Source organism: Indicator indicator, chromosome 1 (assembly GCF_027791375.1).
Source record: "Indicator indicator isolate 239-I01 chromosome 1, UM_Iind_1.1, whole genome shotgun sequence".
In the NCBI taxonomy this organism is placed as follows: domain Eukaryota; kingdom Metazoa; phylum Chordata; class Aves; order Piciformes; family Indicatoridae; genus Indicator; species Indicator indicator.
Window position 1 is genome coordinate 67,748,036 of NC_072010.1, and position 136,102 is coordinate 67,884,137.

General features: G+C 41.4%; 2 protein-coding genes across 7 annotated transcripts; one reads left to right on the forward strand and one right to left on the reverse strand.

Moving 5' to 3' along the window:
- The first annotated feature begins 12,878 nt into the window (after positions 1-12,878).
- UXS1 (UDP-glucuronate decarboxylase 1) lies at positions 12,879-76,098 on the forward strand. Of its 6 annotated transcripts, none has more exons than XM_054381293.1 (15): positions 12,879-12,975; positions 26,911-26,938; positions 30,054-30,117; positions 32,186-32,229; positions 36,031-36,091; positions 40,110-40,290; positions 52,900-53,004; positions 54,342-54,401; positions 57,592-57,713; positions 65,817-65,936; positions 68,158-68,201; positions 69,853-69,913; positions 71,356-71,413; positions 73,813-73,916; positions 75,967-76,098. In XM_054381293.1, the coding sequence occupies exons 1-15, from the start codon at positions 12,879-12,881 to the stop codon at positions 76,096-76,098; spliced, it is 1,281 nt and encodes a 426-aa protein (XP_054237268.1). The 6 variants fall into 6 exon arrangements, with proteins under 6 accessions (XP_054237268.1, XP_054237276.1, XP_054237303.1 ...); XM_054381301.1 differs by having other exon boundaries at positions 30,069-30,117; XM_054381328.1 differs by lacking the exon at positions 73,813-73,916 and having other exon boundaries at positions 75,967-76,023.
- Positions 76,099-83,945: 7,847 nt separating this feature from the next.
- On the reverse strand, positions 83,946-89,043 carry ECRG4 (ECRG4 augurin precursor). The gene is made up of 4 exons (XM_054389480.1): positions 88,962-89,043; positions 88,232-88,279; positions 85,866-86,053; positions 83,946-84,114 (listed from the first exon to the last, which is right to left on the reverse strand). The coding sequence occupies exons 1-4, from the start codon at positions 89,041-89,043 to the stop codon at positions 83,953-83,955; spliced, it is 480 nt and encodes a 159-aa protein (XP_054245455.1). The 3' UTR covers positions 83,946-83,952.
- Between the last annotated feature and the right edge of the window lie 47,059 nt (positions 89,044-136,102).

The window sequence follows — 136,102 nt, forward strand, 5'->3', positions numbered from 1 at the left end:
TCTGCAAGTGCATTTTTCAGTGGAAAGTACAGAAGACTAGAGCTTTCTGGAATTCATGTTTGGTAGTTGGATTACTGTCTGGTGTTGTGTTGGAAACATAAAATAATAGAAAAAATACCAAGCCCAATGTTGTTGATAAACACATGGTAACCAGAGCAGGCACAGGGGCTGGCTGGGTGGTGATCTGGTGGTCATTGTTGCCATGGTAACAAGGGGAATAGAAGGGTCAAGGAAAAAGCCCACTGCTCCATTCTTCTACTTATCATCTGCAGCACTGCTGACCAGAGGAGTCACACCAAGAAAACAAGAAACGTCTTGTGCAGCTGATAAAGAAACAACTGGTTGACCACCAGGAATGATGACTTGACTGCAGTCCCATCCCCACACTCTGCACATTGGTAGATAATGAGGTATAAATATTGTCCCAATTTCATAGCTCATTTAGAGGGGATTGAGAATTCCTTGCCAAATAGCCAGGACAGATTGCCAGGTTTGCCCCATCACCCAGAAGGGACACTTTTTGGGTAAGATTTGTGACCTCAGTTAAGTGCTTCCCTAGGAGATTAAGTATGTGATTGCAGTTGTAGTTTAGAGCTATAGAGCGCTTCCATAGTTCAGTGTGTCTATCACTGGCAAGCTAAGGAATCTCTGTGTTGCGTATGAATAAACTGTACTATTCATGCACCTGATTCCTTCTTTTGAATGCAGCCAGACCTACAGCAGACGGGCTGTTTGGCTATCTGGTGTTGGGCAGATAGGGCTGTAATCGGCATACCTATTAAGAGATAAGTCCAGCTGCCCCTAGTCCCTTTAATCTCTGGGGACCAGCTAGAACACAAGGGGATTCGTCTCTTACCAAATTTATCCTTCTCTAAATGCACCACCTGGATGTTTCATTTAAACAACATGAAAAGATCTGCACAGAAGTGAGGTAGTTTCCATTAGAACCATCAGACAAGATTGTGCTTCAGCATTCATGAATCTTTCGTTATCACCCAGAGTTTATTTTGGGACCTATACCAAAACTAAAGAAGTGCAACAAAGCTGCTGAAGGGTTTCTAAGAAGTGGCTGAGGGAACAGGGTTGTTTAGGTTGGAGCAAAGGAGGCTAGGGTTTATCACTCTCTACAATTACCTGAAAGGAGGTTGTAGCAAGTAGGTGTCAGTCTTTTCTCCGTAGTAACAAGCGATACGACAAGAGGAAATGGCCTCAAGTTGTGCCAGAGGAGGTTTAGATTGGATATCAGGAAAAATGTCTTCACTGCAAGGATTATCAAGCACAGGCTTCCCAGGGAAGTCATTGGAGGTGTTTAAAAGACACATAGATGTGGGGCTTAGGGACATAGTTTGGACTTGGTAGTGTTAGGTCAGCCATGGGACTAGATGATATTAAGGGTCTTTTCCAACTGGAATGAGTCTATGATTTGGTCATTAAATATGTGGCTTAACACTGTGTTTGCAACAAACCACTCTCAGTGATTCGCTCTCTTGAAATTTACTTTCCTTGCTTTCCTTGTTTTTAACTTGTGCTTCAAGGAATTCACCTGATTTCTTGTATGAGGCTCTTTAGTAACTTGGTGGTGACCCACATTCAGAAAAGGCATGTTTTGTATGTACAGGTCCCATTAAATTCACAGGCTGTGAAAAAGTGTATTCTGTGAGAGGGGTAAGATACTATGTATTCAGCTCTCTGACTGAGTGGCAGCCCCTTGGCTCTTGTATTCCCTTCCCTTGAGTTAGGCTGCTGCTGTAGGATTGGAAGGAGACAGTATTAACAGAACTAAATAATGATTCCTATGTCCAAACCAAGCAGTGAGTAGGTAGATTATAAATAGACCTTTCTTAATTTTATCAGATTGAAGTAGAATTGTACAAATTATATGATCACTTCTGCTGATGGGAGAGATTTTAAATAACATTTCCCCAGGTCTTTGGAAAACTGGATGGCCAGATGATAATTACTCTATTTCCATTTCTAAGTTATTGCCAGAGGAGGCTCAGCTATTGCAATCTAGCCGAGATCAACACCTCATCAGGCTCAAGAGGCAATTAAACTACTGAAGTCTGAAAAATATGCAGCCACGAACACTTTTTCTGTGACTTGCATTAATTGGTCTAAAGGCTTTACTTACTTTCTTTAAATTGTCTATGCTGTCAACTGGGAAGATTTTCTGCATGATGCTAATAGAAAGGATCAAAAGAATGAAAAAATTCCCCTAACAGCCTCACTTCTAGGGATTGATTTCAAAGAATAAAATTGATCAGGTTCAAGACAAAGTATTTCAATGGGTAAATCGAAGATCTGAGCTGTAGAGTGAGCACTTGCTCTGTTTTTATTGCAGGGATGCATAAATTCTGTACTTCTGTACTGGTTGCTTCACTGTATTTAGAGCTCTACCTTTCCATGCTGTCTGGGGTTTAGAAAGGAAAGACATCTGAGGAAGGGTCTGTATGTTTTTGGCAAAATTAATTCTTGAAAAGCTGTAAGTAAAAAACTAAGAATCTCAAGAAGAAGCAATCCCCAGGGACAGTCTTAGTGCTGAAAGCAGTATTTTGAGACAAAGTAATTGAAAATACAAGTTAGAAAGTATAAAAAGCCATTACACCAAAAGACCTCCTAACTCTCTCTCTCCTTTCAGCCCTCATGTTTCCTATTTGATTAATGAATATTGATAGCCTTTTGAGTTTCCATGCCAAGTAGACCAACAGGTGGAAAGGAACTATTTGCAAAAACAGTGAGACATTTCATATGAGTGTACAGAAAGCCTGACCAGACCCCTACCTCTAACTGGACATTGTAGCCACCTCTGCAGTGCATGTCTATCAGCATATGAACCCATAGGAGTCATCAAAATTGGCAGTGGGACATACCACATGGCACACAAAAGCTGGGAATACAAAGATTTTTGTGCTGTTTTATCAGCTGTTGCACTCTAATGAAGATTTTATAAGTGTTCTGAGACCAAACAGTGAGGAACATCAGGAATTTGGTATTAGGATGTCCTTCAGCTCCCAGTGAAGGACAGTGGTCCTATCTATTGCATCTTAACTAATTGCAGAGTACAATATAGGTAACAATTACTGCTGAAAAGACATGTTTCTTTACCCTGGTAATAAACTGTAACTATTCCCCAAACAACATGACCTCAATGAAGGGCATCAGAGGTCCTTAATAACTGGGGGTTTTATACAGTTTTTGTTCAGGCATAGCTATTTCTATTCAGTGACCATGCAGAATACCTTTGCTTATAAACATGTGAGCATAGCCTTTACTAAAGCTGGACAAATATGAAGGGTGCCACATGTAGGAGTATCACAGATTTTATAATCTTACAGGATTAATTTAGGTGCTATAAACTACAAGAATGTATGGCTGATCAGTCGTTCAGTATGGTCATTTTCTTTAAAAAATTAAAATGGAGTACAATGCCATTCAAAGGCATGTTCTTTTGTTCACTGACATGTGACAAAAACATGCAAGAGAAAAATGAATGACCTGACAGATGGAGTACAGAATTGGTTTTACTTGCATTTGCTCTCCAGTTGGCTGGATTTAGCAAATAAAGGCTGTGTGATATGTATGAGTCTCTACAGCCAAGTTCATTTTGGGTGAGATTGGGTGGGCTGAGCCAAGGCACACTATTCAAGTGCCATTCATGTGGAGGACACCCTTCCTTCTTCTTTTCTCATACAAGCAATTCTTCTTTTTTGTAAACACCATAAAGTACTGGGTGTGGGAAGAAAAAAGGGACCCAAAATCTACTTTAGAGTGTTATCACCTTGCATTCTCAAACTTCTTGACAGACACATGGACTGTGCTTCTGCTTCAAGATATTTGGGCACAGCTTCTTAGTTTCAACAGATTACTTGCTTTGCCTTTCCCTTTTCCTTACTACTTTCCATCTGCTCCTGCAATATCTCTGCTCCTGGGGACTGTTTTCTTTCTTCTAGGCAGCTGGCACAGTGTTTTTTTTACTTTTAGGTTTTGCTTCAACAATTAGTTAATGCCAGAAAAAGAACAGTTAATTAAGCCTCATTTCCAAAGAGTTTGTGTCGTGTGATCAGATTGTTTCATATATATAATTGTGAGCTGATTGAAATTCTCACAGTCACAATGTTTAAATGTCTTTCTCCTGCATGGACTCTTTGCCATTTAGTAGCACTTAAGTATAACATGCATGCTTTCCATCCACTTACCATGAATACCTGTATAGGGAAATTAACATCTCTGAGACCTATGGTCTTTCAGGTGAAACAAGACAGTGATTAAAAAAAAATACAGAGGGACTGGAGGGGACAAAGGGACTGGAGAGCAAGGAGAGAAACATAAAGAGACACAGGAATGGGTGGATACATTTCTACAGGTATGCATGCAGTCTGAAAATATCGCAGCCATCACCAGCACAGACATTAGAGCACAATTTCTAGTAACAGCTGATCTTACTGATACTGCTTTATTCTTTTCAGGGTATTAATTATTCCAACATAATCTATGTGCGCACATGTGCCGTATCTGGAAATGAATCCACTACAACTAGGTTGGGAAATTCTTCTGTATTAACAGATACTAGAGTTTGAGATCCTTTTCCTACCTAGTCAGCCTACCATAAGTGCACAGAAGAAAGGTTTCAAACCTTTTTATCTACATCCTCCTCCACAAGTCAGATGTAAGTCTCCTGATGATAGAATTACTTTTTTTCAGAACCTATTTCAGAGTGCTTCAAAGTGGTTCATTTGTTGAAACTTCAGGATCTAGTAATACTTCCCAATGTAGTTCCCAGTTTTGTCTTCACTGTATTCCTTCCTCAGTTCACCACTTCACAGTATTGCTTCTATAGCTAACAATGGAAGGGTGCATGAGCCAGTAAAGTCATTTTGTATTGTTTGGGCCTGGCCTAATCAGATTTACTACCTAGCGTGAAGCCCACTTGTGACGGTTTTAAGGCTATACCTTTAATTTCCTCTCACAGAGTTCGAGCAGAAAAGTGAAAGAATGTAAATAAATCACAGTTGGGTGTAAGAAAGCAAAATAAAGGTTATTCTAAACACTTCCATTGGAGAGATAGAAATGTTTAAGAGTCAGTACTCAAAACAAGGTACGGGGAGTCTCAGTCTGTCTGCTCTGCATTTCTCTTCTGGCTGGAGATAATACACACACCCACATATTGATCTGGACAAGCTAAGTTTAACAAACCTCTCTGCTTCTTGGCTTTCTTCCCCTTTGCATGCTTGCTCTGGAAAGGTGGGAGGAAGAAGCACAGCCCCTCTGGGGCCAGCGGGCTTTGTTGTGTTTTTCTGTTGATTGTACATATTTGTAGATGTTGTGAATAGTGTACATTTGTACATTTTCATTGCATTTCATCATAGATTGTAGTTTTGCCTGTACATACAGCTTCATTTGCTTCCAAATTGAGTTAGTCTGGTTATTGTTAATGTGGGAGGGGGATTCCAGCCCACCACACTGTAACACCACTACAAATGTTAACTTGCTGATCTACAAAACCTTCTCACAGAAGCACTGGCATAAAAAGATAAATTCCTGATAACTATTTTTGATCTAATAAGCAAGCACTGTAAGCATTAGACTTTTACTGTCTTTTGTTGTTTGCTTTTATTAAGCACTGTCACTATAACTCTTCAATGTCAATGAGAGGCACAGGGTAAAATTATACAATGTCATATTTGTTAATATGAGTTTCCTACTCAAAAGTTCACATTGCTTTTACATGATTTGGGAATCACTGCTTTTACTAGCAGTGAATTTATACTCTGTATAACAAGAAAATTCAGGTGTTCTTTTGTTAATTTTGGTTGGTTGGTTGGTGGACTGCAAAACAGTTTCCAAATTAATTTAACTGGTGTTCACTAGGGGATTTACTGTTTATGTAAGACCATAATTTAACTTTAGAAGGCAGCAATGAAAGTGTATTTGGTTAAATCTCATTAGCTACTGGAAAACTTATCTGGAAATTCCTAATCATCCTTGTTTCAAAACAGAAATTTGATACTGTAAATTACCTTGACTATAGGCTATAATTCTGAAGCCTGTAATTGCAAAAGAGAGTGAGGTTACACAGAAGGCTGTTTATTAGTGTTTTTACTCACATGAACATTTCTACTGAGATAACTAAAAGCAATTTATACAAAGGCAGGCACTCACCTGGTTTTGTACCTATTCAGCTGTATCCAGGAAAAGAACACAAGTCCACAGCTGAGTAAAACGTGTGGTTCTATGATTTTGTTTGCTTTGTTAACAACAAATCACAGAATGGTTGAGGTTGGCAGGCACCTCTAGAGGTCATCTGGCCCAACGCCTTGCTCAAGGAGTGCCACCAAGAGCCAGTGTCCAGGACCATGTCCAGACAGCTGTGGAATATCTCCAAGGACAGAAAGTCCACAGTCTCTCCAGCTAACCTGTGGTAGTGTCACCAGTGTTCTGTAGAGGAGAAGAATCACCTCTCTCAACCTGCTGGCAGCACTCCTCCTAATGAAGCCCAAGATACCATTAGCCACCTTTGCCATATTGGCACGTGGCTGGCTTTTGTTTGGCTTGGTGTCCAGAACCTCAAGTCCCTTCCAGCTGTTCTGCCCCCAGCATGTACTGGTGCCTGGGGTTATTCACCTTCAGGTGCAGGGCTTTTCACTTCTTGTTGAACTTGTGAAGTTCCTGTCAGCCCATTTCTCTAGCCTGTTGAGGTTTCTCTGGTAGCACAGCCCTGTGATGTATCAGTGACTGCTCCCAATCTGGTATCATCTGCAAACTTGCTGAGGGTACACTTTGCCCCATCATTCAGATAAGCCTGCTACATGTGGCTGTTCTGTTTACAGCTATCCTAGATTCTTCTTCATAAGTAAATGGGCCATTATAGATAAGGACCACATAAACTTAGTAATACTTCTGTGTTGCATTCCAGAAATATGTGAGTGCACATGTTCTCTCTGTAATTCATCTAACTGCTCTGGCACTACAGTTAGAGAAATTTGTGGAAGAAGAACAATATGAAACATCAATAAGAATTTGTGTGCTCGAAATGTTTCAACCAGGCTGTGATACAGACACTTCTCAGTAGTGTCTTTCTATAAATTCAACCATACAAGTTCTCTAACACCTTTAATGACCTTGTTTACTTTCTGTTTTATTGATAGCATTAGAGTAGTTGAACAGCACTAAGTCTTCGCTGCCTCAGAGGACAAAACAGCAATAGATATATCCAGACTGCAGAGCAGATGTGCTCTCTAGCACCTTGCTGCTCCAGTTACTCAGCATCAGCCCCTTATTTGCAATTAAGCTAATAACCCTCACAGTGGTATAACACAGAAACACTGTGACAGAGGTGGCTTGTAAACCATCTGCTTGCATGAAGAAAGGAAAAGCAAAACTTTTACATGGAATACCATTAAAACAGCTGAAGTCATACCCAGCAGGTGTTACTGCAAATAAAGATACAGAAGAAAAATGGCTTCCTTGTTCCCAGTGCTGCAGTGGCCAGCACAGACTTCCAGGTTAAGCCCCAAGTGGATTTTCTTAACAAAGAGCAGTCCTCAGCCACCACATCACATGCGTATTACATACAAGTACATTCCTGGCCCACTTCAAGATAGGTTTACTCTTGTTCACTTTCTGGGCTAGTGATACACTAGGAAACAGAGGCATATAGCTATGACTGCTCTATACCATCACACAAAGAAGCCATGGGCTTCTTTAGTACTAATTCCAGCAGGATCTGGACTGAATGCAACCCAAAACAGATCTATTCAAAGTCACTACTTCCCAAGTGCTTTAAGGTAAACAATGCCAACTACAAAGTTCCAAAGGGCTTGAAGAAATTATGAAATGTAAAACAGCAGTGAATTAATAACTTACTTGCTGACCTAGATTACTAAACAAGCTTCTTTGATGGATGATGAAAGAACTTTGAGACACAGCCATTTTAACCAACCACAAGTTTTCCTTCTCAGTCATTTAGCCACTATCTGCTATTCATTGTCACCCGAGAATCTTGCATGTGGCCTTCTGTATTTGCAGAATAGTTATAGCACCTTAGCATCTTTTTTTCCAGCTTTGAAAACATGCAGGGCTGTCTTCAGTTACCTCAGGATTAAAAATGCATCACCAAGAACAAGTACTTTATGTAGGTAATGCTACCAGTCAATTTAGGAATGCTGTTTGACTGGGTTTTTCTAACCTGGTCAGTATATTGATTTCAAGACTGGAGCCTGAAGTAACTTTTCTGAGTAGTGTTTTCTGTTGGGTTTATACATGCTAGATGTAAAAGGTGCCTCAACTTTTACAGAATGAAATCTTTGGACTGCTTCCACATGATATCAAACAAAATTGGTTAGAAAAATAGAGGGACTGTCCCATAGCACTGTAGTTTGAACACAATTATTTCCTTATAACACACACAACAATTTTGTGTCATAATTTATTATTTGAAAACTTCTGTCTAAATCATTAAATTATTCACTTAATTTTTGCAAATCTGTACTTAAGTACTTATTTTCACATCATACTTTGACACTTGCTTGTTTACATTCACTGAATGATCTGTCTCTTTGTGTGTTCTCAAGGCCTGGGATTGTCTCAGTTCTGCATTCATGTAATACTTAGGATAGTTGTGATAGAGTTGTATTTGAAATTGTTTACTGCCATAGCCATTCAAATAATAAATAATAACTGTCTGAAGCTCTTGGCAGCTTTCTTTTTCTTTTGAGATGTTAAAAGAATTGACTCTGTTCCCAGAACTGCATGTTCTCTTTTCAGTAGTCTTAGAAAAAAAAACCCACAAGCCATTAAACTTCTAACTTTCTCTGAAAAGAAATGTGGCTAGCTTTAATCTTTTGTCTGAGTTCACCTCAATGCCATGACTTGCTGTCAAAAGTAGTGTTCACCAAAACCAAAAACAACAAAATTCACATTCCAATGTTTTTTGAAAAAAAAATCTATTTTCACACATTTTTATGTATGCACATCTGTGCATACAGAATAGCATTAGTTTTTCAAGATTATCCAGGGGTTGTATGAGCAGATTGTTGTTCTGATGCTGCACAAGAGTGATAGTCCACAGAAAAATCTGCAAATTTATTAGAGAAGGACCAAGAGCCGAATTATTTCCCCCAGGTAAGTATTACTAGCCATAGGATACAGCTGAATGGTGAAGAAGTGCACGCATAGCTGCACAACAATCTCTGTGTTACTTTCTTGGCTACATTCAGCCTTAACTAACCTTGAGACCAAAGTCAGAAGAGATGATAGGAGTGTGGTAGTAGTGGCATATTTTTATTTTAGGATTTTTTCAGTCATTTGCAATTCCTTTCCTTATCTCTCACATAGGAATTCTCTCTGCTCAGGTCTCAGTGTCCAGGGTTCACTTCTGTTTCCCAGATCATACAGTGGAATATCATCTCTTGCAGAAACATGACTTGAACAGAAAGACAAAATCTTCCCTGAATTTACACATGGCAGAAGAGTCTCCCTAACATGGCATTGTGTGGAAATCATGCAAACTGTGGCAGTTGTTTGTTGGTGGGTTGGTTTTTTTTTTTGGTTGGTTGGGTTTTGTGTGTATGTGTGTGTGTGTTTGTTGTGGTTGGTTCGTTGGCTTTTTTTTTTTTTCTTGATTCTAGAACAATAGTTGGGTAATTGCACAGTTCTGATATCAAGGAAAAGAACATTGCAGGGGTGCTGTGAATTTTAAGCTCATTCTGGTCATTCAGATAGATACACCTGCACATCTTGAATCGTTAAAAAAATTATTTAAAAACAACCATTGTTTAAACCCATTGTTTTACAGGCTGTGGTTTAGTGAAATAAAAAATCAAAATGGCCTCATAAAGCATTTTGAGAGCTAAAGTCAAAAACTGCAGTACAAGATACAAGGTATATTGCCTGCAAACCAGACCAAAGAGGATTTTCATTAGCTGAAGCCATGCTATCAGCCTTATTAAGATAATGACCTGAAGATGGTAGATGGATGCCTACGCCATGATCTATAGTGCACTCCTGAGTCAGCACTCAAAACTGTATCATCCCTCTTTCTCTGGACAATGACAATGATGACAGGACAGACAGAGTGTCTGCTCAGCAAGTTTGCTGATGATTTGAAACTGGGAGGCTTGGCTGACATACCTGAAGTCCGTGCAGCCATTCAGTGACACTTGGATAGACTGAAGAGCTGGACAAAGAGGAACTAATGAGGTTCAACAAGGATAAGTGCAGAGTCCTTCATCTGGGAAAGAATAACAAACTGCACCAATACAGGTTAGGAGGTGATCTGCTAGAGAGCAGCCCTGTGGAGAAGGACCTGGAAGTCCTGGTGAATAACAAGTTATCCATGAGTCAGCAATGTGCCCTTGTGGCCAAGAAGGCCAATAGGATCCTGGGGTGAGTTAAGAAGAGTGTGTCCAGCAGATCAAGAGATGTTCTCCTCCCCCTCTACTCTGCTCTAGTGAGACTCCACCTAGAATATTGCATCCAGTTTTGGGCTCCTCAGTTCAGCAGGGACAGGAATCTACTTGAAAAAGTCCAATGGAGGGCTACGAGGATGATTAAAGGACTAGAGCCGGTGCCTTACGAGGAAAGGTTGAGAGACTTGGGGTTTTTTAGTCCCAGGCGAGAGGAGAAGACTGAGAGGGGATCTAATAAATGTATATAAATATATGAGGGCTGGGTGTCAAGAAGGAAGGGACAGCCTCCTCTCACTTGTGCCCTGGGATAGGACATGGGGCAATGGATGTAAACTACAGCACAGGAAGTTCCACCTCAACATGAGGAAGAATTTCTTTACTGTAAGGGTCACAGAGCACTGGAACAGGATTCCCAGAGAGGTTGTGGAGTCTCCTTTTCTGGAGACTTTCAAGACCCATCTGGATGTGTTCCTGTGTGACCTGCAGTAGATTCTATGCTCTTGCTCTGGCAGAGGGGGTTTGGACTCAAAGATCTCCAGAGGTCCCTTCCAACCTCTAACATCCTGTAATCCTGTGATCCTCTACACTTGGAGAATGACACAGCTGGCTCTGGTGTCATGCAAGACAAACAGCTGGCCCTGTAGAGAGCACAGTCAGGCTGCTGCCCATGCGCTTCAAGTCTCCTCCACTAAGAAGATCCATAAAGTATTCTGCTCCTTTGCTCTCCTTTTTCCCATCTTCATGGCTAGAAGCCTGACTCAACATGTTTCTGCATAAAAATAGGGTTGAACACTGAGTGTGGTGCCAAGTAAGGTGTCTTATGCAGGCAGCGTGGTGGAGTCACAGATTGCATAGTCCATCTTAGGGCAGGGCAACTATTAAGTGTCTTGCCTACCCCTGAAGGCTTGAGGAATTGGTATTGTGTATGTAGATGCCATTATGGAAAATCCCGACTGCAAACAAGGCGAATTTGAGGTGCATGAAGGGAATAATACTCCTCTAATACTCTCCAGCTTTCATGCAGTACTGATCAGCTTTTTAATGGCAAAATTACTCTGGTATAAAACTGTTACTATCCAAGTGATTATTACACAGATAAATTTGCTGCTAGATTGTGTTTTAAATGGTGATATTTTTATTCCCTTTTCTCTACATGGCTACAAGCAGTGGAATCAACAGGCATATCAGAGGAAATTAAAGTCCAGAGGCAAGGTGTGGCCTTATAATCAAAGCACAGGGTTAGGAGTTAGGAAATTTCAATTCTCGAGGCTTCCTGAATAAAGTCACTTTGCCTCTCTGGACCACAGGAGGATGTTCTTAATCACACTGAATAGCATCTTACTGCATCTTTCAAGACTCTCAGCACATCTGACTGACTTTAGTCCTCATAATGAGGATGGATTAGGTCCCATGAACTCTGTGGGTTTCTGACTGAGGTCATGGTTTCTTTGGTGTAAACAAGCTGCATTTCTCTACTATAATTAAATGATCGAATCTAGTAATTTAACTCAAGAACACTTGTTTTCTCAGACTTCTCACATGGGAGATGAGCGTGAGAAAGAGAATCACTCAGAACTGCGTGACAGCAGTAGTACCCAGTGGGGAGGTTGGGTTGTGGAGAAAAATTTCTCCTCAGGTTGAGTGTATTTTATTGGCAAAAGAACGTTTTCACACGTGAGGAAGGTGCCTATTATTCTGGGCAAATATGAAATTGCTGTTTGCAACAGGCCACAAGGACTTTCGATGGAAGCTGTAGTGGAAATGTAAACCATTTAATAGTAACTTTAATAGCAATCTTGCTATCCCAAACAGAGAGAAATTCATAGCCTATTAATTTTAGGGGGAAAAAAATCCTACAATTTCTCGTTTACAGTAGCAAAGAGATGTATGCATACATGGAAAGGACATTTTGGATGCAGCCAACGGTGCTTTCAAAATACCAGGTGCTGAAGAAGACAGCGTGACACACCCAGGCAGGTGGCCACTCAAGTGCCACCACGGCAGGAGGAAACAGGTGACCAAGACCGTCAACACTGAGGCACCGTGAAAGGCCAGGCCAGAAACATGGAGAAGGTGCGGGTACCCTCCCTTCCTCTCAAACACGCTCTGTGGGAAGTGGATACCCTCCAGGCAGCCGCTTGCCAAGAGCCCATCGCCTGAAGCAAGAATATAGAACCCCCCTGCCGCACCTCGCCACCCAGGCCCGCCGCCGCCCCCGTTGCCCCTCGGCGGCAGCGCCCCACGCATGCGCCACGCGGCGGCACCACCACCGCTCCGGCCGCCGTTGGCCGCCAATTGCATCCACCGCGGGGGAAAGGAAGGGGAGGGGGAGCTGTTGCGCCTGCGCGAGTGGTTCCCGGGCTCCCCGGGTACGGGGAGCTGAGCCGAGCCGAGCGCTGGGTGGCGGCGCGCGGCAGCGAGCCCGGTGGCGTGGCCGGTCGTGCAGGCGCCTGGCGCTGCGTGCCTCTGGGCATGGTGAGCAAGGGGCCGCTGCTGCGCCTGTTGACTGCCATCAACCGGAGGAGGATGAAGCTGCTTATGGGACTCGCCTTCGTCGCCTATGTCGCCTGTGAGTGAGCAGGCGGTGGGTCTGGCCCAGTCATTCATTTGCCCACTGGCCGGGCGCTCCTGGGTTTCCATGCTCTCTGTCGCCGGCCGTGGGGATCGGGGGAGGAGGAGGTGGCGGCTTCTCCTTGCGCGCCCCGTTGCACTGTCCTGTTACGAGGCGCCGCAGCGCGGCTGTTCCGGCGGCGAAGGGGGTGTCCCCACGGCCGCTCTGTCGCTGGGCAGCGGGGCTAAGGGCTTCCTCCCTTTCCCGCCTCCCCGCGCTGCCGAAACTTTCCCACGTCCGGCGGGTAGCCGGCTAGGCCGTGGCGGGGCATGCTCGCAGAGCCGCCGGGCGGGTTGTCCCAGGGGTCCCCGTTAGGCAGCCTTCCCCTAATCTGTCCCGAGGGTTTGAGCGGGCAGAACCCCACTGTGTCCCCTCGGCTGCCCTGTGGGGAGACGCTGGCGCTGCGGGAGGTTTCTTCTGGGGGCTGTCGGCCGCGCTTCCCCTTGGTAACCCGCGGGAAGGGGCACTCGGTGGCTTGCCGGCGACATGCGGCAAGCAGCCGGCCTTCAAGCCGAAGCCCGGGCGTGAGGTGGGGTGGGCATGCTGCCGAGGTGCCTGGGCAGAGGGGGAGCGGTGTGAGCGAGACGTGGCTCCAGGATATTTCCGCAGCCGTTTCTCAGACCGCTCTTTGTCCGCCTTAATCGTAACCTGGTAGCTGTGTGAGGTGAGCCTGCTAGGAAGTTTTACAGGGCAGGCCTCATGTTTGCTTTTTGTAAAATCCTCCGATGTCTTCTGGGGACTAAAGAAGTGTTTGTTAGCTTATCACGTAGCTGGAGTCTTAAGAGCCTGAAGAGAAGCATAAAGGTACTTGGGAGAATCTTAGTATAGCTGCTGACAGTGATGATTATGACTTCAATTATCAGACATGAGTCAGATAGTCCTGGATTTTATAATGTGGTCCTCTCGGCTCTCTTTCCTTTCTTTTCCAGATTTTTTCTGTTTAATTTTTCATATTCAGTTTACTTTATATTAGGTTATCTTGCTTTTAGACTTTGGTAGATTTAATGTGCACGGAACACCATAAGGAAGGGTCTTTGAAGTCTTGTCAGCTTACCTAGGGACAAGCGTTTTGATGCTTCAAAATACACATGGGTGAATTAGCTCGTGGGATGGGTGTGTGCATTAGATTTAGGATCCTCCCTTTCTGTTTGGAGAGGCACAACTGAAGTAACCTGGCTGAAGAGGTGGTGTTTCCTACCACAGAGACAAAACATAGCAATTCTCTTTAATACCTTATGTTGCTGTGTTTGCAGGATCCCATTGCTTAGATACTGCTGTTATTGTTGAGGTTGTGTGACTCTTGTGACAGTTCATCCAAGTGGCTTTAGGCCCCATGCCCACTGAAGCTAGGGCAGTGTAATGTCTGTTCTTATTTTGAAAGGGTTTGATGTTTTGTCAAAAATTGTACTTTATTTGGAGAATGAAATTAATAGGCTACTGTGAAAGTGATGGGATTGAGTGACAAATTGATACGGTCTTTGGGACCTGGCTACTGATTGGATTCTATAAACAGTTGGTGTTTGCTTTCTAGCTTTACTCACAAAATTAGCCTTAAGGAAGCTTAAAAAGGGGATATGTTGGTATCTGATTGGAGATGGTTGGGTTTTGCAAATCTTAACATGTCAGGTTGCTGTATTTTCAATTGACTAGTGCTCAAAAGTAGTAGAGTCATTAGTTAAAACTCATGTGTCTTCAATATAGCATGCTAACAGATGCCACTGTTCTCATAGATTCTAGAGAGACTATGTTTTTGTTTTCTATGGAAGTAATTATGATCCCATTCCCCTATCCTAAAAGTGTGCTCCTTAAAATATTACTGAATCATCACTGTGCTCTGGTTGCAGTCAGATAATGCCAGACTAAAATAGCACAGAATCTGAGAAAACTGAGCTGCTGGTGTAGGTGTTGGCACTTCTTACATTCCTTGTTTCTCAAGTACTCTCCAAATGACTAAGTGTTTTCAGGCTCTGCACCTCCTTTCCATGAATTTCCATTCAGAGTTAGTACATGGGTAATCAGATTTGGAGCATATTATGTTACAGAGAATGAAATCCTTGGCAAGGACATTATTTTTTAATGACCTAGGAGATAGGACTTTTTGATAGTGCCATTTTGTCGGTTTGTGTGTGAAACTGAGAAGCTCTCAACTATCTTGTTCTTGAGCCATTGAATGGCTTTCTTGGTAGTTTCATAGCACATGGTGTTGGATGGCAAGGCTGGCTTATGTAGCCCTAATCCACATTTTCCATTTCCCCAGTATCCACCATGTACAAGGACTTAAATTTCTCTGCTGTGCACCTGGTAAAGTATCTAGTCTGGACTAAGATTATTTTTTCAGATTGCAACCATTTGACAATGTGGATATTCAGCCAGCTCTTTTGGCCCAACTGAGGAGGTGGTGCAGTGATGAAATGGGCAGCTGGGAGTACTGTTGGCAGTGTTGCCATCCCATGTTTTTTACAGGTCTAAAGTTAGTGTCTTGCTTAAGGAGTCTTGTTGACATTGGTTGAAGTACCACCATGACATGAGGTGTGCAGTCAGGTTTATGCTAAAGATACCTAGAACTCTTTTCATGGACTTAGAGTAAGGAGGATACTTATTTACGTCTGGGTTTGAAATCAAGTAGTACTTGATGTCTTATTTTTGTAAACCTAATTTTTGGTTTTTTTAACATTGTTCACTTGAAACTTGCATAGTTTGTGTATATAAAAGTAGAATCCAAAAGTAGCATTTCTGTGCAACAGGCAATTGAAAGCTGTTGTAGCTTAAGCAATTGCTCCTTGGCGAAACTGAAGTGATCAGAGTTTGAGTAACAGTTGTTTGCCTTATCTGCAAAGTCTAGGTGAAAAGGGTAATTTTCTTGGTCAAGTGATGATAGTGGAGGTAGTGGAGCTAGTGAGCTGTCTGAATCGCTGTCGTCTGGTAGAATGCTAGTCAGTCGTTGGGGGTTTTTTCCCCAATATTTTTCAGAATTATCTTAACTCATTTGCTGTGCCATCTCCTTATGTGAGCATTGCATGGCTGTGCTCTGCTGTATATAATGGGAAGGCTTGCCCAAATGTTGAATTTTCATTGCCCTTTTAAAGGGATAAAGTCTTCTGCTATAGCTTTTCTCTGATTTAACCCCTAGCAAGATAACTGCAGTGGTAGCACTAACCAGAGGGGGGAGTAGGGGGTGTGTGTGGAGGTGGACTGTAACAAATTCTTTGAGTCTCAGGCTGCGCTTGCATCATCTTGAAGCTGTTGAGAAACCACAGCTTAAAAATATGAGGTGATTATAAACACAAGTGGATTTAATTGATTTTTATTGTTCATAATGAAAAAATGTAGACAGATGATAAAACAGTAATATATTAAGTAGATATTGTAAGAAACAAAATTGAAAACATCCAGTGTCATCATTATATGAGTAACTTCTGCGGGAGCTGAGAGTTAGTTGTTGCTTTTTTAAAAAGGCCACCTGTTAGTGGGTTGGTATGTCAAAACATGAGACACCTTAAACTTGTTCCCTTCAAAGTTTTACATGTTTATTCAGCTTTACATGGGCATGCTGAGATGCTTTAGTAAGGCCATTGTAGAATTTGGACCTTAATTAAATTTTTGGAAATAATACTGTAAAACCTTGTAGCCAGCATTTAAAGGTCAGAGCTCATCAATTTGCATGGTTTGCTTTAATCTTGGTGCCACTGGAAATAATCTGCGGATGTCTTGGTATAACAAGGGAGTTGCACATTATTAATGAAAATAAAGTAAGAGCTCTGCTTATGGTAAAGAAGTTCTCTTTCTCATTTGTAGATCAAATAGTTCTCAGGAAGTATGTCAGTACCATTATTCCTTTTCCAAGGGGAAAAAAAAGAATGCATATTAGAGTTCTGTCATAAGATCAAATATTAAGAATTTGTTACCTTCATAAGGTACAGCAGTTACTAAAACTAACTTAAAAGCACAAGGTAAAAACATCCTGCAGTGTAGTGGCTTGACTTCTCCCAGCATTGTTAGTTTCCATGGTTGTTATCCTTTTTTTTTTTTTTTTTACAAGGTTAGCCATTTGTTTTTGTCAGATTTCCATGAACCATGAAGAATGTATAATGTGCTCTTCTCAGAATATCAAGGTGTGAGTAAGATTTCAATTTGAATCTTACTAGCCCCTTGCATGTTGCCTGTCTTGCATGTGTTCAAAATGGAGGTTAAATGCTACTGCATGTTTTGTTCTGATAAGCTTTTACTTTCACTTTTGGTAATAGTAACGTAGCTGCGATTTGGTCCTGTCCTAATTCTCAAGGCTAGTTGAAAGTTATTCAGTATCGCTGTGCAGAATACCAGGAATCTTCCTTCCACAGCTGTTCTAACTAGACAGAACTGACTGGCCTTGAAAGGGTTAGAAATGGTCTGATGTGACATCAAGCTCTTGTTTTTTATGTCAGCATGCCATGGATTATCTACCCCAAAACACAAACCAAAACCATTTGCTTCCTGGCTTCATGTCTTGCAGAGCTGCCTTTCATCTGTGGGTTTATGCAAATAAGTTTGCTGTCTTCAGCAGCTTCCAGTTCCCTGCTCATCAGGCTTCCACTAGCTATAATCATACAGTTTATGAAAATTTGTTCTTCCTTACATTGAGTGTGTCAGGAACTCTGCTTTGCTAGCCATGATATTTTAAACCAGGTTTTTGCATTCTGGAAAAAATTAATCCTTATGGTTCCCAGCTTATCTCCATTTAATGTTAGTCTTCAGTATTTATCTTTAGTATTTTATCTCCATTTAGTGTTTGTCTTTTCTGTGGCATGTGCAGGAGGTGGTGTTGCCATCATTCAACTCAAGAACAAACACTCTTGGAGCTTTCACCTTTTTTCCCATTGTGTTTTGGCAAAGAGGAAAGATTTCATTATTGTTTGTTGCTTGTTTCTTTTCTGTAAGGTTGTTTGGCCAAAAGAGAGGTTACTTGAAACTGCTGGTTTTCAGTTTCTAGTTCTTGGACCCTAGAAAGGGAGAGATGGGCGTTACTTTACCAACTTACTCGGAGGGAGTTGTAAAAAAAGTAACTGGGAAAAGTGAGTCTGTTTTGTTTACAGTACTGACTATTGGAGCATGCTGTGAGTCTGCCGAAAACAATCTTAGCAGTCAACAAACTTAAAATGCTGACAGTAATTGATTTGAATCATGAGCCGTCATTTTACTGCTATCCTAATTTAAGTTATGTTACCTTAGGTGGTGTGGCAGTTTAGGCTGGGTGCCCCCTGCCACTGCTGCATGAGATACACCTCTGGTGTCCCAGGTACCCACCCACAGGGGTGGACACAGGAAACGGCGTATTTCTACCCATAAATCCTGCGCCCTATAAGGCCATCTGCAGAGTCATCCTCTTCCTCTTTCTTCCCTCTCTGCTCCCCTGGGAGATGTCCTCTCTTATCGGGTAACGGTGGGGGAGTATCTCTCTAGGCCTCTTAGGCCTGTCTAGGCCTAATGCCAGGAGGAGAATGGAGGGGGGGGCAGTCTCAGACCTGGCCAGCCTGAGACTTGCCTAGCAGTGGGAGGGGAAAGAAAGAGCCCTGGGGAGTTTGGGTTTACCCTCAGGTGGGAAGAAGGGAAGGATTGGGAAGCCTTTGGGAATTCTGTGAGGGGTTCTGTACGCTTTGGGATACTCTTTGTCACTATGCTTTGTAGTTTGTAGTTCTCTGTAGCTTCACCAATTGCTTTTCCATTTAAACTTTCCATCACTCTCCAATCCGTTTGTGTGAGTATCATTCTTTTGTCCCTTTCGGGGCAAGAGACAATCTGTCTGGCCCCAAACCAGCACAGGTGGCTGCTCATGGTCCTGGGAGTTGAGGTGCATGCCAGTGTAACATTGTTATCTTGAGAGTGGAACATTCTCTGCTTCTTTGATTTTTTTGAAAAATGTCCCACAGTTCTGCTAGCTACATCTGAGAAACAGAAGGTCAAGGACTAAAAGAGAGCTCCTCTTTTTTTTTATTTTTATTTTACGTTAATATTTTTAAAAGGCATTTGAGAACTCAGGGCTACCATCTAAATGGGGTAAAGCATGATTTGTGTAAAACTGCATATAATATATTATGAATATGACACATTTCTCTTTCCTCCCCTTTAAAAAGGGAGATGTGTGACCCTGACAGGAGCACTCACAGGTCTGTTGGCTTAGAATGTTTCTATTGGTTTCTTTAACCTGCCATGTGGCTTTAAAACAAGGGAAGAAAATGCTTTTTGTAACAGGTTTTGTTGTGTAGGTCAAATCTATCTGGAGGTAGATGCTGTTTCATAGTATTTCACCGTCTGCTGCTGCTGAAGAACAGTTGTTTGTCTATTATTAGGTGAAAAGGGAACATAGGGATGTTAGCAATTTAGATTGCTTAGCTTTCACATTGCCAAAATAATTTTGATCCAATTAAAAACGTGCTGCTCTGCTTGGGTATAGGTGAAAATCCTGTATCACTTGGAAGTTCAAAACTTTTGTAGGCCGTCAATGTATTGGCAAGCCACTTCATTGTTTCAAGCAGATAATTTAAAGCTAGAAAAGTACTATGATGTCCAGACATGCTTAAGTATATGTGGTGATGAAAACTGAAGATCCTGTTTGGTATTTCTTAACTGTGGTGAGTTATGCATTCTGGTTTTTGTGGTAAATACTGGATTTTTTTTTTTCTGTTTGTCCTAACGCACAATTGGAGAACGTTACCTTAGTTGTGGCAAAATACAAACAATGGATGAGTAGTGGTAAAGAATTGTATACTGAAGATATGAGATAGGGAGGAGTAGAAACACTGAATAGAACTGGAAAAAAGTGACTTAACAGAAGAGTCAGAAAGAATTTACCATCTGGGAAACAAAGAGCAGAATTGAGTCATGAAGTGACATTGCTAACTGAAATGTTAGAGTAAGAATTCATGGTTAGCTCCCCATCCACTATGAAACATCATTAACTCTTGTAAGGAAAGAAAATTTGCATAATGTTATATCTCGCAGCTGTAGGAGTGTATCATTTTGCCAAAGTTTTATTCATTCTTGAGAGAAGGCACAAAATATTGTCTTGGTGGCTGTGTTGCCTTTGTTTTACAAGGTGATCGCTATCTGAGAGACTTAGCATAGAATGGTGATGCTATCCAGGTTGAAGAGAACATCCTTTCCTTCACAAAACCCTGTATCCATGTGACTAGGGAACTTTCCATGTAGTAAAATTCTGCTGTCTTGGAGTTGGGGCGAGAACTTTATTGCAGAGCAGGGCATCAATTCAGGGAATAAAACAGGAAAAACTACTTGCTGTACAGAAATCTGTATAGACATACCAGAGGAATATTGCTGTGTGTTCCCCAAAGTCATAATCATAAACATTACCAAGGAAGGTGATATTCTGTAATAGGAAGTTATGAATAGTAGTTTTGTCATCTTCGCTAATATTGCAACATGACCTGGAATGCTTAGAGGGATGGGACATCCACAACTTACCTTGGCAACCTGTTCCAGCATCTCACCACCCTAATCACAAAAGTTGTTCCTTGTATGTAATTTAAACATACCCTCTTTCAGGTTCACAGCGTCTCTCCTCCTATTACTGAAGGCCCTAGTAAAAAGTCTGTCCCCATCTCTCTCATGGGCCTCATTTAAGTACTGAAAAGCTGCAATAAAGCCTTCCCAGAGCCTTCTCTTCTCCAAGCTGGTCAATCCCAACTCTCTCAGCCTTTCTTCACAAGAGAGGTGTTCCAGCTCTGTAATCATTTTTATGGCCTTCCTCTGAACCCGCTCTAAACAGGTCTATGTCTTTCTTGTACTGGGGATGCTGGAGCTGGGCACAGTACTCCAGGTCAAGTCTCACCACAGTAGAGGAACAGAATCACCACCCTTCACCTGTTGGCCATGCTTCTTTTGATGGAGCCCAGTATATGGTTGGCTTTCTGGGCTGCAAGTACATACTCTTTGTTCATGTCCATCTTTTTATCCATCAGTACAGGTTACTTTCTGCACAGGGTTACTTTCAGTGCATTCATCCCCCAGTCTGTACTGGTAACTGGTGATTGCCCTGACTGAGGTGCAGGAGCTTGAGCTTGACTGTGTTGAACTTTATGGCTGTTCGTATTTGCCTACTCCTTCAGCTTGTAAGGGTCCTTCTGAATGTCATCCCTTCCTTCAGTGGCACTGCTCAGCTTGATGCCATCTGCAGATTTGCCAAGAATGCACTCAGTCTTACTGTGTCATTAATAAAGGTACCGAACAGTACTGGTTACAATCCAGACCCCTGAGGGACACCGCTTGTTAGTAATCTTGCTTTGGACATTGAGCAGTTGACCACAACTCTTTGGTTGCAGCCACCCAACCAATTCCTTATCCATTGAGTAGTTGATCAAATCCATCTCTCTCCGATTTGGCAACAAGAATGCTGTGTGGGAAATGATAGTTTCCTAAAATGAAGAACAGTTTTCCTAACAGTGTTATGTGTGTAACAGATCTTAAAGACAATTAAGTTAACACTCTGATGCATCTATAAGAATAAGCATTTTATGACTCTCCTTTGCCTACTTTAACATTTTGTTAAATTTTTCCTCTGGAGACAAAAAACTTACTTCTACTAGGAAACTGAGGTTGCTGAGTGACTCTGGAGAGTCATATTTAAGGGGAAAAAAAATAACCTCTTTTGAATAACATTGCATCTGTCTGAAACAGAAGGTTTTGCAGAAGCAATTAAATTTGGACATTCAAAGCTTAGAATTTTGCCTAGAAATCCAGTTTACGACTGTCTATCAGTTCATATTGTTCCCACATGCTGTTTCTGTTGATAGAGAGATCCATTTGAAACAGACATAATCCTGTACTCTTTATTCTGAGGTCCAGAGTCTTAAGGAGAGCCATGCAGTGAAAAATTCCTGTGTATTGAGCTAAATCTATTTAGACAAAAGTTTGTTTAAAAGTTTCTTTAACTGAGCATCTTGAAAATGTGACCAACAAAGGCATTTGGGAAGAAAATGATTTTAGAAGAAATTGCATCAGTTTTTGGTACAGTTGAATCTCTGGGCATCATGGTCTGACTTTTAAAACATCTCTTTTAAAATGTATGTGATGCTGAAACTGATATTGTCACTGATAATTCCAATTTAAGGGTATATATTACCACAAGTGCCTTGTGATAGTTTATGACTTGATTTGAATGCTGGTTAAAGAGCCCCAAGGAAGGGTCATCTTGGGGTAAAGGCACAGGCTTTCTTTGAGACTCTCTTTTTTTCCACCATCAGATTGTGACAGTATTATTTTTATGATTTCCCAGCCTGTTGTGGTTTGGTTAAGGCACATACCATTCTCAGAGAACTAATCTGTGTTTTATAGATTTACTATACAGCAAGTAGTATTGCAGCTAACAGGCTCCAAGGGATGTTCAGGTGAAAACATCCTTTTCCTGCTATGAAATGCAGCTGGTCAGAGCTAAGTCTGACTGTGGATACTCAACAGTAAATTGCTTGGGACTTCTGTTGTGCTTTTTCCACTGTGACTTGACAGATTTTGTGGTTTGGTTTTAGTTGTTTGATTTTTGGTTTTACTTCATGCAGGCAGGGTTGGTGTGCATCCAAAAGATGGGTCTTGGAATTTGCCTTTGCTGAAAGCAGCCCAGTTGTTGTACTGTTCTGCATCCATCATAATTTCTGAAAGGGTTTTGTCTAGAAAAACTAAACAAACCTTCAGTAGAAAGACCACCATTCTTTACTTGTCTGTGATTGATTGGCTTTTGTTTAAAATAGTTTTAAGAAGTCTTGGAAATCTACAACAATTTTTCTGTAAGGCTGTGCTTGCCAAATAGTTACAGCTTGATCTCTCAGAGGCTGGAGGGGGAAAACCCAAACAACAAACCAAACAAAAAAGAGCATTGGGATTTTCTGAAAACCATGAGTGATTAATGCTTAGTTGGTAAAATGTAAATACCTCTTTAATAGCAATACTGTGATTAAGTCTTTAAGAAACAAATATCTTTTAGAAAAGTACAGCTTGTTATTGCTTCATTTAAGGCATGTCATTCTTGTCTGGAAGTTGTCACTTAAAAGTGAAAAGTCTGTGGGAGTGATTAATGCCTCTGAGGTACTTTTAATTGCAAGTACCATGAAGATTAATCTTTGCAAAAATGCTACAATAAAAATTATTTTTCTTATTATTTTATGGAAGGGATGCAGTGGGGAAAAACTTGCCAGAAGAGATAGTCAAAACAGGGCTAGACCTTTCTCATACAGGCCATTAACCCAGGTTTTTGTGGGTTTCAGAACAATCCAGATGTTCTGATCTCTTACTACTTTATTCAGTCATTGGGGGAGGTTTACAAATAGTCTTTGAGTGAAAAAGCAGAACCTCTGTTTCTTCTCTCTTGTAGGTGAGCATCTTAATTGTTTGGTTACAAGTCGTGCTTCTGTCTACATAGTCCAATTCATGAATTCTTCCCTTGCGCAGAGTTTCAGTAGATGACAGGAAGATTCTCTGTCCATGAATGCTTTCTAGTTTGGCAAATAGGAAGTTCTTCATAGAGTGTGTACTGTATGTGGCTGTTGATGGGTGAGGGTGTTGAATCTCTAAGGTTTGAGAGTTAGTATGGGACTGTTATCCTGGATGAATACCTCTTGTCTTAAAAGATTTGGCTTTAAAGTCAGTTGTTTTCATTGTTTCTTTAAAGGCTGGCTTTTGCAGTGAGATGTTCTGTTATATCAGTGTTTGCTGAAATCAGAACCATTAAGAATTCGATGCTTTGAAAACTGTTTTTATACATGGTGCTTGATTCGTGACCTTGCTGGTAAGGAAGCGTTTTGTTTTTTGTTTTTTGTTTTTTTTTTTTTTAACTGTCTGCAGCTTTTGGTGCCTGGACATGCTAGGTCCGTCAAAGTTTTGTATGGTGCCTGTGAGGGTTGTTGTCTTGGATTTAGGCTTGTAATTCTGCACCATTCAGCTTGTTTTGGCCCTACTTGTCTGATGTATTTCCATCATTCTTGCCTGAATGCCAGGCTGGCCTTGGCATAGCTTTTAGGGCAAGGAAGCAATAAGTCAGGGAAATACTCTGTAAGCCATACTTGTACTGTTGATTCTGCAACTGTTTAAGCCCATTATATAAAAAATTGTGGGGTACTTTGATGAACTATGTGAATGTGCAGTAGCCAAAGAGATCCTCCTTAGAATTGTGCATTCATAATGCTTTCTGAGGGTGTGGTCGTTTTAGGCTCTGCCTTGAATGTTTTCCAAAGCCCTTGAACAGACAGTAGTAGAATGTAAATAAATTACTACTGGATGTAAAAAGAAAAATAATGATAAGCTCTAAATAATCCCATTGGACAGATCTCTGCAATAAAACTTAGATCTGTAAACTAACTTGCTCTCTTTTTGCTTCCTCTGCTCTGGTTGGTGCTTCTGGTTTTTGCTGACCTTGACTGCATTGCTTTGTTGTGGCTAAGTACTAACAAGCAACTCTCTGCTCCTCTCTGTCCTTTACCATGTGTACAGGGGAGTAGGGAAGGGAACAGGGAAGGGGAAGCTATTAGTAGTCCCTTGGTTCTGGCCAGAGGGGTTCTTCTGTTGTTTATAAATTGTACATATATATAAATACTGCGTATTTTGTACATATTCATTGCATTTCATTTTAGATTGTAGTTTTGCTTGGACATACATCTTTATTTGTTTCCAGCTGAGCTGGTCTGGCAATTTTATGTTGGGGGGGCAATTTTCAACCCACCACAGAGGGAAGTACTTCAAGTGAGTTTCTGCTGCATGTGAAAGAGACTTCAGGGCTCCTCAAATCCTTGCATATGGTATTTTGTACGTGGTTCGTTTTGCAGCTTCATTCTTTCGTGCAATGGTACAAAAATAGATTTCCTCGAAGATCGTTTGCTTTTACAGATCTAGGATATCAAGCGTAGTGTTTCTGGAAGTACATGAATGTCTTTGAGTTCCCTTTCCTTGCTGTGGACACTGAGCACACAGAATTAACATGTTTTCTTTAGAAAATCTGTTTCTTGTAGGCACTATAGCTGCACCATCTTTGCAAAAAAACTGGCAGGGTGGTATTTGTGGTGCAGCTGGCAACTCATTTTTTCTTCAATTTGTGCTTCACCAACTAAGCCCAGATGTTTCCTGCCACATGTTAGACAATGCTTCATTATTTGCATGGATTTCTGTAGCCCAGAAAAATAACTATTCTGAGTGTTGCTGAGTAATGTGTGACTTGATAGTTCTGTGCTTGCAGTTCTAGATTGTCATCATTCACTGAAAAAAAATAAAAATCCATTAGTTTTATCATAAATAATTCTAAAATTCTGGCCAGAGGGTAAATAACTTGGATTTAACTTAGTGTTCAGTACTGTATCCCTTTTTCCCAGGGAGAATTCACTTTACCTCATATTAACGTAAAATCCCCAGGGTTTCTTAAATTCACTTGGATTTTGTTGATCCTCTATTCTAATATGAAGCTTCCTTAACCTTTTCCTCAGAAATGACAAAGGTTTTATGATGCCACCACAGATATCCTAGTGTCTTGCAATTCATTTGATTCTGTTACAGATTTGAGTTACTCTTTGAATTGCTCAGCAGCACTAAGTTGTTACAAGCAATTTAGTCGCTTTGCCATCCCTTAAGGGGTGGAATGGTGACTGCATTACTGCATCCTCACTTGTCTTCCCTGCTGTCCTTTCCTGGGTGTCTCATTTCTTGTTTTGCTGAGGAGGTGCCTGTGACTGTAGCATCATTTTTAGTGTTCCTGTAACACTTGGTTGTCTGCTTGAGAGTCAGTAAGTACTAATCATGAAAATGTATGTGCAAAGCCTGAAACTAGGCAAATTACTTCATTATCTGCTACATGAGTCCTGAAGTGCAGCTTGCAAAAACTGAGGACACTTCAGAAGCTTTTTGTATGTATACACTGCATATACACTACTCCTTCTTATGACCTAGTGCAATTCAGGTTTTTAGGTTGAGGTTTATCTCCTAAAGAGCAGTTGGAGCTTGATTTTTCTGGAGGTATTTGGGGTAGATTTCCTGCATTGCATTTTGTTGCAGAGTTGCTTACATAACTGTCTGTATTAACCTTTTTTGTCTTGACAATCTGAAGTTGTCCACTCTCTATAGTTTAGCTTGGTATCATGTTAAACTACTTTCTGTGTCCTAGTAGAAAGTTAAAAGGAAAATGAATGTTTATCTTCCATATAACTATTTTCCATACAAAGGGTGTAATAAATGAATTTTGTTTGCTTAGTGAGGCATTTGGTTACATTGCTTAGGTACAATATTTACATATTTAGAGAGAGAGAGAACATGTGTGCACAAGCACTTGCTACCTTTAACACAGAACTCCTGTGGCATCTCTTGGGCTAGCTCAGCTATCACCTGTAGCGGCTGGTGTTTTGAGTCTTAGCAGTCTGCGATTTCTAGTTTTTGTAGGGTCCACAGGATTTTTTTTTTCTTGCTGTTTGGTTTTTTGTGTTGGTTTTTTTTTTTCAGTATCCCAGATAAACAAACCCTGGGCTATGGTTTGTTTAATCTGTGTGCAGTGCCAAATTATAGTTCAGAGAATTCTTGCACATTTTGTTTCTGTAATACAGTGTGGGGATAATGATCAGATAAGTGTATCTGCTCATTTACTAGTTGGGTAATTCCAGGTGTGCATTGGAATAGTCTAGTCCTTTTATTGAATTACTCTATTTTCTTTCTTTTTGTTACAGTCTCATGTGATTTCATCAGAATTCCTCCCATACTCTTAAAATGTCTTTTAGTCACTTGGGATGTGTGTGTGTATATATCATGTATGTAACATATGTAGGTAATTTCTGATTAACATAATACTGTTTTAAATTGCTTCTGATGATAATAGGAAAAATGACCTCATGTACTGCTACATGGCACTGTAATGTTCTCTCTCTTCTTATTTTCCAGCCGTATGGGGAAACTTTGTCAATATGAGGTAAGGTGTATATATACAGTTTTTGTATTGAATATCCTTATCTGAAATAATGTTACTTTTCCCATCTGAGAAAACAGAACAGCAGCTCACACTATTGTTTGGATGATTGTTATGCTGCTCTGATACCATTTTTTTGCATTCAAGGTGTTCAGGCTCAAAAAAGGCTTGTATGTCTGCTGCAAATCTTACCTAGGATCTTACTCACACTTTAGCATCTGCTTTCTTTACGCAAATTCATCCTCTGATTTTGAATTCTTCAGCCAAATTGGTTGGCATAGCTGAGCACATTGTCTTCAATTCTGCTTTTCTGCGATGCAGGTCTGACCATATCTCAATGACAATAAATGCTTAAACATTGAAGAGCTGCAGATCATGCTTTCTATAACTATATTTCTGTGCATATTATTGGAAATGTTGTTTGAGGGTTTTTTCCTTGTCTACAATTAATTGGGAGAGAATCCAATGGTTTAAACTACCAAAAAGCAAAACATCCTGAAGCTGTCTCCCAGAATTTTTAGGAAGCAAAACATGCAGATTACCACAGTGTTTATACTCACTTATGAGCATTTGCCTTCTGGCAAAATTCATGAGGGAGGCACAACTGAAAAAAACAAGAGAACATGGGGACAGTCTGTTAACTACAACAAAGTCTTTATGTATAGAGGACAAAATATTTCACCACATTGTTTTGCTAGTAGAGAGTTTTGGTGTTCTGTTGCCATTCTTAGCAGCACAGAGTAAAGCAAATTTACAGCAAAGTAGGAAAACTAATGAATTTTCTTTGGGCTCTGGTTATGCCAGGGCAGCTTACCCAAGATCTGATGCTGTCCCAAGCAGTGCTCTTCCCTTGGAGTTTCCCATCCTTGCTGCAAAGTGTTCAGCTGTGAGGCGAACAGCTGCTGAACTGCCGAAGCTTACAGATGGGACCTATCATTTGGATTACCATGTTACTGTGACCAGCAAACATGGCAGTTTAACAGCTGTTACATGAGCAGCTGAATATGTCCAGAGGAAGGACAAGAACCTGAGATGATTTTAAGAGCAGGTGGGCCTGGGATCCAGCATGCTCATTCCCTGATAAACTGTCTTTATAAATTCTGCTGTTAGCTGCATCTGACTTTTTGAGTTTTCTGTTACAGACCTATCAAGGGGGAAGACTTTATTTCTGAAGGTCTGGTATTGGTCCTCAGTCAATAAGATTGTCTTTGTTTGAAGGAAGAGCTTATTGAAAACTGAACTGCAGGGTACCAGTCCTTAAGTTCAAGGATTTAGGAATAAACAGTAGTATGAAGCATTATTGAGGGAACACTTTATACTCATTTCCAAATTTTCCTTGCTCATTTAGCAGAGAGGAAGGGCTATGTGTTGTGCAGATTGTACATGCAAGTTTTTGTAGAATTCTGTTATTTGAGAAAACATTTGAAAAAAATGACAAGAATTGATTAATATTGCTTCTTTTTAGTAAATTCATACTGTACTAACTGAAGGGCTTTCATTTGCCACTACTACAATAAACTACAATTTGTTTTGAAGAGTGTAGGAGTTTATCCCACTTTATACTGATAGGAAAAAAGTGATCTGTATGATTTTTGCCTCATTTCTAGGATGAAGATAACTTTTTCGTAAGAGTTTTACAGAGGGATATGAAGGGAATCATTGCTCTAATAGCATGTGTATATTTGCTTAACAAAGGATGTTCTGTTTCTCTAGGTGTAATGACTTCAGATCCCAAGTAAAAGGAGCTCTCTTCTATTTGAAAGAACTTCATTTTATGTTGGATACCAATGAATTCTCTAGTATGCGAAATCTTATTACTGTAAGATAAATAATTACCCTTTTTGGAAGATTTAATTGGAAAAAAAATTACAAAAAATATGCAAACAAAGAAAATGGTATTGACTAGATCCAAGAGGTGAAATTTAAAAATATATGGTCTATGCTTGTGGAAGTTTACTCAAAGAATAAACACAACTAATTTAAATAGTTTAGACAATTAGATACTGAATAAAATTATACAGATTTGTGCAAGGCACCAGTTTCTTAGAACTCTGTTTTCACAAGTTACTTTGACATGCTTCATCCTTGGTTTCATTTTCAATGAGTAGCATTCATGTGAAGTGATTGTTGCCCATCAGATCGTCACTTAAGACAAGTTTTAATGTAGGGTCATTTCCCTTATGTTTGGAAAAGTTCAAAGCCAAATGCATTTATCCTTTCCTTCTTTTGCTGGATGTAACAGTCATGGCATTAAGGGAAAATGTTTTCTTAGCATACTGGTGGCATACAGTAAACAGAGACCCTCTGTAACGGTTTAGCACAAGGACTAACCTGCCTGCTCTCCCAACACAAAAGTGAGGGAAAGAGTAACACACAAAACTCAGGGCTGAGATAAAGAGATAGGAGTTTAATATCATGAGTATAATGCATAATTACCTTAGCTAATAATGTAATTAATAATGCAATGTAGATCTAATAACCTAGTAATACAATAGCTTAGCCTATTTGCAGAAGCAGCACAGCAAAATACAGGAAAAACCCAGCATAAAACAGAAGATCAAAACCAGCAGCTACCTGATTCCCACTCTTTCCACCCCCATGTCTGCAGAAAAAGAAACCATACCCCAGAAGTAGCAACTGGAACAGGAAACCTCCCATGTTGCAATCTGAACTTCAAGCCCCATAATACTTTGCTCCAGTTAGCACTTTCATTTTTTGAAGCTGGCATGACTGCAGCATGGTGTGAATAACAGCAGCAGGTTCAACTCAATCCATGGCACCCTCAGAGACATCTTAGGCATTTCCATAGTAAAGCTACACTTAGCAGCGTTTCTGCTGACTGTACATAAGTGCAGTGATTATGGACACTTTTCTATAGTGAAATTAAATGTCACCTTTATTGTTACAATTTCATGTGGGCTGCGTGCAGCTTCTGCCAAACTTGGTAATAAGACTAGCTGATTTCAATGAGAATCGAACTGTCTGCTTTCATCTGATCCAAGTATGTCTTTGAAATAATACTGACATGGGGTATGTTGAATGTAACTTTTTAACAGGAAAAGTGTGATGCAGGTGTAGCGGAGCAATTGCTGCTTATGTATGGATTATGTATTTTCTTTTTTTTTGCCAACAGGTCTCTTCAAGAAAATGGAGATCAGAAGGTGGAAAGTAAAATAGAAGAGGTTAGTTTGCCAACACTTGTAGTCTTTTTTTTTTTTAAGACTTGGTTTCACCCATTTTGTATTGAAAGAGCGTGTTTAATTCTAGCTCACTATTCTCCATTCTCTAAAACTATTCAAAGCATTGGATTTGTCTGTACATCTTTCTGAACTGTTCTGCACTACAGTGGAGTTTCTAACAGATTTGTGACTCTCTCTTCTCCCCCCTTCTAAAGTTTCCTTGAATATAATAGCTCTGTTGTCCCATTTGCAGCAAAGACTTAGAGTCCACCTGAGAACTGTTACTGTATGAAGGATATACACAAATTTTTCCTCTGACCCTTACAAAATGTTAAGTGTCTATAGGTTTCATTAGAAATTTGAAACATCCCCCAAATGCCATTTTTTGTTTAAAAAAACAAAAAGGCAAACCAAAAAAACCCCTAAAGAACAAAGATAGTGATGTTTGTGGTTGGTGTGGTGTGTAGGACCAATACATTAAGCGCAAATCCTGGCAATTTCTGGAGTAGATGCTGGTATTGAAGACACTGGTGAATCTGAACTCTGAATTTCTGTTTCAAGCTCAATTTGCTGTGAAATACTAAGAATGTGTGCAATAGATCTTTCTCCAGTTGTTTCTGGACTTTAATAGATACAGAAGTCTTTGAGGTCAATACTCGCTACCCTTTGTGTGGATGTATGTCACCATACTAGAATAGTCTAGTCTGCCTAGTGTCTTGTATTCCAAAAGGTCAATATAGCAATCATTCCTCTAGACACAGCGAGAAGCCCACTGAAATTGCTTAAAATGGAAAGATTGTCTTCTTAGTTTGTCTTCTGCATTTCTATTTTTCTTCTTTTCCTTCCTTTAAAACCAAAATCTGATAAACCTTGCAATGAGCATTCTGAAATAATTGTTTGTTTGAATAGTCAAATGCTTGAAATTCAATGAGTAGATCAGAGTTACTTGTAAGATCTGAGAAGCTGAGCATTCCTGGATCTTGTTTTTAAAGCTTTAGTTGTACAGTATCTTATACCTTCAGAATAAGCATAACTGTTTCAAGAGCTATTTGCTGTTCCACAAAGGTAGATATTTAGTGAATATAAATGACAGTACTGTATTTCCTGTTAATGTGGATCTGCAGCTTATTTCAGTTCATTAAGTTCCTGAATTACCTAGCCTTAACTAGCAGTATTTGTGTAAAATAAATTAATGCTGGTTGCTGAAACATTGCTCTATAGTACTGTTTAAGGTGATAACCTTCTGACAGATTTTGACTTACGTATGGCCCTAGACGGTAACTTTTGTGGCAAAATTTTAATAAACTTGAAAACAAGAGGCCAGAGATCTGTTGCAATTTGACAGCACTGTTAGAAATTTGCGTCCTGTGATAAAGAATATGAAACTGATGCCAACATAAGTGAATCTCTATATCTAAGCAGTGAAAATGCAGACAGAAGTCCTGGTAGGTGAACCATTTTCTAACAAATGCCCTTTTCATAGTTTTTCAAAAGCCTAGATACAGCTTTGAATCATGACATAAAACATATCTTAGATTTTTAAATACGATGTTTCTTTAAATTCACATACCATGTTTTGCAGAAATTACAGCCTTTGCACTGTAGGTAATGCCTTCACTTCTGTGTAGTCTTACACAGAATCTTCTGTGAATGTGCTGTCAAATAGTGGAAGTTTTACTGACTGTCTCGCTGTGCTTTTGCTCAATGTAGATTGCCTCTGACAACCTCAGACAAGTCTGTTCCGCCTTCACTTTGCCAAAGAGGAATTGTAATATCCGATAATCTTATCAACAAGGCTGTGATATTCATAGTCTTGCTGTATTTTGTTTTCAGTGGTAAACTAAGGGTTTTCACACTGTACCAGGGGATTTGATTTTTGGTATGAAAGGTTAAAAGATATTTTAATGTAAAGGATGCTTTGAGTTGCACATTTCTTGGAGTGTCTTCAGTGAAACTCTTCATAGGAGACTTTACTATGATTTTTTGCTCTAAAATCACTCTTCATTTGCATGTTTTGTGATGTGAATCTTGTTTGATTCTTCAAAGATTAAATGCTATTCCTTTATTTTAGGTTATTGCACCTCTAAGGGAGAAAATCAAAGATCTGGAAAAAAGGTATGTCTTTTCTTAAATTTGAGAAGCAGTTAAAAAAGAACAGTTTCTGTTCAGTAATGGTCAATGCTGTAGTTGCAGTCTTGAGAATAGTGTATACCCTCAAAACATTCGCATTTTTATTATATCGAAGTGAGGATGGGGTGCTGAATTCTGCAATACATTAATGCTTAAGGTATTCAGATTGATTGATTCCCCTAAAGTAAATTGAGAGCACTGGATTTTTCTAAAGTCCAAATCCCGTGAAGGAATTTGTTGGTTTGAGTCCAGCTGGTGAATGCATTACTACGGTGTAGTAAGTCCAGCACAAATGTGTGCTAAAATATTTGTTTCAGCAGCAAGAGACTGAAAACATTTTCCCTCACACACTTGTGGTCTGGTACTGTGGTTCAACTAATATAGTGTGATTTGCTTGTGAATTTTCTTCTGTGCATGTGCTTTGGATGAGCTTGACTGACTTGCTTCCCTCAAGATTTGTAAGGGAATGTGTTAGCTTGGTTTAAACTGGATGATGCAATTGAGGGAAAGCAAACAAGGTTTTTTATATTCTCTAGTTTGGCAAACACCTTAAATTGACATAGTTGTTAAACCAAAAAAAACTGTGCCTGATGTATTTCTCCTTCCCTGTGTTTGTGTCCATCCTGGACATCATATTCTCACTCCGGTGCTATCAGAACCACTTGAGTGCTGATAGTAAGCTGAATGGGGAACACAAACATTTCAGTCTCTTTGCAAGTAACTCCCTCACTCTCCAGCCTGGTTGTGTTTTGACCAGATCACCCCTCCCATCTCAGTGTTCTCATGGACAGATGCTTTTCATCACAAAATACATAGTGATGGGAATTGTCAGCTCTGACAAGGACACTGCTGCTTTCGACAGCAGTACTGTTTCACAGGTGGCACTGTTGATGTCCCAAACAAGAAGCTAGCTGACAATGCTGCATAACAGAGAGCCAAGTCTGGACTTAACCAAGCAGTCCCAGTAGACTGCATGGTTACATATGTCATACTGGTGCTAGTGTGCCATTTGTCTGGAGCGGGGGCAGAATCCCATTGCTCTTGGCCACAGGTATGCTTGATACCTGCAGTGGTGTTTTGGTATTTCGAGTTTTGTCATACCAGTGAACACTTCCTCCCACTTCACTTGTGCTGTAAAAAAACTTAATAAAAACAAAACCATGCCAAAAAGATAAAAGGAAGAAAAAAAATTGTCAGTTCTGGTTTTGTTTTGGTTTGGTTTTGCCAATTGATTTGAAGGATTCATTGACCTGCCACATGCAATTTATTTTAGTAAAGATACTGATCTGATTGCTCATCTCTTAATATAAATGTGAACTTCATGGATTGAACTAGGTGAGGTACTTGCTACATGAAATAAACTGTCACCTATTGCAGTTAAATGTGATAGTTCCATACCAATTATTATGGTCAAATTATAGAGTAAAGTTTTTATGTTCAGAGGACAATTTTGATGTCCTGCCTCTATTCAGTTGACTTAATTGTTATTGATAGCCCAGTGTATCTTCAATTTCAGTTGTTGGCAATTCATGTATTTCCTTCTCCCATTCACAGAGGACCTCTGTGGGAGACTAGACTATCCAGATTGGCTCTTTTTAAATGAAAATGATTTGTTGGGTGGAACTGTTAAGTTGAAACTTCTTCCAGGAGCCATTGAAATGGATTTTTCTTTTTGAGTAGTATTTGCAGTGTATTGATGAGTCTTGTCTCAAAAGTCTGGCAATGGGAAAGAATTTTTTTTTTTTTAGCCTCTGTATGAGCCAGTGTAGGTTTATGGGCTTGTATGGTCTATATGGAAATACTGGCTTTTGTTGTTGGTTTTTTAAATAGCATAGCCATTTACCTCTGGTTCAAATTCATGTGAGTTGTTGCAATTAATAATAAAGTAACAGTAAATAACTACTCACTGTCAGATGCCTGAAGGCTGATCCTTCTTGCAAAGCTTACTGTCCAGTGTTAGTGTTTCATTTACCTCATAAGCTGATAAAACCTGAAAGCAAGCCATTGTCATGCTTTTGGGAAGCAGGAAAGACAAGAATTCCTTAACGCTCATGACATGAGGTTGTTTAACGGAAGCTAAAATTGGAAAGCTATTTATAATTTGCACAGCAAAAGCATTGCCATGTAGCCATCAAAGCAAGCGTTAAGTCAGGATAAACCCAATGTTGATGCCAAAAGTGTAGTTTGCCAGATGTTGCCAGAAACTCGTTCAACTGGACCAGTTCAAGACTTCTGCCCACTGCCTCTAAGCTAGTACTTGTGTAATGAAAGGTGCTAAAATGGTTGGGAGGTCCCTTGGCAGCAGGACGACTCCATGCTGGATTTGTGTGACCTTAAAATGGTGGAAACTAACGTCTACCTTGCATTGATTTATTTGGCACATAACATAAAAATATTCCATAAATCTCTTGTTGGTTGGTTGATTTGCCTTTTGCTCTCAGGCAGGCTGTGCTTACATGTCTGTGTTATTCTTAGGCACTGCTGTTTCCCATTGCTTTGTCTTAAATCAGATAAATAGGGCTACCATTAGTGACCCATGCATTGATACAGGGCAAATGTAGGTAGATTCTTATTTCAGTATACTTTTATGGATATCACTGGAAGATTCTGCTGCTATATTTCCTCTGTCCAGGAAATTGAAAGCAATTTCCACTCTCTTGAAAAGCAGATGAAAGCACAGACACATCACTGCTTTATGTCTGAAGAATTCCTGTTGAGCCAGTACTGCAGGTTAGAAGCAGAGGAGGTGCTTCAAGATCAGAGGTGTAGGGTCAGTTCAGTCAGAATCTATTTATGAGTAGATGAAAATGTAATCTTGGCATGAACTCCTGGCATGTATACCTCCTGCATGCAGTTGGATCCAGTTGCATCTCTGACAGGTGGATTTACTGAAGGAGAGGAGTAACCATAGTTTGGTTTCTGTCCAGTGTTACACTGGTATTTAGTTAAGAAAGACCTGAGCTATGAAAATAGTGCCAAGCCTACAGTGCCAATTACTGAAATCAATAAAATAAAATGCACACCTTTGTTCACACCTTTCTTTGGAGGAGTTTGTTGCTGTATGCAGAATGCATACCAGTGGGGGGAGAATGAAGTATGTAATTCAATGTCCATGAAAGTCACCTAAGGTTCTAAGAATCAAGAGCTTGAGAGAGCACTGAGGATTTGTATGTTACATAATCAAAATGAAAACATTCCAAAATTAGGTTCCTATAAAGAAGAAAGTACAAAAAAAAATAGAAAGTGGCCTCCAGAAGAATTAAACTTCAAGAAACTTTATAATATGAAGTTTTAATTCTTCTTAAACTTCACATTGAAACTTTAAGGAGAAGTGCTTGGAGTTAATACAGTAAGTCAGCGATTTGCTTTTGCTACAGAACTTTTAAGAAGGTTATTTTATTGAAAAAGAATGGGGGTTTGTTGGTTGTGTTTTTTACAAAGTCCCATTGTTGCTCATGTTTTATTCTCTTCAATGTCATGCCAGGCACAAGTTCTATCTCTCAAAAGACAGAAGTGATTCATTTTAGTAAATCAGTTAAGTAGAAAGTTTAAAAGCACTTTTTGCAGCTTGATTTTGATACTTTTCACAGTGGTTTTACAAAGAATGGGCACTTTCTCATGTTGGCCCAGATACTTTAGAGGAAAGTACTAAACATACTCTTAGCAGAACTTTAAAAGTGAGCAGTTTTCAGAATTGTTTTTTGTATTTCGAAGACAGATCTGTGAAAGAAGCAGCAAGGCTAAAGCTTATATAGTTTATTTTCTTTGTTTTGAAATGTTCTGTAGTTTCACCCAGAAATACCCACCAGTGAAATTTTTGTCAGAAAAGGATCGTAAAAGAATCCTGGTAAGTTGGTATTTACTCAGGGGTTGCTTTTTGGGAAATTAAAAAAAAAATCTGTGAAATGTGATCAATCTTGTAGAATTAATGACATGAGCAGGAATAAAGAAATGGCCTTAGATGTTATATGTGCTGTACAAGGTTTCACGTACTCTGTTTTCAGATTTAGCATATGAATGGGCTCAAACCACGCTTGGGCTCTGGAGGTTTAATGTGCCAATTAAGCTACTGCTTGTAATATCTCAGGAGTACATTGCTAAATGGTCCTTGTGTGTGCCCCCAGATGGCTTTAAATTGTAGAAACTGGGATGTTTTTTAGGCACATCTTATCAGAAAGCTTGTGTGACCTAATTGGACAAAATCTAGTGAGAAGGCTGAATGAGCTGCTGCACTGCAGCCCTGTTAAGAAGGACCAGTTAATTAGACAGATGGGATGTTCATTACTCTTGTTCTTTGTTGTTTCTGGTATTTGCATCATAGGTATTTTTGGGTGGAAGAGGAGGGCAGGCTAAGTCAGGACAATTAGTTGTCCAAGGTATTCTTATCTCAGCAAGTTGTCCTGCAACATCGGCTTTCCAGTTTTGTCTACAAACAGTTGTGAAGTTAATAGTGCCCAGAATTGTTCCGTATTTCAGACTGTCCAGTAGAAGGAAAGGAAAAAAAAAACCACCACCAAACCAACACAAACTTCATGTTATGAAGGGGCAGAGAAACTATAGCTACTTGAGGTGTATAAATAAAGAGTATGAACTTACAGAGTGGAGAGCAAACAAAGTCTAGGACAAATCCCTGCTAAAGTGCCTGACTTAGCCAGTGTTCTCTCTCATTTTGACTTTTAACATTTTGAAGAAGAACACTAAAAAGATGCAAATAAACACAAGCTTTGTTTTTACTGCATTATTAGACAGTTGTCTCAATTGCTATTGCAAAACTCCATAAAGAATAAACATTACCAAATTAGTTCTGCAATGTCATTCTGTGATTTTTATGACAGTCTGAAGGAGGTAGACCTGTAGACTGTTTCCTTCTTAATTATGGAAGATCTGCTGAGGAAAATGGCAGAGAGGGGCTTAATTGTGAGATTCCTAAATTGACTGCTCATATATGCAAGGGTAACAAAGTTGCTTTAATTCATGTTTTCTGTGTGAAGCCAGAAGGTGCTCTCAAGAAGAGTATCAGTGCAAGTTGCCAATAAGTTCTGGATCTCTTAATAGTAACTTATAGACTGCCACTGAAAGATAATGGCTATTTTGTTGAAGTCTGTTGTTTCAAGAAGCAGGTAGTTGGACTTAGGAGTGTTTTCTGCTGTCCTAGAAGAGTGTAGGTTTTTGGTGTCCACATTTTTTTTTTTTTTTTGGTATAGCTTAAATTACTAAAGAGAAAGCTGGATAAAAGGATGAGCAAGTTGTTCAGCTGTTTATTCTGTGGTGGTCAAGGACTAGTTCAGTGCCGACTAGAATGGGTATTCACAAGCCTCATAAGAGTACAAGTCATCATACTCTTGTGCATTTATTTGCTCAGTTTGCTGAATGGACTAGGCCATGGTCTTCTCTATGCAAGAGAAGGGATTCTGTTGTTGGTTTGTTGTTTTTTTTTTTTTTGCCTTAATTGAATATAGTAGACTGATAAAAGCATAAAATAAATTAATGTAATTTCCATATGGGACATCAGATGTTTTGAACCTGACTGCAGAGAGCAGAAATGGACCCATGTAGTAAATACACAAACTTTTGGTGGAGGAAATCATCAGTAATATTTATGCCTTTTAGTAGAAGCTGAAGTTACCAAGCATATTGGCACTACTAAGTAATTAAATATTTTTATTAAGGATGTCTTACATGCGAATGCCTATTGAAGCAGGTGCTGGTGCTTCAGCTCTGATACAGAAATGATTCACATCCAGTATCCAGTATATGATTTTGTGGTTTAATATATAATTGTGATTTCAAAATCATATTTAGAAATTAAGTATATTGACCTTGCTTTTATGAGTAATTACAGGAAGATTATACAGAGAGCCTCACTGATAAATCATCTTTGCTTTTTGAATGTAGTCTTAAGTAATGATTTTAAAAAATTTACACCATTGTTTACTTTTCCAGGGGAAATTCAGCTCCTTTTCCAAGTGCATCTTTATCTTATACTTACGGAAGTGATGTGTTAATAAGGCCGATGTATATTTATCTAAAAGTATTTACAGATTTGAAGTAATTCAAAGCTTCTTTCCAGACAAAATTGGGTTGCGCCTTTTTTTTTTTTTCGCTTTCATACAGCATAGAAGAGTGGTGTAAGTAGTGCTTGGTTTGGTATGGTTTGTGGTTGTTTTGTTTTTCAAAAGGGAGATGGGTAGAAGACTTTCTACTGCACCAAAGACATTGAGTTTGCCTTTTCTGGAGTCCTGGAAATAAAAGTAGCAGCAGGGGATTTCCTTGACCCTCAGTAGAAAGGATAGGCTTAGGCTATCTACAGAGAACTTTGTCATAGTCACCGCGAACACCCCTTGGAACTTTCAGCAAGGCTGCAGCTCGGTTCCAAGTCAGGATAAGCTTCTGGCCTTGGTAAGTGGTGGCACTTGGCAGAAGGCTGTTCTCCCTCAGTTACTACTCTCCTCCTCTCCTTGTTGACAACATTCTGCCAAAAAAACATGTTCTCTCCTGTCTATTTCAGAATAGCCTTGAGATTATTTCTTTCTTTCAAAGACAGCTTCTCTTAAAATCCGTTCTCCTTTGGGTTTGTCAAGGAACTGAATTACATACTGAATCTGCTACAAAGAAGCCCTGACAAACGCAGAAGAATACTAAATAGACCAACTAAATGATTCTTTTATTAACTGGTACTTAGAATTGTCTTCGACACACTGGTGGCCCTGAATTTTTCATAAGCAAAACAAGTGTCAGACTACAAGTAGATATTCAAGTTCTTACAGAAGAAAACAGATGTAGTTAACACGACCCCACCCCTCCCATTTTTTGTTAGCCTTTGTCTTTCCTAGTTGTTTGTTTGTTTTTGAAGAGAACTTTTGCTAATCTGTCTTTTTTTTCCAATAGTGGATGGCAGGGGAGTGAACAGGATAAATGTTTTTGCTTTGACTAACACAAAGTGAAGCAACTTCAGACATCTGTATCCTTCTCCATACAGTGCTTGTCACTGCAGCACACCATCCATTCATTAGGGTCTTGACAATTACACCATGTCCTTTTATTGTTTGTTTAGCTGTCACTGCAGCTGAGGAATGGAAATAACAGCTGAATCACTTTCAAAATGTAAGTTTCGTTACAGGGAAATATAAAATTCCAAGACAGCCAAATGCTGGATATTGGAGCTAATGGTATAGAATGGAATAGAGTATTTTCAGTTGGAAGAGACCTACAGTAATCATCTAGTTGAACTGCCTGACCGCTTCAGGTGGGAATGATGTGGTCCGTGGATGCATTAAACACTAAAAGAATAATATTGGGTTTGGCCGATATTTCAAATGAGAAGGCTCATCTGAAAAAACCCTTCCTTCCTTCTCTGAGTGGTGAAAGAATTTGTAGCACACACTTAACAATATCCAACATGTCTTCAATTTAAACTGGGCAAAAACTGGATTTTACATGTCTGTCACTGCAAATCTTGAACAAAAATAAACTTGGATTTTGTCTCATTTTTCAGTGAAGTAGGAATTGCAGAGAATACAGAGCTTACCTTTTGGGGACTTTTTAGGCCTTGCTGTCACATAAAAAGGCACAATCCAATTTGAAGGAAAGAAAAGGAAATTAATCTAATCTGAAAAAGAGATTTTGTTGATGTGAATGGTTAGCTGAACTTCTAGCCTTGACAGTGATGAAACATGTCAAGCATGTATCTTAAAATTTTAAATGCTATAAATACTGAGGGGAAAAAAAAAACATGGAAATGGAGTTGTTTCCCCTGGAGTAAGCAAAGATCTGAGAGCTACTGTTCTTCTGTCTTCGTGTTTGTAGACTTTGTCTGGTGTTTCTGTAAAAAGAAAAAGAAATTTATAACAACTGTCCTAACGCAGATAACTGGAGGAGCAGGGTTTGTGGGTTCTCATCTTACTGACAAACTAATGATGGATGGCCATGAGGTTACAGTTGTGGACAACTTCTTTACGGGCAGGAAAAGAAATGTGGAGCACTGGATTGGTCATGAGAACTTCGAACTGATAAATCATGATGTCGTCGAGCCCCTGTACATTGAAGGTGAGTAGCCTCTGCTTTGGTATCTGCACTTTTGTGTTTTAGTGCTCTGACTTCTGTGCTTTGTTTATTATTAGCCTATTTTCTGTGACCAGTGTGGAGCGAGACATTCAGAGTGCTTTTGTCTTTGAAATCATTTCTTTGTGAGTGGATAGGAGGAAGGAAATCTTTAAAAACTTTCTAATGTGACTGATTTTATGGAAAGACAAGATGGCAACAGGTCAGTCTACCAGTCTTATCCATTGTCTTGCATCCATGTGTGCTTGCACATGGAGTATGTGGTCTAAAGAGAAGTTTAATTCAGGCCTGCAGTTACACTAGTGACATACATACTGCAGCTGCATATGGTCAGTTAAAAGGAGAATAAAATCTTTCAGAGGGCAAGTCATCTCACTTTCCTTAGTAGCCTTAAGTGTCGTCTGTGGAAAACATTGTTCCTGCTACATGTACAAGCATTCCACAGCCTATAGAATAGGAAAATGGCAGTGCTGAATTTTTCCAGTTTTCAAGATTTTTTTTTTGTTGATACAAAACCCTAAATAAAGAAATAAAAAACAAAAACAAAAGTTCTGATTTGAAGAATTAGAAGTAACTCAACATCTGAACTATCAGAAGCCTCAAACTATTTTGACAAATTGTAAGATAGCATACCATAGCCATATTTGAGAGAGATTCCAGATGAAGTCTAGAAATGCTGGTATATAACTGTATAGTGAATCAATGAAAGCATTACTGAAATTACACTGCTTTTCTGGTGAATTGGTTCCATCCCTTTAAAACTTAATAGCAATGTAGTTGTTTAATTTTATTATTTTTTAAAACAAAAAAAATCTGAGATCTTTTTTATTTTTGCTGAATTCTAATGGATGGCATTCCACAGGGAAAATCTCTAGTAATTGAATCTCTTATCTCTTTTTTTGTTAACTGCTTGTGATGGATTACTGACTACAGTTAATACAGTCCTGCGTACACATGCTCCTTCTCTGCTCTGACAGTGCACTGCTTCAGTAACTGCCTGTTATTTTACTTCAACCTTCTGCCTCCACTGACAGGATGATGGAGCTAGGATCTTACTAATTGGCTCCAGGTGCTGGTAGCTTATACCTCAGCCAGTTCAATTTGTCAACTTGCCTAATCCCTTCTTTTGTTACCTTCTTTTCGATTGATTGCACTTGAGACCTTAAAGAATTATCATCATTGCTAATACTGTTGCCCTGTTATAAGACTCTAATGAATGGGAATTCGGAGATCATTCAGCTACCTCTCCCATGTTCTATGCAATTAGGGCACCAATTCCCCATTTTATATTGAGAACAAATTATAGCATGTTATTCAGTAGGTAGTTTATTGAATGTGTTCTCATCCTCCAGCAGTGTAAATTAAAGCTGGCATCGCCAAATGCTAAAATAAAATTAACCTCGATATAGTAACATAAGAAGATGATAAAATTTAATTTCAGAGCAGAGTTTATAGTCCCAAAAAGAAAAGAGGTGAGACAATGAGGGATATGTATTGTAACAGATTAACAAGTTGATGCATAAATCAGTTCTTCTTAGTCCCAGTTTCTCCATTTTACTTGGAATGACTATGAAGTCATGAAAAAAGAAGGTTTGTATCTAAAGAACTCCTGTATATTCATTGCCCTGTTTAAACAGGGTCATATAAGGTTGTTTGACATTTAAATTCCTGAGAGAGTAATCAGTGCTTTATTTCTGAAAGATACCTCATTTCTGATCTAGAAAGAACAATATATGCACTTTTGATATAGAAAATGAGTTCAGTCTCAAGGCGCTTAGCTTTCACTAAATCTCTTGATGCATTTTTTTTAGCTTCACAGTGATGCCTACACACAGTCTGCTTTGTCTGAATCATTATCTTTGATCCATGACGTGAAGTAGCACTCAGCATTCTTGATCTTGATCTAGATTCGCCAGAGAGTAATAAATCACCTAAAAATACATTTTATTTCTTAGCCCTGTGGTAACTATAGTTAACTGTTGTGGTGAATGACTTTCTCCTCCTTCACTAAGATTTCCTTTGCTTTAACACTGGGAGATGTCAGGAAAAACAAGAATATAGTGTTCACTGAGGGCTTTTCAAGCAGAAAAGCAAAGGCCCTGAATTCTTTAATGGGGTGGAAGTGGTTTAGGAGTTTTGAAAGTCAGGAAGGGGGCAGGGAAAAAAAAATTGTGTAGTAGTTGTATTAACCTTTTTTCTCTTGTAATTGAATTCTGTGTTTTTAAAGTACTTGGGATTTCTAAAGATAGTTTCATTTCAATCTAACCCTCAGTTTGAGGTTTAATGCAGTAGTAAATACCAGCTGTCTTTATGTACACGTACCACTGTGTCTACAGTAGTTCCATTGGCTGACTAAAACTGAAAGAAAACATCAGACAGACATGCACAGCATCTGTCCTTCTCCTGCTGGCATTTCTTCTTCCTGCCTCCTCAGCAACCATTGGGAGCTTTAGTACAGTCTTTATAAAGTGATATATGCACATTCCCTTTACCTGCACCCATCTCTTGCATCTGACAGAGACCTTCCTCAACTGAACTGTTTCACAACTCACATGGACACATTTAGACCTTTGGTTTCTTTTTGGTTGTTTGTGGGTGTTTGTTTTTTTTTTTTGGGGGGAGGGTTAGTTTTATTTTTTACCACTCCTTTCAGAAGTTTCAAAGCAAACCAGGCCTGAAAATACTACATATTTCCAGCCAACATTGGAAATAATTGACTTAGTTGAACTTATTTCACTTCCCTAATGACAAATGTGTAATATGATTTGCATGCTCCATCATTATATCCAAAAAAATGGTGTAGTTTAAATCATAGAATCATACAATTGTTTTGGTTGGAAAAGACCTTTAAAATCATTAAGTCCAGCCATCCACCTAACACCACCACAGCCATTAAAGATCCTCTTCCCTCAGAAAGGTGTTCACTGTAGTCCTCAAGGGTTGTACTGTAGTCATAAGGCTTCACTTAAGAGATTTTTCTTTTGCTTTCCAGCTTAATTAGACAACACTGCTCTCTTTGATTTTTGAACCAAAGAAGCGTAGTAGGAATTTTGTTGTTGGGCTCAAATATTTCACTGCATAAATAGGAGCTTTTGGTAAAACACAGGATTGTTTCTATTGGAAAAGAGCTTTGAGTACAACCATCAACCCAAAAGTACCGTGGCCATTAAATCATGTTCCACACTGCAATTTCTACACGTTTTTTGAGTGCCTTCAGGGAAGGTGGTTCCACTACTTTTCTAGCTACTCTATTCCTGTGCTTGAGCACTCTTTCAATAAATAAATTTTTCCTGATATCTAATCTAAACCTCTCCTGATGCAACTTGAGGCCATTTGCTCTCATCCTGTCAGTATAATACTTCTAAAATTGTGGTCTGTGACAGCTGAAAGCAAAATAGGTTATTTCTTTTTGTACAAAGTAGCGAAGACTAGTTCCATGCTGACACTCACACTTTTTAAAACATAAGCAAGAGCACTGTCTCTCTAATGCAGTATGAAGTACTGTTTTAACATCTTGGTCAGTGACATGGGCAGTGGGATCAAGTGCAGCCTCAGCACGTTTGCTGACAACACCCAACTGTGTGGTGTAGTAAACATGCTGGAGGGAAGGGGTGCCATGCCATGTAGAGGGACCTTGACAGACTGGAAAGGTGGATCCATGCAAACTTCACAAAGTTCGACAAGGCTAAGAGCAAAGTCCTGCACCTGGGTTGGGGCAATCACAAGCACAAATACAGACTGGATGACAAGTGGATTGAGAGCAGCCCTGCAGAGAAGGACTTGGAGGTGCTAATTGACAAGGTGCTTCACATGAGCCAACAATGTTTACTGGCAGCACAAAAAGCTAACCATATCCTGGGCTGCATCAAAAGATGCTTGGCCAGCAGGTCAAAGGAGGCAACTCTGCTTCTCTGCTCTTGGAAGACTCCATGTGGAGTATTGCATCCATCTCTGAAGCCCCCAGCACAAGAAGAACATGGATCTGTTGAGAGGGCAAGGGGCAGTGGTTTTAAACTAGAGCAGGGTAGATTTAGATTAGACATTAGAAAGAAGGTCTTTACTATGAGGGTGTGAGACATTGGAAATACTGGAACAGGTTGCCCAGAGGAATTGTAGGTGCTTCATCCCTGGAAGCATTTAAGACCAGGCTGGATGCAGCTTTGAGCAGCCTGGTCTAGTAGAAGGGCAGGGAACCAAATATGTTCTTTAAGATCCCTTCCAACTCAAGCCATTCTGCGAGTCAGTGACCGAGAAGAATGTTCATAAGTGGTGTATCACTTGTGTCCTGAGATTAATTGAACTATTTGATGTGAAGATCGGTTAAATAAAGCTGTTCAGTTTTGGTCTTGGTTTGTTGTGGGGTTGTTTGTTTTGTTTTTTTTTTCATTTTTATTGCTTGTCCAGTTTCTGGCAAAACATTTCTCAAGTGTCACCTCAAGTGACTTGTGAACGCAAAAGTAGTTTGGGCTTTTCATCAAAAAGCGTTCAAAATGATAAAATGAAACCACCTTTTGCAAGTTTAGAGAAGTGCTGTGAGCACATGGCATACATAGTAAAAAGGAGATTGGTTTTCAGAGTTTTCAGAAGGTATAAAGTTAGTATATAAAATAATTATAGAACTGTAATGGATCACTGACTTTACTTGAACTAAAAATGACTTTGGCTTATGGCTCTGAGTTGACATTAAGGCTAAAAGCAGCAGTCTCAGCAAATTGGGCAAAAGAATAGGCTATAGCTGCCTTGAGAATAGCAACTTTCCAGAAGCTGAGATGTTAAATTTTACTAAATACTGTTCTCTAGGATCCCAAATTCATTCAGTCTCCAAGTAATTTCTCATGTAACTTAAGGCACATACAAACAGAGCTTCCATTTTTCTATGCCAGTGCCTTCACTTAATTTTTTTTGCCCAGAGTCAAATTAAGAGTGGTGTCTGGGCCTCTGGTAAAGCTCTCCAAAACTACTCCATTGCAAGCAATATGGTAAACCTGTATAAAGGTATTTTAGGTTGCTGTAAGTTACAGGCAGATTTTTGTAACATGAGGAAAATGAGTTTGTGTTTGTAGTCCTTTTTAGCTTAGTGCAGTAGAAATGCTACACTGTGTCAGCATGACCTACAGTAATAAACTGGTGTAGCTGTTCTTTACAAGGGAAGTCCATATGTTTAATCTGTAGAAACTAGTTTGTATGCTTTTGATCAAAGCTTTTCTGCGTAGTACTTCCTGACTAGCAAGTACAGTGATAGATGCGGGTGCTCAGTAGGCTTAGTGACCCATTTAGTCCTTTCCAGTACCATGACCTCATTGAAGGCAGAAATTGAAGATGAAGGTCATTCATAGGAAGGAATGTAATTTACTGTCACAGGAAAGGTGCTAGATTCTACCCTTACTATCCACCTAAGAAGCATGCAGAACACGTGTAGTGATACAGATAGAAAATAAAGATAGATGATATGAAGGAAGGTAGTTTTATTGGAGTATTTTGTGAAAGTGGTTATATTATCATACTCCTTTAGCGTTAGGGAAAACACAAGACTGCACGTTTGTGTGTGGATTTAGATATTTCAGATTCTCTGTATACTCAATTAAAAAGGGGTGGGGTGATTTTTTTTTTTAGCTTTTCACATAGAAAAGGGCACAACTGACATTTTTAGTTGCTGTTGATCTTATAATATGTTAATAACATTATTATTGTTGATCCTAGATTATTATACTTGTCACTGCATACCTGATGGCTTGAATGTTTATGTTAGCTTCTATGTGTATGCTATTTTGAAATAGCTTTAATGGGCTTTTGCCTTTTTTCCAGTGAAATTTTAACAGGAAATTTTTGTTTAATGTTTTTTAGCATTGGTTTACTATCCTGTGCATGATAAGCTGTCTCTTGCTCCTGTGTTCACAGTGGCTTACAGAGTCCTAGCCCCTGATGCAAGTTAACACACAAAACTTGCAGAATGTTACTGTTACTAGTTTTTCGTCTTTCATGGTTCTTACCTATCTATGTACAAACTTTCACACAGTTCTTTTCAATTAATTGCACTATAGCTTTATTGCAATGCTAGCTCAAGGTTTATTAGCAGCCACAAATAAAACTAAAACGTTTTTTTCTTTACCACATAAAAAAAGCAGCAATGTGGAGGTCAGTTACAAGATACATTTATTCCTATCCTTCAACAGATGCTGTCCCAGCCACCCAAACAAGTTAATCCTCTAAAAAGCTGTAGGTAGGATAGCTTGAAACAGTTCTGCCTTGAGGAGAGTGGAAGTTGTCTGCTGTCTTAACTGCCCACTTTGCAGCAAAGCACATGTTGTTGTCAACCAACACAGGTACATGGCTTTGTCTGGCATGCTGCTTGGTCTGATGAAATTCCACAACAAAAACATGTGTGCTTTTTAGACCTGACAGTAATAGAGGGAAGATAGAAGGAGAAATAATTGTGCTTGGCTCAACATCCTCAGTTTGATGACTCAAGTGTGACTAGTTCAGAGTAGAAATTTGACTTTCTGAGGCTCAATACTGGAAAGTCCGATTTTCTTCCTGGACAAGGGAAAAAGTCCTGGAGCTGCCTGTCCCTTTGATCCAGAAAGTGGTCATATGACACTTGGCAAATGCTCCATCTTCCATCCATCTGCTAGTTCTGTTGTTGATGAGCCTTTTTGTCATGGGTGTTTGTTTCTCCCTTTTTGCACATGGGGAAAAGATAGGATGTTAAAAGTTGGAAGGAACCTTCAGAAATCATCTAGTCCAACCTCCTGCTGAAGCAGAATCACCTAGGGCACACTGCAAAAAAATGCATCCAGGTGGGTTTGAAAGTCTCCAGAGGAAGAGACTCTCTACAACCTCTGGGTAGCCTGTTCCAGCACTCTCACAGTAAAGTTTCTCCTTGTATTGAGGCAGAACTTCCTGTATTCCAGATAATTCCCAATACTCCTTGTCCAATCACTGGGCACCATCTAAAAGAGTTTATCACCTTCATCTTGACACCCACCACTCAGGTATTTATAGACGTTGGTAAGATCCCCTCTAAGCCTTCTCATTCTTTCTTCCTAGGAGAGATTTTTCAAGTCCCTCAGTCATCCTCACAGCTCTGCATTGGAATCTCTCCAGCAGATCCCTGTCTCTCTTGAACTGAGGAGCCTGAAACTGGACATGACATTCCAGTGTGGTCTCACCAGGGCAGAATAGAGGGGGAGGAGAATCTTCCTAGACCTGCTCGATACACTTTTCTTGATGCACCCCAGGATGCTGTTGACCCTCTTGACCACAAGGGCACATTGCTGTCCTGTGGGTAATTTAGTGTTCACTAGGACTCCAAGGTCTTTCTCCATGGGGCTGCTTTCCAGCAGGATGATCCCTAATTTGTACTGGTGCCTGGTGTTATTCCTCCCTAGATGCAAGGCTTGTCCTTATTGAACTTCGTGAGAGTTCCCCTTTGCTCAGGTCTCCAGCCTGTCCAGTTCTTGTTGGACAGCAGCACAGATTTCTGGTGTATCAGCTACCCCTCCCGTTGTACATTGCCACAAAGCAGGCTCAGGCAGGCAAGACTGGCAAGGAAAACCTTCTTTTCCATTCCAGCTCCTTCTCGTTGTTGCATTTTATGCAACTGCCAACTGGAATGCAAAAGGAGGAAGAAGAGCTAGGAGAAGGAAAGTGCTTTCTCTTTGTTTTTTTTCTTGTTTTGAGGGGGCCACTATTCATTACACTTAGCTTCTTGTTAATAAATAAATAAGTTTAAAGATGATAAGGAAACTTTGTGTGTTTGTATTTTGTTTGCATTTGTTGCTAGCTAACAATTACACAAGCACTTGGATAATCACAGGCTTAGCTGTATGCTGATGCAGCAAAAGAAAAGGTGTTCTTTGCTCCTGTTCGTCTGAATTGCCGTGTACCATTAGAAGATCCGCTCCTATAGAAGCTGCCGTGTGTCAAAGTTCAACAAGTATCTAAAAACTAACAAAAATTAAGTGGAGGGGGAGTAAGGCAGGAAAGCAATCACTCCTGCTTTGACAGGGTAGGTTTGGGCAGTAAATTACTGATGGACCGTGATGCTTTTGAAGTGATGCTTTTCACTGCAACACTTACACCACAGCTTGTTGAAAGCTAGATTTTGAAAGGGTTGTGTAGAAAGAGGTAGAAAAGCATAAAACTCAAGTCAGAGTTCAACTTTGAATTGATTGCAGGTAACTAGCTATTGTTTTGTTTGTTTTTTGAGCTACTGTGCTCAGATTACCTGCTGCCTGAAAGCTAGAGACAGTGGCTTCTTTGAACATTTATCATGTCAGCTTCCAGTCCACCCCTATGGTTCAGTGACAGCACCATGCTGTGGGAATGGGATGCTTACATTCTAAGGCATAACTTGAGACAGGTGCATATTTTATTCATAATCAGAGCTTATCTCTAGGACACATGTCAAACTTCAACAGACCAATTAAACCTTACCCCATGCTGCGTCTTTGCATTATTGCCCCCACCCAAGAAATCCTGAAAAATAATTTGATTAAATTTTATTCATGGTAAGTTTACAGTGTCAGCAGTGACCAAAGTAAGCACGCTTTGTCACACAGAACAATTAACCATCTTCACGTTGCAGACAGAGTCCTAACAGCTGCAGTTCAGCTAGCAATGTGGGCTTTGAATTGAGCCTGAGCTGGGAGCCTGCTTCCTCCAGCACTCATCGTGTCAGACTGTCTTTGCATGCAGTTTGTGTTGCTACTGTACGTTAGCTTCTGTGAAAAGCTTCCTTTGATGCTGCACCAGAGTTGATGGTGAATGGGAATAAAAATTTCTGTTGATTTGATAAATACCACAGAATTTGCTGCGTGAAATTTTATTTCTGTGCACTTTTTTAATGTAAGAATAAGCCTTCATCAGTGTTTCATATCTGCCAAAATGGCATCTCTAGTTTTCTGGGCTCTTGATGCCTTGTAGGCAGCTGGTCATCTCTGATCTAAGCAGCTATAGACAAAATAAAAAAACATAGCAACATGTAAGAGGTAGATATATTTTGTGGCATTTGTTTGAGTATACTGACTCTGTCAAGAGGGTACAATTTGCAGTGATGGCGTAATACAGATCACCTTAGAAGCTGATTCTGTGTTTATGCTGATAGTTAATTGCTCTGTGGGGTGAGGTTTGGCGTACAATAATTTCTAATTTTGGTCACTACTGACATTGTCAGTTAAGGCAGTGAATAAAATTTAATCAGATTATTTTCCAGAATTTCTTACGTTGAGGAAATACAAAAGTATGGGGTAAACTTTCATGTCTCTTATAGATAGATGAGCCAGTATACACTCACAGCAGTGATGAGCTTGCCCAGTAGACTTAAAAGCAACAGTAAATCTAGAAAAGTACGACTACAGAGCCATAGAATCATTAAGGTTGGAAAAGCCCTTTAAGATCATCAAGTCCAACCATAACCCAGCAGCTACAACTGCTAAACTATCCTGAAGTGCCACACACTTTTCGAACATCTCCAGCAATGGCAACTCCACCATTTCCCCGGGCAGCCTGTTCCAATGCTTCACCACTCTTTCAGTAAAGAAATTTTTCCTAATACCCAATCTAAACCTCCCCTGGCACAACTTAACCACACTTCACTAAGTATTCAGAAAGAAAGTAAGTTAACTATTTTCCCTTGCCAATTTTGCCAATATTTTTAAAGCTTTATTGTCAGAACATATGCTTATCTTAAAAAGGTTTTAATGTTTTAATATAAGGAGATGCTTGTGTGTTGAAGGCTTCTAACTACTTTCAATATTTTCATTGCTTAAAATGTTATTAGAAAATACTAGATACGTTCCATGTGGATAGATCAAACCACTTGTATACACTGTCACCCTAACCACTCTGCTTTTTTTGTGTTGGAGCTCAGGAAGCAAAGGATTTTGTGCTTGCTTTGTCAAATGAAATTTGGGAATTCGGGAAGAAGGGAACTCTTCAACAGGAAACAACATTCCTCTAACATTTCAGTATTCTCTGCTAGTTGAGTACTAGCCTTGATTTTTCCAGGTTCTTTTAGCTTTCCGTATTGAGTCTTCTTAAAAATCCCTAACTTCTTTAAGACAATAATACCATTCTGGTATTCTAATTCTTACACCATTGTTTAACTACTTTTTTTTAATGACCTTGATGTAGGGAATTTGTTCTTTTTCATTCTCGAGCATCACTATCATTTTATCTTTTGTTTGATTTTTTTTTTTCTTTGGCATTCACTTATCTGTGGGTTTTAGAGTTTTTAAGTAGTTCTGGCTGTGATTCATGTTAGAAGACACAAAGACGTTTTTATATTTACAGAAGCTATGTTATGAAAGACTTGTAGATTGAGGTTTCTTGGATATCTGATACTGCTTGTGAAAATTACTCCAGTTTTCCTTGTTTTCTTTTATTACAATTTCACAAAAAAAAAAATCTTCCTTCCTGCTCCCCGTGGCATCTTCAGCTTTTGCAGTCTGTGATGGTTTGAAACTGTCTTTTTAATTTTTCCTTGCAAAGTTCAGAACAGAGAAAGCGAAAGAGTGTAAATAAGTCACTATTGGGTGTAAGAAGGCAAAATACTGATTGTTCTAAACACTTCCATTGGATAGATAGAAATGTTTAAGAACTATTACCCAAAACAAAGTAGGCACTCTGCGCATTCTGCGTTCTGCAGTGGGGGCAGTTGCTGGGCTGTCTGGCTGCTGTTTCTTCTTCTCTTCTGGCTGAAGATAACACACACTGACCTTGGCAGCTAAGTTAACTTTCTGCTTTAAATAACTCTGCTTTCTGTCCAAGGGGGGCCTGGGGGGGAAGCTCCTGGGAGAGGGAGGCCCCTTTGGGAAGGGTCCCCTTTGGGGGGAAGCAAAGGGAGCTTGGTTGTGCTTTTCTGTTGATTGTATATATTTGTAAATGTTGTGAATTTTGTATATTTGTACATATTCATTGCATTTCATCATAGATTGTAGATTCTGCTTTGTAAATACAGCTTTCATTTGCTTCCAGACTGAGCTAGCCTGGTTATTGTCGGTGGGGGGGGGAATTTCAGCTCACACTGACACACAGTCTTAACTTATGCAATCAGCTTTGCAATCATGATGTGCTGATGCTGGTCTCCAATTACTATTTTCCTATGTTTTTCATGATTGCCAGTATTAATCAACTATTATCTTGGGAAAATTTTAGCTTTCATATTTAAACTGATTCTGGTGTACTACGCAGCTTATTGAGGCTTTTTTTCAGTACTTTAAATTTGCTGGGGTGGGCTGAGCTCTGAAGTTCAAAAGTATGGAGATGGGAACTTTACTGATTGCCTGTTGCAGAATCAGTTGAGTGAAGTCCTGTGTGCTGTTATTCCTTGTATCAAATACCATTTATCCATATCTGTACACGTCTTCTGAACTACCTTGATAGAAATGACTGCTACGTGCATTCTGGAAATAGACCATTTAGTGAAAATGGGTAAATAGCTGAAAAATAAACCAAAGAGAAAAAGGTAGAGAGGAAAAGAAGCCCTGACTGATGATGCATTTGGTCTTTGAACTGAAAATATGCTACAGTTTTAGTTCTCTTTTCTCTCTCTGTACTCTTGTGCTAGGACTAATTGTTAAACTAAGCATCATGGATTTTGATCTGGTCTACGCAGATGAAAATGGTGTAATTGTTAATTTTTTTGTACTAGTCTATGTTTTGCTGGTGTGTTATGTATTTCCTATGTGTGATTTGATCTTTAGGGTTTTTTTATACTGCAGTCACAGAAATGCAGCAAATACAATTAGTTAAGACTGGGCCAACAAACTACCTAGGCAGTTTGTTGCTAATATCCAAGCTACCTTATTTTAAATTAGGCTGGGCATCAATATGCCTTCATTGATTGTAAGGTACTGTCTAGTTCATTGCTTAATTGTATTTTGCAATTTGAGGGGGGCTGGAATCTCTATATTGGAGATATTTTGGTGTTTGGTTTTGTGGGTTTTTTTTAAAGTCAAAATGCTGTATTACCCCAAAGTGTGTCAGAGAGCAAAGGCAGTGGATAGGGGGGAAAGTACAGTAGTTGTATGCCTGTATCCTGGCATATGTATTTAAAATATAAATATGCTACTAATTCTATTAATATTTCATTTACAGATGAGTGGCAAATTAAAATACAGTATTTATTTTTCCCAAAAGGTTCCTTCTAGTATTAAAAAAATATTTCTTCCATCTTTACTTGAGATTCCATTTGAGAAAAGTACTCTCAAGCTGGTACTCACTTAAAAACCCAAGGGTAATAGAACATTGTATATACTTTTGCAGTTTCTAAAGGTCTCTGAAGTACTTATAACTGACATTTTTACAAGTAGAGAGTGTCAACACCCATACAGACTTCTGTATCTGTGTCAACACTGTTGATATATATTATGCTTGAGTTCTGTTTTTTATTAAAAATTAAGCCTTTCTTTGATTTACAACAGATTTGCATACATATAACCCACAGGTAGCAGTATGGAAAGTACTGAGCTCCAATGCTAGGAAATGCAGAAAGAAGTACAGGTTTCTTGACTCTGATGCTTTCTCATTTAATAAGTTACACAGGAAAATAATAATGCTTTCTTTCCTATCTCCCTCTCTGGTTTTCTGTAGTGGACCAGATCTATCATCTAGCATCTCCTGCTTCTCCTCCAAATTACATGTATAATCCTATAAAAACATTAAAGACCAACACTATTGGGACATTGAACATGCTGGGTAAGTGGAAATCTTTTTTTCATACTTAACTTGGTTACACATTATATAATGTGGACAGGGGATGATGGAGCAGATGGGTTGTACATTTTAAAAAGTTTTTTCTCTAAGGAAAAAAAGGATGTGGTTTTTCCCTTATTTGAAAATTCTTCTATTTTTTTTTCCTTTAAGTACACCTGCAGACGAACTCTGACAACATGCAAACTCTGCTGTCAAAGCACAATAACTTCATGTCTGTAACTTGACTATGGAGCATGCAGTAATGATAGAAGTCACAGGAACAATTAAGAGATTGGAATTTTTATAGCAAAGTTGTGTCTATGACTGCACTTCTCGCTTTCATGACTGTGAAACATCTGTGTATTTGCCCTGAGTGACTGTTTCTTTCCACCACATCAAATGTGAAACTACTTAGAACTGTGTTGATTCTGTAAACTCCAAATATGAAGAGTACTGCACCCTTCTGCCTGTGCCCTGGCTAGCAGATTCTGCAAGAAAGTTTAGCTAACGCTAGATAATTACAAGGCAACATTTCAGTTTTGTCTATTAGTTTGGATGCCCTATGAAAAGAAGGCCTCATACCTTCACTGCTTTTCCCTCCTGTCTTTGATCCTTTTGACATATACTACAGCTTGAATATGGTGTCAGTAATCCTGAGAGTTACTATAAGACAAAAACACCTGGGCTCAGCTGAGTTTCTCATTTGGGTCATACTGTAGTGAGTACAATTCAGAGAATTGAGTGATTTAGAAGTTACTGAGGTAGTAAACAGTTGCACAGCAGAGGTGAGAGATTTGCTTGATTGACCGTTGCAGCCTGAAGCCAAGAAAGTAGTTGAAATGAAGTGCAAAGTAAACTTGAGAGATGAGTAAGATTGTCCAAGCAGTTTAAGGGGGATAATAAAGGGAAAATGATTAATTTTCTCCTATAACATATTATTCAATATTGGTTTCTTTATGTACATTATCTTAAAGTTTTGGTAATCCTAATATAGCATGTTGTGTCAAGATCCTCGTTTCATAACTAGGATGGTTTATTCTTCATTGGCCTGCCTTTAAGGTGTGGATCTACTAAGTCCTTGCATCTTGATTCAGTGTAACTTTTAGTCCCAGAAGCAAACTCATCACATATGTAGGTGCTTCTCTGCTATTTCTCAAGTCTTCTAGCTTGGAAGTGAACAGATGTGATTTATAGCTATGTAAATGACTCTGATTTACAGCTAGATTTATCTAGTAAGAGAATTTGAATTCTCTCTAAAAACACTAAAGCAGTTAACATGACTGAAAGATTCATGCACTTGCTCTGATTACATTGATCTTTCCCTCTTGCCCATAATCTAGGGTTAGCTAAACGTGTTGGAGCACGGCTGCTGCTGGCCTCTACATCAGAGGTATATGGAGGTAAGAAAGATAAGAATGCTTAGAGCTCTTGAGATGTGACTATGTAAAAGGATATTTATAAACATTTTGTCAGCTAATATATTGATATTTTTTCATCACTGTCTTATCTTGATTTCTTTATCAGATATATTTCTTGCAGTTTAAAATCTGGGCGTTAGTACTTGTTTTAAATATCTGGTCAGGGTGGTGGAAGGAGACTCTGACTGTTGCCTGTAACTTTCCACTGTCTTCATTCATATCTATTTTTCCAAAGGGCTTGTGGGGGAATTTTGAGTATTGAACTCTAATTCCAGATGCCATAATGAAAACCTGCGAAGAAAGATAATTTAAGCAGTAAATCTGCATGTCTCACAGAATCAAGAATCAACAAGGTTGGAAAAGACCTCAAGGATCATCAAGTCCAACCTGTCACCCTACACCTCATGACTACTAAACCATGTCATCAAGTGCCATGTCCAGTCCCCTCTTGAACACCTCCAGGGATGGTGGCTCCACCACCTCCCTGGGCAGCACATTCCAATGTCTAACAACTCTCTCCGTGAAGAACTTTCTCTTCACCTCCAGCCTAAACCTCCCCTGGCATAGCTTGAGACTGTGTCCTCTTGTTCTGGTGCTGGTTGCCTGGGAGAAGAGACCAACCTCCCTTCTTGTAGTTGTAGACAGCAATGAGGTCACCCCTGAGCCTCCTCTTCTCCAGGCTAAACAATCCCAGCTCCTTCAGCCTCTCCTCATAGGGTTTGTGTTCGAGGCCTCTCATCAGCCTTGTTGCCCTTCTCTGGACACATTCAAGTATCTCAATATCCTTCTTAAATTGAGGTGCCCAGAACTGGACACAGTACTCAAGGTGTGGCCTAACCAGTGCTGAGTACAGGGGCACAATGACTTCCCTGTTCCTGCTGGTCACACTATTCTTGATGCAGGCCAGGATGCCATTGGCCTTCTTGGCCACCTGGGCACACTGCTGGCTCATGTTCAGGCAGCTGTCAATCAGTATCCCCAGGTCCCTTTCTGCCTGGCTGCTCTCCAGCCACTCTGACCCCAGCCTGTAGCTCTGCATGGGGTTGTTGTGGCCAAAGTGTAGCCATGTTGGACTCTGCCCATCTGTCCAGCCGGTCAAGGTCCCTCTGCAGAGCCCTCCTACCCTCTAACAGATCAACACCTGCTCCCAGCTTGGTGTCATCTGCAAATTTACTGATGATGGACTCAATCCCCTCATCCAGATCATCAATAAAGATATTGAACAGGATGGGGCCCAGAACTGATCCCTGGGGGACACCACTAGTGACTGGCCTCCAGCTGGATGTGGCACCATTCACCACCACTCTCTTCCCAGTCACTTATGAATTGCATTTTTGTGATTTAACAATTGCCCTGAAGTGCAAGAGGCAAGGACATAATCTCCAAGCTAAGAAAATAGTGATTGTGCCTGCAGGCTCTTGTGATATCTCTTAAAATGTAATGCTCAACTATAGTGCCAGATCTCTCTGTCTTCCTTTTATTGTTACTCAGAAGTAAAGTAGTGAGACAGTGACTGATAGAACTGCTTGCTGAATACAGCAAGAACCTTCAGTACTTCCTTGGGGGATGTGACAGACTCTGTGCTTACTAGAGAAACTTCCTGCTGTTGTGCACTCTTGCCTTATTGATAATATCAATGTTGTGAGATGAATGAGATACGCCAGCCCAGTCACCGTCTCAACAGGAGCAGCTGTGAGAGTCTAGGCTTTAAAGAACAACCAACCAAACCAAAAATACTCATCTGTGTAACAAGTGGAAAAGGACACAAAACATACCTCAAGAATTAGACCTCTGGTGGAATAGTTTTAGTCTAGAAGATTCAAGGTAAATGTGCAAGCAAGAGATGAGTAAAATGACTGGCCAACCAAAGAAGCAACTTGAACATGTGCAGCATTCCTGCTGCCTCCCTTGCCTTTGATTATGCATAGTCAGGCTCCACAGATAAAAATTATAACCCCAAGGATGCTCTTGTAATTCAGCAAACTCCCTTCTGGAACAGGAGACCAATAGGTAAAGAAGACCCAAATTTTGGAACCTTATTTCTTTGCTGCAATCTGACAGATAGATAGATTCTGACTAAACAGGCAAAGTAATTTTACTGAAAAATAAAGGACAGAAATAAAGTCAGACAACACCTGTTATTTGTTTCCACAGTTCTCAAAGCAGTGTTGTTTACAGAGTTTGGAAGTGCTTCATAGGGCTGCCTCTGTCAGAAAGGAGACAGAAACTGAAGTGGCCTTACAGATTGCAGCAGGTTCTGAGACGCCCTTAAGATTGCTACAGGCTTTTATAAGCATGAAAAACCTCTCTGCATTTGCCATTGTTCTATGGTTCTCACATGGTAAGAATTTATCTGTAACCACGTCTGTGAGCAGCATAAAAACTGGAGAGGTTAATCAGACCTGACTGCCAAAGTTGTTTCAAAATGTAGCCTGTAACACTTAAGTTTTGTGGTAAAGTATACAAACTGCAAGCCCATAAGAAAGTGATTGTATTGTTTCAAGCATATCAAGTGTACAAATTCGGAGGAGATTTTTAGTTGGTTGGTTTTTATCATAGTCAGGAATTTTGCATCAGATCAAGCCAAAGGATTGTCTACCCTGAGTGTGCCCAGTGATAGCTAGTGAAAAAAATGCTTAGGATAAAACAGAAGAAACATAGCAAATACACTGTGGTACCTCACTCTATTCTTTCTTTAAGAAATGCAGTACTTCTCCATTTTGTCCATTTTTCTTTTATTCTGTCTTATTTTATAAAACTTGAAGATGCTTTATTTTTTCCAAATAGGGTAAAAAGTGATGCCTATATAACCTGTAATCTTTCCTGTGAATTAACATTAGAAAAGAGTCATTTGTGCCCTTGAGGTGGTCTGTTCTTTGCAGACAAGAGTTGAATTTAACCCTCTGTGCACTCTCTTTTAGGGGTAGACAGGTGGTGGCTATTGTTCGCTTGTACTCTTTTATCTTACTAGTCTCACATTTTACATAACTGTAATTTTGATGGTTCTAGTAAATTTTGTTTTTAAGGAGTGATATTGAAAATCTTTTTAAAATCCATAGTTCAGACATGAGATGTTGAATTATATAACACCAATGATCTACTAAAAGATTCATTGCATATAGTCACCATTTTAACAGAAGATCGTTTAAGGTTTTCTTTTTTAATCCTGTAGATCCTGAAGTTCACCCCCAAAATGAGGATTACTGGGGACATGTAAATCCAATAGGACCAAGAGCCTGCTACGATGAAGGAAAACGAGTTGCAGAGACCATGTGCTATGCATACATGAAGCAGGTACTGAAGTTGTCTCAGATTTAATGGATTTTCTGTAATTAATGATGGCCAAATGTATGGCAAAACTGGAATGTGTATATTTAGGGGTAGGAAGGCAAAAGAGAATGTCTTTTGTAGCAGCCCTCATACTGTAGCTACAAAGTCTGTTTTCTTGAATGCAAAACTTTCATTGCTTCCATCTGTTGTGTCTTTTTCAGAAGAACAGTATTGTTCAATAAAATGTGCTTTAGTTGTCTTAATAGACATAATACAACTTTGGGTATCAGAAACAGTTTTCAGCTTAAACTGGGGTGACCTTACTAATTTGTGATCCAGGTAAAAGTTGGTTTAAAGTTGGTTCTGTGCTGAAAAGTGCTGTGCTTAATAGGGCCATTCCTGGTAAATGTGGAATGTTTAATGAGCATAATTGAAATCAGAATATAAAGGTAAAAATGACTAAGTTTTTTAATGTGTACCTATATAGGAGCAATGTACTTTAAATCTCTTCAGAAACATCTTAAAGTTATGTAGGTATAAATGCAGGCCTTAAGGGAAAATATGAATACTTGGCTATGCGATGCACTTTTTCAGATAAATACAGTAACATGAAGATAAAAATGCAATTTAAAATATGTTTGTGAAATTATACATGCCAGTTTCCCTTAGTTTAATAATCAACAAATAGAAACTCATCATTAGCTAACTCTTCATCGACTATTTACCTGCACGTGAATCTTGTTTGATTGCTGTTCAGCTAGCCTCTGGGAGACGATTCAATTAGGAAATGTGGCACACTAAAGAAAATCCAATCACTTTCTTTGTGTTTGCAGCCTTAATATACAGACGTTTGGGATGGAATAGTATTTTTGTACAGAGACTGTAGTAATTTTCTCTTATCTCTTCTGCTAGACAGAGAAGGCAGAGGGCCCCTCAGTTTAGGAAAGATGTTGAATTGCTGGAGCATGTCTAGAGAAGGGCAACGAGGCTGGTGAGAGGCCTTGAGCACAAGCCCTATGAGGAGAGGCTGAGGGAGCTGGGACTGTTTAGCCTGGAGAAGAGGAGGCTCAGGGGTGACCTCATTGCTGTCTACAACTACCTGAAGGGAGGTTGTAGCCAGGAGGGGGTTGGTCTCTTCTCCCAGGCAACCAGCAGCAGAACAAGAGGACACAGTCTCAAGCTGCGCCAGGGGAGGTTTAGGCTGGAGGTGAGGAGAAAGTTCTTCACAGAGAGAGTGGTTGGCCATTGGAATGGGCTGCCCAGGTAGGTGGTGGAGTCACCATCCCTGGAGGTGTTCAAGAGGAGATTGGACGTGGCACTTGGTGCCATGGTTTAGATAGTCATGAGGTTTAGGGTGACAGGTTGGACTCAATGATCTTTGAGGTCTCTTCCAGCCTTCTTGATTCTTGATTCTTCTTGATTCTTGTCTCTCTTTTATTCTCTTTTATATCATTTAAGGTCCAACATGATGGTACTGCTTTTGTTCAGGTTGATGTCTTCTGTACTTTGCTGTATTAAAACATTCCTCATGTGTCTGAAAATCCATCCACAGTTGAATATTGTACTTTTTATGAGAAATTCGTGTACTGTAGGGTATTGAATTTTTTGCAAGTTTGTGGTAGACACTGCAGTATTCTTTTAGAAAGGCAGGAGTGTGTGTCATTTTGAAAATCATGAGCTGTATCTTAAAGTCACAGGATGAGTCATGATACGATCCCTATAAATTTTATGCAGGATTTGCAAAGGACAGTAAAGGTTTGTGAGGTGGAGTTGCAATGCACACATGCATTAAATGAAAACTCATGATGCAAATGAGTTCTCTCTCCTACAGGTAGCTCTATGAGGTATTTCTTGTACTTTATTATGGGTCAGTGAAGTCTGTCCAAGTGTGTCCTCCATTCAGGTATATTCTGAAATATTGCTGAGCTGGATTTTTTTTTTAGTTTAGATGATACACCACTACTAGTGGAGGAGAGATTATCTTTTGCTAGTGGAAAAGTCTGACTTCTACTATAAAAATAAGTATTGTGCTTTTCATAGGGTTTTCAGATATGAGTGACTTAAATCAAAACAACTGGATTTACAGGGTTTCAGGCTAAAATATCTCCAGAATCTTCTCAGCTTCAATAAAAAGAAGAAACAAGTGAACTTCTGCATTATTTGTCATTTTTTCCCCCAAAATTTCTGTCATCATGCATGTTGTTATGTACCTTAAATATATAATGTATTTTTTAAAAACATATAAAAAATGCGTTCTACATCATACTTCCAGATGGGATATTCAACAGTTCTTGAATCTAGTCAAAGATTCATTCACAGCTGTCTCAGAGTTCCTTGGTAGGCTGTTCTGACCAAGACCTTTTTGGTGTGTTCTTTTCTACTGGCAGCATTGTTTTGTTCATTTATTCTGACCCTATGAATTAAGCATTTCTTGATTTTATCTCTTCTTTACAGCTCGTGTCTTTCAACAAGCCAAACAGTTCTCCTTATCAAAAAGTCCAAGGGCAGTAGTAACATTCAGTACTATATAAGCATCTGCTTGAAAGGAGAGATAGGGAGCAAAATATTTGCTGAAGAAATGGAGGGCTCACAAATTCAAAGCACATACACAAGTTCATCCTGTGAGAGGCACCTGAGTGTGTGGTTTGAGGAGATAGTTGCTATAGGCTTCTGGGATCATCTCTCCTTCCGTAAATTCATGTGGGAGGGTGGGTCAGCCAAGCTCCTTAGTGTGGGTGGAAGTACCTGCTTCTAAATATTTCTCAAGTGACTGGAAACTTTAGTTCCTTGTGTTGTTCATCTGGGAACCAAGTTGCATCCTCTGATTTGAACTTCAGCATTGCCTTCATCTTTTACAGTGCTTGTTAGTACTCCCTCCTGGAAAGCCTTTCTCAGTTCACTCAGTTGCCTTAAGATGCAAGGCATAGTTTTGAAACTCTCTTACAGTGACAGCTTGTTGATCTATTTGCTGTCTTCATTCTGTGCTCTTACCTTTGTTACTGTTGTGCTTATCCTTACATGTCCTTCTCAAATTCTCTTCTGCATAAACTTCACATAGAAGTGTGTGACTTGCTATAGATGTGATGCAGTTGCACAGCAAGTATTTTTTCTCCTCCACAGAACTTCTGTTTTACTGGATAAGGTAATACTACCATTTTCCAAATGCAAGACGTGTAGGTGGAGAAAACATAGAGGTGAGGAGGGGAAAAAGAGGTGAGAGAGGACTTTCAGCATGTAGTGAATGTTGTGTATATTAAGGGTGTTTGAGGAACTAAATTTAATTTCTCCTCCTATACCATTGATCTGTATGGAAATTCTCCAGAGGCGAAGCAACACTTGAGATCACCATGGAATGTTTCAGGGCTCAGTTGTACTTGACATGATGTGACAGACATTTTAGGTAGAGATGAAGTTTAATATAGTAATATGAGAGAGTAACATGGAAGTGCATTGCAATTACAGCATGAGGGTGATTTTTCTGGTTTAATTCACAAATTGAGCTGGTTTCAGTAATCATAAAAAGCCTTCATGTAAAATGTAGGAGTAATGAAAACTCTTGATTGAATTGCAACTGAAAAGACATTGAGTAGTGAATAATGAGGTAGTTATTGAGTAATTAGAAAACAAATAGCAATGTTGAAATAAAGCAGTTTGGTTTAATGTCTTTTGGGAGTTTATCCTGTATTCTCTTGTTGTTACTAATTGTATTGTTTTCATGATATTCAATTTAGATTATTTTTAAGCAAACAGCACTCATTTTTGGCATTGGCACGTGAAGTTTGCTGGCAGTTTCTTTAAGAAAAATGCAGAATCTGTGTTGTTTTTGTGGAATGATGGTATTGAATTGTTTGTGGTTCTGACAGCAAATGGGGAGAGGAGGAAGCATTGCACTGGCTTTGCTATCTGTCACTTCATGTTCAGAAGCTACGTTGTACAGTAAAATATTGAAGGTAAAAGTCCTGTCTGAAGGGAGTAACCTCCAAATTCAGAGAGATGTACTTAAGTGGGTACACAATGTCAATACCTCCTGTCAAAGTGTTGGTGGAACAGGCCTGTTGTTGTCCATGTACAGTATATACAAGAGGCATGCAAGCGGAGGCAAGTGCTAGAAATAGGACACGCTTTTATCAGGGATGTGTAACTAATGGTTTGAGAAGACCTCAGAGGGAAATGGTAGTGTCCCTGGTCTGGTAAGTGTTGAACTATAAGCATGGCAATATTTCAACTGTAAGATAAAGAGTACTAGAGGTGTTTTTCAGTTGTATTCAGGGACCTGTGTTATGCCAAAAGTAGAGCGAGATCATTGTGATTGTCCTTTCTGGCTTGATTAGTAGGAACTTTACTGTGTGTAAAATTCAGATCTCAGCATTGCTATTTCTGCAAAACATTTTTTAAAAGCTATTGGTAACCAGGAAGTAATCTAATTTTGTTTACACAATAGGCAGTACATGTATATAAAATACTTTCCACCAAGCCTCAGTGCAAAGTATTGTAGTAAACACATCACAGATGGATCCTGGTGAACACTGCATTAGTAATTCTGCTGTGGTTACAATTCAGGGTTTTGGGAACAATTTTCAGTTAGTTAATGATCTCTGTAAGATGTAGGAAAGAATGTGAATCAGTAAGAAATGAACTATTAAAGCAAGGGATGCAGGCAACAATCTTAGTAATTTTAGCTGAAGCATTGGTAAAGGCTTTTGTCAGGTCACACTGATAATCATCTAACCATCTGGGCTTTCCCTGGCAGATTCTTTTAATTCATGCAAATTGTCTGCTAGAGAGTAGTTTATGGCAGCTTTCCCTTTCCTGATTCTGTGTGCAGGGAGATTTAATTCATTTTTTGAAGTTCAGCTGGATTCACACAGTTTACAGAGAAGGAAGCACTGTTAATTAGTAAGAGAAACTTGCATAATATCCTTATGAATTACAGGCACAACCTGCCATTTCAGTTAAAAAACCTCTTGACAATTGAATTGTTTTCTGTATTGATCTATTTTCTGAAAAAGTCAATGCAAAGAGATATATTTTCATAAAAGACTTATAAAATTAAAATACATATTTTTAAATTAAGATGTTACTATAGTATCCTTTCTGGATCCTTGATACTTTCTGGAGCAGGGATCTCTAGAATTAAATAACAAAGACTTGTGTTGAAGACTGTAAAAGTTTGTTTTGCAGGGGAGACTGGGTGACTAATGCTATTTTCTGACTGGCAGCTGTAGAATACTCTGAGTGTTCAGAGGAGGTATCTCTGTAAGCCATAACAAACTTTTCTGCATCTGTATAGTGTTCATGCCCATGTCCATGCTGATAAGTATCAGAGTGAGCTGAAGTGCTTTAACAGCCCACAATGCTGCATTTTATTAGCTTGTTCCTAGGCTCTTTTTTTGATTACTCAAGGAAATTTCTCTCTGATTAATTTGCTGTAGGAAGGCGTAGTCTTGAACTCTGAAGAAAAAATCCAGTTGATCACTTTTGATTTCAGTGTCAGGGATTAGTCTCAAGCTGTCTCTAGCCAAGTAAGTTTTTCTCCTTTATGTAGGATATAATAAAATATTGTATGTGACTTACTGTCACAAGTCTGGGTAAGTAATTTACTTTGCTAGTGGAATGTGATGGAAGTAGTCAGTCATAGTTAATATGTTTTTAATATTCAGAGTAACAGGACATAGGTAAGAGTGTGCCATAAGTATTTTTAGGCAGTTAGAACAAAAAGGCATAGTTACACAACATGCAAAAAGGATTGTTTCAAAGGTCTTGTTAGTGAAATGGCAAATGGAAACAGACTTCAGAATCTCTTGTGTAGAAGAGTTTCTTTTGCATAGACAGATCCCAGTTTTACAGGCACAAATAAATTGAGCTGCACAGAAAATAGATTTTTTCAAAGCAGTAGGCTGCACAGAAAAGCTTTGCTTGATGACGCTATAAATAAAAAGTTACTCATTTTAAAAGACAACATTACACTGGTGGGAGGGGAATAAATAGAAGGGAGAATAAATACTAGATTCACTGTGGCTGTGAGTAAGTGCCTATAGAGGATGTGTTGGTTTTTTCTTTTTCTAGAATCCTTGCTCTTTTCCAGCCAATACTGGAAAACAAGGCTGCTACTGTAGCTTATGCAGTACAAGAGAGGCTTTTTCATCAGTATTGTTAAATGAGTAATTTTTATCTCAAGTACTATCTTCCAAGAGCCTAATTTTCTGTACTTGTTATTAATGGCAGTATCTGGAAAGCCCATGTGAAATGCAATCCCTCCCTAAAGGAGTCAGTGTCCTTTTTAAGACAGAATGGTGAGGAAAAAAAAAAAAAGGCAACTGTCAGAGTGTGTCTATCCAGATACAGTGAATGCACCAGGAATGACTCTGTAATGTGCTACTGGAAGTGTATGTTTGACATGTTACACTGGCATGCTTTTTTAGCTAACAGGAAATTATGTGTTTCTGACTGCATGGGAAGGGGCTTAACGCTCTTTCCAGCATCTCTCAGCTAGGGTCAAGTGGATATTCTAAGGTTACTTTTTTGGCTCTGTTGTTGATGCACTCTTGCTGTGTGCCAAAGGCCCACGACTTTGTTTTTCCTATGGCACGAGTTACCTCCCTGGTTACTGGTTGCTTACAATTTGGTTGCAAATAGAAGCAGTGATCATGGCAACTGAAACCTTACCTGCATTTAAACAGAACTGAATATTATTTGTCCTTCTCTGTACTAGGAAGCATTGGCTATTACCTATACTATGCTTTCCATTTCTCATCACCAAGTAATAGCTAAAGTGTTAAGGGTGCCTTTTAATACTCTCACTCTCATCTGCAAAAAAGCAATGGTCTTGGTTTCACAGGTGATCAGATTTTCCTGCAAGTTTCTCTTGTATGTGAAGCTACATTTATTTCCATGAAGAATGTGTTTCCATGTCTCTCCTGCGTGAACTGTATATGAGCTGCAGCCTTCAACCACAAATGTGGCTTCTTCCATGCATGCTCTTTGTCTTCGAAGAAAATGGCAAGCATCGGTCTAAGCCTTAGTAAAAGGCGTTGGAAATACTAAATGTTCTATGTATCCTCTGAAAGAGCAACTGAATGTTTGCAACTCCAGAACATTGTTCTTGTGACTTCAATTGCTTTGGTTGACTCAGCAGCACAAAGTTTGCTTCAGATTAAAAGTGTTTCCTTGTGACTGATACAAGAATGACTTTTTCTGGAAGGGTGGAAGACCAGAAAATGAGAGGAGGATGCATAGGACTGGGCTGAAGTTGGCACTTTCTTCCCTGCCTTGTCGCTATCACTGTCACATGGTAGCATCTATCTATTTACAATGCACTACACTGCTCTGAGTTCATCAGGAGCCAAGTGCATACTTCAGCTCACAAAGACCAAACATCCTTCTTGTAGGCTATATCATGAACTCTTGCTCATCCAAATAAATATGTCAATAAACAAAATGTGTCAAATGTGTGTCAATAAACAGAAAATACCTAGAGACAACTCCAGTCTGCAGTATCTCAGTATTATGTTTTGTCCAGACAGTTTCCAGTTTTACAGATCTGTTGCATTTTGCTTTGAATATTTGCAAAATATCATGCAGAAAGGACTTCAAGGAATGATAGAAGTGTTCATTGGAAAAAACTAAGCCATTGAAGAGACTTGGATTCTAATGCATGCGTTTACACAGCCTAATAAGTAGCAGAGAGCTAAGAAACAGTGTGGACTGTGGTTAGAGATCCACTCATTTTATAGCATTTGTAGAAATACTTACCTGAAGTGTTAAACTTGTCTAATTTTTGGAAATGCTTCCTTGGTGCCATAACTGGTGATCGTGAGACTTCAGTTATATGCAAAAAATGTAGGTAAGTCCCAGGTGAAATAATTTATTGTTGGAAGGGTACTGCTGAAAAAACTCTTGAGTTCTCAGAAGAAAATGCATATGCTGAAATCATCAGCTGCATGCACTGTAGTTTCCAGTAGTGTGGAGGAGAGGTTAGAAGTATTTAATGCTGAGAAAACAATGGATGCTAAATCTGTAAGAGGGATTCTTAAAGACAGCTTTTGGACATGGGAGATTTCATTTCCACTCCTAGGAAAAAAGACTCTCTTATTAAGGTAGTAACAATTCTTGTTCTGTTGCCTACAGGAAGGAGTTGAAGTGAGAGTTGCCAGAATATTCAATACCTTTGGTCCTCGAATGCACATGAATGATGGTAGAGTTGTCAGTAACTTTATTCTACAAGCTCTCCAGGGAGAACCACTAACAGTAAGTAATGGCAATGACCTCTCTGTGACATGAAGAACTGTTTTTCTTCATATTCTATCTTTATGTGCCATGAAAGAGGACAGATTTTAGAAAACACTGCGTTTTCTCCTCCTGTCCTAAAAATCTGGTCTTTCAGTGTACCAAGTTCAGATCACAGAATGTTAGGGATTGGAAGCAACCTCCAGAAATCACATAGTCCAACTCCCCTACCCAAGCAGGATCACACAGGAACACATCCAGGCAGGTTTTGAAAGTCACCAAAGAAGGAGACTCCACAGTCTCTCTGGGCAGCCTGTTCCAGCGTTCTGTCACCTTCACCATAAAGAAGTGACCCCAGGGTGCCAAGCTCCCCATATTCCAAACAATTATCCCAAATGATTCTCCCAACAATGTTGAGACACATATGTAATGATTTCCAGTCCCTTACAGCGTCTCCTCACAGTGAGGTGGAATCTCCTCTGTTCCAGCTTACACCCATTGTTCTGTCACTGAGTACCACCTAAAAGAGACTATCACCTTTATCCTCAGATATTTATAGATATTGATAAGATCCACTCTGTGCTGCAGGGACCAACTGTCTTACATTAAACAGTACTGAATATAAGAAAAGAACTAAGGGAAGTTTTTTAGCTGACCAGGTCAATTAAAGTCAATCGTCAGTAATAAGCAGTAGTTGAGATGCAAAAAAATTTCACCCTTGTATCATCACAGAATTTGGCTGACTAGAACAACAAGTGTTGAACTTTTTAGAAATTGAACGTGTTGACAATCTGTTTAAAGTCATTGTTCAAATGAAGTAAATAAACTCTGGAGAAGGCATCTCTTTAATGTGAAGAAATTACAGCCTATGCAAACATGGCCATTGTTGCTTTGTATTGCTGTAAAGGAAGGGTTTATTAAGAGAAACTGGGAGGAGGAAACTGCATTGTATTTTCCAGCTACTGCCTGCAATGCAGAAGAGGTAGACACAATGCTGACTTCAGAAAAATCATGCACAAATTGATAGTTCTGTAAAGCTTATCCTATAAACTAAGAGAAAACAAGCAGGGAGCTTTATATACATATATAAAATCTGCTTCCTATTTGCTTCGAGAGTCCATCAAGCTGTCAGTGTGCTCTCCTAGCACATTTCTCTCAGAATCAGTTACTGGGTAAACCTCAGACCCCTGCAATTACCCAGTGCCCACTGAAATGTGAACCCTTTTGGTTCTGAATCAATCTCAGAAAGTAGCAGGCTTACCAAGTGACAGATCATGGCCTGTATACCAATTTTACTGTGTTTCCTGAAAACAAATATGCTTTCTGTTCTGTCTCTCTAAAAAACTTTACTGTTGTAGCAGGTAGATGGTAAGATACATGTGTCTCAAGCTAAACTGAAGTGTTTTCACCTCTTTAGTATTCCTGTTGATGGCTTTCAGAATTTAAATATTCGTGTTCTAGGGAATTTACTATGGCACACAATTCAACTGTGAAAAAATTATCTGATACCGTTATATACACTCTAAGTATAGTTTAATGCCTGTTTCAGCTTAAACAGCTTACTTGCTGCAAAGTGACAACACATAACCTGAGAAAAAAGTCTGATTTTTTTTTTCCCCCCATTATTTTGATGCCAGTCTTTATGGTGACTTTGGGAGTCATATCTTTTGGAAGTTAGCTATTTTATTTTATTTATTTATCCTATTCTGTTTTGGTTTATTCTATTTTTTTTAATTTTGTTTTACTGTAATTTACTTATTTTATTTGTCCTGGTCGCTTTAAATGCTTACAGTGCTACTTTTCTTCACAATTTTTTAGAGACTACTAATGTTTGGTGGTCTCCTTGAAGCTGACTGTTTTTAATGAATGCATAAAAATTATTCATCATAACCACATCTTAGTAGTCTGAGGTTTGCTTTAGATATTTGGTGTTCTTTGCTGGCTGAGTGCATGCTGCAGCCTCTTTCAGTGTTCCAAGAAAGGACAAAGCAACACTGTCCTACATCCCTGGGAATGTTCCCCACATGCAGAGTTCTAGTTAACAAATTGCCTGAAGACATGCAAGGGTAAGAAGACCTTCAAAGAACCAGTATTTTGCCAAAGGCTCTGCAAGCACAACTTTTTCCTTTCCTGTAACATTGATCATATTTCTTCTTGAGACATTTTTCTAGAATGGTGAGGAAAAGATAATTGGGCTAGAGAGGTCTTTCATGTTACTTTTCTTATTTTCCTCTGTTTTTAGGTCTATGGACCTGGAACTCAGACAAGAGCTTTCCAGTATGTCAGGTAAGCCTTGTTTGTACTCTCTGATGTTTACTTAACTTGATGGTTCTTTGAGCTTGGCCCACTTTGCATACATGTGCATTTTAGCAAAAGAAATTATATCCATCCTTAGGCCAGCCTTAATTTCAGAAGCGAGACACTGAAGCTTTTAAAAGTACCAAAACAAACAAAAACAAAAAAATTGTTGAACATTGAAATATTAATGTGTTCTTCCCTTCAAGGGACAGCAGCTAGCAGGCAGATGAGTTTGTAATGTTGAGCAGTTTGTCACTCCCTGCATTTTAATGCAATGCTGCCACCGTGTGTCTTTGGCTGTGCTGTGGTGCTGTACATCTATGCATCTACGGGAAGGAACTGCTTGAAAGGGGAAGGAACTGCTTGAAAGGGGAAGGAACTGCTTGAAAGGGGTATTGCTGTAGTTAATGTTTGCAGTGTAAGCAGTGCCAGAATGTATTTTCACTATGAAAAAGTGTATCTGTTCTTCAGAATCTTTTGTTCTGTCATGTTAGCTGAACTTCCATGTCAGTCTTCTGGGGTTTTTTAATCATTCTCTAACTGGAAATGTTCTCTATCTCTGCTAAAAGTAATAAGGGCTATGAGGATGCGTAAAGGACAGTCCTCTCTTATGAGGAAAGACTGAGAGACTGGGGGCTGTTTAAGTCTGAAGAAGAGAAGGCTGACAAGGAGACCTTATTAATGTCTACAAATACCTGAAGGGTGGCTGTCAGGAGGTTGGAGCCAGTCTCTTTTCAGTGATAGCCAGTGATGAGGGGCAATGGACATAAGCTCAGTTACAGGAAATACCATCTCAACATGAGAAAAAACTTCTTTACTGTGATGGTGTGGAGCACTGGAAGAGGCTGCCCAGAGAGGTTGTAGAACTTGTTCTCTGGAGATTTTCAAAACCTGCTGAGACACATTCTGTGTGACCTGCTGTAAGCGGTCCTGCCTTGCAGAGGGATTGGACTCAATGATCTCTGGAGGTCCCTTCCAAACCTTAGCATTCTATGATTCTATGAATAACAGCAGAGACAGACAGTATGGAAACCCCATCAATTCAAAGCAGCCATTTCTTTTCCTGATGATTTTAAGTCATGATGAAAGGCATCTGGATTTGTGTGTCCAGGGGCAAGCTGCTAAGTTTGTTGCCGATAACTTTGGGTTGTTTTTCTAGGGAGACAAAAATACTGCTTTTTGACAAACTTGGTTTAAGATTTTCTGAAAGTGATAAAGCAATTCAGAGACAGGTGGTGGTGTCCTGTGCCTCTGTATTACAATATATTCTGTTGTTGTAAACGTGTTAGGAATGGGCCTCTAAGTATGCTTGGGTACTGGAAGGAAGAGGAAATTTAATTGATTTTTAGTAACTTGACTGCTTTTTATATTCTTTGATACACTTCAGTGAGCCAGGGTATCCCAAAGATAATCACTCTTCCAAAATAACTTCCAGTTCAGTGTATCTTACAGTACAGACTGTGTAACCAACAGCTGAGAAAACAAGCACCCATTGAAGTATACACTATAACTCTGATTGCAGTATTCCTTGGTTACCTGATCTGCTTTACTCAAGCTCTGAGGAGGCAATTCCCTTTTTAGACAAAAATATTACTTATAGGGAAGTGGAAATTGTCTCAATCTGTTCTTTTCTTTACAGTGATCTCGTGAATGGGTTGGTGGCATTGATGAACAGCAATGTCAGCAGTCCTGTCAACTTGGTGAGTATCAGAACTTTGCTCTGCTGTGTTTAGTGTGCAGTGGACAACGGCACCTGTTTTCCTTCTCATCACTGATGCTGATTTGTAGAAGAAAGAAATGGAGCAAAAAAACCCTCTTTCCATGATGAATAATGTATTCTTCCATGTATTTTCTTTATACATAGGAATATTAAGCCCCTAGATATGGAGATCACATAGTTCCAAAAACAGAATTAATTTTCTAGTGTTTTTCATTTGTTTTAGTAAAAATATTTATGTAATTAGAATATGGGGAGGAAGAAAAAGGGAAAAAATGAGTGAGTGAGAACACACAGAACACACCAAGGAAATTACTAAAGTTGGGTTTTGATGAAAAAAACACTGGAGGAATACTTAGCTCTAAATAATTTGTAATTGCTTCACACTAGCCTTGACTAGAGGAAAGTGAGATAATAACTGATGGTATATGTTTTTTATATTAAGGCTATTTAGAAGTTAGCACTTACAATCAAAATATTTTTGTTCTATCCCATTGGTTGTCAGCTTGTTGTCAGCAGTGGATATAAGAACAGGAAAAGAGTGCATGTGCCAGGTCATTTCTGTGTATGCCAACTTCTGACAAATCAGATGCTGAACTCTGCAGGGCAGTTGTTGACTAGAGTTTCCTTTTTTACTGTGGCCATGAATTCATTTCTATGTTTCTATCTAAATGCTGATATTTTTAAACATCATCGTATATTTTGTCTCCAGAAAGCTCAATATTTAAATATGTATGTCCCTCAGTGTTCAGCTTTAGGACAAACAAGATGTAATAAAGATACATTTTTCAATAAGGAAAGGTAGGGATGGAGGGAATTGATTCTGATGAAGGTGAGCTAATGCTAGCAGGAAGCTTTTTGCATTTCATTATGAAATGTTGGTCAGGAGCTCACATGCAAGTTTTGTTCAAAAGAAAATGTTAAGAAAAGGAATATTGTGTAGGAAAGAAAGTAGCCCTTAAGCATATAAACTGTCATAAATGCAGAAGTAATTATTTGCTGCTAAAATTGGTTTTCTTCCCTAATTTTGGATGAACTGAGAATACTGTATACTACCTTGTTACATCATAGCTCCTCAATCAGAGTCCTTGAATCCAAATTTCAAAGTGATGATGTGGTTGTGTGGCCTGCTGAATGTCATATGTCTTTACTGTGATTGAGGTGCCTTATCCCGTTCTCTACAGACTGATTTTTTGGGCCACATTGAACTAGCAAGGCAAATGTGATGGAGGGTGACTTTCCTAATGAGTATGGAGCTTCTCAAAGATCTTTTTTTTTTTTTTTCATCAAAGAAGGAATAAAATACAATGTTTATTTTTTTCAAAATGACTTTTTCAAAATGACCCTGTTAGAAAGATCTCATGTCAGAAAGCTAGCATGTCATTAGGTGTTTGCTATTGTAATGAATATCCCTTCTATTTCTAGGGAAACCCAGAAGAGCACACTATCTTAGAATTTGCCCAGTTAATTAAAAAACTTGTTGGTGAGTATGATAAGTAATTCCTAATAAAGCTGATGTAATACTGATTAGTACTTAATTGGTGTGTGTAATGTATGGATAATTTAATAGGTCTTTGGATTTCTTTGTAACTTTATCAAAGACATTTAATTGTATCCTGATCATATAATTAAATATTAATAAGATAATCCAAATCATCTCAATTATATGTAAAATATTGCATGAACAGTAGAATGAATATAGTCTTTCTGTCTGTGCAATCTATACCCATTATTTTGCATGACATGTATGCAGTTTTTTAATTTGTTTTGGCACAAGGACAATGTGTAAATGAAATACAAAACATATGCATGAAAACATCTTAGCTGAAATACAGATACTTCAGCAAGCTGGTTTTTCACAGACTGTTCTCCTTCAGCTACCATTAAAAACCTCATGCTGTGGTGCAGTCTTTCTGTACTTTTCATTGATCTATCAGTGACTCTTGGAAGGGCTTTCAGCACCCCCTTGCATGTGACTGGGAAGAAAACACTATGGCTTTCTCTTCATTCTTGCTCTGATACCTGTAGCAAATCAGAATACTCAAGGATGGAAGGAAAAGGTCTGTGCTTAGTCTTCTACTGTGACTTCCTAATGAAGTGAAACATACTGATGCCATTAGTTAAAGGATTTTGGTCTGTAAGTTCTAGAAATCCTTCTGAAGAGTCTGAAAAAGACAAGTTCAAACGTACAGTACAGAAGCTGATGCATGTGATGTTACTGATAGAGGACCGTTCCCTCTGGAAGACTTCTATGGATCCACAGATCAGGGAAGGAAAGTGGAAATCACACCGCCAAACCTATCAGGCACCTATAATAATTGCTACCTCCATTTGTCTGTTCACAAATTGATCTGTTTCAGTCTTCCCAAATAGGCAGTATAGTTTTACATAAAATCCCACAGTAACATGACATATAAACCATTTGCTAGATTTGGTTTGAGAAATTATACTCTTTCTGTGTGTTGTCATGAGGAAAGGCAAGTATTGTGTTTTCTATTCAAATTAGGCTGGAGAGTGTGGGCAAAGAGCAAGTGAAGCCCTTTTACAAAGCAAAACACTAACAGAATCACAGGCTGGTTGAGGTTGACAGGCACCTCTGGAGGTCATTTGGTCCAACCCTTTTGCTGCTGCAGTGGCACAGGACCATGTCCAGATTGCTTTTTAGTATCTCCAAGGATGGAGACTCTAGAGTCTCACGGGGCAACCTATGCCAGTGCTGGGTCACCCTCACAGTAAATCAGCATTTCTTGATGTTCAGAAGGAAACTCCTGTGTTTCAGAGGCCCACTGCCTCTGGTTCTGTCACTGGGCACCACAGAAAAGAGCTTGGCACCCTCTTTTTACTCCCCTATCAGATATTTATACAGATACATAAGGTCTCCCTGAGCCTTCTATTCTCCAGGCTGAACAGTCCCAGCATTCCTAGCCTGTCCCCATAGGAAAGATACTTCAGTCCCTTGAATAGTCTTAACAGCCATTAACTGTATGCTCTCTTCAGCATGCCCATGTCTCCCTTGTACTAGGGAGCCCAGATCTGGATCCAGCACCCCAGATGTATCTCGTCAGTGCTGAGTAGGAAGATCACCTCCCTTGACCTGTTGGCAGCACTCCTCCTAATGCAGCCCAGGATAACTTTTGCCTTCTTTGTGGCAAAGGCCCATGACTTTCTCAGATTTAACTTGCTGTCTATTAGGACCCCCAGGTCCCTTTCCTGCTAAGCTGCTGTCCAGCTGGTTGTCCCCCAGCACATACCAGTGCCTTGGGGTTGTCCCTCCCCATGTGCAGGACTTTGAGCTTTGTATTGAACTTCATGAAGTTCTCATCAGCCTCCTGCTTCCTTTCTTGGGATATCCCTCTGGATCAGCAGCACAGCCCTCTGGTGTATCAGCAGCTCAGTATTGACCCCTGAGATACATCACTAGTTATCAGTCTCCAGCTAGATTTCATGTCACTGATCACCACCCTCTGGGCCCAGCCAGGCAGCCAGTTTTCAATCCTCCTCAGTGTCTGCTCATCCAGCCCTCAATAAGGTTGTTATAGGAGACTGTCAAAAGCCTCACTGATGACAGGGTAGATAATATCCACTGCTCTGGCCTTGGCTACTGAAGCGGTCATTTCATCATAGCAGGTTATTAGACTGGTCAAAACTAGCTTCTTCTTTGTGAATCCATGCTGAAAGCTTTGTGAAATGCTTTGTGAGAGTCCACATTGCTCTGGGACAGCTGGGTCACCCAGATGTGGCATGCAGTGTACCTGTTTGTGGAAGGCATTTCAGTGGTACAATTACGAAGCAGAAAGCCTTGACTGTCCCAGTAGGTAGGGAAGATGTAAATGCAAAGCATAGTGAATTGTGGATGATAATGCTCAGTCTCTTGTTTAATAGGGAGTGGGAGTGAAATCCAGTTTCTCTCAGAAGCACAGGATGACCCTCAGAAACGAAAACCTGACATCAGAAAAGCCAAGTTATTGCTTGGCTGGGAACCTGTGGTATGTAAAGCTGTATGACTGTTGTGTGTGAAAACACAGGGAGGCAGAGGGGGATGAGGGAGGACCACATGATAATGATGTGTTTCAGTTACCAGAGTGTCTGCTTAATATAATCTTCAGGACTGCTGTTTAAAAGGCTGTGTCCTGTATGTTGTCCTAGCTTATGATTCAGGAAGTGCTGGGTAAGACTGTGTGGCCTGTACCATGCAGAAGAGCATGTTAGCATCCCCACCATAAGTAGGAAGACAAACAAACAAAACCCACCACATTTTTAGGATAGGCATTTTAACTTATTTCACTTGCATATTAAGATGTTTTTTACTCTTCTGTAAGACCAGTGAAACCTTTGACATGTGTGGCTCATAGTTATGGGTGCTAATGGGTGTTGCTGCAGTCCTAAATCCTATTTTACTCTGGTAACACACATTATGGAGGAAAAAAATTTGCTTTTATTTTATTAAAATATTTTTAGAAAATTTTTGGAGTAAGTCTATTTTTGTGATAATCTGTAGAATCACTGGAACCAAAAAGTTTGTTTGAATTAACAGGGCATAATATGAGCACTAGAAAAATGTTCTAGTTTTCAGTTTCTTTAAAGGGAAGTACTCTAAACTCATGTGAAAGAGAAGCCAGCTAGAGAGAGATGACAGATTTTTTTTTTTTTAATCTTTTTTTTTATTTTATTCTGATGAATTGTGGTCTATGAGTATTGTACATAGAGATGTAGAGATGTCTGGGGCTTGTTCAGTGTGTTGATAAGCTTGAAATGTGCTCAGGGTTTGTCTGACATCTCACCACCCACAAACCCACAGTAATGTCTGCCCAGCTCTAAAGCTTACTTACCAGCCATGTGAGGCAGTGTCAAGGTTGTGGTTCTTCTGCACAGCAAACGCACAGGAAATGCAAAATGCCCATGCTTGCTGTTTTTTGGTTCCTCAACCTTTTTGGTGGAAGTTGTCTGTGGAAGTATAACCAGGCATAGCTGGTAAAAGCTGCTTGATTCAGGAAGGTAAGGTCTACTTAAGCTCCAGAAAGGGTGTGACTTTCTTAGCCTGCTCTGCATTCTAGCTAGCACAGTGGTTTGCAGGCTTTTTTAGATTTGCAGGCAAAAATCTTTCCAGGAAGCATGTGAACCTATCTAGTAAATGTAAGCCTATTAATAGAAAAAGGAAGCTCCAAATCCTTCTGAAAGGATTCACAGAGGCACCAGATATTAATAGACTGTGTCTGAAAGCACAGGAACTATGATGAGTGTTACAATCACAAAAGGTTTAAAACAGTTACCTTTTATACTTCTGACCTTTTGTGTTCAGCACAGTCAGTATCAAACTTACTCTGAAGTACAGTGCAGTGTTGGTACATCAAGGTGATTAGGGTTTGTGCTGCTATTTTATCCTCTTGTGTTGATGGTGGTATCAGTGAGCGTGTCTGAGCAGATGGCTCCTGGGAAGAGCAGGTTGTATGTCTGTCGTTCTGTCTACAAGTTAGAGTGTTTAAATGCAGGAACAGAATACAAAAAATTAACAGTTACTTGTATAGGATTTAAAAACACCAGCTGAAGATACTGGATGATAATTTGTATCCCTTTTTCTGTATATCAGTGGAGCACTAGAGAAATAAATAAAAATTAAAAGAAAACCCCACCACCTTTATACCTTTCTGTGATAGCATTCCATGAGATTCTGTAAAAGAGGACCTTTAATAATTAAAACCAGAAGGGGCTTAGATTTCTGTGTGCCTATCTCTTCCAATGTATTATGAACTAAAAGCAGAATTATGCAAGTCTGTTTTGACACTGAACAGATGGATCATAACCATCCGATGAGATTAAAATTTGTTGTGTTTTTGACTGTGTATATCAGAAAATGTGTGTGTTGTGTTTAAAAGCTAACGTGCATTAGCAGTGCAGAGATGTAACCAGTATGTGGTGCTGTTAATACTTCTATTGGCTGTGAGTGAAGCTTCCTAGCAGTCATTTGTTAGCTGTATTATAAAAGATAACTGTTGTGAACTTAAAGTGAGATAATTCTCTTTTCACTTTTGGGAACAGGTCCCACTGGAAGAAGGTTTGAATAAAGCAATTCATTACTTCCGTAAAGAACTTGAGTATCAGGCAAACAATCAGTATATTCCTAAACCAAAACCTGCAAGGATGAAAAAAGGAAGAACAAGACATAACTGAAGACTATTCATTGGACCCGAAATTCCTTGCTTGACATTTGACAGATGTAATTTTTTTTTCCTGGTTTGGTTTGGTTTGGTTTTTTGGGAGAGACTTTGAAACAGGTATCATGAAGAACAAACTGGAATTTCATTCTGAAGCTTGCTTTAAAGAAGTGGATGTGCCTAAAAATAACAATTATTCCCCTTCCCCTGCAAATCTTGCCTTGCACTTTTTAAATCTGTCTTTTTATGTAAAATAGAGTAGAAGCATCTTTTAGTATCTTCAAGTTTTATATATTGCTGTGAGATCATTTTGTTGTGACTGTCCTTGACAGTTTTATTTACTGGTTTCTTTGTGAAGCTGAAGATAAACACAAATGGGGTGGAAAATGCCAATTTATTTATAAAATGGGTACTATAAAATATGGTATGTTCTACTATGCATAAGAAAAAGCTAGTGGTGTTGTCAGGTGAGAGACACTGACATCTAAGTATAGAGGAGTTTAAAAGAATTCTGTATGAGAGCTTTATGTATTCTTTAAAGGAGAGATTTTTTCAAAGGTTTAGTTTTAGTTGTACACTTGAATTTGAGATATTTTCATTGATTACCATGGATAAGGATATTTTGAATCACTACTGTGTTGTGCATACTCTGGGAATAAAGTTAATGTATTATTGGTTACAGTGGTTGAATATGCTATTTTAATAAAATAATGAAACTTCTATTTACTAGTTTCAGGATTTTACTGTGGGCACTTCTCTGGCTTTAGACTTCTGTGCATTTATGGTGTATTAATTAGAAAGTAATAGTCTGTAAATAATTGGGTCAAAGTTAATAACACTGATTTTTCACTGCTTGTCTCTTAAGAGATATATTACAGGCTGCAGAATGTCTGTTGAAATAGACTGGACAAAACTATCATGATTTATTTCAGTTGAGATGGTTGATGTAGTTGATGCTGGAGTACAAGATATTCTCAAATTGTAGCCTCCCTAATGGAGGAGATGTTTCTGTTTCAAGGAGTTACTGAATTGGAAGTAAACTTTCAGCTTTGATAACAAGGCCTGTCATCTTAAAAAACCCCCAACAAACAACTATCCCAAACAGACATAAAAATGCAATGCCTCTTATTTTTAGTAGTTCCCCTTTAGTTTTTAATACTTAAGACTAGATACCCAGGAAGGGAGATTGACAGAGTTTTTTAAAAGGTATTGTGGCTTAGTGCCACCTAAAATTGAAAATCCTAAATCTCATCAAGAAAAGTAAATTGACTTTATCCCTTTAAAGCTTGGTGTTTTATTAGCTGTTGAGTGTCTTTACATTGATAGTTGAAATGGGAGTTACCTGTAGCAATGACTTGATGCCCAGCCCAAGAGAAGGTTGTGAGAGACGTGGTATGTAGGCCACCTTGTCTGAACATACTATTCACCAGAGCCTCCTGGTGCTTTCAAGGCTTAGGAGTCCCATCCAGTCTGTCTGGTAAAGTTCCCCAGGAGTCCAGCAATTTTGGGGCTGCTGTGTTCATTTGTGTGCTCTGCCTGGACCAAGTCTGCAGAGCTCCTTTTAAGACAAAATTGTTTCTTCCCTGCTCACATATGCAGGTTTTCTTCTAGTGGAAATCTGCCATGCAGCTAAGATGGAGAGCCAAGGATCGTTTTCCTGTCTGGACTCAGATGCCAAATTCAGGCATTACACATTGCCTCCATCTTTCACAGCAAAGCAGCTTGAGGTCTTTTTGTTTAAGGCTTTTTTCTAGTTGCTCCTAGGGCATTTATTTCATACTAAATTGCCTAAGAAGTGCCACCATGGTGTGCAGTACTCCAAATGTGCCTGTGACCTGTCATTACTGATAACTCTCACAAAGCACAGCCTCTCTCTGTACTTGAACCCACAGCTGGATGTATGTGAAAGTAGTGCCCCCTATTTTAGTAGTTCTGTGGTGAGAACTGTTAATCATCTCCCAGCACGGTGGTTTTAACACTTGAGCTCTAGATTTAGAGAAAGGTGCTCTTTCTCCTTATGTTTTACTCCTCATACAGATTGTGCCATTGGAAACCAAAGCATCTGTGGAGAAGCACACAAGGGTGCAACCCTAGTCCAGCATTTAGAGAATAAATAGGAGCTGTGGGTGCCAACTGTGACTTCCAGAGCAGGTTTTCATTTCGTCCAATGACTGCAGTGCAAAGTATGCAAACTGTACTGGGATAAACATGATTCTGGAGACTAGCACAAAAGGTGCATTTTCCAAAAGAAAAAAAATAAATTCCCTCAGAAAGTCTGAATGTTTGGATAGTACAGATATGAATTTAAAAGCCTGAGTATGAATTTACTTCACAGCCTGACCTGCTTCATAAAAGGAGAAAATTGGAGAGAGGGCAAATGGCTGGTACCAGTACAACCCATCTCTGAATATGTGGCATGCCTCCCTCTGGGCCAGAGAGAAATTGTGCTGATTTGCTACTTTCTGTGTGCTGTTTCTAGTTTTTGCTTCAGAGGTTCCTGGTTCTGTTCCCATATTCTTTCTAAATGGTGTCTTCCAGAAACAGCAGCTGAGGCAGCTGTTGCCCATTGTGTTGGAGGCCTTCTAGCTGATTCAAAAGGTGTGAATCATGAGTGTTCAAACAGTCTACTGGTACTTAAAACTGAAGGTCTGGCATAATCTCAAATTTGGTCTAATCTGAGCAGAGTTCTTGAGAAGGCAAATGAGATTTTGTGTATTGGTGCTTTCTCCTCCTATCTGGGGTTAAACATCTTGGTACAAGAAAGATGCATCAAGTTTTCAGGGAACCACAGGGGAGAAACAGCTGCTGCCTCTCCAAAAGAGCCATTTTTGATGGAGGGAGGTAGAATACAGCACTGAAAGCTTGGAAACAGGATTTGGGAATAAATGAAGCCAAGATGTGTTCTTATTTCCATGCCTGAACACAATGTATTGTAAATTTACCTTTTTTTTATTTATTTCCAGGACATGGGACAATTGGGATTTTCGGCTGGCAACTGATCAGGCAGGCAAGGTAAAATTTAACATGAGCAGACCTGAGGTGCTTGTTTAGTCACAGTGATCTGCATGAACGGGCAGCTCAGCTGGTGTTAGATGCAGTCCTCTCTCAGCAGGGAATAATGCCATGTAGCAGAGGTCTCTGGTGAACTGGCCAGCTTGGTGCTGGTGAGTGAGATGAGTCTTCTAGAAGGGGAGATAAGGACCTCATAAGGACAGCCACACTTGCTGCTGAAAGTTAAGAGTGTGGGGTGCGTAGTTGAATTTTATTGTTTCAAACGTGATGTACTTTTGCTTTATTTCTATGTGTAGGGTGCTCAGAAGCATTCTAAGGCACATTGCTGGTCTACAGACAAGCTACAGTGGAGCTTGCAAATCTGATTTATGTTAAACAGTTCTGAGAACATGTAGTCTAGAGAAGCCTCATGTCTAGCTTTAGGTTAGGTTGTTGTTTTTTTTTTTTTTTTTTTTGGTCTGTGGGGAAATCATGATCTGACAGTCTTTCTGTGTCTGGGATGTTTGCAGCTTCTGTTAACCTATATAGACTGACAGGTTTAGTAGCCAGTGAGCTCACTGCCCTCTGGGCATTTGTGAATGTCTCTTGGTCACCTGTTGTTTCAATATATTTGAAAAAACTTTGACTTTTGTCATATGGGGTTGGAACTGAGTTTCAAAATTGAGAGAAAGAGGCAAGGGCTGGGGGAAACACAAAACACAATTGCATAAATTTGATAGCCTTAGAGAACAGACTACAGAGGGCAAAACAGAGCTTTTGACAGATTCAGCTAGTCCACAGGCCTTTATTAGTAGTGGGTTTAATGCTTGGGGCCAAGAAGTCCTTGAAGGTGGTTAAGATGCTGATCAGAGAAGGCCTGTTCACAGGAAGAAGATGCTTTGTTAATAGTAGGGGAAGCGTGTGGTCAACGTTGCTAACATCCATGCCTCCCCTCACTGAAATCAGTGGGAATGTAGCCACCACAAATTAATAGTTGCTCTGTTATGGACATTTTCCTGTGCTTGGATCAGAAGTGACAGGAGGAGGGAAGACCACCTTTTTGGCTCTGATGCCTTGAAGCTATCAGAAACAGCAGCAGTTCATGTGAAGAAAAGCACAGCTCCTTCCACATAGCAGGAGGTCCCTGAATATGATTCCACATCAGGAGGGAGGCTTTAATAAAATAATTCATATTTCTTGCAAAAAACAGACTCAGGTTCTCTATTCCTTTTCCCAGTCTCTTTCTTTCTCTCACTTGCATATTCTGTAATAGCAAATGTGCCAATGATTTTTTGTCCACCTTGTCTTGTTGCCCTTTACTGCCAGGAACAAACAACAATGGGTTTACTCTTGCTGTTTTCCCTAGTTTCTGACATGCTCTTCAGCAAGGACAGGGACTGAATTCCTTAGACTGTGCTGTGGCTCAAACAGATGGAAGGTCCAAATCATGAAGCCACAGAGTACTATTGGATGGTTTTATGTACCACCATCTGGCTTTTGTCCAGTCCACTGCAGATAAAGCTGTTTTGAGCAAGGAAGTTACATCTTTCACCTGGGAAAGAGACCTGCGTTAGAAGTGCTCAATCCCCCATCCCCAACATCTGTGACTTACAAGTAAGAATTTAAAGGTGGTGAAGGCCTCAAAATAAGAAAATAAATATATATTTAAGGCTGCAGATGAAGACACTAGATCTGGAGAGAGACATCTTTGTCTAGACTCAGGGGAGTATATGAGAGTGGCTATAGGGGTATAGCAGTAGTACTTCTGTGGTTTGATAGTGAGGTTACCTGGCAAGTATTACCAACAAAGGAGATAGGACTGCCCCATCAGTCTGACTGCTGTGCTTGCCTGGCTGATACCCACAAGCTGGGGGATGTGTTAACATTGGGTCTTGAAGAACTGAGCTATGGCCAAGCTGTTCCTGCTCTGTAAGGGAGGCACAATGAACAATGCTCTTCTGCCTTGGTGCAGAGGTTATGTCGTATCAAAGCTGGGGTGGCTGGGGATGATGATGATATGAAGCACTCTGTGTTGTTTGCATAGCGGAATAGACAGGCTGGGAGAGAGTGCAGTTTTGTTTGTTCTGGGACAGAAAAAATCAAAGGAAATTAAGTATGTTAATGTAGGTTGAAGCACCCTGTGCGTATTTGACATACATTTTTTGATAGTTTTCCTCCTTTCATCTAATCCTGTGATTACATCATTGCAACTGCTGTACCTCAAATCATGTGGACCTCTGCAAGAAGGAAGGTGCCCTCAATTCAGACCTGATGCCTTGGTGGGGTTGAGCCCAGTCAGCACCAAACTACCCACACAGCCATTCACTCTCCTTACCCCAACAGGACAAGGGAGAGAATAAGAAAAGCAAGATGTGAGCAAACTTGAGGATTGAGGTAAGAGCAGTTTGGTAAGTGAAGAAGGAAAAAATGAAAACCCAAGTGATGCAAAGGTGCTCAATATCTCCCTGAAGCCCAGCCAGTCTCTGAGCAATGGCTACCATGGAAGGCAGAATTCCCATCCCTTTGTTCCTCTTCCTCACTTTTGGTGTTGAGCAAATCATCAGATGGTATGGAATTGGTCACCTGGGGTCAGCTGTCTCACCTGTGTCCCCTGCCAGCCTCTCACCCATCCCTAACCTACTTGTTGGCAGACAACCTGGAACACAGGCAGTCTCAATGCTGTGCAAGCACTGTTCAACAACAGCAAAAATGTTGGTGTGTGATCAACTCTGGTTTAGTTACAGATCTGAAATATGTCATCGTACATGTTGCTAGGAAGGAAGTTAGCTCTGTCCCAGCTAGACCTTAATATGTGGTTGGAAACTTCAGCATACAACATAGCAGAATCATAGAATGCACTGGGTTGGAAGGGACCCCCAAAGGTCATTTAGTCCAGCTCTGCTGCAGTTAGCAGGGACATCCCCAAGTAGATGAGGTAAATACACCACAAAGATCTGTTACTCAAAAATAATGGAAAAGATCATTGGAGAATCCATGGGACAGAGATTGTACGGTTTGTTGTGAGCTTGCAAGGCACAGAAAGCTGCTGAAGTGAGTCAGGCTGCAGAGATGGAGAGAGTTTACAAAGGCCTAGAGAGGGATGGTACTTATTTACAGGATTTTTTTTATTGTTCCTTATTCAGCAGGTCTGAGTTCCCAGTTGTAAATTCTGGGAAATGATGGAAATTGTCAGCATGATTCAAGTGTTGCCAAATTTGGTGCTGCGCTTTTTTGAACAGGGCACAAAATGGAAGTATTCTTTGAGGAATAGGTGTGTTCCAACTGTGCAAAAGTGTGCTTGACTCATAATAAGGTTTCCGTATGTGGAATAGAGAGTCTTCTACCAAGGAAGTACACCGGTTTAAACTGATGAAACTGGGGAGGATTCTGTTGAGAGCAAGCACTCCAAAAAATAGGGAAAGCTGAGTTTTTGGAGCACATTAGGCTAGTCTGTATCCGTGTGTGCAGAGGAGAGGTGACTAACATGTTTGTCCAATTTGGCTTCCTCAACAAAAAGCTGTCTCCTTGGAAGCATTCCTGCAGGGAGTAGGATAGTGCTGGGCTGCCTCTCCTGGACACCAGTCCTTCATGCAGTGGGGGCTTGAAGTAAGAGTAGGAATTGTACTCAGAGTTAAGAAAGAAGTGTAAAGAATGGTGTTGCCACGATCCATACTTTGGAAATTTCTTGTATGCTCTACATGTCAGACAGCTTAAAGCACCCGTGCTGTCTGACTGCTGTAGTTTGCATTAAGGTTTCATCTGTCGTTATCCTGATTCTTCAGCTCTAGAAGTCATGGAGAATCCAGCCTCATTGCCCTTCTTTGGACACACTCCAGTACCTCAATGTATTCCTTGTAGTGAGGGGCCAAATACTTACTGTAGTATTTGAAGTGTGGCCTCACCAGTACTAAGTATAAAGGGACAATCACTTCCCTTAGTTCTGCTGACTATGCTATTTCTGATACAAGCCAGGATGCTGTTGGCCACCTTGGCCACCCAGGCACGCTGCTGGCTCATATTCAGCCATCAGTCAGCCAACATCCCCAGGTCCTTTTCCACTGGGTACCTTTCCAACCACTCTTCCCCAAGTCTGCAGAGTTTCATGGGGTTGTTGTGACTCAAATGTGGGACCTGGCACTTGGCCTCTAACCTCTTTTAGGTTAGATTCTCTGCATCTCAGCAATTACTTCTTCAGTAGAGTTCCTGCATCTCTTTCCCTGGAGAGGTCTTTCTTTTCACAGGCTTTGCAGGTAGGTGAGCTCCTCTGCACTGAACTTAGCTTTTGTGAACATCTGTGTTCTTACCTAAAGAGGAACTGTAGAAGGGCCATGTCACACAAGTTTGGAGGGCTCTGTGCAGTAGGTATGGAAAAAACAGAGGAAGCAGTAAGGCAGCAGTTCAATTGGGAGGAATGTTTTGGGGTTGTTTTCCCCCAAGAATAATTGGATTTACTTGCTGACACAAATCTGAATAAGCAAGCACATCTGAAATGTGTTGGCTCATATTACGTATTGTATATGCCAAACTAAATGATATAATGCAATTTTGCAATTGATTGTAAGAAAGCAAATGAAAAAGCCCTTTGAAAAGGAATCTGTAGTAATAACACTTGGAATGAAACTTGCTGTCACAAACGCTACTAAATAATGCCAACCTGTTTATCAAAAAGGCTTTATTTCTACAACACTTTATATGTAGTGTACTACTAAGTAATGATGATTAAAAAGAAAAGTCGTGTTGCTTCCTTTGAAGTCTCACATTTCCTTTACTCATGCTGTTTTACGTGACTGTAAGGGAAGCAGGGCCATTCTGAGTGAGGGAGGGCTCAGCCTTGCCCATTGCAGCCCTACAGGCACTAGCTGTAGTAGGATAAATGGCATTAGTAATCATCATAATTGACACCTGCTCCGTGCCTGAAGGTGTGCGGATTTTGTGGGCCAATTGGTGAATCTTCGTCATAGTGGTGTTGGTAGTATCCACCATAGTATTCATTCCGAGCACGCCCCAAGTTTGTCCAGTAGGAGATGTCATCCTCAAATTTCTGCCAAAAAAAGAAAATGCTGCTTTCCAAGCCTGAAACTTTACAACAAAGTGAATGAAACAGAAGTGGAACCTTGTGTCTCTTTCAGAAATTCAGATCTTTTATGTATTTGTCAAAATGAAATTTTTAGATTTTAGATCTAAGGGGAGTTGTGACTTGTACCAACCTTCTCTATGGGATTATCAGGGTCTCAAGTGCAGGAACTGGCCTGCCCACCTACATCCAGGAGCCACTCCCACACCCTCTGCCCACTGTGGAGTGCTGCACCAGGCTTTTGCTTTATGCCTGTGACCTTTAACTCTCATTTTGCATGGATAAAAGTGAAGGTACAGTGCAGCCTTCTAGCTATGGAAATGCAATAAGCAGTTCAATTCTGCTCGTAAGAGGGAAAAACCGTGTGCAAGGATATCAAATACTTGCCAAGGCAAAACCTTTCCATCTGAATGAGTCTTTGGAAATATTTTTGGCTGAGATTTGAAAAAAAAGTTTTGCAAAATGCACAATGAATAAGTATGGCCCAAGTCTTTCGCTGGAACAAACAGTTATTTCATTGTTAAAACTGTCTTAATACCCAAGAAAACCTCCTAACTGAATTCATTGTATCCCACAACAGGCCTCGTCTCAGTTTTTTAAATGCACACAGGAACTTAGAGAAGAATTCATCTTCATCTTTTTTTTCCTTGCTACCTACTAGTATTTGCCCCCAGTCTTCAGTTTCTGATGCACAAAACCACTTTTTTCCTGTTGCTGCTGGGGGGAGGAAAGGGGATATAGCCGTGCTGTTAGAAAGTCATTTTTATCTGCATAATGTCCAGGAGCAACAAAAAAATGTATCCTTCATTCTTTCAGTCCAAGCGAAGGCTTATTTTCCTAATGGTTCCAGCTTTGAAAATGAGTGCATTCATCTTCTAAGCAATCCACATAGCACGAAGGTCCAAAATGTACTCCAGATTGCCTGTGCCAGTGCGATCTCATTAAATGTATTCTCGCAGTTGACACAAGCCAAGAATTCAACATCTAGGACTATTTTTACCTCTTATTAAGGTAGAAATTATTACGCACGTGGGACCGCAAGTAAATGCACATTTTTTTGCTCTATTATTAGAGCTTTCTGCAGAGCTGGGTGCTCCTGGTTCCACACCAGCATTTTTACAAATTAACACTTTTTTTTTTTTTTAATTTATCTCTCACTCTTTTGAAGGGAGGTTGGCTGCACATTACCGAATCGTTTTCCTTTCACATTTGGAGTCGAGAGACAGCCGCCGGTGCTCACAATGCTTGGGAGCTGCCCACAGCGCAGGGGCACAGCCATGCATTAGGTACATGACGGTGTTAGTGCAGTTCCACTGAGGAAGGCCAGTCAAGACCAGCATGGTGCTGATTTCTCAGCACGTTCAAAAGCAAATTGATTAGGCTGAGGCTGCCAAATTAATTTCCTGGAATACAATTGATTGCTTTGGGTCTGGCTGCCTATTTTTCAGAACAAACTTTGTTTATACATCCATTATTAAGCTTGAGTTTGGTAGCAGGCAAGAGCTCCACGCAAAATTTTAATGTCATCTTTCTCTGCTAAGACATAATGCAGAAATCTAATAAATAACAGAGCTTGTATTTCTGTGCAACATTTGCCACTTTTAAAAAATAACTAAATCGCAGCGTCTGTGAATGGAAGCCGGGCAGTTTCTCCCCAGGTGCCCCTGTGGCTGTGTGTCCAGGCTCACAGCTGCTCGCTCTGAAAGATTTCCACTCACCGCCTCATCGAACCCCAGGTAGAGGAACTGCTGGTACCACTGCTGGACGTCGGGCTGGCTTCTATCCCACAGCTGGCGTCTCTGGCGTCTCAGGCTGCTTAGGAACTCCTTGGCTGCTATTTCTTTCATGGACACCTCAGGCTTTGTGGCAGCAGGGGCTGAAATTAATTCCACACCCACCCCCCCCAAAAAAAAGGCATGCCAGGAAATTCTTAGTCAGCCTGAAGTGTACTGCTTGCAGCAAGTAAGAAAATGCTTCACATTTGGCAGCACGATGCATGTAGCAGCATTAAGCATAAACCCAGGAGTCGTTGATGTGACAGGGCTTCTCAGCTACCCTCATTCTCTGGGATTTCTGAAAAGCTGTTCAAGCTCAAGGACAAAAGCTAAGTGGGGAATTTAAATAAATAAACTCAATGTGTTTGTGCTTTGAGGGGAAAAGAGGAAACTGACCTGTTGTAGCTGTATTAGAAATTGAAGTAAAGATGAGAGGTGAAGCTAAAAAGCCTGAAGTAGCTGGAAAAACACTGCTGACTTACCAGGCACACATAAAAAGACAGGGTTTCTTTAACCTGTTGTGTAAAAACATAGCTTTTAAATCAGGGATGCTACTAAATGCCTGGTATGCCTGAAAATAAAAGCCCATCAGGCTTTCATAGCACACTGCTTGGTGGATGCATGGAAATGCTCTCAACCTGCCAGACCCAAACGTGCCATCTGGCTGTCCCCATGCCTAGGAAGCAAATGGTTTGCTGTGACTGCTAGGGGAATTTATGTACCTCTGAAAGGTACAGATGTGAGGACTGCCTAGCTCCCTGCCATGCTTGGAAATGATGAAATGTGGTATGATGTTTGGTCTTCCCATGAAACAAGAAGCACGTATAAGAGTAGAAGGCATGTCTTTACTTCAGAGGGTTCACTGAAACAAGGGATAGACCAGGAATACGGATGTGGATGGGCATTTTTCGAGGATGTTGAGTGTCAAGACACACAGGGAAATCAGGTGGAGATGTGAAAACTCTTGAAGTAGAAGCTGTTTAGACTCACAAGGGGAGGGAAAAGACTGCATCAGGAAGGAGATGCGAGAGGTAAAAGCAATAGATGAGTTGTTGGAGGAAGAGTGGGAAGCAGTAGGCTGCCCTGCAGTGATGAGCTGGAAACATAACTCACTGTGCTTGATCTGGGTTTTACTGCAGGAATGTGAGACAGCTGAACAAATGTCATGTGAGTGAGCCTTGAACAAGGGACACTGCCAGCAAGGGACCAGTACTGTGTACTGGTCTGCTTGCTTTAGTGCACAACTGGAAAAGGGGAGTTACACTGGAATTAAGCAGCTGCATAATCCTTCCATCCATCAGTTCAAGGCTTTGCAGTTCTTCCTCATCTAGGCCACGCTGTCTGCATGCTCAAAAAGTCTCCCTTTAGGTATTCTTCTCACCAGGGGACCTGAACAAACAAGTGGACTGCTGGTGTGATGCAGGGACACTTGCTACTGCAACTGGTCACTCCTATCGGCATGCAAGCATTGAAGAGCAGTGAGTGAGCAAAACCATGTGCACAGAAAACGGCTATGGATGGGGCATGTGTTTTAGAGCTGTCAAGACCTGGTGGGTTATGAATAATAATAGAAAAAAAATAATAGAGAAAATCCAGCGAGCATTTAGGCAGGCCTGCTGCAGAAGTGAGAGTGCCCTCTTAGAGGGATGTAAGTTCTTTTGCTTCAGCCACAGATCAGGCTGAGGAGAGGCAACCAAATTTCCCCTTTATCTGTTTCAAAGCTGCTTGTCCCCAGCCAGTTCTGTTTCCATTCCCTTCCCTCAACCAGTGAGCCATTCGGTGCATCTGCCCACTGGGCTTTGGCCATCATCTCTCCCTTAGAGACAGCAGTCTTCCTAGAGGGAAGCATGTGTGTGGCCAAGAGGACAAAGGGACCAAGTCAAGGTATTGCAAGCAAGCTCTGATTGCATATTTTCTTCTCTGCATCTGAGCCACATCTTATAATTCCTTGGAAAGTCTTGTGACTTCCCAGGGTTAAAGAGCCAAACACCACATCTGCCATGTGTGCACTGGACAAAGTAGGTGCACACTGCCTGTGGCTGGGAGCCCTGGTTGTCAGAGGGGGGCCACAATAAGCAAAGCCTCCAGCCTGGCCAGTATGAAAGGGACATGCAGGCACAGGAGGCTTAGGTATGGTACGGAGCAAGAGCAGCTGTGTGTAACCAGCTTTGAACTGAGTGCTTGTACAGTGCACCTCTGCCTGCCCTCTGTGCGCTGGAGACAGAGTGACAACACGTGGGAAGCTTTGATTGTCAGCAACTTAGTCAAGGGAAAAATAAGAGAAAGCATTTTGCTGTCTCTTTACTTACCTTCACGTTTCTGAAGCATCAGTTTAAGCTTATTTCCCCTTGAAACATCTAGACAAGTAAAAATAAAACACATACAAGTTGCAAGAAGAAAAGAAAAAAAAAAGGCAAATAAAGATAGTTTCTCAAAAAATACTGGAAGTGTTTGTGTCCAGCCCACCAGGCAAAACTCTGCAGCAAGTTTCTCCCTCCTTCATGCTTGAGTACAACCTATGCAGGGAAGTTTCTGAAGCTCCGGCATCCTCTCCCCAGCTCTTTTTGGCAAGGGAGCCCTGAAACTGGCCACCTTCACCACTGAAATTATTATAATTTTAAGCAGAAGACCGCAGCTGGTGCTGGTATCATGACCTGGCTTCCAGGGTGGCACAATAACCTGAAAAACTCTGGTCACTGAGCAAGGGGCGCACTAACAACCAGCAGCTGCCGAATTTTGCTTCGCAGCCTGTCCCAAAGCACATCAAAGCTGTTGTTCCTGCTGAAAACTCTTCCCAAAAGAGATCCAAGGCTTTAGCCTGCGGCTGAGCACTACAACAGGAGCCCTGAAATGCTGGGCTGCTCCAAAATGCTTCGTTTGGCTCAAAAATAAGCTTTTTTAAAATGATGCTCAACTCGCACAGAAAGACTTCGCCTACTCGTGGTGCCAGGAGAGGGCTTTTCCGGGCTCTCCGAGACGGCGCTTGCGGCACCGGTTAGGTTCCCCTCCACCCTACCCCGGACGCGGGCTCTCACTCACCGGGGGCCGCGCAGAGCAGCGGGAGGAGGAAGAGGAGGAGGGCAGCTGCGGGCAGCGCCCCGTGGGAACACGGCGGCGGCATGGCGGCGCGGCGACCCACCTGGGCGGGAGGAGACGGAGAGGTTGGAGATGAGACGGAGACGGAGCGTAGGGTAGGGGCGCACCCGCCCGCCCCACGCCGCGCCCCGGCCAGGCCGGCTCGGCCCGACGCGACGGGGAGGGGCGAGGAGGCGCCCCAGAGAGGGGGACGAGGGCAGCCCGGTGGGCTTGTGCCCTGTGCGCTGGAGCGTGGTGTGAGATGCGTTTCGGACGGACAAAGCATCAAGCTTTTTAGTCGGTGGGGCACATTTCACCAGTGTGTCCAGCAGCGATTTTTTTTTTTTATAATTTTCCTTTTTTTTTTTTTTTTTTTTTTTTTTTTTTTTTTTTTTTTTAAATTTTTGGTAGTTACACATAATCCAGTGCAACTGCTGAAGACTTTTCAGCAAATGGTGCTGCCTTTTCTTACAGGGGAATTAAGAACAATAAGTAGCTGCCGCACGTCCTTTAAGTTTTCACTGCTGTAAAGGCTGTTCATCAGTTGCATGTAATAGAAGATGAGAGATTGTCTTGTTGGCAAAACAAATCAGAATCAGCCAAGGGTGAATTAGTTCAGGGGGTTTTCCTCTCTCCTTCACTCCCACCATCCAAGTCCACAGAATATTGCAACTTGTTTCAACTGGTCAGCTTTAAAAAAATTACTTGGATTTCTTTTGCTATATTAGACAGGTTAAGCTTACACTAAGACCTCAGGGACCAAAAGCCAAACTCACAAATGAAAAGTCCTTGTTCATCAGGATCAGAACTGTAATCGCCTCTGAAATTTCCTGCCTTTTCCTAATTCAGACTTAAGCTTCCCTCAGTGAATTCAGCTTCTCTTAGCTCTTTCCCCTTCGAAAGCGAGAAACACCTCAAATGAAGCGAAATCCTTGTCCATCCTTGAACACAAACCTCTCTCTTCCCTTGCAGCAGACCCACAACACTCAGGAGACCACTATGGGCACTTGGCCTCTAGCTGAAACTGTTCCAGGGTACAGTGAGGGATCTGGGGGTAGGCAAGGGAGAGCTGGGCTCTCTGTAACCTACTTGTGCAAAATCCGGCAAGCACTGTGCCTTGGTTCCCTGATCCATGGATTGTTTCCAGATTGCAGATGAATGTAGGCACACACACTGTATGTGCTGTATATATTATAATTGTATATAAACATGTCTACTGAACACTTCACCATACTGTGTATGGTGAGGGAGCCATGCAGTGGTGGCAGCTCCCTGAGCTGTCAGCGCTATTTCTGGCGCAGCTAATTGTGCAGGGTGGGGGGAAAGCCTCTGTGTCTGGCTTCATCACTTGCCATGAAATGCAGAAGGAGCACCAGCACAGGCTGGAGCATCAGTGATTCCCCAGCCTGAATGTTCCTTCAGGAGACCACTTTTTATTGCCCCATGCATCTTTCCCCTTGTGAAAAAAGTACTTGGAGCTGCACTTAAAGCCCTTCACTTTGCCCCTCTCTTGTCCCCCAGCACCCTCAAGCCACCACTCAGGCCTCTAAGCTCATCCCAGTGGAATGAGCAGCAGTGGAAACATCTTGAAAAAGTGATGTGGTCCCTCCAGCCAAAGCACCCTTTGGTCTCTGCAGAAGCCACAGATTTGAGAGGGCAGAGCAGCAGAGAGCCGTACCTTCCATACTCCTGTGATTTCAGCACTCCCACAGGAGGCTAGTGTCCCAGTTCCACTCCCATGCAGCTGAGAACCAAAATTAGTTTGTCCTTTCTGTCACTGATTTTGAGTGTTTTTTTCCCTATAGCCCCATGTTTCAGGTCTCAGCAGCAGACAAGACCATGTGTTGGAGCAAGCACGCCACGGCCTTCTGAATCAATGCGTTCTTCCATCAGCTTAATGTTGACAACCTCTTTACAGAAATCTGAGATTCTTGGATAGCCAGTTGCAGAATACGGCTAGAAAGGACAGAACTGAAGAGCACATACATAAAGCTACATGAAATAGCCATAATGTAGATAATTTTTAAAACCAGAGTGTAACTCATGAATATTTATTGTCTACTGCTACACTGGTAACAGCAAAGGGTGTTTTGTTCAGCTGGTTGGTTTGTAATGAGACTTTCATGGGATCTGGGGCTCTGCAGAGTTTCAGGTACCTGATTACAAAGCAAGAAACCTCCTCCACATACCAAATTTATCCCAATGACTGAAGAAACTGCTGAGATAAAGTGCTGTCTGGTGAAACCCAAAGAATAGACTGACTCAAGTGCAAGGTTATTGCAGAAAATCATTGCTCTAGTGGTGTAGGAAGTGATGACAAAAAATATAATGGTCAAGGTTAAACCGAGAGCAGTATCTTCCCAGAAAAGGTCACTTTCTTAGTTCAGGGAAAAGAAGTTTTTGACATAAAGTAAAAAAGTTGTGTAAAAATATAACACTACTTCTTTTCAAAGGCAGTGGAGAAAGGTCACTGGTGGTTTTTAGTAGCAATCTTAATTTCTGTTCCAGGTTGTAAGGATTAAGGCAGTGTTGCCCTGGTGTAGTAGTAAGGCACAATTTTTTGCTGAGCTTGTGACTACTGCATTATTATTAGTAGTAGTATTTCTTCAAGTGGTTATCCATGTTTATTGGCATGCCTGCAGTGCCCCTTTCTGCTGTTTGCCACTTAAAACCACAGCTACTGTGTGCAGGACTCAGATACTGCTCTATCTTCCTGGGATCTCTCCATCAGCAGTGACATCACCCTCTTTGAAATATCCCTTTCTTAATATGGAGGAATTTAAGGCTTGGTTTACCTCTGTTAGCACAGTAGTGCTGGGAGCTCCCTGCCAGCATGGATGCACAGGATCCACAAGGGGTCTAGGGAAGCAAGTTTGCTCTTAATGGTGTCATTGGCTTAAACGTCTTTCATCACCACTGGTGACAATGGTAAGCTTTTGGTGTAGAGACTTTGTTGAAAGATGTTAATTACTGCCATCAGCAGGACTGTTCTCCAGACAGCTTTGGGATGAGGAGCAGTCAGCAGGGCCTCTTTCATGATGCCTGTTAAACTTCATCAAGCCCCTTAAAGTAATGGGGACTGCTAATTGGAGGAAAGTCCACAGCAGGGTAGCAGGATGGAGCTGGCAGGTTTCACTGTTTCCCCAGCATGGGGCTGGGCTATAGTCTTCCAATCCTGCATGTAGAGGCAGAAATTTGGGAGCAATCCAACAGAAAGCCACTCTGTGCCTGACCTTGAGAAAACAATGGGTAGAAGCCATGCAAGGGGCTTGCTGGAGCTGGAGAAATCCCAATTGCTGAACCTACTGCCAGCCAGCGTTCTCTTTGGAGTCTGCAGGACCCAATGCACATTTTTTAGGGTAAGCAGATAAGATTTTGTGTGATGTTTCAAACAGTTCTGCAATTCAGTGCATGTTTGGCAACTGCTGAGAGCCCTGTTTCATCTATGTAGTCTCTGCGTTTATGCTCAGTGGTTTTAAACCCAGTGGCTTCTACATTTCCCTAAAGTGTCATGGGCATGTGCAGTTGGTCTTAACACAGGGAAAAAATATCTCTGCCTCAAAGCATCACTGAATTTTTAAGTGTTTTATTATTATTATTATTATTATTATTATTATTATTATTATTATTATTATTATTATTATTATTATTATTATTATTATTATTATATGATTTGCCTTCAGAGAGATTCCTGACTAGCTGAGAGACACCTCTGCTTTTGCATCTCATTGCAGGAGCTGCTGGGAGAACTGCATTGTGTTCATTAAAATGTAAGAGATGATAGCAATGGCCACTCAAGGATATCCAGAAATACAAAGCACAAAGATCATGTTAAAAAGACTTATCTCTGTTTCTTTCCTTCTTCCATTATTAAGCTTCATGTTTTCAAGCATTTCAACACAATAATGTTTTTTTCAATAGAGTGTAGATTAAATGCTTGTGCAATCACAGATCTCTCTGTTTTTTCAAGGAAAAACCACCAAATATGACAAGACTTATGATAAAATACTAAGACCTAGCATAAGTTTACTAACTCGGTAGGCAGATAGGTTGGAAATAGGCCAGGGATTGCAGAAGGTGAACCTCATCTTTTGCAAAGAAGCACCATGAAGACTTAACAATCTGCTACAAAGGCCCATTTGATCAAGAACATTGCAGCCTTGAAGAGTGTTCCCAACACTCAGAATATGATCATTTTCTGTTAATAAGGTTTTTACAAAATCTCCCATCCATACTGGCCTAGTCGCTAGCCTTAGGACAGAGGCACTTGGCACTCCAGATTGTTTTCTGCAGACTGTTCCAGGAAAACTGCAGGAGTTGTGTTTTCCTTCCAAACAGAAGAAAGAACATTTATTTCCAATACGTTTTGAGTTTCATACTATTTCTTCCACTGCTTCATAGTCATCCCAGTATTGACCAGACCTGTCCCAAGTCCCAGGACAAGCATCTTTAATTTAGGGAAAAATGTATTTTTTGCTGGATGTGAGTATCATTGTACTTGAAACATGGTTTGGGACATGCTTTGTCCATTGCATCTCAGGTGGCCACATCATTAGTTTGGTCTATGTCATTAATAAATACTTAAATTTTATATTCTCCATAGAAAATAACTTCAAATAGTCTTTTTTTTTCCCCCTTTTCTCCTGTGCTTGGCTACTGCTGATATTTTTTGTAGCTTCTGGCTGACCCTGTTAGAGAAGAAATGGTGTCTTTTGGTCTGTCCATCCTCCTCCCTTCATTAACTGACAGTACTTTGCTGCCCTCACTACAGAATTAACCTTGCTGCTCTTGTGACAAGCCCAGTGAGAAGATTAGTTTGGCAATGCTACTTGATCATGACCACTACCTTTCCACAGAAGGGTAAAAAACATTCTTTCCCTGCAAACTCCTTCTCCTTTTTTCTCTTCCACTGCCCTCAGTATATTTTTAGGATAAACCTGGAAGTACATAGCCAGTCTGCAAGTCAGATCTAACAGGAAGGTAGATGGAGGCGGTCTGCACTACATCTCAATGTGCCTTTTTGCCACAGCCTGATTTCATCTGAATCATTCTTTCTTTCACTGCTATCTCCTGGGACTCTTCTTCTTTTGCCTCAAAACAATTTTTCTGAACTCTTATTTGTAAGCTATTTTTCTACTTGTTTTCATTCCCTTATTTTATCACTCACATCTAGAACTCATACACGCTCTCTAAGAGGAAACACGAGGCCAGACCCAACAACCCCCCGCCCCCCCACCTGGCCAAAACCTCTCAAAGACAAGTAAGTGCCAAATCTTCCACATCTAACGTTTTGCAGTTTGGTTTTAGCCCCTCTCTTCTTACACACTATTGCTGTCTTAATGCTTTGTACACATTTCTGTTCTTTCCCCAAAATTCTGGCCTTATTCGTGGAGTGGGTCCCATCCACGTAATAGCAAAAGTGCTGTCTGACCTTGTGCTACATCATGTCGTCAGTCACCATGCACTATCTGTGGTGATGAAGCTCGCTCTTGAAGAGTCCCTCATCCCAATGCCAGCCCTCCTGCCCCAGATGCCATCATTTTCCCATCTTCTCAGGCCCCCAACAAAATCTTCATCATGAGAACAATATTTATCCCTCAGGCTTTGCTACAGTGCTGGTCTGGGCACACAGTGTCATCATATCAGCAACTGCAAGACCAGGGGAAGTTGTGAGGAGTTTCTTGAATGCCCAGCTACCCTCAAAAGAGGCATGGACAGCAGATCAAGAGAGATGATTCTGCCACTCCACTCTGCTCTGTTGAGTGTATCTGGAGTACTGTGTCCAGCTCTGGGGCCCTGAACACCAGAAGGACATGAACCTGCTGGAGCGGATCCAGAGGAATGGCACAAAAATGATCATAGGGCTGGAGCACTTCTCCTGTGAAGACAGGGTGAAAGAGTTGGGATTCTTCAGCCTGGAGAAGGCTCCGGGGAGGCTTATAGTGACCTTTCAGTACCTGAACAAAGGAAGCCTACAAGAAAGCTGGAGAGGGACTGTTTACAAAGCCATGTGGCACTAGGACAAGGGGCAATGGTTTTAAACTGGGGAAGGATAGGTTTAGATTAGACATTAGGAAGAATTTATTTACTATTGGGGTGGTGGAACACTGGATCAGGTTGCCCAGGAAGGTGATGGAGGCCCCAGTCCTGGAGACGTTCAAGGTCAGGCTTGATGGGGCTTTAACAACCTGATCTAGTTGGGGATATCCCTTTTTACTGGAGAGGGGATGGACTAGATGCCTTCTAGAGGTCCCTTCCAACCAGTGCATTCTCTGATTCAGACACCTTCATCACAGCTGTAGGAATATGCCTCCCCTCAGCACCTGCAGTCCTAAATTCCTTCACAGAACAATGCAGAGGAGTCTCTTCCTTGAAAGAGCATCACCAGAGAAGCCAGTCTATCCAACACACAGCTGAGTCCAGCTTAAATTGGAGGATGACTTGGAAACCTGGCTGTGCTTCATAAAGCCACTGCTTTACCCTTAATAGCTTAAGTCAATATGTTTGCTTACTACCACCAATATGGGGAAGTCTCTCTGCCCCCTGCTACCTCATTTTCTTCCTTACTAGCATCGGCTCTAGTACTTTTTAGAGGAAATTCACTTTTCCAAAAAAGCAGATCTTCAGGACTGGTGAACTCTGATGGCTCAGGCAGGTGGTTTGCATGAGCTGGGGCAAAGTAAGAAGGCAGTGGGAGAGTATGTCCAGAAGCGGGAATGGTGTGAAAATGATCAAACAGAACTCCTGCTTTTTGCTGGAAGAGGGTATTATGTCTACTGCACCCTAAGGAATACCAGGGGTCCAGCTTATGTGGTGTTCAGCATTCACTGTTCCCAGAGCAGGTCATTGCAGAGAGAGGCTGATCTGAATCCACACCGATCCCATCCTGCCTGAGCACCCCAGTCAGATCGCACACTCCTCCTGTCTCATGTGTAAGGCTCTGGCCATGCCTAAAACTGATTCCTGCAGGTCACATTGGTGTCTTCACAACCTTCTAGGGATGACTAGGATGCTTACTAAATTTGGGCATGTTCCAGAGTGGATCTCTGCCTGTGCAGGGAAGTGTACTAGCAGAACAAATTTGTTTTCTGAGGAGCAAAATACTTGAGACAGTGACAGGTTAGCTCTACCTAAGGTTTCTTTCCCTGTGCCTCAGGCTCCTCAGCCTTTGCAGCCTGCAGCAATGCATGACAGCCTGGGAGGCAGAGCAAGCCCTGTGCATCTCCAGTGCCACCTCCCCAGCAGGGACATAATCTTTACAGACCTGCAGGGACACAGTGCATGCCTCCTGAGCATGTGTTTTAAAACATTTTTTTTTTTTTTTTTTGTCAAATGGGGTGCATTTTCATGAGGAAGGAAGTGGAGCACATTCCAGACAGCTGCTGCCACCCCTTGCTCAGTTTGAAGTCCCTGTTTAAGAGCACAGGACCTCCTGGAACATCTCTTGAAGCCTGCCAGGCACTTTTAGCATAAACTTGCTTTCCTTTGACTCCCTTCCCAGGCAAGCAGGAATCACATGAACTGAAAATTCCAGCAGCACCACCAGCCTGCCTGAGGCAGGTTCCCAGCACACAAAATGTCTGCCCAAATGGTTGAAATGCAGCAAAGTCATCCACAGCAGAGGGCAGGTGATTGCACTGTCCTTAGGTCGAAGCAAGTCTTTGGGAACCTTAATAACAGACAGCAGGCCCCAGCTCCAAACAAGATTCTCAGGTTATCGGAGCAGAAACCTCACTTGTCTTGCTGACATTATCATGTGTGACCTTATGCCTCTCTTGATCTGCTTTGTGGCTGCTTTATATCTGTGCTTTCCAGTTTCTCCAATGCCCTGCCTAAGCCCTGCCTGTGAAATAGCCTCTCTTCATCTGATGGTGGATTACCTTTCTGATTTATGGTCTGATTTGTTTCCAGGAGAATGCACTTTCTGCAGCCTTTCTGTGCAGCTGCTGGGTAAGAGATCATGACATCTTTAATCTTGCAGCACAAAGCCCCACTGCCCCTGGCTGTGCTGGGATGCCAGCAGCTTCAAAGGGCGGGTGCCAATTTGGCACTACAATGGTTGCAGGGTATGGAAATCTGAGGGGAGATTTTGTTCTCTTGTTGTGATCATTTGGATGTCTGTCCTGCAAATATTCATGCACACAGATTTGTAATCATAAGAGCCCTAAGGAATCTCATTCATCTCAGAAAGATTAAACCCCAGCCTGCTGCTGTTAGATCTCACAAAATGCTGTCTTACAGAAGTAAGTGTGGCTCCCCTGGAAAGGCAGCTATTTCCTCCCCAACTCTTTGCTCTCCTGGGGTTTTGTTTGGTGGGTGGTGGAGGGGAATGCTGCTGGGCTCTGATCCTGAAGACCATCACAGGGTCTGAGCCAGCTCACAGCAGGGCCCATTAACTCTGTCTGTGCTACTAGGGCTGCACAACTTCTGAGCTCAGCTGGTTCTCCATCACCAAAGCAGGAGAACCTGCCTGCATTTTTTGGATGCAGACAGGCCTCTGAAATCCCTATTAGCTCCTCTAAGCATCAGCAGAATTGTTTTTGTTTTGTTTTTTTTTTTTTTACACCCTGGAAATCTTGCCATAAAGGATGGCTGTGGCACAGAGGTGCAAATACCCTGCCATCCATCTCCAGCATGTTGTTTCTTCTCAATCAAAGATGCCCTGCTGAGCAAGACAGACCTGTTTTGGGCCAGATCACTCGGTTATGGTCTAGGCCAGATATAAACTTTAACCAAAAAAGCTAATATTCTTCAGAAATAGGAATCATGAGGCTGTGATCCTCAAGCAAGCAATATAATTGCTTACTTCTACCAAAACCAACACAAAAGTATTTCTCCTCCTTTCTCCAGATCTGCCATTATGTGGAGAACTTCATGTGCAACTCCTGCACAACTGCAGTGATTTTTATTTAAAGAACATATTCCTGTTTAAATGTCTCTTCACACCCTGCAATGCAGGTGCATAGTACTCTTACTAAGCAAAGAGTGGTTACCACTTAATGGCCACAACAGAAAACTGCTTTTACCTGGTAATTATCAGTAATGGTGCAGGGGCTGTAAGTCTAATACCCAACAGTTAAACATTATTTGGAGATGGGGAGGACCTGAGCTGCATAATTGCAGAGTGATGCTCTGGTAACACTGGTCTCTTTCTCTCCCATGTGTGCCCAGGCTGGTGTTTAGCCATACAGGTGTAAATGAACATGCAGACAAACTTTTGAGCACTTCTTGTACCTTACAGAAATTGCACAAACACAGTAATGACTGTGTCATAGATTAGGAGAGGCCACACACTGGCATTAGATTGTTTATTTTCACTCAAATAATAATGGAGTTAGGAACATCTTTTTTAAGATGGTCATTTAAACAGTCTTTTTTGTTGTTGTTGTTGATTAATGCAGGTGCAGGGACAGCATGCAACTTGCAAAGTAACTTTGTTGTTGGTAATTACTGGTTAATCAGAGATGTTAAAAACAAAGAGTCCTTTAGGTTGGGAAAGACTTCTAAGATCTCCAACCATCCAACTGTTAACATAGCAGTACCAAGTCCACCACTAAACCATGTCCCAAAGTACCATGTCTACGTGACTTTTAAATACCTCCAGGGATGGTGACTCAACCACTCCTGTGAGCCACAGGGAAGAGCAGATAGGAGGCTTGCTGGTTTTGTCTTTTTTTTTTTTCCCTTCAGTAAACAGAAAACTAGGGGAGCAGAGACCAATCATACTTCGAAGCACACAGTACTGGATATAGGAACACTCTTTTCTGCCTTGCCCTAATTTTAGACACCTGGACAAGAAGCATCTTGCTCCTCTTGATTTAAATGCAACACTTGTCATTGGATTTAGCAAAGTTAGCATTTCACCCTTGATGAATTCATATGAACTTTTTACCACGGGGTTTGAGTTGGCATTTGGTGGAAATAGTGCTACACTATTAATAAAAACCAAACAAACAAACAAAAAACCAAACCAAAACAACAACAACAACTACAAAAAAACCAGACAAAACCCCAAAACCCAACCAAACAAAAATCAAACAAAAAACCCCAACAAACCCACAAACAAACAAAAAAGAAAAATAAAAACCCACCAGTATAACCAAATTACTGAATCATTACAAAGCTACTAAATATGTTTATGGAAAAATCTTTTCCATAGATTAATCTTAGATGACTTTTATTATTTTATACTTAAAACAAGCCATACTGAAAAGTTTAGAGAGGAAGGAGGGAAATACACAGAAGAAAGAAAAGATAAACACATAGCAAGGACTTCCCTTGTCAGAAGAAGGAGCAGATGCTGTAAGGTGTATGTTTTAGTAAAGAAAGCAAACCCCTCAAATGCCCACAACTGTCACTGTTCCTGCGTAGTTCCCATCAAACTTATAGTCTCAGCATGTGAGACAATCAATCAGTGTCCCCTAGCCGTGGAGAAATCCCACTGCCCAAGGCACAGACTGATTTCCCCCCCAGTGCACACAGTCCCAGACTAGGTTAAGAAAAAAAAACAAACCAAAGGTTGATGGAATACCCTCGCTGTGGTTTCATTATGGACAAAGTCCACCTGTTCTTGTTTCATCAGAGGTTTCTCTTCTATATTCATCTCTGGTTTACACTTAAACATCACAAAATAAGCTCTCATGCACAGAGAACTACACTCTGCGATGTAAATAAACAGTACAAACCAGAAATATTCAAAGATCCAAGCACGTTTTCTGCATCACAACATCCTGGGAATCTATCTGCCTTTTTCCTTCACAGACAATGTGAGCAGCTTCAGGATTAAATTAAGCTAAAATGATCTGAGGCAGAGTTTGTGACAAGAGCAATTACAGTTATGAAACATGTATATTTTGTTTACTAATATTTGCATTCTGTGCATGGGCAATGCATGTGCAGGTAGCGGAGCAGCCTCCCTCCTGGAGTGCTTATAACCTAATTGTGTGTGTAATGGGCTCAGAGTTTCACTTCTGAGGGAAATTATCAGATGGGTGTTAACACAGATGTTGAAGCTATAAGAACATTCTTCTTGGAGAACACTGAAACAACTTCAAAAGGGCTGCCTTGGTCTATGTAGGTCTTTCTTAATCAAGGGTAGGTTTGGAGAGGGGGGTGGTTCTGGCTGAAAACTTTGTCACAAGTACTCTTCTTGATCCTGAAACGTGAGGTTGTATAAGGATGTCAAAGGATCTGAATTACACAGGTGGTCAGCCCTGAATGTCTTCTAGCCTTAAAAATCAATGCATCTCTCTTGGATGTGAAAGGAAGGAAAACACAGGTAGCAACGCAGTGTTTGTACTTTTACAAATGACCTATGAAATTTACTGCTCCAAATTTACCCAAAAATGTCAACCAAAGTCAACTGTCCTTCAACCTAACTGTTACTGTTTTTTCATTAACGCAGTGGCTTCAGGCAATATCTGGAAAAGGACAACAGCTGATGACAATGCTATGAGGAGCAGAGGGGCTGCAGGTGAGCAGCAAAGCAGGCAAAGGGTGGCAGCATAACAGATTGGAAAGACCAAGGGGCAAAAGTGGGGCCCAATTCTGCAAGGCCTTGACAAATCACATTTAGTCTCAGAAGTTAAAGACTCGTGCTTGTGCCTCCTGCAGAGGATGAAGGCCACGTGGCAAATGGTACGAATGTTTTCTGCAAGCACAGCTTTCACAAAGCACAGTAACAAAAGTGTGCATTTTCCCGTTGCTACACTGAGATCTAACCATCAGGCCAGCTGACTGCCACAGGACAGACATAAGGGCTTATCCTTCCTATAACTTCAAATCCAGGTTTGATCCGTGTTCTGTTAACTCTTTGGTTCCAAAGGCTTCAGCATCTTTTCTTAGTAACCATACTCAGTGACCAACATTTTAGAGGTCATTGACACAGGCATTAAGCATCCCATCTGTGTCTATCATTGGAGAGCTTCTCATCTCCATTAGGTTTCACGGGGAATGAAGCCATATTAAAAAACCCCACACTGAGTATGAGATGTTTAAACAATAGCTGAATGGATTTACTACAGTGTCAGTGTGCTGCAATATCCAAAATGAACATTCAGGAGAGAAGTTCCAGAAAACATCACACCCCATATAGCTTCTTTCAGACAGCCCTTCTGTACATCAAGTCTTGTCTATAGTAAGTCAAGCCAAGCACAGCATGCAAACATGTCTGTATTTCAGCCTGTGCCAAATAAATATTTTTTTCCTGTGGTATTTTTAATTGCAGATGTTTCTCTTTGAATCTTCTTGAAGCACAGGTCATTCTATTGGTACCTTGAAATTCTGCATGTGCACATGAAAAAACTGCAATGGTCAAACATGCAGATGAGTGAATGGACACCTGCATGTAATTTTTTTTTTAAAAAACAGTGCCAATTGTCCCATTATTAACAGAAAACATTTTCCCACCTTACATGGATATTAAGAATGTCTGTAAACCAGCTAGATTCCTAAAAATGCCCAAAGTCAGACATATTCAGTAGAGCTATCCTCATTATTAGGCATTTGTTTGAGGCCAAGAATAGAGCCTGCCCTAAAACAAGACCTTGGCAGATCTTGACAAAAGTCCAGTTCAAAGAGTTTAGGAAAAATTCCATGCTTGATTTAACTACATGCCTCCAAACAACAAACTTAAAGCAGGCTGCCTTGCCCAAGGGCCCCTTGACCCTGGTCCTCTTGCCCAGCCTGCCAGCACAGCATTTTCTTGCACTTAGCCTGCATTAGTTAGGGATGTGATGAATTGTCATTTCTGACTGTTTTAATCAGTCCCATGGGATGGATGCTACTGTGGCTGTCTGAGACACGTGTGCCCCAGGGGCACGCTGGCTACAACTGCATTGCTGCTTCAGCAAAGTACACCTTCTGCAGATCTGACTGAAGTCCTCAGCTTATCTGGACTATGAGCTGGTAAAAACAGTCTTGGGAGGGGGACAATCTAGCCTATACCAAACACAGTAACTGATGATCAGATCTGAGGATTAAAAGCATGCTGCGGCTGCTGTGTTCAGCTTGCTTTCAAGAATGACAGTGAAGCTGAGCTACTCAATTGTCAAGCTTGGTTTTGTTAAAAATACCTGACCTTTGTTTCCCAAACATGGCATTCTTAATTGCACCTATAAATTACTTCTTCAGTCCTCTTGTGTAGCAGCATGAAAGGCAAGTTTTGAAATGGAATCTGACATAACTACAAAAGTACATAAACCATAATGCATCTGTGCTATGAATGGCAACTTTCATTAAAGTAGTAACTTTCAGTTGTTTCCTTATTGGTCAGGTGCAATAAAGGAAATATTAGGAAACAAACAGTAACATTACCAGAGACTTTGACAAAATCCCTCTATGTCCACCCACTTCTAATACTTTTAGCCATTGGCTCCTCTACAGAGGGTACACTCACACTCGTGTGCACACGCTCACACATGCATGCACAGACAGACAAAGGGCATCCTTCCAGCAAGGAAAATATCCTGCATGAGGCTGCAGATCACTGAAGACTAAAACATTTCTTTACAATACGCCACAATATGATGCCACAGTATTTTTTTTTTCTGAAGAATGCTGATCTATTTTTGATATTCCTCCCCTTCCTCCAGCAAACAAATATTTTATCAATTTACCTTTAAAATAATATGCTTCCTGCCTCCTTTCCAAATGCTTGGCCAGAAGAAATTACCTTTCCTGCCACAGAACAAGTTTCTCTTTATTTCAGCCTGTTTTGTCTCCTGCAAGCAGGGTAAGAAGCAACCGAGGCTGCAAGCGCAGGAGCCACGGGACTGCTGGGGATGTGGGGTGTGGAAGGCACATTTATTCCTCCTCTCCCAATCCCAGCCTCTTGGCTGTAGGCATCTGCTGAACGCTCCTTGGACCAAGTGTGGAGAATCACATTTCTGCTTAATCAGGCCGGCTGCCTGGAGAAAGATGATTGCAAGCAGATGTACCCATGTTCTCATGTGAAAGGAATTTGGGCTTTTGTGGCAGCTCTATGGTGAGCGATCAGCTCCAGGGAGTGTTTTAGTGCTCTTTAATTTCTTACAGGTGCTGCAACCCAGTATGCACTGGTGCAGCAGATCTGAGACCCAGCATCCAGGAGGTGCATGGAGGGATGGCACACCTAGGGTCATCAGGAGGGCCAGAGGGAAAAGGCATGACCAAGCAGGCTCACCTTGCTGCAGGAAACCAGGCTTCATTTTGCAAATGACAAATGCCAGCTGTGCTCAAAAATCCTCACAATGCTGCAGCAGCAAAACTTTGTTTTATTCCAAACACAGTGGGTGTTACCTCTTGTTGGTTTGGGTTAGAAGGCACCTTTGAAGGTTATCTAGTCCAACACCCCTGCAGTGATCAGAGACATCTTCAACTAGAGCAGTTTGCTCAGAGCCCAGTTCAATCTCACCCTGAATGTTTCCAGGGATGGAGCATTTACCCCCTTGTCTGACCAACTTGTTCCAGTGGTTTACCACCCTCACTGTAAGAACTTCTTCTTTATATCTAATCTAAATCTACCCTCTTTTGCTTTAAAACCATTACTCCTTGTCCTGTCTTGACAGGCCCTGATAAAAAGACTGTCCCCTACTCAACAGCCACTTGACGCCCTTCCAGTGCTTTGTCCTGCAAGAACTTTAAAGTTGTTCTGTTCTGCTCAAAGGTCATGTTCCTTGTGACTCATTTCCCTTTGAAGGGCTGCCAGCCAGAGAAGCTCGTGAGAGAAATCCGGTCTTTGGGAGGCCTTGAGAGGAAGAGAGACAAATCTGCCATTGGTATCTTACTGGTGTCTTACAGCAATGAGAACAAAAAAAGGACTCCAGAGGCTTGATTGCTTTTTATTGTCTTGCTGACTTCCATCTTTGCAGCAGAAAGATAGCACACATCCCTGTGTGTCCCCAGGTATTTCATGCAGGTTTCTGTCTTCATGCACCTTGCTATATGTTTAGAGTGAAGTATCTGTCAAGGGACTGCCTTCATGGTACCCTATGGCAGCATGCAAGAGACACCTGCGTGGCCCTGGAGGTGGGGCTTCCACAGTTCTCCTCTCTTGTATACACCCAGCTCATAGTGCTCTGACCCTTACTGGGAGGCACTGCAGAGCAGGGGTGGTGAGGTGTGGTGGTTTAAAACTGTCTTTTTAATTTTTCTTCTCAAAGTTCAAGCAGAGAAAGCTAGAGAATGTAAATAAGTCACTACTGGGTGTAAGAAAGCAAAATAATGATTGTTCTAAACACTTCCATTGGATAGATAGAAATGTTTAAGAATCGCTATTCAAAACAAAGTTGGGCAGTGGGGGCAACTTGCTGGGCTGTCTGGCTGCTGCTTCTTTTTGTCTTCTGGCTGGAGAAGAGCTTGACCTTGGCGAGCTGACCTTGGCGAGCTAAGTTAACAGCTTCTCTGCTTCTATCTCTGTCTTCTGCCAGGGGGGTCTGGAGGGGAGGCCCCTTGGGAGGTCCCCTCAGGGGAGGCTTGGTTGTGCTTTTCTGTTGATTGTACATATTTGTAAATGTTGTGAATTGTGTATATTTCTACATATTCATTGCATTTCATCATAGATTGTAGATTTGCTTGTAAATACAGCTCTCATTAGCTTTCCAGACTGAGCTAGCCTGGTTATTGTCGGTGTGGGGGGATTTCAGCTCACACTGACACATGAGGACATCCAGCCCTTTGCAAGTAGGCCCTCACAGACAACTGGTTATGCTGATGTGCCTAAAGGCCCCACATGGGAGAGCTTCACTGCTCCCCGTCCGGCTGCTGCATCCCACAGCTCTGTCCCCTAGCCAGAAGAGCCTGATGGTGACTTAAGAGTGCTACTCCCCAGGGCGGTGGGACAGCTTGTCAGGGGCAGCTGCATTGGAAAGACACTGAAGCAAAGCTCTTGAACGAGAACAATCCCAGCATGTGGCCTGATCCAGTCTCCTTACATGAGCTTCATTTCCCAGCCTGAACATTTGGCACATGGCTAGCACAGCAAGTTGTCTATCAGACAGAAATCTAATTCTCTGCCTGTCCAGATAAAGCAGTCGTAGCTAACAACTCTGGGAGAAAAATTCCATAATGCATAAACTGGAATTTCAGCTAATCGGTGACTCCACATAAAAATATTTCTGATTTTGTACACAGCTGCCTTTCTTACATATAGTCTGGGACTATAAGTCTGCATTTTTGGTAATCAAAACTTTCCTGCATAGGTCCAGTGCCCAGAAGAACAGCTCTTAAGTAATACCCAATTCAGAGACATCTTTGAATGCTACAACCAGTTGCTCAGACTTTTTTCTTTTTCTTTTTAATAACTAAGAAAATAAGGATTATAAAAAGAGTCATGAGACAAATCAAGTAAGACTGGGTGAGAATTCTGCCTCAGTGTATAGCCTTGTGCTATTAAGCCAGCAATTGAAGCAGAAAGCTACTTCTAGACAGATGCAAAAGAAAGGGGGGGAAAAAAAAAGGGGGGGGGGGAGGTTGACGAGTCATTAGTCTGAATTACTGGAAAATGGGCAGCAAGCTGAGAGGTAGCTTCCAGCAAATTTCTACACAAAGGTTTGCCAAACCCTTCCCAACCAAAGCTTTGAGAGTAATTTCATTGCTGATCACTAAGAAAGGCTTAGACATTAGCCTGGGGAAGCTTTGATGTTTAGAAATCTGATGATGCAACTGTGATGGGGAAATGTCAGCAGAAGGTGGCTGCTTTTAGCACCACAAGAACAAGAACGGAAAGAACACAAATCCTGTTCATGAAGATATTTTATTTCAGATTTCTTGACCCATATTATTTAAATATCATGTCAGCCCAAATCAGAAAGAAAGACAGTTTCTTTTTTCAGTTTGTGATTTTGCTTCATGCAGCCTGTAATAGCAGTAAACAAATTCTGAGCGATACAGAATCAGCTATTTTGAGGAAATTCTTCCTGTTCTCCTGTGGACTCTTTTGGCTTGTCCCCCTGCCTCTTCACATTCCAGCCATGGCTCTGCTTATACGCCTGTATTTCACAGTTCTAGTAACTCAAACTGGAATGCATTTGTACCTCTCTCACTTACCCTAATGGACCATGCTATGAATGGCTCTTTCTGTGAGGGGACACACAGCTCCTAGAGCTGGGCAGTATTTTGTTGAAGGCATCAGCACACAGGTACCCTGCTGCCAGCTGTATTCCATAAATAACCACAGCTTTAAAAAAAAAAATATTTATTTATTTGGGGGTAGGGGGAGACCCACAGCACTCCCTTCACCCTCGTCCCGGTTTTAACTGGCATTCAATCGAATTCCGGCAAAATTCTCCTCCTCTTCAGACTTCAATACTTGTCTAAAGCAGATGGCCCCATAAATAATACATCCTAGGAAACCTGATCAGCCATCTCTGTGATATGCTTGAGGTCCTGTCTCTCATCATATCATCACTAGATTAGCTCTGGGAATTCTTTTAATTTAATCCTTTTAACAGGTCATGTGCACAAGAAGCGGTGACTGGGAAATTAGATGCATTGGTTGGGCTACATCAGCAGTATTCTGGTGCTGGCAGGTCTGTGCTTGTTGCTTTTGTTGGTTTTCATCACGTTGCTCAGCTGCTGGCCCCTCACTGCCCAAGCCTAAGGCATGGGAGATCAGGACTGATATGGTTGAACATGGGAGGCCAGGAAAGAGGGGCCAGAGAAGAGATTATCTGAGCAGCACTACCTCAAGTGGTCAGAGTGTTCAGCGTGGAAAACCACTCTTTTACCGGGGAGACACTCCAGAAATGGAAGATGTCATATTTGTTTTAGGATGTAAGACAGAAATCTGTAAATTCCATGTACTTTCTGTTTAGTACCCCTTGCTTTTACAAATGACCTGATTGTAGCAGGTGCACAGACTGGTCCCACAGGATTTATTCTCACCCTCACTCAACCTCACTCCAGGCATCTGGGTAGAAATAATCAGTATCAGTGACAAGGTGGATCCTTCTTACAGTTACCCCTATGGTGACACCAGCCTCAGGGCTTTCCATCCTCCTGTCCTCCCTCCACTGCTATAGCCTGAGCTCCACAGACATTGGCAAAATTGGCATTGCAGCAGTCCTGGCTTGGCCGCTCAGGTCCTTTGTAAGATTAATTTTGTTTCCCCTCCACTGTGCTGGGAAATATGTTTACTGCACTGCTCTTTGAACAGCTTCACCAAAATAACCCCAATTACAAAAACCCACCCCTTCCTCAAAGCGAAACAATTGAAGAATAACCTCGATTTGCTACTGGAAAGCTGGAGCTTCCCAAGTCCTTGTTGGACAGAGGTGCCTCCCAGTTTTACCCACACAATTCGGGCAGCAGCAAACTGTGATGCAAAGATGGAGAAATGGGACTTTGACAAGAAAAGTGGGTTGCAGACCTATGCCATGGCACCGCACTCCAGTCACGGAACTTATGCTCATAGCAAAACAGCTCCCTCCCCTCTATTTCTCCAGCCACCCATTCCCTCCTTCCTCGTTTTTTCCTGACATCAGGGAATGGATACAGCTGAAGCCCTGGCCTGGTTTGCTCTACATTCATTGCATATGTCTGCAAGGATGGATGTGAGGGATGAAGCAGGGGGAGGAAGTGTGTTCGTAACTACAAGGGAGAGAGGTGAGTGCAGGGACTGCTTTTCCTGTCTCCATGTCTGTGGAGCCACAGCCTGGTCCCTAAGGTCATGCAGGCTGCAGCAGGCAAGCTCAAAGACCCATTTCCACAAGGTTCAGAAATTGCTCTGCTTCTTTAAACAAAGTGGACCGGAAAAGAAAAGCTGGGCTTGAGTCCTTATCTGGAAATGCCTGCAGGGTGCAAATATTTGAAAGTATCACTGCTATACCAGAATGGCTTTTAAATCATAACAAATCATATCTTGCATTTCTGTAATGCCTTTCATCCTGTGTTCTTTTCACAAACATAAACATATGAAGTTCAACAACACATCTGGCAAAGTATTGTGCTGTGTGGGAGCTTTCACATCCCAGTTCAGTAGATGAGCAGGCATATGAGGTTGATAGTCACCCCCATCTGCTTCAGACAGGATAACTGCTGCAGCAGCTGGGATGTAACCAACTTGTCCTGATCACTAGCCTTATGCTTAAGTTGGGACATATTTTTCCCTGGTAGCCTTGGAGAATTATTTGTCAAGTAACTGAGTCACAGTTACAAAATTAAAATTTGAAGGGGGTGAGACTGCAGGGGACAAAACAAACTTGACTTTTCCAGCCATTTTTTTCAGCTACTTATCATATGTCCCAGGCACTGGCAATGTGGAGATGTCACCCCATTTAGGTTTCTGTCCCTTGCATGCCCAATTGGTATCCTACTGGAAAGCAATTATCAAGAGACACATTTACTGTGTGGCAAATCAGAATTTGTTATTATCACCACCCCATTAATTTCTGCACACATCTGCTGGAGTACTTGTTTCTGCCTGTGTCTCACATTTATCTTCATCTAATCCACTTTTTACTGCCCTTGTCTTAGAGCCAGTAACTATCATGAGGAGCTGTAAACACTTGTTAGTTAACCATTTGTGATTGCCAGCTCCTCAGACTCCACATGATGCTAGCCATTGGAGTTGATCAACTTTAAGCTCTGAGACATCACCATCACACTTAACTACATTATGAAATAAGACACAAAGAAACCTTCTGAGCTTGTCCCAGATCCCCAGGGGCAGGAGGGGAGAGAAAGTCTGGGATTTTCATAGAGGGCTGGGAACTAAGGAACTCAGTTTCTCCTGGATATCAGTGGGGCTGTGCTGTGCTTATCCTGTGCCAGCTTCTAGAAAGCTCAGCCTAAATCCTTTGATCAGCAAATAAGTTAGGAGGGTTTGCACATTCTAAGCTTTATTCAGGTCCAATGCTAGCCTAAACGTGCCCTGGCAGCCCCTACCCCACTGGCTGCTGCCACCCCTCTGGTGCAACAGGAAGGTGGAGTGCTGCTGGCTGGTATGAAACCTCAGCCTCAGCAGCCTTTCATCTCCTGTCTGTCGGCCCCTGTCCAAATAGGACACTTCCCCAGCGAAGGGGAGGCGTTGCTGAGAGCAACCTGTTCTCAGACACACTGGCTTCCTATCTGTGCTTACTGCCTACAGGACACCTCAGGTTAAAATGTTTTCTGCTGAATCAAAAGGAATTTCTCCCATACTACCTGACAGCCTCTTTTCCTCTGTCAAATGTAATTAGCTTCCCCTAATTAAAGGCCTGCAGCCTGGCTCAGCAGAAAGCTGAAGAAGCTCAGTCCTCAACCAACAGCTTTTCATTTCTGCTCAGCATTCAGGCAGCTGAAGGCCAGGAAGCCCATGCTGACCCCCTCTATGGCACTGCATTGCACGGTCCACCTCCCATCTCAGACATGAACAAAGCCTGGGTGCCAGCAGCCAAGGAGGCTGTGCTGCCACCAGGAAGGGGTGGGCAACAGGAGGCTGTGTGTCCCAGGGCTTGTGGGACACCATGCTAGCAGGTGGTCTGTGCTCCATGGGGTGGACACCAGCAGATGTTATGCAAAAGTTTCTTCTGATCTAATTCCCTACCTGACAGTGAGCTAAATAAAATCATAGAACCCTAGAATCAGAACTGTAGAATAGTCGGCTTGGAAGAGACCTTAAAGATCATCTTGTTCCAATCCCGTTACCATGGACAGGGACACCTTCCACTAGACCAGGTTGCTCAAAGCCCCATCCAGTCTGGCTTTGAACACTTCCAGGGATGGGGCATTCACAAGGTCTCTGGGCAACCTGTTCCAGTGTCTCATTATCCTCACAGTAAAGAACTTTTTCCTAATATCTAATCTTAAGCTACCCTCTTTCAGTTTCTCTTTCCTATTGATCCCCTTTAAGTACTGGAAGGCTGCTATAAGGTCTGCCCCGAGGCTTCTCCTCTAGGCTAAACAACTCCAACTCTCTCAACCTGTCCTTATAGTGTAGGACACTATAAGGAGCAAGTCCATGTCTGTCTTACACCGGGGGCCCCAGAGCAGGATGCAGTACGCCAAGTGGGATCTCAGCAGAGTGGAGCAGAGCAGCAGAAAGCACCTCCCTCGACCTGCTGGGCACACTTCTTTTGATGCAGCCCAGGATACAGCTGCCCTTCTGGCCTTGCAAGTGCACTTTGCTGGCTCATATTCCGTGTGTTATTACAAGTCCTTCTCTGCAAGGCTGCTCTCAACCCCCTCATTGCTCAGCCTGTATTCGTGCTTCAGTGTACTGTGATCTGCCCTGTTCAGATTTATTGTGCCCAGCTGGAGTTAAATTTCTTTGTTCTGCCTTTGTCTGAAACACATATCTGGTAGTCATGCACTGACAGGACAAAACTATCCCCCCAGAGACCCTCAGGCAACTGCATGGAGCCTGAATTCAGGCAGGTTCAGTGTAGTAATGGCCTTAGCTGCTGGCTCTACCCAGCCATAGAATGCTCCCCAGTCTCTCTGTGGAGCAAGGAGACATCAAACAGAGGAATCATTGTGTTTTCCTCCGTACAGCCAACCACAGCAGTGCAAATAATATGCATATGCCTGTGTCAGAGTGTCCTCTGCTCCAATTTCCCTTCTGCACCTGATCCTCTATAGCTTGCCTCTTCTTGCCTACTCACCCCTCTATGACTTTCTACAGATTATGTGCAGCTGATTTTAACTGAGCAGCATTTTGTAAAGGGCATGTGTTATCACAAACTGACAGAGGTATCTGGTGTAGTGATGAATGAAGCCCACTGCCTCCCCTGCTCAGGTGCTCCAGCATCCCATTAACTTTAGCAGTAGGAAATTACACATTGTGTCAAGGTTGAATTTGTCTGACTTCAATTTCTGCCTGCCAGATCTTGTTATCCCCTTGCTGCAGGTTTATACCACCCCACTATTCCCTCAGCAGATAGATTTTTCTGTGCATAAGAACGTAAGTCACTGTTCAGCTGCCCTCTTGGTAAGAAAGCCAGACTGTTTACCTGAGGTCACAACTGGGAATGCTTGGTCTCCAGGCTGAGAGTAACCCTGAATGTTCTCCTGTGGATTCTCCCAAGTATTTCCTCAGCCTCCACACAGCGTGGATCCCATAACTGGGCAGCAGAATCAGTCTCACACATGCTGGGCAGAGGCATGACAATGTGCCTGCTTGTGTTTGATGCTCCTCTTCTTGTGCATCACTGCCCTTCAAAGTCAGGTCAAGCAGGTTATTCATAACCACCCTCACAGACTTCCTGAGACAGAGTCTCCTGTCCTTATATTTTCCAAGCTGCAATTGACCTCTATTTTAGAAATATTGGAGCATGTTTTGGATGGTGGCATTAACCAGACATTAACCTTTCTCTGTAACCTGTCATTATCACTGAAGTATTGTCCACTAACTTTCCCACAGTGTATTTTATTTTGTAGCACAGGTTGCTCATAACACTGAGTGATTTAAATATTAAATGACATTTTTCTGGCTAAAGTTTTTGATTTCTTTTTTCTCCCACATGTACTCTTAACTAGAGTTAAATATGGGTCTCTTTGTCTACAAATCTGTTTCTGGTGATGGCTTGGACTAAGATGCCAGCTGTCATAATGATGGTCCAGGCTTTTGTAGTGTAGAAGAAAAGAAGACTGTTGATCTCCATGCTGAAGGTAAATCCCAGCAGCTTATTTAGGAGCAATTTAGCTTCTAAAGTTAAAGTTTAATAACTAAAGTACATGAACATTTACCAGGTTAATTAGCAGGATCAGCAAAATCTCATTCAGATGTAGTGGTTTCTTTATTTCCATATAGATATGGATCTTCTGTGGCTTCAGTGGAGTTTGCTGTGCACCTTCACATCCAACTCTTTTCTCAGAAAATGCCTGCAGCCTTTTTTCTCCTCTCACTTGCCTGTTTTTTTTTTTCCCTTCCAGGTTTCATCAGTGTTGATGATGTAGTGGTACTCTGCTTCATTCCAAATGTGTAGTTCTATTTGAAACTCAGCAAAGCTGATGAATGTCCTTCTACTGGTCTCAGAAGGCCCTAACTGAGCCTCATAATCTATGCATTACCTTGGTTGTTAGCATCTGAGATATGTAAAGAATGTAATCTCTTCCTATCATGTCTGCTTTTTGTTTCTTTTTTCCCCAAACATGCCATACAAGCTGCTAATGGAGCAAATGACAGAGAAACGTAATCTGTATTCCTGTAGGTTTTGTGGCTGTACTGGCTGCTTATTCCTTATCACCCGAAGTGATAAAGCTGTGTTGGTGATAGCATAATTGAGTTTAGTGAATGTGATTTATCAGGTTGCTAACAGAGAATGAAAAACTTCAGGGGGGAAAACATGCAACAGGAGAATATGAACTTTTCAGAAACAAGTATCTTGTTTTTTATGTAAATGGTTGTGTTAACAAAAACCAAGGGAAAAAAGACATAGTCACAACAGTTTTGCTTGCAGTGCAGATGGCAATTTATCTAAGGCAAAAGGATTTTAAAGTTCTTCCTGAAATGTCATCTGGGTTTCATTTTCCTCTGAAAACACCTAGTGTATAGGATCTGTTCTATGCTTCTTGCTGTTAATTTATTAGGAATATGTTTATAAATTTTTATTATGCATAGAAAACGTGGAAGAGTCCTGTACTTGAACACAGGAAAAGCAAACATACATTTAGTGTTTCTTTTGTTGGAAAGAACAGCTTTTCTCAAGATCCAAATCAAAGTCCTTATGGACTACCCACCACCCCCACCCCCCCCCCCCCCAAAAAAAAAAAGCCTCACTGATTTCAGCAGAGTTTGGAGCAAGCTTTTGTTTAATTTTTATTTGCTTACTTTTATGAATTATTATATAATATTTGTATAGTAGGAACATTCAAGAGAGAGACTGTTTACAAAGGCCTGCAGTGATAGGATGAGAGGAAATGGCTTCAAACAAGAAGAGAGCAGATTTAGATTGGATGTTAGGAACGGGTTTGTTATTATGAGGGTGGTGGAACACTGGAACAGGTTGCCCAGTGAGGTGGTTTGGGCCCCATCCCTGGAGATATTCAAAGTGGGGCTATACAGGGCTCTGGGCAGCCCTATCTAGTTGAGGATGCCCCTGATGACTGCAGAGGGAGCTGAGATGGATGACCTTCGGAGGTCCCTTCCAACCCAGACCATTCTTTGATAAAATGCATAGACTTGGGGTCTCCTTGTTCTGAGCTGCAGATAATAAGCATCCATGAAGACAGCAGGTTTTGTAAGCATACCTAATGGATGCTGGAGCTTGTGAAACGACAGAGCCTTGCAGCCCTCCTCTGTGGCCTCGGGCCTGGTGATTACCACTCTGCTGTGGCAAAGAAAGTCACTGTCTTCCAACAGGGGCTGCTGCTGGAACATGAACACCAGCACCCCCTGAGGGTGACATCAACCTCCAGCGGGGGTAGCTGGTCAGATGTCCAATATCTGTGGCCACCTACTTGGTCAAACTGCACCTTGGCAGCTCATCAGTGTGCCAATAAATTTAAAATTAAACTGGTGCTTCAAAGTGTTGCTGAACAGCTTAGGAGGAAGTGCTGAGACCTGGCACCAATAATTTAGAATCATAGAATCAGTCAGGGCTGGAAGGGACCACAAGGATCATCTAGTTCCAACCCCCCTGCCATGGGCAGGGACACCTCACACTACATCAGGCTGGCCAGAGCCTCATCCAGCCTGGCCTTAAACACCTCCAGGGATGGGGCCTCGACCACTTCCCTGGACAACCCATTCCAGGCTCTCACCACTCTCATGGTGAAGAACTTCTTCCTCACGTCCAGTCTGAATCTTCCCACTTCCAGCTTTATTCCATTCCCCCATGTCCTGTCACTACCTGATAGCCTAGTAAAGCTCCGTCTTGAGAGCTCATACACTTCCTGGGCAGGGGTGGTTTAGGTATGCTGCTTAGCTTCTGAGCTCATCGTTTTCCAAAACATGCCCCAACTAAATCCTATTGTGATATAGGTTTAATCTTATTTAGCTAGAGAGACATCATTTTGGATAAATTCTGCCTTTTGTTTAATTCATTGTTTAGCTTTCCTCTCTAAAAGTAGAGGCACTGTGAAACAGCCCTATCAAGACTCTCTAATTTTGATAAATTAATCGCCTCCTGGTAGAGTGATCGATTACAGGAGATGCTGGAAAACGCACTTGCACGTTTCAGAACGTGTCAGATTCATTAGCTGTTTCACTGGAGTTACAAGTTAGTGAGCAAGATGAAGAAATTGCCTTCGGAATAAATCTTTGCAGCTCCTGTGCTTTTAAATAGTCAGCTAACAATTTACCATTCTCTCCTTGTCAGTTGTTTATTTTTCATGTGAAAGTGAATGTAATCAGCTTTTCTATTAAAGAAAAAGATGAGGATAAAGCTCCCATTGTTAAATTATGTCTACCAGCACGTCCTTATCTCCGCATGACAATTGTTATTTTCTAAATCTTCTATTTCCCATTATCCTGTGGGCATTTAGTTGCTGCTTTTTCTATCAAGATTTCTCTAAGGCAGGCCTCCAAAATTGCTGTTGCAACATTTGGCCTCATATTTTCTTCTTGTTTGCTTGACACGTGTGGCTTCCTTGCTTATAACACATTCCAGAAGCCAGGAAGGGTTCATTACACCATGGAACCAATGTGAATGTTTCCATCTCTCCTAGACCCTACACAGAACTACTCTGAGAAGCTTGCACCATGGTACCCTGTGCCTTCCGTTTCAGAAATGCCTTTCACCAAGGCACTCAGAGGTGCTAGGGTTGCAGTACAGAACTTATGTCTGGTCTGTTGTAATTAAGGCTTCATTCAGACTCTTTGACCACGTGAAGCCATGATGAAACCTTGAAGAGCTGCTTGGGTACTTCTGCCTCAACCCCTGCTTGTTCCCTAATTGTTTGCTTTCCAGTTCCTCTGTCAGGGCAACACTGTCTGGCCAGGATGGTAATGCAGTCATGTGGATTTGTTACACATCTGTGGGATCAGAATGATACTCCTGTAGCCTCTACAAATCCACTGTCTGAGAAACTGCAGTAACCTACCTGACAAAAGAAATGTGACAAACAGATGAGAAGGAGAAAGGAGGTGGAGATAAAAACTGTGCAGAGCCCTCCAAGACCCCAGAAAAAAAACAGGCATGAATGAGTCATCCCACAACAAATTCAGTCAAATTCTGCAGCAAATTGGTACACTGAATAAGGAGGAGACAAGGTTTGTTGGATTGCAGTGGCTGCACAAAGTCTTTCCTGTTGGTTCTTGAACTACTGTTTTTCATGATTAAAGCATCCAGAGGCCTCAGGCAACTTTGGGACTGTGATATGCAAAGAGATTCTATTGCTGCATGGAGAATGAGAAAGCCTTTCTCTAGAAAAGCAAATTCAGAAAAGTAGTACAGGATTCAAAGTCAAAAAGCTTCAAATCAATTAAGGCAGGAGACTGCAGACAGCAGACTCCTCCCCTCAGCTCCTTCCTCTATTTAACTTGTGCCTTTCAGAGCTCATTTCAAGAGTCCTACTCCCAATCCAAGTCTGAATGCAAGTATTGTTAGGGAAATGGTCCAGATTTTCCTACAAGCTTGGTCTGGACAACTGGTATCAGTAATGCAATTGGAAGAAGCCTGCTGAGTCATTAAAGCCAGTCTTTGTCAGTCACTGGCAACTGTATAATGGAAGGATCCACATCCCTTCTTCGCTTTGCCACTTCGATAATCTATGACAAAACTGAGATCTCTGGTGCATAAACAAAGCACACAACAGCCACCTCAAAGGAGCACAGAAAGGTAGTTAAAAAAAAAAAAAAGGTCCTGATTGTCCTAGTACCATGTCAGCGTAAGAAGTCTGTCAGGGGAAAACGTCCAGATGATCTTCCAGGTGGACTGCATCTTGTGTTGCTTTGGAAGGCAAAATCCCATTGGTTCTTGATTTGATTCTTATTTCTAACCTAATGATCATCTTGATTCTGAGTCTGAGGACCAGAGAGATGACACTGCCACTCATGAGGCTGCTCAGTCCTACACAAAGAAGCTTTGCCTTTTGCCCTCCTTCTCCCCTCCAGCTGTAGCCAGTCTCTGACTTCCAGGAGGAGGAGAAACACCAAGCATGGTGTCTTGTCAAACCTTCTCTATTCCCCACAGCTAAACTGTGCATCAAGGGAAGACAAAATGTGGCCTGAGTCCTACAAAGGACCATCAGGAGCATGAATTTAATTAATCTGTATCTCAACTTGGCAGGAGTCACAATCAACAGAGCATTTTGCCAAAGAATCTGTGGCTGAGGAGCTAGTTGCGTTTTCATGATTAACCCTGATCTAGAAGTACAAATCTTGAGCCATTGCTGACCGCTCTGGGAAGTCATACGTGCCAGCAAGGGACATGGCAGGTAGGAGGTCTGTTGCCTGCCAAATTAATTTCTTCAGGGAAACACAGTCCAAATTATAGTTTAAGAAAATAAAAAATTAAAAATCGAGGGACCTTAAAAGTTCTTCATCTCCTGCTGTTATTTTCCTGCATGATGTCATGTTCTTCTATTTTTGAGATGATAAACAGTTCCACAGCAACAATCACAAACAGAAAATAATGATTCCAGGAGAGAAAGAGAAGAAGCAGGAGCAGATGAACTCTATAAAATTAATAATAGTAACAATCCTACTTTCCTGCAAATACCTTTGGTGACAAAAAGCTAGAAGAGGAGCAATTCAAACATGAAATGATATACAAATCCCAGAAATGTCACTGAAAACTATGGTTTGCTTTAAAGCCTCCAAACAAGATGTAAGTGGGTCTTTTACCCTGTAGCTATTGCTTCCCCCCCAAGAAAAAAAAAAAAGCGAAACAAAATAAAAATGCTTTTCTTTCTACTGTGGAATTCTGACCAGAACATGGTCTTAAGTACCAGATTAGTGCAGTTCCCACAGAAATCAAGGTCAGAGTTTGACCCTCCACTTTATTTTTAAACACACTTTTTTGCATTTGAACATGTAAGCAGTTCATTCTGCTTCCAGTTTCTGCATTTAATGTCCTTACTGCCATGGTAGACCACCACTGTTTACTTTCAGCAGATGAGCATACCCCAGCAGATACATTATTTCATTAGAGTGAAATAAATGTCTCTGAAAATGACAGAGTTGAAAGAAACGGAAAAAGAAAATCACTAGATCATAAATTAGGGCAAATTTATTATCTGCCTCTAGTCAAGAGAATAGGTAAGATAAATCAGGGAGAATAGAAGGATGCTACGTGCAGTTGTGAAGGTGGGTAAGAGAAGACTTTCATTGAAGTGCCTTGAAAGAAAAGGAGACTTTGGAAAGAAAAGCTTCTTAAACATCAAAAGATAAAGGACACCAATCAGGCTTAGCAACTTAAGTCTTTGAAATGCAGTACCGACTTCCAAGTCAGCAAAACATGTATAGACCTAAGTATAACAGCACAATGTTCTCCCCTACTTCTGAAGTTACTTTCACAAATCAGACTGCATGCCTCTGTTAACAAAATTCCTTTTTTTCCCCTTGCAGTCTGTGTGTCCAAAAATAAACCAGTAAAGCAGAAAATCCTCGTGTTGAGAAGAATTAAGAGGACTTCCTAAGCTGCCTATTTAAAATCTTTCCCCAAGTTGGATTATTAGCATTTTGTTCTGGTCCTGCTAAGGAAGCTTGAGTAAGACAGAGACAGAAGGAAGGTATTCACCTATTAAAAATAAATGATTCAGACATGAATTTTTGAGATTCACACCATATGGCTGGAAAACTTCTCAGGAAAAAAACAAACTCTCCTGAGACTGAATTTCCTTTTAATAGGAACTTGAGCAAGGGTGTGCTCACTATGGGCCTTTAAACACTCCTTGTTAAAGCAGATGCCTGCCTGCTTACCTGTGGCAACAACACATGGCTCTTCCTTTCATCAGCGATTTGGTTTGTTTTTGAGCAGTTGGGTTTAAGGGTCTTCAAGGACTTAAAAAAAAAAAAGTGACTTGAGGGTTCTCTTCCTACGCACTGCTCTTTGCTCTTTTAAGCAAAGACCAGACAGCATGCAAAGCACATGCTAAATAATCCTTAAATGCATGTTCTCTTTAGCACCCATGTTGTTGGGAGGCAGCTCTGTGCTGGGGTGACCTCCCTGAGGTGCTTTGGGAGGAAAGAGGGGAAAGAAAGATTGCAGGCACAGCACCACCAGCACTGCTTGGGTGTGGAGGGAGGGCCAGGTGGGTGCAGTCACCCTGTGTCACCCAAACCTAAAACCTGCACCAGACCTGAGCCTGAGTTTTCCTGGCAGGGAGAGCAGTCACCTCACTTTGAACTCCAGTCCAAGACTGAAACAAAGGCAAAAGGCAGACCGGGAAGAGGTGGGGGACATTTGGGACATCTTGAGAGTGAAATTCTTATAGTAAAACACAGGCTGCATCCTAGGGTTCAGGATCAGAGAGAGACAACCTTGCCTTTCTCTCTGCCCTGCACATTGGTGATCAGACAGGGCATGAACTGCAGAGGATCCCTTTTATTCTATCCTTTGGCTTGCATCTTGGATGTGGAGGGCTGCAGTAGGATGCACCCTGATGCACCCAAGGGAGTTGATGTTTATCTGCTCAGCAGTGAGGTGGGGAAGGGAGAAGGCTGGCTCCTGAGAGACAAGGAATATGACCTGTTGAGAAGAGATGGGCTCTGCCACTCATTTCCTGCAAAGAACAGGTTAACAGCATGCAATAGACAAGGTCATGTCCACTTTTTAATTGTGTGTCATTTATTGCTTGAATCCTGAAGTGGCAGGGTTGTGCTCAGAAAAAGGGACTGCTGAATAACAGAGGAAAAATCATCCTGCAGAGAAGGCTGCAAGACTTAGCTGGTACCAACCCCTGTATGCCAGTGATAGGGCAGGGCCCAGGAGCATCCCAGCAGCTGTAAAGCAGGTGATGCAGGTCTGGTAGTTTGATGGAGAGACCAGTAATAGCCACTACTGTGCAGTCGTTACTTTGACCTCTGGAGGGGTTGTACACATCCCGTGCAGTGCTCTTTGGCCTTCTGGCTGTCATGCCTAAAGAGGCTCATGGAGCTGAGAGCAAACTAATGATTTTTCAAAGACAGAGAAGCCTGGGGTGAAGGAGGGCAGCAGGAAGCCTTCTGGCCATGTGATGTGGTTGTGCCCCAGTTTTTTATAAAGCAGAGCTAGATGAGATATCTTAGCCCAGGTCAAACCATCCTAACAGGGTCTAGTGGGGATGGCAATTAATCACTAATTGGCATACACACACACACACACACACAAAGGCCAAAGGAGGAGGGAGATGGAAGACCATCCCAGCAAACTGAGATCTTTATGTTCAAGTCATGTCAACAAATGCAGGACTTGCAGCTGTGCTAGACTGCCACTGCTGCCCTCAATCCCAAATAAACTGGGTGCTGCACTTCCCCACCTCAACTACCTTCACCAGCCTTTATCTCACAGAAGCAGCTCGCATCTGCTTCCTTGCTTGCTGCAGGAGCCTGAAGAATTTTGGTGTTACTCCTCTTGGTTGCTTTCCCTGCCCCCATCCCTTTGCTGCAGTTTCTGAAGGAGGTTCCATTTCCCAGGATGGCCAGCACCTTCCCCGCAACCGAGCAGAATTGATGCGTGCTTGGCTGGTGAGGTGCCACGTACTGGCATAACCACATTGCACAAAGAAACTCAGGGAGATGTGGGACCTGGATTTTTTTTTTTTTATTAATGTTTTTCTGAATCTTATCTAAAGCTGTACTTATGGCACTATAGCCCTCACAAAGGGCCCTCATGCAATGCTGAGCTTTCTTCTGCTACCCACAAGGCCTGATCTTGCTGCTATTTCCAGCAACAGGACAAGAGTGCCTTTTGTTCTGGGTTTGCTTCAGTCAGCTGAGCCTCTGAAATATGAATGCATAGATTTTCCTCCTTTCCTTCTGCTTTTTCCCCTTCTCAATAAGCTCAGCTGAAGTGCTCCCATAACAGATTGTGCCTCTGGAAGCTCGGCATTTGTGCGCCTCTCTGCTCTTCTGCTAAGGCAGCATCATGCCTCCTCCCATAATGAGACACTTCTGCTTTGTCATCACAGAGCTGCAGGCAGAACTGGGCTTTCCAAGACAATAATAGCAGGTTATGAAGGAATATCTGTATCACATCATTGTTTTATTTGAAATGTGGTGGTTGGGTAGCTGTTGCCATCTCTCTCATTTTCCCTGTGGGAGATGACTGAGGTATCTGTGTCCCCAGTATCACCAGGCTCTGCAAATGCTTCTATCCACCACTGAGAGTCCCTCAGGTGACACATTCCATTTCCTTCTGCTTTTGTCAGCAAAAACATTAGCGTTGTTTTTGCTGCTCCTTCCCTTCACTCAGCTTTGCCTATCTGCCAACCTATATTTGCTGCACAGGACTTCCCCTACCCTCCCAAATGGCAAATGATGTTAGCACAGACCCAGCTGCAAGCAAATCCCACGCTGCAGAAACTCTAACGGGGCCTTTTGCACTTACACAGATTATTGCAAGCTGTTAGTCGAGTACCTGTGGCCTTTCAATATCTGAAGGGGGCCTGCCAGAAAGCTGGGGAGGGACTTTTTAGGATATCAGGTAGTGACAGGACCAGGGGGAATGGAATAAAGCTGGAAGTGGAGAGATTCAGGCTGGACGTGAGGAAGAAGTTCTTCACCATGAGAGTGGTGAGAGCCTGGAATGGGTTGTCCAGGGAGGTGGTTGTGGCTCCATCCCTGGAGGTGTTTAGGGCCAGGCTGGATGAGGCTCTGGTCAGCCTGATCTAGTGTGAGGTGTCCCTGCCCATGGCAGGGGGGTTGGAACTAGATGATCCTTGTGGTCCCTTCCAACCCTGACTGATTCTATGATTCTATGATTCTACCTGAATGGGTTGGACTATGCAGAAAGTCCTTCATTTTCTATTTGCTTTTTCTCCTTTGCAAGCTTTCTGTCACAGCAGTCAGATACCAAACTCCTACCTATGTACTTAGTTTTCAGTATGGATGCCTAGTAAATGAGAAGCTAGATTAGAAATCCTTCTAGGCTGCCACATGTGGTAAACATTATCAGCTAGGGGTCTGTGAGCTTTGATTCAGGTCAGCTGGCATCAAAGGAGGCTCAGGAGTGTTTGCTTTCAATTCCAATGGTGACCAAAATAATCTGTTCTAAAGCTCAAGCCTCTGCCTGCCCTTCATCAGGGGTCACTTTGTGCAGGGTGGGGGGAACAGGAGAGAGGAGAACTGGTGTGCTGAGCAAAAGTCTCTGCTTTGTTCTTCTGTGTTAGGGCCAGCATCAGCAGACCTCCAAAAGAGGGAGGGAACCATGCTACCACTTGTACAAATATTTTGAATAATAAAGGCATTAGTTTAATAAACCTCCTGAAGGAGGAAGAGTTGCCCTAGTTCAGCATTTCCCCCTTTGAACCTGGAGTAGCTGTGACTGATGATTAGTAATCTGAAAGCAGGGGAAAAGGGGAGGTGGGGATCAAGACTGAGCTTTTGTAAGAGGTTTCTTTTGGTTTTGTTTGTGGACATAACAGTCGCTACAGTCAGTTTTTCCCTCCTTAAATCCATTGTGTCAACATGCAAAGATGGAAAACATCCACTTTCCTAGCTCAGCCTCTGCGTTGCCCCAACCATTTATCTTCCTGATAAGGCAAATTCTCCATCTACAAATACTAATCACTTTCAGCACCTTTGCATATTCTTTCCTTCTGGTCATTTCCCTACATGTTAAGATTTATTTTATGCAAAAGGAATTATTCATCCTGATTTCTGAGCACTTGCTGTGTTCTCTCCCAGGCAGAACTGAACAGACTATAACCCTTCATTCCTGGTTCTGATGGAGAGGAAGAAGGGTCTTGCAGAGACAGCAAGCTGTGACTCCAGTGATTCATATTTGCTTCCTCAATGGCCTCATCTGTGGAGAGGAAGGCCAGCAAATCTCCTGCCCTCTCAGAGGTGCAAGAGGAAAAACTGATCAGAAAAGCAGTCAAATCTCAATGTGATCCATGCAGCTGTCAACAGTAAATGATGATGACGATGATGATTGCCTTATGCTTGCTCTTTTTTTTTCTCTAAACAAGCGACTATTACTAAAGCAAAGTGGAACAGCTTCAACATGAAGGTGTAAAAGATGTATTCAGAGAGCCCTAGGGAGAGAAGGGGATGACAGCTGGTATCTACCACTTCCTGCATTAATGCTGGCACTTTCTGAGGGGAGAGGGTCCCCTTCTTCCTCCTGCTGTATTTTTTGAGAAAAGCTTAGTACAGCCAAGTGCAAGTTCCTGCACCTGGGTTGGGGCAATACCAAGGACAAATACAGGCTGTGTGAGGAGTGGATTGAGAGCAGTCTTGAGAAGGACTAGAGGGTGTCAGTTGACAGAAAACTCAACGTGAGCTGGCATACTCAAAATAAATTCTTTACAAGTAAGGGTGGTGAGACACTGCAACTGGTTGCTCAGGGAGGTGGTGGATGCCCCCTCGCTGGAAGTGTTCAAAGCCAGGTTGGATGAGGCCTTGAGCAACCTGGTTTAGTGGAGGGTGTCCCTGCCAATGCTGGGGGCAAGGGGGTTATGGGAACTACATGATCTTCAAGGTCCCTTCCAACTCAAACCGTTCTATGAATCTAGATTTCATCCAACGTATCCCCCTCAAGCATCACAAAGGGACCCCAAGCTGGGGAACAGGCAGGGCAACAAGGTGGTGCCCTGATGCTGAACAGAATCCCCACTCAGAGGAACCATGGGAAGCAAAGGCCACTTACTCCTGGAAGATTAAAACCCACCTCCTGGCCATTTCCCAGCAGTCTCACAAGCTGGCAGAGATGACAACTCATAAGCAGACCTGCTGGGGGTGACAGCTTCTGTCTACCAGTACGCTCTGTCTCAAAAAGGCCCAAATTCCTCCACAGCCCACTTACCCACGGGCACAGGGGGGAGCTTGGTGTGTTTAAGAATTACCCACTAGTGTCATGTGTTATGAGCCCTCTCATGGTAGCTCTAGTTCTGGGGCAGATGGGTGCTGAGGTTTAAGCACATGCCCTCAGGGTGAACGCCCCGGTATCAAAACACAAAAGAGGAAATCTAGATTACATTCCTGTGAGTTGAACAGAGTGGAACATGTTGCACCAGGAGGTACAGAAAAGAATCTCTCCTAATATAGGAAGCCTCTAATTTTATTCTTAAGTTACTTTTCAGCATGGGCACACAGAGTTGAAGAGGGAAGAAAGGAAAATTGCTTCAAGGACTCAAACTGTGGGGATCCACAGCTGGCTCCAGCTGATGGGCAGGAGACACCATGTGAAAATAAACACACAGTCTTCCTCTTAGCTCCAGTAGCAACAACAGCAAGAGCCAGATGCAAAAAAAACAAAACAGGGAGACGGTTTGATCCTTCTGTTCTGTCCAGCTGGATGCCAAGGCAGAGCCTTTGAGAGAATGGAAAATGATGTTTGGACTGCACCAGAATAGGCAGAAAAATACTTGGTGTCTGGAGTCCGTGTTACTGTCATTTCATGAGGCCAGTGGACACATGCACCCACTTCACAAGGATGTCATCTGGTCTTCCATCCTCCTCATAAATGATCACAGACACAGCAGTGCTACATGGCAGAGGCTTTTTGTATTTTTGATTGGAAAGGAAGAACCCTCAATAGTGCCCACAAACACACTAGCAACACATGGCTCTGTCACTAATCTTTACTTGTGCTGTGCCTAGCTGTGACACTAAAAAAAGAATCAAATTAGACTCAGCCTTTAAAGAGTAGAAGTGAGTCACTGTAGCTTGAAGGACGGCTAGAGATCATCAGCACCTCAGCACTAGAATAACACAACTCTCCCTTGAATACCCTAATAAAGGGACAGGCTTAAACTTAAAATCCAGGTTACAGTAACCTTAATGGTTGGGAATGAGACAAAACCTAAAGCTCCAGTTGGTACTGGACTGCAAAGCAACCTGTAGGCTGAAAAAATATTGATCCCCTGACTTTTTCCTCTAGATGACAGATGCAGGCCTTTGGCTGTATATAAGATGAGGCAGTCAGGTATAAGGTTAGATTTAGGACAGGAACAGGAAGAGAAGTGGGAGAAGAGCTCTGGTTGGCATGGGGATGACAAGGGGCTTGCAAAGTAAGGAGGAAGCAGCAAGAATGTTTCTCCCCAACATTTTTTTTTATTTAAATGATGGCTTAGTTTCTTGGCACAGGGCTCATTCCACGTTCAGTGTCAGGGTTAAGGTATGGGTTACCTGAATGATTGAGCCCCCAACATCATCAGAATCATCGCTGGTATTCCATAGCAGTCTCCTAAAAAAAAAAAAATCAATCCTTAGACTACTGCTTGATTTGGGCTTTGGGTCTTTGGCAAAGGGCTCTTCCTTGCACAGTGTTAGAGTTTGGTTTAGCACTGGGAAAGGGACAAAGCTTAAATCTCCAGTTAGCATGGCACTGGTGAGGGACTTCTGAAAAAGTGTGGACCACAGAAAGATTTCTCCTCTGATGACTTTTTCATCAAGACCATTGCTCTGGGTAGCTGGCTAAGAATCAGCTGTGCTCAGGCTTTAGGGTTAGGGATGGAAGAGAGACAGCCTAGAGTTCCATCTGGCACAAGTTTGCAAAGGGTTTGGAAGAGGGCAGAACGAACAGCAGACTTATCCCTCTGCTAAATTTTTCATGTCTGCCATGGCTGAGTGTTCTTATTTACAGGGCAGCCCACACTGGCTCCATACATCTATAGCTGGAGCTATAGGACACTTACAGGTCCTACAGCTCCAGATGGCATGGGGTTGTTAATGCTCTGCCAAAGGAAAGCAGGGGCTGCAAAGGGTTTTTTCCTCTCACAACTCCTTTATCTTGGTCAAGGCTTGGAGTCTTTGTCAAATGCTCAAGCTCACACACAGGGTTCAGGTTGAGGTTCAAGAGAATATCAAAAGTCTAGAGCTCCATGTGATGTGGAACTGCCAAAGAGCACCCTCAGAATGAAGGACTTCATAATAATGGATTCATTAGGATTTTGCCTCTGAAAACTTCATCACTGATGTGGCTTGTGCTACTTGATGATAGTCCAGGCAAATACAGTGCTCAAGGGTAGGATTAAAAGAAGGAGAATCTTTGAATTCCAGTCAAGTTGCGGCTGAAAAGGGAGGTTGCAAATATTTCCCCCCTAATAGCTTGATTTCTGCTACAGCTTGTGTTCCTTGGAAAAGGGCTTAGACCATGCCTAGGTTTAGAGTTGGGCTGGGAGAGAAACAATGCTTGGAACTTCCACCAATTTGGGCCTGTGAACAGAAAGGCTACAAAACTTCATCTGGGCCAATGTCCTTGGTTAAGCCTCAGTCAAGTCCACTTGTCAAGAGATGTCAGTAGATGTTTTTCTCTCTAAATCAGTGGGAGTTGGATCATGTCCATTTGTCCAGCTCCCAAACAAATCTCACAAACTTGGCTGCATCCAGTGATTGCTTGCAGTGCTCCAAAGGAGGAAAATATTATTGATGTGAGATAGACATCATAAATAACTCCATGGGACTGAAACTTCTTGGCTGTGCAAACCAGGGGGTATGATGTTCAGACAAAGCAGATTCTGGCCACAGATTCATGTTTGCAAGCCCTTTGACATTTCCACTGAGGTATCATCAAGTCCATCCCTCTTGGGATATAGCCAGTTGAACACTGCATTGCCAAAACAATTGAGCTCTTCAGCGGACACAAGAGTTTCGGCCAAATGGGTCACATTTGGCTGATGTGCTTGGGCAGGTCAAGAAAATTTCAACCCTTCAGCTTTTGTCTTTTGCTCAAGAGAATCAGTGGGAGGGTTCACTAAACCCAAAACCTGAACAATACCTACTAAGTGTGTTCTTCAGCCAGGGAGTAGAAGGAAGTAAAGAAATGGTATGCTTTTACAACTTGGTTCTACTAAGAGGCTGATGGGGATGGGCAGGGCTCACTTCGAGGTGCTGCAGTCTGAGTACAGCAAGAAGTCAAAAAAGCACTTGAAGGTAAATAAATTCTTCCTGACAGAATAATTTGGATTAAGGGGAAATTGAGAAACGATAGGAAGGGTGAAGTTATGAGGAAGAGTCATCAAGGAAAGAGAAGGCCAAAGGCTCCTCTTAAGGGAAAGGGCAGTGACTAGAGTGGGCATGAGATACAGGACACCCTTCTGAGGTATTTCTTACCTACATCTGCAACAGTAAAGGGACCAAGGAGCACGACTCCCAGATTAGTAGTCAATGAATCAGGAGTGTGAGTATCCTACTGCAATAAGAAAGGATGCTCATGTACTGGCATTCATGTCTGGCACTTGTCTGAGGCAGGATGGAAACAGAAATAGACTTGACATCTTAGGCAGGTCTGCAGGTATCAAAGCCACCAGCTAACAGTTGTGGGTAAGTAACAGGAAAAAAAATTGTCTTTTTAGAAAACCTGTGGAAAAATATTCATTCTCCTCTAGTGTTTCATAGATGGCAGACTCCAGGACACTACCACCTGTGCCTGCCACTGACAACTTGCGCAACATGGATCACTGATGGTGCAAGCATTGCAGATGGCCTTGTGTGACCAATCAACCTGCACTCAGACAACTGTGTTCACAGAGCAATGAGACCTAGGAAAAACCTGCTGCACTGCCCAGCTGCCACATCAAGCACCCAGCAAAACCACTGTCATGGATAAAGTCAAAGTGTTGCAGGTAATTCCCTGCAGCATCTTCAGAGGTCAGAGGGAGCAATGTCAGGACTTGTACCTTAATTTGGTATTTCCTGGTTTGCCACTCTGAGCTTGGTGCTCTGGAAAGATGTTTGCACTTGGCATTAACAAAGGCTGGAGCTGGCAGGGGCAGGTGGATTGTAATGCCTTGTAGTTTGTTTTTCATCGACAGTACAGTTTCATACACAGTGAGGTGTGCTAGTGGGTCCCATCACAAGCTTGCACCTGCATGAGATTAAACAGGTTGTTGGATCAAGGCCATAAGGAAAACATCTGCTGCGATGGAAGAAGGACAAAAAGTACAAGATCAAAGCAACGCACTTCACAGTAGCATCAAGAACCTGTTTTGGTGCCACAAGAATCCCAGCTCTTCGCAAAAGCATGCAGGGCTCAGCACACAACTGTTTGCAGGTCATGCTGCAATGTCTGCAATGTTACAGGCCTGCAAAGCACCAGACCAAGCATCAGTTCTTAGAACCGCAGACACAAAGCTAACATGAACCGACAGTAAGTTGTTTATCAAAAACATGGCATCCAGATCCTATGCAGAATTAGCCCTGTAAAAGTCAAGCAAACCTAACAGCTCGTATCAAAGTTGGCCTCACTTCAGGAAAATTTCTGTTACCTTTGTAAACACAGCTGAGTCTTCGTTTTTCTCCTTTCTGCTGGCACCATGCTTCACTTGGTAAATAAAGATACCTAAACAATCTCTCTTTATACCATATTTTTTATAATTTCATTCTATTTCAGTCAGCTGCCCCTACTCTGTAGTAGATGGCAATGCAGCATTCAGAGTATGCATTAAAAATGTTTGGGGTTTTGGTCAAGATGCTAACAGGAAACCCCAAAATTTTCTGAGTGTACAAGCAGGGTGAAAAAAAGCCTCTCTTTCATCATGTCTCTCTGTGGGACAATGTCCTGCTACTGCTCCCATTACAAAAAATTCTCATTTTTCTAGACAGAACGAATGGTACAAATTTAGTCCAGCATAAAATCTATTATTTGGAATCTACCAAAAAAATTTTCCATGCATAAAATATTTTGCTACTTGATTCTATATTCTAAAAATCACTATTGCTCAAGGCCCTTTAGTTACTTCTGCAACACAAACACATAATTTATAATGAAATTGCTTTTAATTTTACCTTCTCCTGGAACTCCCTGTAACTAATTTCCATTCTTCCCCACTCCCAGAGGGGAGTTATCCTGGGCAGAAACATCTGTTCAAGGAGCACTAGCAACTGATAGCTTTTTCTGTCCAGCCATTTTAAACTTTATGTCAATGAACAGAAATCACTGACTTAACAGGCTTTTGAGTTGAGGGCAATCCCAACAGCAGTTACTCACAAATCCCTCACCCAGGCTGTAATCAGAAGCCACTTGCCAGCCTCCTCAGCAACCCAACAACTAATGATGGTGAATACTGGAGCAGCAAACCGCTCCCTGCACCTCCAGCTGCAAGCAGCAGCATTGTTGTACCCAGCTTGAATTTCTGCCAGATGTTAATCCTAAAAAGCAAGAGCAGCATTATCTTTGAATGTAGATAGGCTAGGCCAGACTCTCCAAGTATTCCATTCTTTGTTTAGTGATTTCACATGTGTTGATCCAATCCCCAGCTTTTTTTCTAGATACCATCCTTAGATGAAGAGGAGGAACCCCTGTGAAACAGATTGTTATGCTGCTGGTGTAGCCTGGTCCCTATTGAAGTAAAATGGGGGATGATGATGAGAGGGCAGACGCATTACTAGGTCAAGAAGCAATAAAACTGCCTGCTTACCAGTGGTGTCATCTGAACAGCACTGTGGGCTTTGTAATGAATACGTGATGTTTTAAGCACGTGTGCATCCTCACATGCTGCAGGGAAAACACAGCTCTCTTGAGACTTGGGAAGAAAGATTTATTTGCCTCCCTATGACTTGGCTTATGAGCATGCCCCATTAATTTGGTTTTAAATTACTTTGAAGACAATGCACAGTAACCATCTGAACTACTTAAATAAATGATTTAAAAAAAAAAAAAGTAAAAAATAAATTTAAAAAAAGGAAAAAGTTGTCATTTCCATCCGAGGGTGAATGTGTCTCACTTCACCAGCTGCACAGGCAGACCTTTGTTCAGCAGCCCCTACAAGCACTTCCAGCAGTCAGAACAGAGGGACAGATTATGCCAGACAGGGAAAGCATGGGTGTGGAGAGCATCTCACCAGTGTGGGTCCTGTGGCTAACCAGTCAGGATGGGGGCGGAGGGGAAGGTGGGAGGGGGTCAGGCAGAGAAACTGTGCTGATCTGTTCAAGCTGCCAAGATTTCCCTAAAGGAGATGGTTTTTCCCTACTCTCCCCCCAAGCATATATCAAGTTTTGGCTGCTCATGAATGTTCCCTGTTGCCAGTTGTTACCCAGCTGTTGCAGGGCTTGTAATTCAGCTCCATGCCTCGATCAGTGCAAAGGAGGTGAGAGAAGAGTGTGTACAAAGGAACATTGATTTTTAAATGGCATTTTGTTTTGGAGTAATACTCAATTAGAAGAGATTGAAACACCTCCCATTAGTCTTCTGGAAAAGAAACCTCCTCTGGGTTTTGATAGCAACAGGGCAGACCCCCAGCACTGCATGTTGTGCCTGTGTGAGGGACAGCAGACAACAGCTCCTGCCTGGGACCCACGTGAGATAGGGAAACTGCTTGTTCTGCAAGCTGGGGCAGGGATGCACAGAAGAAACAGCTGTGGTCTGCCTCTGCTTCTAGGCATAGGAGTCTCAGTCCATATGCAAGACACAGGCCACTGTCCCCATGTTTCAATAGAGAAGATGATGAGCACCCGTCTAGAGGAAGATGAAAGGCTGACCTGTATGATTTTTGCATCCTGTTCAGCTTCAAAACAGTATCAGAAAAATATTTTTCCCCATGAGAAGATAGAAAGAATCTAGAAATAAGCACCAATTATTGGCTCCATCTGCACTAATATTGCTGGAAATAATTTTGAATTACAAATGTACTAAAGGCACCTTGTGCTTGTACTGAAGCAGCACCACTTATCCATGGAGTGATTCCAAAGGAAAAGGTTTGTGTTAGCCTCCACATTGCAGTCACCCCTTAAATAGCCTCTCTGTTAGGATCCAAGCTTTCCTCTTCTCCTGCCTCATTTTCTTTCCTTTTTTTTTTTTTTTTTAGAAAATGAAATGTATATATTTCAAATATATAAGCAAATTAAAAAAAATAATAAATTCACAAAAGGCTGAAGATAAGACAACAGGAATTTTTCTCAGCAAACATATTACTGAAGCCCATCAGGTTCAGAAAGCAGAAAACCTGCTAGAAACAGGGATAAAGAAGCAGGGGTTTATAACTAGTGAGGACAGGGATAGCAGAGCAGCAATCTCACCAGTCAGTTCACTTCAGTCAGCTGCAAAACTTCTGCATCATAAAGGTTCTTTTTTGTACTGAAAACACAATTGCTAACTTTCTCTGCTGTCATGAAGGTTTCTTTGGATCAGATCAGAGGTGCTCAAGCAAAATTAAACTGGCAGTTTAATTCTGCTACTGTGCAGCACCTGCTTTATGAACAGACAGCATATACATCTGGAACTGTCAATCCAAAACCTTTAATTTACTTCAGAACTGAAAGCACAAAATTTTCTGAAGAAGGAAACAAAAAGGGATGTAAAAATGCCATGTGGTAATGCCACACATTACAAACATGTATCTGTAAAAATTATAATAAGAATGCCTCAATCACAATGCTGGTTCTACACAACAGTAGAATGGCTCCAGAAATGAAACAGAACAACCTCCTTTTTTGGTCTTTTTCTGGCTCTTCTGGTTGCATTAGGTATGCAAACTACATATATTTGCTTTTTCAAATGAACGCATGGGAGACAATGAAGCAATCTTGCCTGTGGCAGGTGCTAGCTGCTTGTTTTACTACACTTCCTAAGTCAGGAGAAAAATATATGGTATCAAGCCCAGGCTCATGAACTTTGATGCTACCTCACAAGATGCCCCATGATACCAGGACTTCAGGGCTTGCTGTTCACCTCACCTCTCAGTCAGAGCAGGGATGGTATCAAGCACCAACAACTTTCTGCTTAGATGGAAAGCCTGGGAAGAAGTGGGTGGCTGCTGGAAGAGGCAGTTCCTCCACTTCTTGCCATGCCTCTGGTGCAGAAACTCAGGCCACGTGGAGAGAGATACTTTTGCAGCAATGTGAGAAGGGGCTGTTTAGCTGTGGCATTAGTTACAGGTTTAAAGACTTCAGAGTAGGATGAGGAGCAGAGACTGAGGCTGACTTTACAGGACAGGGAGGAGCTGGAGTCAGGGAAGACAGGGAGGGAGATCCCAGACTTCCCAAGGCATCTCAGACCTCAGACTAAAGAAAGAAGAGAAAACCATCAAAAGGAAATTGATACAAGCACAGCAGGTATTACTGCCCTGTACTACATTTCAAGTGCTGGCTGAGTAATAAAAAGGAGCTGGATTTAGAAAACCTTTCCCAGGTCACTGGTCAGCAACTCAACAAACAACCCTGCAATGATGAGGTCACCTCCTGGCTGTGCACAGAGCAGCTCCATGTACAGCTACGAGCAAACCCCGTGCTTTCAGCAAATAGAGTCTCAAACAGGATGCTCTCCCTTGCCTTGCTCTCCAAATGCTTTTCCAAGGCTCTCCAGAGTCATCACATACCAACCTGTCAAGAGACATGAACCCCATTACTCTTGTTGATACTTCCAAAAGGTGCTCGCAGAAGGGCTTAATTCCCGTCATTAGCACCTGACGTGACAGACTGGTTTTCTCAATACAGCTAGCTGCAGCTCCACTCAGTGCTCAGGCAATCCCCCAAAGAGCAATGCTGAGACAATCCTGCAGCTCAGCTGCACCTGGGCAAGCCGGGTTTCACCTCTGGAAGGATCGATACTGCTGAGTGAAAGATGCACAGTGTACAATATATGCCATGTAGCACCCCTGACACTAGCCAGCTCCCAAAATTGTTGGCTTGTATCTGCTCACCCATCACTTGCATTAGCTTTCTCACAGGGATGATCCAGTCCCAAAAGGCTCCACTGCTGCATTGTACATCTTAAATTATATAACTTGTGCTCTGAAGAGCAATCAAAGTGATTTATTTCTGGGTGCACAGAAAGTGTCTCCTTTGTCTCTAAATGGTAATTGCCATGAGCCATACTCCAATGCTAGCCTTAGTCACAGCAGAAGTTACCAGAACAGAGATTATTTGTGGAGTAAGGTATTTCTCAGCACATATCAGGATGTTGGTTTTCAGCCTTAAAGCATCTACATTAAATACCACATATTTAATTATTTCAATTTATCTTTAATCAAACGATGTGTAACTGCAGTGCCTCCCTTTCTCTTTGCTGATAGCTGCTCCCATAGTTACACAGAAAAGCAATTAATCAGCACAAATTTTAGAACAGAAATAGCTATGCTGATATCTGTGAAGATGCTAAAAATGTCAGAAGAAAAGCAAGATAAATGTCAATGTCATTAAAAGCAAACACCTACTTAATGCAACATTTACCTAAATGTTTGCCAGGAAAACAGTAAATGAAGAATATAAATCCTGGGGTAGCACAATTACATGCAGAGGCTCAAAGGGTAAACTCCACCCCTGCACTGAAAGCCAGTCTGAGATGAAAATCTCATTCCAAGTCTCGATATCATCTGTGCAAGCCCTGTGCACAAAAGTGGGTTTTATCCAACACACAGACTACGTAAACAACCAACTTCCTTTTACCAATACTGAGTTTTCTAATGTTTCCTTCCATGTCCACAATGGTGCCTTATCAAACCCCACACCCTGGCAGAGTGTTCGGATTTATACTCCCTTTTGCATTTGTTGAGGCCTCTCAGTCATTCCGCTGTAGCACCAAAGCCTTGGGCCCCCACAAGACCTGCTGCTGTCTTGAGCTTTCAATACAAGCCCCTGTACTGCGCAAATAATAAGCAAGTGTTTCTTACATTCTCTCAGTTTATCAAATAATGCAGATGGCTCTTCCAGAGAGCTGATTTATTCATCACCTCGGCAGCTGCCAGTCTGCATGCACATCTGCAAACATTATCAGTAATGATTTTATGTTTTATAGCAAGCTACTGATACAAGTGTTAAATAGCGAAAGGCCAGCAAACGATCCCTGAGGAACCCTACCATATACACGTCAGCTCAGGGAAGATTCTCCCCATCCACATCCATTTGGAGACCTGTCAAGTGTCAAAACCATTTTCTGTTGGATATTGCTCATTTTGTGTCTGGATCAAGATGTGAAGGAGACCCACTCAGAGGGCTACTGAATCTTTTATCAGGCAGGCTTGTAATCCTGGAAAAGTAAAACACATCAAGCTGATTTGATGAGGCCCATTTTCCTTCAGCTCAGGTAGATAGATAGTAACAAAATTCGTTATTAAAGGAGTCCTATTTCAGTTGTTCCATTATTTTGTCTTGGATCAATGTCAAGCTGACAGACTTAACACCAGCACTCGATTGTCACAGCATGGTAACAATACGCTTTTTTCCCCTCACTGACTAAAGAACAACATATAGAGGTCAACAAACCTGCTCTCTGCAGCTTTTAAAAAACCCTTAGATACAAATTTCTTGGATTTAATGATCTGAAAAAGTTCAGAGTCAACAGCTATACTGTAACTTTCTCCAGTTGCTGTCTCAATGGAAAATACTGCCACTTTATCTTCTGTGATAGAGCTAGATCTTCTGTTTGCTAGGCCATGCAAAACTCTACACATTAGCTAATGACTTGAACACAGGTCTCAACAGAAACCACAAAAACTGAGGCAGTCTCCAGGTTGAACATTCAATGTGTCCACCTGAAAAGCTCCCAGAAGCCAGTTTCAGCTCTGCACAAGCTCATCCTCTCAGCATTGCTGCCTGAGCTATAACAACTTGCTTGATGCTTGAATGATAGGACTAGGAGGGAGTACAGAGGGCTTCATGCCAAAGAGTTAGACCGCTCCTAAACTAGAATGAAATAGAAGCTTTGTTCTGCTTAACTTGTGTTATGAGCAAGACCTTGCATCTCTTCCTAATTTGACCAGACTGATGTATTCTCCCCCAAAAGCCATGCTGGAGGCAATCACCCTAACACTAGGGTAATGCTCAACTTCATACACATCACAAGAACAGTGACAGAAACCAGCAAATGTCCTCACATGCACCAGCAACTCAACTTCTAAACCTGCAGGGGTTGGACTGCCTGACAGGAAGAAAGCTGGGACCTTGACACTGTTCAGGCAAATAAGTACATGCTTGACTAAGATTTGAACAGCAGTTGTCATTGCCATCTGCATTATTTGCCTCTGTCATGTACAAACAGTGGCAGGCTCACAATTCTCAAATACTCAAGGAGGAAATTCAACATGCTAATACGTGTCTTGCCCTCACAGGCTGGGGGTCAGGGTGTACAAATCACCTGTTTATCTGTCTTGTTTTTCAAACATGCATTTCCCTCCCCATCCATTGGACCACTTCTGACAAATTAAATGATGCAGCTTGATCTTCTATGAAGTTTTAATCAAGATGTAAAAACTTGTCTTCCTCATGGAGGGTAGAAGAAGATATTTGTTGACCATAAAGATTGAATTTGCATAGCCTAGATATTATCAGCTGATACAGAAAATAATACTTCTTTGTATCCCAGCAATATCTAACCCATCCTAATTTCATTTCTTTCAGGAGTCAGCAGGTCAGAATAGCTGTGGCAGCAAAGACACCATTCAACAAGCTGGAGACATTGCAGAGCATGCTCCTGCCCTCATATTACAGGACTTTCCATGGAATGGCCCCCATTAGATGCCTGTTTGCAATCCTACCCCTAGCATTGCTTCAGCTTACTCCAGCTGACTAATGCACAAGAAGATCAATGGTCCATAGCTAGGTAGACTTGAGAGAACAACATAGTCCTGCCTATGGAGAGGTTTGCATTGCCAGAGACACAGCTCTATGTCTTTCTCAGAGAAAAAACACACCCTCTCCAATAACATTTTAAAAATTCATTGCAGAATTTGCTGGAACCACCTCCAACGACAGAAACCATGCTGTCAGTATGAAAGATGAAACTGCAAAGTAACAAAGAATGAATGCCCACTTTTGTGCAAAAATGCAATCCTAGAAAGCTACAAAAACATTTGGAAACAACAGCTCTTTTATTTGGCCATAATACTGCCCTCGTGTTCAATCCAGTTCACCAAATAGGACAACTCCGTGTCATCAAAGATGATCTCATCGAAAAGCAGCTCCTAGTGTCTTCTTGCATAGGAGGCTTTAACTGCCAGCCCTGATGCAGCTTGACTAGGAGCGATGTTTGCTCAGCACATTCTGGTGGTTTCGGAGACAAAGCCAGCATTCCCAAGGCTCGAGATAATCAAGCAGATGAAGTCATGCACTCCGGATGCTCCAGAAAGAGAAATGGATTCTGGGGCGGGGGAAAGGAGGATGGGGGAGATCACATTTAGCCTTACCACATGCAAAAGAGAGGTGGTGAGGGGAAATTCCCTTTTAATGATTCTCTACATGAATGACAAGCTGGCACTACCAATCAAACAGTATTTGAAGGGATGAACTTTTAATTCCAGGAGGCGTCAGATTCCCAGGCAGTGTGTCTAAACTCCGCACTACAATGGAGCATCTTGGCCTAAATGCTTTCCCCAAGGACAAAGATCTTTGGTGGTTACAGATGGAGCCTAAATCCAGTGGGTTTGTATTTTAGGGATCTCAATTTAGCATCCTGGATAAAAGCTGGAATACAGGAGATGCCACCTCAAGATGAGGAGAAACCTCTTTAAAGGAGGGGGATAGAGGACTGGAACAGGCTGCCCAGAGGAGTTGTGGAGTTTCCTTCTTTGGAGACTTTCAAAATCTGAAAGTCAGAATGCCTGGATGCATTCCTGTGTGGCCTGCCCTAGGTGATACTGCTTTGGCAGGAGGGTTGGAGTCTATGATCTCCAGAGGTGTCTTCCAACCCCTAACATTCTGCGATTCGGTGATCACCTCATTATTATCCCCATTTCTTTCAAGGAAGGTGTAAACTAATACCAGTTGAAAACACAGAAATAAAAGGTCTGTCACATGGTTACAACAAACCCTTCCATCTTGGAGCCTGTGTTGGGAGTAGGCTAGGGCAGAGGAGGAGCACAAAGCAGCTCTCAGTAGCGACACTTCAAAGGCAGCCCAAGGTTGGGAAGCAGGCCAGGACTAGATACTGATAACCACAAATATTTTTTTGAAAGCAACTGAGTTTTAACAGCCCTTGGGTTTCAGAGTTCAAGTCCAACTGCTTAAGGGAAACAGACTTGCAGCCCTTTCTAGAAAATCCTGTATTAGTTACTTAAAAACTGAAGTAATTTTTATTGACCTACTCCTGAACTCCTGTGCCACCTTGTTATATTCATCTCTGCCTGCAAGCCCTCCAGGCCTCACGCTACAGCATATTTCTGGGGCTTACATTGCAACTATTAACAATGGACAGCTTTCTTTTCAGATTCTGGGAGAGTTTGGTGAAAATCCCTTCGGTTTGCTCATG

Coding starts and splice junctions, on each gene's coding strand:
- UXS1 (XM_054381293.1), top strand. CDS start 12,879: ATGGTGAGCAAGGGGCCGCTGCTGCGCCTGTTGACTGCCATCAACCGG. Junction 40,291..52,899: donor CGAGCCCCTGTACATTGAAG/GTGAGTAGCCTC, acceptor GGTTTTCTGTAG/TGGACCAGATCTATCATCTA. Junction 53,005..54,341: donor TGGGACATTGAACATGCTGG/GTAAGTGGAAAT, acceptor CCCATAATCTAG/GGTTAGCTAAACGTGTTGGA.
- ECRG4 (XM_054389480.1), bottom strand. CDS start 89,043: ATGCCGCCGCCGTGTTCCCACGGGGCGCTGCCCGCAGCTGCCCTCCTC. Junction 86,054..88,231: donor GATGCTTCAGAAACGTGAAG/GTAAGTAAAGAG, acceptor ATGCCTTTTTTT/TGGGGGGGGTGGGTGTGGAA. Junction 84,115..85,865: donor ACCTGGGGTTCGATGAGGCG/GTGAGTGGAAAT, acceptor TTTTTTTGGCAG/AAATTTGAGGATGACATCTC.